The sequence below is a fragment of the Equus caballus genome, chromosome 9 (genome assembly GCF_041296265.1).
Source record: "Equus caballus isolate H_3958 breed thoroughbred chromosome 9, TB-T2T, whole genome shotgun sequence".
Lineage (NCBI taxonomy): Eukaryota > Metazoa > Chordata > Mammalia > Perissodactyla > Equidae > Equus > Equus caballus.
Window position 1 is genome coordinate 61,171,068 of NC_091692.1, and position 144,179 is coordinate 61,315,246.

General features: G+C 37.1%; 3 protein-coding genes across 10 annotated transcripts in view; 2 read left to right on the forward strand and 1 right to left on the reverse strand.

Annotated features, from left to right (window-relative positions):
• Positions 1–4,375: 4,375 nt before the first annotated feature.
• On the forward strand, positions 4,376–7,406 carry POLR2K (RNA polymerase II, I and III subunit K). Of its 2 annotated transcripts, none has more exons than XM_003365645.5 (4): positions 4,376–4,868; positions 5,509–5,578; positions 6,185–6,277; positions 7,197–7,406. In XM_003365645.5, the coding sequence occupies exons 2-4, from the start codon at positions 5,518–5,520 to the stop codon at positions 7,217–7,219; spliced, it is 177 nt and encodes a 58-aa protein (XP_003365693.1). In that variant the 5' UTR covers positions 4,376–4,868; positions 5,509–5,517; the 3' UTR covers positions 7,220–7,406. The 2 variants fall into 2 exon arrangements, with proteins under 2 accessions (XP_003365693.1, XP_005613286.1); XM_005613229.4 differs by having other exon boundaries at positions 4,805–4,928.
• A 1,859-nt stretch (positions 7,407–9,265) lies between these two features.
• SPAG1 (sperm associated antigen 1) lies at positions 9,266–88,842 on the forward strand. Of its 5 annotated transcripts, XM_023648768.2 has the most exons (20): positions 9,266–9,408; positions 12,005–12,318; positions 15,765–15,906; positions 17,779–17,938; positions 23,730–23,855; positions 26,646–26,710; positions 27,229–27,338; positions 27,948–28,053; positions 30,665–30,795; positions 33,950–34,056; positions 44,932–45,091; positions 61,880–62,260; positions 62,624–62,723; positions 67,910–68,062; positions 72,610–72,776; positions 75,502–75,634; positions 77,753–77,879; positions 86,099–86,263; positions 87,310–87,681; positions 87,786–88,842. In XM_023648768.2, exons 3-20 carry the CDS (start codon positions 15,767–15,769, stop codon positions 87,915–87,917), a joined length of 2,835 nt encoding a protein of 944 aa, XP_023504536.2. In that variant the 5' UTR covers positions 9,266–9,408; positions 12,005–12,318; positions 15,765–15,766; the 3' UTR covers positions 87,918–88,842. The 5 variants fall into 5 exon arrangements, with proteins under 5 accessions (XP_023504536.2, XP_023504537.2, XP_070078514.1 ...); XM_023648769.2 differs by lacking the exons at positions 9,266–9,408; positions 15,765–15,906 and having other exon boundaries at positions 12,218–12,318; XM_070222412.1 differs by lacking the exons at positions 9,266–9,408; positions 27,229–27,338 and having other exon boundaries at positions 12,270–12,318.
• A 13,523-nt stretch (positions 88,843–102,365) lies between these two features.
• RNF19A (ring finger protein 19A, RBR E3 ubiquitin protein ligase) overlaps positions 102,366–144,179 on the reverse strand; it is a 45,074-nt gene continuing 3,260 nt past the window's right edge. For all 3 annotated transcript variants that reach the window (XM_001492262.5, XM_023648770.2, XM_005613230.4), the window contains exons 2-10: positions 129,327–130,094; positions 118,716–118,924; positions 113,747–113,891; positions 112,904–113,066; positions 109,765–109,879; positions 109,093–109,254; positions 106,436–106,649; positions 105,215–105,358; positions 102,366–104,562 (exon numbers count right to left, since the gene is read on the reverse strand). In XM_001492262.5, the coding sequence (XP_001492312.3) occupies positions 103,872–104,562; positions 105,215–105,358; positions 106,436–106,649; positions 109,093–109,254; positions 109,765–109,879; positions 112,904–113,066; positions 113,747–113,891; positions 118,716–118,924; positions 129,327–129,922 (2,439 nt within the window). In that variant the 5' untranslated portion in view covers positions 129,923–130,094 and the 3' untranslated portion in view covers positions 102,366–103,871. The remainder of the gene's footprint in view (positions 104,563–105,214; positions 105,359–106,435; positions 106,650–109,092; positions 109,255–109,764; positions 109,880–112,903; positions 113,067–113,746; positions 113,892–118,715; positions 118,925–129,326; positions 130,095–144,179) is intronic.

Consider the following 144,179-nt stretch of genomic DNA (forward strand, 5'->3'; position numbering starts at 1 on the left):
TTGCACTTCTATATACTAACAACGAAGTAGCAGAAAGAGAAATTAAGAATACAATCCCGTTTACAATTGCAACAAAAAGAATAAAATACCTAGGAATAAACTTAACCAAAGAGGTGAAAGATCTGTACACCGATAACTATAAAACATTGTTGAAAGAAATCGAAGAAGACACAAAGAAATGGAAAGATATTCTGTGCTCTTGGGTTGGAAAAACTAACATAGTTAAAATGTCCCTACTTCCTAAAGTAATCTATAGATTCAATGCAATCCCCATCAAAGTTCCAACACATTTTTCACGGAAAAAGAACAAAGAATCCTACAATTTATATGGAATAACAAAAGCTCCTGAATAGCCAAAGGAATCCTCAGGAAAAAGAACAAAGCTGCAGGTATCACACTCCCTGGTTTCAAAATATACTCCAAAACGACAGTAACCAAAACAGCATGGTACTGGCGCAAAAACAGACACACAGATCAACGGAACAGAATCGAGAGCTCAGAAATAAATCCACACATTTATGGACAGCTAATTTTCAACAAGGGAGCCAAGAGCATACAATTGACAAAAGAGAGTCTCTTCAATAAGTGGTTTTGGGAAAACTGGACAGTCACATGCAAAAGAATGAAAGTAGACCATTATCTTACACCATGTAGAAAAATCGACTCAAAATGGATTAAAGACTTGAATGTAATACCTGAAACCATGAAACTTCTCGAAGAAAACATAGGCAGTATGCTCTTTGGCCTTGGTCTTAGCAGCATATTTTCAAGTCCCATGTCTGACCAGGCAAGGGAAACAGAAGAAAAAATGAACAAATGGGATTACATCAAACTAAAAACCTTCTGCACAGCAAAGGAAATCAGCAACAAAACCAAAAGATAACCTAACAACTGGGAGAAGATATTTGTAAACCATATATCAAATAAAGGATTGATATCCAAAATATACAAAGAACTAATACATCTCAACAACAGCAAAAAAACAACAGTCCAATTAAAAAATGGGCAAAAGATCCTAACAGAGATTTCTCCACAGAAGATATACAGAGGGCCAACAGCCACACGAAAAGATGTTCAACATCATTAATTATCAGGGAAATGCAAATCAAAACTACAATGAGATATCACCTCACTCTGGTCAGAATGGCTATAACTAACAAGACAGGAAACAAGTATTGGAGAGGATGTGGAGAGAAGGGAACCCTTGTACACTGCTGGTGGGAGTGCAAACTTGTGCAGCCATTGTGGAAAGCAGAACGGAGTATCCTCAGAAAATTAAGAATAGATCTACCAATAGATCTCCTGCTATTCCACTGCTGGGTATTTATCCAAAGAACTTGAAAAACACAAATGCATAAAGATGCATGCACCCCTATGTTCATCACAGCATTACTCACAATAGCCAAGACTTGAAAGTACCCTAGGTGCCCATCAAGGGATGAATGGATAAAGAAGCTGTGGTATATATATACAATGGAATACTGCTCATCCATAAGAAATGATGAAATCCAGCCATTTGTGACAACAAGGTATTGAGGGTATTATGCTAAGTGAAATAAGTCAGAGGGAGAAAGTCAAATACCATATGATCTCACTCATAAGTAGAAGATAAAAACAACAAACAAACAAACACATAGAAACAGAGGTTGCATTGGTGGTTACCAGAGGGGAACAGGGGAAGGAGGAGAGAGAAAGGGGTCACTAGGCACACATGTGTGGTGATGGATTATAATTAGTCTTTGGGTGGTGAACATGATGTAATCTACATAGAATTCTAAATATATTATGATGTACACCTGAAAGTTACATAATGTTACAATCTAGTGTTACTGCAATAAAAAATCATTTTTAAAAGAAGGGGTCCGAAGTTTATCCTTTAGCCAATGCAGAGCATTTTAGAAAGACCATCCTGGTGGCAGAATGGAGGCCAGAAGGAAGAGAGATGAGGGTGTCTGCAAGGAGACCACTTAGGAAGCTACTGCATTACTCTGGAAAATAGTAGGAGTGGGGAAGAACCTGGACTCAACATATTCAATTGGCAGAATCAACAGCGTGGGGGCAGGAGGTAAGGGAGTGAAGAGTAGAAGTTTGGGAAAAATAAGATGAATTTAGTATGAGGTTGTTAAGTTTGTGTTACCTGTAGGACTTAAGGCGAGGAATTGGTGAATCACATGTTCTCCAAGACTGCTCTTCTCTGATACCTCCTCCACACACTCAGGTAGAGTGAATAGTGCCCTCTCTAGTTCTTCAAACAAATCTCTATTACAGCCATTTTTCCCTTCACTGCCTAGTATTTGCAATCCTCGTCCTCTGCCGAATTTTCTCTGTGTAACTTATCACCTTATAAAATACCATATAATATATTTAGTTATTTTATTTAATGTCCTCTCCCCATTCCACCATAATGTAAACAGGGCAGGAATTTTGCCTGTGGTTAAATAAAATCTACACAACCCCAAACACCATTTAAACATTGTCCTTTTCTTTTCTCCAGCTAATTTATTTTCCTTTAGATATTTTATTATGACTGAAGAGTAAAAGAGCATAACTCCCTTCTATCATTCAAATAAGAATAATTTTTACATTCCCCCCAAAAAGGGCAAAAGAGACACCTAGTTACATGTAGCTTGTCCTAGCTTTACTCCAATTCCCCAAATTCAAACCAGTGAGATATATTTTCCTATTCTTTACCCACCACAGTCTTTGGCCTTTTTGCTTCCCTTCTAAATTGGGTGTCATCCCATTACTGACCTCAGAATTATAAAACCCATCTATTTCCCACAAGATCTAATGCTTCTTTTTGGGAATATCCAGTAAAATATAATGGAATACTTTTCCAACACCGTGACCTTCAAGCTATGCAGATATACTTTAATGAATCTGATCAAGGAAAAAGGAAAACAAAGATAACAGGGGAAAAATAGCAACTTGCATCTCCATAACCATATAATAAGGAGTTAAAAGCACTAGCATCTGAGATGGCAAGACAAAAACTCTCATTAGGAGAGGGCAATGCAATGATATCTGGCATATAGTAAGTGCTCAAGAAAAGTTAGTTGTTACCATTGATAATAGCTTCCGCTGACCATGCTGCATAGTGATACTACAATTACTGGTTCCTGCTGATAGGAAAGAGGGTGTTGGACTGGGAACTAGCATCAACACGAACTCTTGTTGAAATTCTGGATCTCCTTGCTACCAGTTGTCATTACCCTACCCCTCTGTAGGGTCCCAGGACCCATTTGTATTCTACATGTGTCGATCCATTCTGATCTCCATAGACTGTCTTATGCACCAGAATCATCTTGATACCTCAACTGGAAGTCAGAATCCAGGACAGCTTGCAATGATTAAAGTTACACTTTCTGGAGCACTACATCTTATTTCTCTTATGATAACAGTGGTATTATCTAATACTTCTTGTAGGGAAGCTTATTTGGACTGTTTTATTGGATTACCTCTCCTCTTTGGTTGAGAGAAGTACATTGTAAGAGAGCTGATGGTCAAAATATTTATGCTTTATGTTAGCCTGTCTGTGGACTAAGAAGTAGGAAACTCTGCTATGTGTCCCTGGAAATTTAAAAATTGGCAGCTTTGGGGGCTGGCTCGGTGGCCGAGTGGTTAAGTTCGTGCGCTCCGCTGCAGGCGGCCCAGTGTTTCGTTGGTTCGAATCCTGGGCGCGGACATGGCACTGCTCATCAAACCACGCTGAGGCAGCGTCCCACATGCCACAACTAGAAGGACCCACAACAAAGAATATACAACTATGTACTGGGGGGCTTTGGGGAGAAAAAGAAAAAAAAATTTGGCAGCTAGGAAGACTGGGAAGATCAAGTTAAATCTCTCAAGCCGGTCTGTGGAGGTGCAATCAGTTGGAACTCCTTCTGGAAGTGAAAGGTGAAGTTCAAAGTTCTCAGGTTGCTGGATGGAAGAGAGGAAAGCTGTATAGCCTGCTTAATAAGAAACCGAAGATGTAGTGCATGTTGGGAAGAAAGAAGTCGGCTTCTCCGATTAACTATAACAGTTACTAACAAGTGGCTATTTTCTAAATTTTAGTAACTTCATTTTCTTCTCCCTCCTTCTGATGTAAGTAAAATATCTACTGTGAAAGAATAAACGAACGTAAACGTTGTGAAACCAACTGATAGTAATCTCACTGAAATTTTGATCTTAGAAAGAACGCAACCTTACAGGGCAGGTCGCTTTGTTCTTCTAGGGAGGAATACATGTGACGGAAGGAAAGTCAGTGCACAGCTACCGCTACGAAAATCCCTTAGCTGTTGGTGGCAGTACTTGATGCACCTCCCCTCGCGCCCGCCTTTGCTTCAAAATGAGGGAAAGGAGTGGGTGAGAGAGCTGACAGGAGCCTAGGACAGAAAGGGTGAAAAATCAAAACGAAATTATGCAAAGGATAAGGGGCGTCTGCTCCACTGCCCCAGTACAGGTATCGAAAGATTTGAAAAACATAATCTGAGAAGTGTTTTTCTACGTGAAGATCAGCCGTGGAGTTGATTCTTCCACCTTCAGTTAGCCTAGGTGTCCACGGGCACTTATTTCGGTTTCTCTTCTAACCCTCTGCCCTCCTGGAAAAGTGTTACTTACAATCAACTTCCTCAATCAGAACAACAAACTTCCTTTGATTTGAGGAACTGTTAAAATGCTTTGCTTTCCCGAAAACTGAAAACAGCTGAGAGAGAAACAAGCTCTTTGATCCCCTGAGCCTAACACGCAAAGCGCCCGACTTCACCTCCTCTGTTCAATCCGGGTCGTCGGCCACGCCTGGAGCGAAAGGGGCGGAGACTCCAGTCACGTCATATGCTCACGCCGGAAGTTGGCTGCGACGCCCCGACGAGCTGTAATCTGGAAAGGTAGAGCGAGCAGTCTTTCCGTGCTGTGTGGGTAGAGAATTGGCTGGTTGGGATTTGGGGGTAGGTATTTGGGCCAAAAGTGGAACGAGACTCGGGCTTAAAAAGGTCCGGTCTGCCCTTAGAGTTGGGAGAGGGTGAGGGTAGGGTCAGTGCTGTTAGACCTTTGCCTGGTTTCTTTCCGTTTAGCTGTTTCACTGTTGGGGGTTATTTCATTATTCTTCCTTTATCTTTGGTTCGCAGGTTCCCCTGTTGAGGGATATAATTTTTTGGCCATCTCTTGCTAAAATTGATTTGAATCCTTCTGCCTCTAAATAGCTGAATAATCCTGTGCAAATTAACTTCGCTAAGCGTCTGTTTCTTCCTCTGTAAAGGAAGAGTAATACCTCCTAGAATTGTAAAAATTATAATGAAATAACTAATATAAATGAAATAACACGTATGAAGTATTATTGTGTCCATTTGGGGGGATAATTGCGCAAGATATTGGTTTTTTGTTTCGTCCTTTATACCTACTCACAGGGTTTGAAAAAGTACCTATTAGGAATTAGGATCTTTTTAGCTTTCCCTGAGAATGATGAGGCCTGGTTGGATTTGTGAGGAGCCCCTTTGAGATATTCAGTATTTGAATCTGTGATTTCAGGGACTAACAATGGACACCCAGAAGGACGTTCAACCCCCAAAGCAGCAGCCAATGATATACATCTGTGGAGGTAAGAGTAGCACTTACATAAAGTAAGAGTATTTTACTTCAGTTTGTTTGAAATTACTACATTTATCTTTGGCTTAAAGGAGTCACTCATCTTTAAAGTTATAAAGCAGAACACTTTAGCACCCAAAAACGAATCCTCTCATTAAGATGTCTCTCCTGAATAAGAGCATTGCCCACAACTCTTTTTTCTTTCCCCCTTAATATATTGGTAATAGCGACATTCCCTTGAGACTGAGTATATTTTAGTGTTTTGGGTGAAAAATATGGTTAATATAATTTTTTTTACTAAGAGTGGCACCTGTGCTAACATCTCTTGCCAATCTTTTTTTTTTTCTTCTTCTTCTCCCCAAAGGCCCCCAACACATAGCTGTATATTCTAGTTGCAGATCTTTCTGGTTGTGCTATGTGGGTCACTGTCCCAGCATGGCTTGACGAGCAGTGCCATGTCCACGCCCAGGATCTGAACCAGGGAATCCCTGGGCCCTGAAGGGGAGCGTGTGAACCCAACCACTCAGCCAGGGACTGGCCCCAAAAATATGGTTAATAGAATTTGCTTCTCTGTAATATTTACCTTTTAGACATTGAATAAACATGTTTTCTTTTCTAGAATGTCACACAGAAAATGAAATAAAATCCAGAGATCCAATCAGATGCAGAGAATGTGGATACAGAATAATGTATAAGAAAAGGACCAAAAGATGTATCCTTTTAACTATGCTTTCTAAATATAAGGTAGGAGGAAGTGAAGAATAATGCTTGGGCTGAACTCAAAGATTAACTTCTGGTAAAATGGTAATAACTTTTGGATTACTTACCCAAAAAAAGGGCATGATTAGTATTTTCATGGACCAATCTGCCAATGTATAGGCATATACTAAATATTAGTTGATTTTGGTTCTCATAGGTCTGTTTTTCAGGGATTCTGTATTTAATTAAGTATTCATTCTTGAGTTTGAGTTTATGGACAAACTAAATTGCACAAGGAGGAATAAAAAGATTGTGTATGTATGCTACCTAATGGAAAAAGTGAGGCTTACAAATTAGCCAAAAGACAGATAGTAAATTGTTGTGGTAACTAACAATATTTTTTTTTTATTTATTTTTTTATTTTATTTTTTTTATGAACAGTGCTTCCCTTTATTAGTGAGAAAAATGTTCAAGCTCCTGCTAGCTTGCCTGTGGAGATCGGTTTCCATCTCTGGTTTGTTTTTCTCTGCCCATGGGTCCTGAGCAAGGCCTGTCTTTCCAGCCAGGGGGGCACATGCCAGCAAACTTGACATCATGTGTGTGCTTCTGACTGATCACCAGGCCCACAGGTTCTGGTCCTGTTTTGTTTTCTCTTTTACTTAACTAACAATATTTTTTAAATCAGTAAGTTATCACCTTTAACATTGCATCAGTGTTTTTTGGTGCATTGGTCTTTTGTACCATGGAAAGGGGACTAACAAAAATTGAAATAGTTTTTTTTAGTTCATTTCCAATTGTCATAGTAAATAGTGAATTCCATTCTTTTGTGCATTTTAGATTAAATAACAAACTAGCTTATTGCAAAGGGAAAATGACTTGGAAGTATTAAATCTTTTATATAGTTTTTTTGTCCTTAACTCAGTTTGATACAGTGGTGGTTTTTGATGCTCGATGAAACGTGGAATTTAGAAGAATATGTTTGTTTGTATTTGGATTTGTTAATGTTGCTGTATATCTTTTGATTAGTGTACTTATCTTTATGAATACATCTATGTACACATGATTTCATTTTAAAAACCATGTTGTATTTAGTATCTGTTAATAGTTTATATAAATAAATTGCTTTTGTTCAATTACCGTGATTTATAGTTTAATTTTATTGTATATGTAATCTCACACACAATGAAAGTTAAAAGTGCTTCCCGAAACCAAAACCTAGAATTATCTGGGGCCCTTGTTAAAAATGAAGTTTTCTAGGGCCCTCTAGAGGTCTGATTAAGTACGTTCTTTGGAAACCACTGTTTTGCATCATCAACTGTTTGTAAAGTTTTCAGCATCATTTTGTATAGAGTGTAGCAATGCACTTACTGTCAGTGTGCATACATCATTTTGAGTTGTATTTTTCATTTGTTACTTGGTGTAGGCCTTTCTGTATATAATATATATAATGCTTGACTATTTTTTAAATTTTGGGCAAGAGAAAAGGAACTTTAATGGTTGCTTCTGTAAGGCAAAATCAACCCCAAGTAAAGTGGATGAAGCAGACCATTAAGTCAGGTGCAGTTCCTAAATGTAATCATTCATTAAGGTAAAAAATTCTGCTTTCAGGATATAAAAAGAATAGGGATTGGTTTACACTGAATTATTGGATACATGTTTAAAACTTTTGCCTTGATCTTAGGGGTGTAGATACTGAGATACTCCATTTGTTCCAGGATTCTATTGTTACAGAATGTCATGTTGGCCTCCCTAACACTCATTTTGAAGATTAGACATAGTCCAACTTTATTAATAGCTATGTGTCTCTGACATTCCAAAAAATTAACTATTCAGGGTCTGGCCTGGTGGCGTAGGGGTTAAGTTTGCATGCTCAGCTCTGTTGGCCTGAGGTTTGCTGATTTGGATCCCGGGCATGGATCTGTGCACCGCTTATCAAGCCATGCTGTGGCAGGCGTCCTCATATTAAAAAACAGAGGAAGATGGGCACAGATGTTAGCTCAAGGCCAATCTTCCTCAGCAAAAAGAGGAGGATTGGTGGTGGATGTTAGTTCAGGGCTAATCTTCCTCGGAAAAAAAAAATTGCCATTTTAAAAAAAACACCTGTATTTCTAGTACCATCCTCAAATACTAAGTTCTATAGATTTATTATGTGCTATACAGAGTACTACCATGCTCAGATTTTTAAAGAGTGCTTCTTGGTCCAGGCCTTCCTTTAGCTATGGCTTTCATAATTTCATAATTTTGCCACATCCCTTCTTGACCTTGTCCTTTTTGGACAAAAGAGTCTCAGTAAATATGATAGCTCTTTATGACAGCCCCCTAAATAGACCCCAACTCACCGGATAAGGTTGTTGCTCTTAACTGTTCTAATTTCATCCTAGGTCCTTTGCATATCTGTAGTTTAATTGAATATTGTTATTTGGTTAACTAGACAGTGGTTTAATGGAAAAAGCATTACCACTGTTTCAGTTAGTCATTTACCTATTTGTGTGCCCTTCGTCTGTAAAATGGAAGTAATTTTACCTTTTGCCTACCTGGAGAGTTTTAAGAAAAAAAAAGAAAATACATAGAAAATTGCTTTAAAAAGATTCTTTTGGGGGGCCAGCCCTGTAGCCGAGTGGTTGGGTTCATATGCTCTGCTTTGGCAGCCCAGGGTTTCGCTGGTTTGGATCCTGGGGGCGGACATGGCACCGCTCATCAGGCCATGCTGAGGCGGCGTCCCACATGCCACAGCTAGAAGGACCCACAACTAAAAATACACAACTATGTACTGGGGGATTTTGGGGAGAAAAAGGAAAAATCTTTAAAAAGATTCTTTTGAATAGTGCTCTATAAATATAAAAATCAGTAAATCTGAGCTTGAAATTAACATGTAACTTGTCCCCTATTAAACTGCTTACCAATGATTATGTACATGCATGTCCCTGAGAAAAGCACGGCAATTGGTTCAAATCCAGCCCTGCTACTCAATGACTGGCCAGTTCTTTTCTTCTAACTTCAGCTTCATTGTCAAAGTGGAGGAATTAGTGATGGTCAGTACAGTTCGAGACTCTGGAACTATCTTCAGAGACTGAAGTTATGAAAAATCCAAAGATAGATGAAATCAGAAATCACCAGTCCTAAGGAAGAATAAAACATCGTAAGGTGAGAAAGTGTAAACAGAAGATGTAAAAAGTTGCCTCCTCACAAATACAAATTACACGCACATCCACACCCCTCCTAGAATAAGTTCTGTGTAGCAAATTAGTCAAGAGAGAGTAGTTATTTGAATAGAGGGCTGAAGGGTGGGAGGGAACCAGCCATAGGAAAACAAGGGGAAGGAGCATTCCTGAAATAGAGCAAACAGCCATTGTAAAGGCTCAGGGGTGGAAAGTCAGCTTGCCTTGTTCCCACTTCAGAATGAAGCCCATGTGACTCAAACTTCGAAGCAGGCAGAGGCCAGCTCACTTAGAGCCTTGTGATGGGAGTAAGCAGGAGAGTGACATAGGTTAAGACTTAAAAGATTACTCTAGCTGTCCTGTGAGAATGGAGGATGTAGGGACAAGTGACAGTGGAGAGGCCAGTTAGGGGTCACCTGTAATAGTTCAGGCAAGCAATAATGGTATCTGGGCCAGGGTAGTAGCTGTGGAGGGAGTGAGAGGTTGCTGGTTGTCAGATAGGTTTTGAAGTTGAGCTAATAGGACTTATTGATGGATTGGTTAGTACTTAAGAGCTCAGTAAACAGTATGAACTTTGGCAAAAGGCTTTGGGCCCAAATACCCACAGTGTCCCTTGTTGGCTGGCAGTGTGACTTTACCAGGGTTCATTTCCTCACTTGTAAATAGGCATGAAATAAAAGCACCTACTTCAAAGGTTTGTTGTTAAATGAAATAATCCATACAACTCTCCTAGCCTACTGTTAAATATTATTATCACCATTACTTTAAGCATTACCACTTTCTGCACAGATGATTGTGTTGCCTTAGGGTTAGTCTCCCAGCGATCAGCCTTGTTGACCTCCATATTCTTCAGATAGTTCTTTCTAAAATACAGATTTCATGGCACTGTCCTGCTGAACATCCTCAGTGGCTGGCCATTTTGATAAAGTCAAAACTACTGGGAATAGTATGTTTGGTCCTTGATAATCTGACTCCTTTCCTACTGCTGTCACCAGTTCAACCCACCTCACACTTAATCCTTTGATTCTAAGGAGATGTTTGCAGTTCCTGAAGCAGGTAACAGGCCTCATTTCTTGCTTTGCTGTGCCTTTCCCCATGGTTTTATCTGCCTGAAATGTCTGGCGTTCTTCACCAGCATCAGAATTTTGAAGGATTGCTTTGTTGTCTTTTAACTTCTAGTATTATTGTTGAGAAGTCCAAAACCATTCTTATTTCTAATCCTTTGTATGTGACCTATTTCTATCTGGAAACTTAGAATTTTATTTGGCAGTGTACTGAAATTTTTGCAGTGTGCCATGGTGTGGGTCTATTTTCTTCCACTGTTTTGGTCACTTGGTGGGACTTTCAATATAGAAACACAAGTTCTTCAATTCTGGGAAATTTTCTTGAATTACTTAATAACTTCCTATCCTCAATTTTCTCTTTCCTCTAAATCTGTTTTTAAAATCTAATATTACACTTTGTTGACCTAACTTTCTCATCTTTTCTTTTGTTTTCTTTTCTTTCTCTGCTTTGTAAAAGATTACTTTCTAGTCCATCTATTGGGTTTTTCTTTTCTGGTATAATATTTTTAATTTCTAAGAGTTTAGGTTTTCTTTGTATGTGTGTGTATATATATATATATATATATATATACACACACACTCACACACACAGACACAAATATGTATAGAGAGAGAATCTCCTCTTGTTTTTTGGATGCAATGTCTTATCTCTAAGAAGATGATAGTGATAATTTTTGTCTCCATAGTCTATTTCCTTCAAGTTGCATCTTATCCTGCTTATTAAGTGTAAATGTTCATGTACATAATTATAACCAGAAGAAAACAAATGTGAGCGAAAATAAAAAAATACAGGGCATGTGGAATTACAGCCATTTCCCTCAATATTTAAAGGATTTCTTCCTATGCTGGAAGTAAAATGATGTGAAGTTACAGTAAGCTGAGTGTTTTAGACTTAGCACATAATTTTGAACAAAGTTTGCTGGCTGGAATGAGGTGTGAAGTGACTCCATGGCTGAGGGTGATGCCATTCCGCATGACAATACGATAAAGCATAGGATGAGAATTTGAATCTGTGTCTATAAACATGCAAATTTAACAATTTCTAGCACTGGCAATAGAAATAATATAATTAGTCGTATTTTGAGCATTAGAATTTTTATCACTATTAGTACCTGCTAATAGACTGTAGGTCTATAATTTTAAGTGCAAAGGGGGAAGAGAAATACATTTATTGAACTCCTATTATGTGCCAAGCATTTTATTAGGCGCTTTATTTTAACTAGTTTGAAAATTATAAAACTGAAATACGTTTCCTCACAAATGAGCTCTACTGTTTTACTCATCGGAATTGTATTATGTCTTACTCTGTTTTGTATCCCAGCGCCCGGTACAGCGTCTGACTCATAACCGGTACTCAGAAAATGTTGAAAGCGTGAAAAAGAAGAGGGAATCTTGCCCTTCATTTACTCTTTTGTGTAAAAGGAAAGGGTTAAGTAAATCTGCGTTGCAGTGTAGATATCCTGAAGGTTTAATTTGTGTTTATAATTAAGTAGAAGTAGTTATCAATTTACTTTGCAGGTAGTACAACAATCCAGAACAGTAACGGCGTTTTAACTTAACCTAAAACGAACTGAAACGCAAAGCAGAGTTAAGGGGACCACACACTTCAACTCTTATTTCTTGGCGAAGGGTCCTCTGTCCCGGCGTCTGCAAGGCCTGTAAGGCCAATCAGCGGGATGGCAAGTCCAGGACTAGCCAATCAGGTCGCAAAGGCCTAATCCCCGCCCCCGGCGGTCAGTCGCACGCCCTTGGGTGCTCTGGCGGGGCCACGCCCCTCCCTGGTGAAGTGTTTGGCGGCGGGCGTCCTCCTCACAGCGCGGAGCCTGAACCGGGTGAGTACATGCTGGCCAGAAACAAATTACATCTTCCCATCGGAGGCCTTCCCTCGGAGCCTGGGTGAAAGGCAGAGCAAGTGCACCGTCGAACTCGAGTGGCAGGGAGCATCTTGTGGGGTGGACGACCTTCTTGGTCGTGGGAGGCAAACTGGGGCCCTTTTGTTTCTCGCGGCCGATTGTGGCTGATGTTGGGGTGGAGTCGCAACACCAGGGATTCCTGGGGTCCGCTGGCAGCGACTAGTCCTGGTGACCAAAGCCCGGGAGTGGGGAGCAGTTTCGTAGGGTCCTGACGTGCCCCCTGACCGTTGAGGGTTTGCTGTAGAGCTCCTGGATCCCGGCCAGTACCTGACCCCGCCGCCCTCTCGGGCAGCGCTGTACATAGAAACCGTTGCTACGGCTGGAGGATGCCATGTCCTGTCGGTCTCTGGCTGCAGGGGGCGCTTGGCTTGTGGATGCTGGAAAGAAACTTCTTAGGTGGCAACACACAGGTTTTTGTTACTAATCCATCGTACTTTGCCCTGGAGGCATTACTGATAAACTTATTAGGAAATATGGGAAATGGGTGTGGATTAGGATGATAGAGAAGAAATAAAATCCAACTAGGACCAAAGGTTTTCCTAATCAGAGACAAAGAAATTACAAACACATGTGGAAGAGTTCTAAAGAGACCAAATAAAGTATAACTTGTTTTTTTGGAACTTGAGAATGTGTATCCTACCAAAAAAAAAAAAAATGGTGATTTTTCAAAAAGGATTCTCAGAGAAATGTTAAACAGTGTTTAGAATTAAATTCGTTTGATTACCAGGAGATCTACCATTTCAAATCTTTGTCACTATATTTTGTTCAAATCATAAAATCTCAGGGTTTGCAAGATACATTCAATTCGAGGTAGTCTATTTTAATCCCATTAGATGCTTAAATCTCTCCCATCAAAGATCCTCTTGCTCTTCAGAAAAATTCTCCTAAGGCAACCCATTCTATTCTGGGCAGCATCAATAATTTAAAAGATCTTCATCTTGCTTTCCTGTAACTTCCACCCTTAAAGCTATCCTTGTGATGGGAGACATTCATCATACTGGGCCTGCCGGTATAGTGTGAAAGCCACACTTCCATTTCTCATCTGGGTCTCATCACAAAGCTGACAGACTGTCATCCATATCCTATACTCAAGTCAAAGCCTGCAGGAATATGGACGAGAAGCTGTCAGAACGTCCTCTTTTTCTGCAGAGGTCTGGTATAAGACCACACTCCCAGAGGGCAGGCATGCTGAATTAGACCCACTGCTACTTCTTGTTTTAAAATTTATCACCCAATGTATTTTAGGGCAGTGTTTTTTAAAAAAAACTTTGACAATGACTTAAAATAAGAAATATATTTTTCTTTGCAACGTGTGCATTTATGTACACACATATTTATAATTTTTATGTCAACATTTTTTGTAAAAAACAATTTTTACAAAAAATGTTTGCTTTAATTGTATGTGTCAGGTGGTCTGATTTGTTGGTCTATCTCATTATAAAACTGCTGATTGCAACTCACTTAATTGATTTCTTGGGTTGCCACCTGCAGTTTCAAAAACACGGATATGATAGTTAAGTATGTGGGCTCTGTTAGTCACCTACTGAGATTCAAATCCTCAGTTCACTACTTAATAGCTATATGAACTTGAGTGGTTTACATACTTGAAATATCAACTTCCTCATCTGTAAAGTGGGAGTAATTATTAATATCCTTCATGAGAGTGGTTTTGAAGGGTGAGATAATTCATGGCACATAGTAATTTAGCTCTGTAAATGTTAACTGTTTTAACATTTAACATAAGCCGTAAGCTCTCTACTTAAAATAAAACCTACCTGATAGAGTAGTTGAAGGGTTAAATGAGGTAATATATGTAAAGTACTGACAGTGGCGCCCAGCACACATGAAGAATTATGTATTTGTTGCTGTGATTATCATCATCATTATTAGTAGTGTATCAGTATCATTAGAGTAAAACTGTCCAAGGCTGCCTTATTCCCAATTCAGCAGGTGTTTCTTAAGGGGTATAAGGTACTACTTATTGTGTTAGTCCTGAATATATGAAGATGAATAGAGTAAGATCTCTCACAATCCAGAAGAGAAGACAAAGAAACATAATTAGAGTATGTGCTATATGCTATGAGAGAGGTGTGTACAAAATGCCGTTGGAACACAGATCTGGGAGCTGTTCGTTGATGGGAGTAGGAGGCAGGGAATGGGAAGAGGGTGATGCTAAGGAGAGTTGCAGAAAGGTGTGATTTATGTTTGTGCTGAATCACAAAGGATGATTGAGATGTTAACGTAACAACTAAAGTAGATGAAGGTCGTTCAAATCAACATTAAAAGATATCTTAAAAAGCAATTTGAGGGGCTGGCCCCGTGGCCGAGTGGTTAAGTTCGCGCGCTCCGCTACAGGCGGCCCAGTGTTTCGTTGGTTCGAATCCTGGGCGCGGACATGGCACTGCTCATCAGACCACGCTGAGGCAGCGTCCCACATGCCACAACTAGAAGAACCACAACGAAGAATACACAACTATGTACCGGGGGGCTTTGGGGAGAAAAAGGAAAAAATAAAATCTTTAAAAAAAAAAAAAGCAGTTTGAGCACTAAAGGGAATCTGAATATGCCACCTCCAAATAGGCCATTTGGCATAAGGATTATTTTGAGCTGAAGGCAATTAAGAAACAGCAGACACAGGAAGAACTCTCTGCCCTCTCCCTTTCTGCCTAAAAGCAGGGCATGAATTTCCACTTATGAAGGTGTCCCCTCCTCCCCTCTCCCGCAATAGGAGGAGAACCACCCTTATCACAGTAGATGGACAGTCAGCACTGAGCTGAGTCTGCATAAACAAATCTTACACAAATAACCCTTATCTTCCATTAGTTTCTCCCATATATTTACCTTCTTCTAGAAACCAAAACCCATTTTCCTTTGTCTCATCACTTTACAATTTATCACCCTTTGTTAAAATGATATGTAGATTCCCAGCCTAACAGTTTCTTTGGGTTTTCACTTTTCTGTGAAGCTCCCGTGTGCATATAACATAAACCTTTTCTCTTGTTAGGCTGTCTTTTGCCAGTTTAATTCACAGGCCTCAGATACTGAATCTAAATGGGTAGAGGAAAAGTTTTTTTCCTTCCTCTACAGCATCAAAACCTACTTTGTCATTGTATTCCATCCTTGCTTTAGTGAAGATTAAGTAACATAATCCGTGTATGGTACATAGTAATTTAGCTCTATGAATGTTAACTGTTGTTATCAAGGAGAGATAATTTGAAAGTAGCCTTCCTCCTTGGAAGAAACACTCCCTCATATTTTCTATCAAAATGAAAAATAAATATTACAGAAGTGCCTAGACTATCCAAATTGAGTATTACTATATATCTATATTAGATTAATAACTGTTTTCCTGTACTACATTTCAGCCATGACTGCCAAAGATTATCCATCATTGTGGGGCTTTGGAACAACAAAAACATTTAAAATTCCTGTTGAACATTTGGATTTCAAGTATATTGAAAAATGTTCAGATGTTAAACACTTGGAAAAAATTCTTTGTGTGCTTAGGTAAGCATTTAAAAATCATCTCATGTTTCAGTATGCCGGTGTTAATTATGTTGTTGACTTCTAAAAGTCAAAGCTACATTACAAATAGCACATTTGGAGCAAATTTTCAAATATTGAGATTGTTGGTTTTTGTCCATGTTAGGTTCCAAAATAGTGCTTTTGATTCTGTGGTTAGTTGGGAGGGCTCTGGCTAGGTCTACTTCCAGCATGAGACTTAGGCTAATTAGTATCCAAGAGGGCATTTTTCTTGCTTCCTCCACATTTTCTAGGAAAAGAAAGTAGCTTTATTGGGAAAAGGTAAAGCAGCCATTAGGAGGTAAGATTAGCTCAACAGCTTACGCTGATAAAGTTTTTGACACTCTCCCACTTTATACCATCTGGCAGAAAATGTGGGTGACTCACTGGGAGCTGGTCACACGGAGGATGGTGGGAAGGCCAGGAGGTAGGACCAGAAGGCAGGAAATCAGGGCCTTCTCTGGGTGAGAGCCCCGTGACCATGATTGGCAAACTCTAATACACATTAGGGTAAAACATATGCAATTTAAAGAATTTTTTTTATAATCTAATATTCTTATTAATCCCTAAAACTTATGGTTGTTAAAAATACAAATTTGAGGGCCCCATACCCAGAGATTCCAGTTTAGGAAATCTGGAGTGGAGCCAGGAACATGTGTTTTTAACAAGCACACTGCCTGATTGACATGCAAGTGGTCTAGGGAACTCACAACAGGAAACACCGCCCTGTCGCATACCAACCTGTGCCACCCATTTTGGATTTCCTGAGGAGTTTTCATTTGGAGAGTAGCCTAATATTGCAGAAGCACAGACTGCTCCTTTTCAGGACATCAGTAGTATTCCTTCTGCTCAGTGGTAGTTCTTCTTTTCTTCCCTCTGACCCTTGTCCTTGTCACTGTGTCCTTTCCTTTTTCTCTCTCATCACCTTCAACCTCCTGTCCTCCCTACGTATCCCTGCTTGTCCCCAGCCAGAGTTGATGTAATAACTTTATCATTTCTAAAATGGAAAGCTAAGCAGCATATCATATTGTTTTCCCTTTTATTTTTCTCAGCAGTATAAGAACATTTTCGTTTCTATTTGGTCAAGGACTGATAAAGAAAATGAGAAGTGTAAAGGATGGAAAAGTTTGAAAGCCATAGTGATACTGTTGGTTCTAAGAAGTTCTGTCAAAAGCGTAGTTAGATTATATTGCATTGACTTAGAGTTATTTTTTAAAATTTAATTTGAAAATGGTATTTATTTCTATTTTTCTAAAAATTTAAAAGTAAACAGATTTATAAGAGGGGGGAGAAGATTGATTTTTCTCAAAAAAACAAAAAAGAACAAATGTGTCCATTTAAGTCTCTAAGGACGGAATTCTGTTCCTTGAGCAGTTGAATTTAGAGACGTATTGTTCTAAACTGTTCCTCTGCCATTTTCTTCCTATCCCTTTGGGAAAAAAATTGAGCTGTGAATTCCTCCTTAGAAAGGAAGTGCCAAGTCTCACTTTCTGCCTGTCTCTAATATTGAATTTCCAGTTATAAGTTTAAAATTACTGTATGTACAAAATGAACGTGTGTTAAAGAGGAGAGAACATGTTGTTTATTCAACTTTTAAAGTGTGTAATGAAAATTGGTGTCTTCAGAGCTCCTTTTGTTCCTTCATTGCATCACTTCATAGATTAACAGGTAAAAATGGTGGTTGTGCTGGTTGGGGATGGTGAGTGGGAAACCAGCAGCCCAGCCTCCATCCTTGTGCGGGGCAGTCCCTGAAATCTCTGCGAAACCCCTGGGCTCCACGGAACCCAGCTTGCAGAACACTGGTCCAGATGACCTCTAAATAAAGTGGTAACTCTAAAATTCTGAATTTTTTTAAAGGTCTGGTGAGGAAGGATATTATCCTGAACTTACCGAATTTTGTGAAAAGCGCCTTAGAGGCTTGGCTCCTGAAAGTAGAGCTTTGAGGAAAGATAAGCCTGCAGCCACAGCATCCAGTTTTACAGCAGAAGAATGGGAAAAAATTAACGGTGATATAAAGGTATCGAATAACACCAGTTTTTGTGACATTGTCATGTTGTATATACATCTACTTCACTTATCCAAGATCCTAGGCTTCTTTTTTGTCAGTAAAGGAGTTTTAGTGTGATTACTTAGGTAGTACTGCTTGCTTCTTACACCCAGGAGAATATTGTGAATGTGTGTGTTTGTGAGTGCACACACACACACGTGTGTATTTTAAATGACTGAATAATATTCTGTCCTATGAAAGAAACATAATTCAATCAGCTCCTATAAATAGTGCTATAGAAACATGTTTATAATTTTTTTTGTATCACCCTTGTTATTTCCTCAGGATAAATTATTAGAATTCAAATTGCTTGATCAAAGGATGTGAATATTGTTAAGGCTTTTAAAATATTTCCATGTTCTCAGAAAAGTCATATCTTTGTTCTCTTCTACCAGCAGTGTGTAAGAATGCCCATTTCAGGTACTCTTCACTGGATACTGTAGTCATTTTTTTACATTTTTAATCAATTAAATAATTGAGACAATGATAATAGTTTATTGTTTGATTACTAGCAAAGTTAAATTTTTTCATCTATCTGTCACTTGAATTTCTTCTTTTGTTAATGGCCTGTTTACTGATTTCTTTTAATCAGCTTTATTGAATTGGCATTCAATAAAAATTAGCCGTTTTATGGTATACATTTTGCTGAGTTTTGACAAATGTGTATGCTATAGAACATTTCTGTTACCCTTAAAAGTTTCCTTGTGCCCCTTTGCAGTCAATGCTGACCCCACACCCTGGCTCCTGGCAACCACTGAACTGCTTTATATCATTCTAGATTTGCCTTTAGTAGACTTTCATGTAATCATACAATATGTTGCCTTTTGTGTCTGGCTTCTTTCACTTAGCATAATGCTTTTTATATTTATCTATCTTATTGCATGTCCATAGTTCATTTCCTTTCATTGCTGAGTAGTATTAAATCGTATAGATATCTCACAGATTGTACGTCCACTTACTAGTTGATGAACAAATGCCAAAATGTTTTCCACAGTGGCAATCCTGCCAGTAATGGATAAAAGTTCCAGTTGCCCTGCATCCTGGTCAGCACTTAGTATTGTCAGTTTTGTTAATTTTAGTTATTCTATTAGGTTTGTAGTGGCATCTCATTGTGGTTTTAATTTCCATTTCTCTAATGACTAATGATGTCCAGTGTCTTTTCTTGTGCTTATTTGCCATCCATATATCTTCTTTTGTGAAGAATCTCCAAAATCCTTTGCCCATTTAAGAAAATTGGGTTGTTTGTGTTCTTACTGAGTTTTAAAATACATGTCTTTCATTAGATACATCTTTTGCAAATATTTTCTGATATTCTGTGGCTTGCCTTTTCATTTTTTTAACAGTGTCTTTGAAAGAGCAAAAGTTTTTCATTTTGATGAAATCAATTTTTCTTTTATAGTTTATTCTTTTCTGTCCTTTTTAAGGAGTCTTTGTCTAATCCAAGATTCCTAAATTTTATCCTATGATTCTTCCAGAAAGTTTATAGTTTTAATTCTTAAATTTAGTTCTATAATCTGTTTTAATAATACACACAGTATGGATATCCAAGTGTTCAAACACTGTTTAATGAAAGATTATCGTTTCTCCTTTGAACTTCTCAATACCATCATCAAAAATCAATTGACCTGTGTATGTGTGGATCTATTTCTGGACTCTCTCCATTCTGTGTCATTAACCTAAAACGTCTGTCTTTTCTCCAGTACCTCATTGTCTTGATTCCAGTAAGTCTTGAAATCAGAGACTGTGAGTCCTCCAACTTTGTTCTTCTTTTTCGAGGTTGTTTTAGCTATTCTAGGTCCTTTGCTTACCAATTTCTGCAAAATAGCTTGCTTGTATTCGCATTGGGATTGCATTGAATTTGTGGTTCGATTTTGGAAGAACTGACATCTAAACAATATTGGAATTTCTGATCCACGAACATCATATATTTCTCTGTTCATTTAAGTCTTCTTTAATTTTTTGTGGCAGTGTCTTGTAGTTTTCAGTGTATAGTTCTTGCGTATTTTTTGCTAAATTTATTCCTAAGTATTTCGTATATTTCGTGCTGTTGTAAAAGTTAATGTCTTTTAATTTCAGTTTTTTCCTTCATTCTAAGTCATTCTAGTTATATAATTTTGTGGGGTTTTTTTGGTCTGGTAAAATACATATCATGTAAAATTTACCATCTTAACCATTTTTAAGTGTACAGTTCATTAGTGTTAAGTATCTTCACATTGTTGTGCAACCAATCTCTAGAACTTTTTCATCTTGCAGAACCGAAACTCTGTACCCATTAAATAATTCTCCGTTTCCCTCTCCCATCAGCCCTGGCAACCACCATTCTACTTTCTGTTTCTATAAGTTTGACTAATCGAGACACCTCTTAGCAGTGGAATTTTAATAGTAATTTGTACATTGCAAGTTTATAGTTATTTAATCGATTTTTTTATATTGACTTTGTGTCCTGTGATCTTGCTAAAATTACAAATTAGTTCTTGTAGCTTTTTTGTTGATTCTGTGGATTTTCTATATGCAAGATTGTGCCATCTGTGAATAACAAAAGATTAACTTCTTTTCCAGTCTAGCTGCTTTTTATTTCTTTTACTTGCCTTATTGCACGGGCTTGGACCTCTAGTACAATGTTGAACAGAAGTGGTGAGAGTGCATATCCTTATCTTATTCCCAATATTAGGGGGAAATCATTCGGCCTCTCGCCATTAAGTATAATGGTAGCTTTAGATTGTATGTAGATGGCCCTTTATCAGGTTGAGTAAGGTCCCTTCTATTCCTTGTTTGATGAGAATTTTTATCGTGAATGGGTGTCAAATTTTATGAAATGCTTTTCTTGCACTTATTAAGAAAAATATATAGTGGATACCAGGGGAAAGGTGGGGTGGGGGGGTGGACACAAAGGGTGAAATGGTGCACCTACAACATGACTGACAAACATTAATGTACAACTGAAATTTCACAAGATTGTAACCTATCAATAACTCAATAAAAAAAGAAAAAAAGAGAAAAATATAAGATTTTCTGTGTAGTCTGTTAAGTAGGTAAATTATGTATACTGTTTTCGATGTTATACCAACTTTGCATTCCAGGATAAACCCTACTTGGTCATGCTGTATCTTTTTTATATATTGCTGGATTTAATTTGCTAAAATTCTATGAAGGATTTTTGTGTTTATGATCATGAGAGCGATTAGTCTGTAGTTCTCTTGTAATGTCATTGTCTGGTTTTCATAGCAGGGTAATGCTGGCCTGATAGAATGAGTTGGGAAGTGTTCTCTCCTCTTCTGTTTTCTAGAAAATTTGTGTATAATTGGTATTATGTCTTCCTTAAATGTTTTCTAGAATTGACCATTAATGTCATCTGGGCCTCAAGTTTTCTTTATAGGAAAGGTTTTAACTGTGAATTCAATTTCTTTAACAGGTATAGATCTATTCAGGTTATCTTCAGAGCTCTGTCTCTTTCCTCTTGGATGTTTTGCACCCCAAATCTTTGCAGTCTTGGCCTCCCTGAAGCCTGAACTCTGTTCTTCTGAAGTCAGTGGGACCACATGGCTGTTTGGGTTTCCTTTCCCTACACTGTAGCCTGGAAATTCCAGGTAGTAAGTTGGGGCAAATGCAAGACTTACCTCATTTGTTTCTCTTCTTTCAAGGATCATCGTCCTGTGCTACCTATTGCCTAGTGTCTGAAAACCATTGTTGCATATATTTTATCCAGTTTTCTAGAGTTTAGGCAGGAGGGTAAATCCAGTTCCTGTTACTCCATCAGGGCCAAGAGGAGATGTCCCTTTATTAATTTTTCTATTGATATGTCTCTTATTTATTTGTAAGAGTTCTATCCTGTATAGTCTAAATTTTTCTTCAGTTTGTTATTTGCCTTTAAAATTTTGTATATAGTGTTTTTCATGTTTATTCATTTAAAAAAATTTTATGTAATCATGCCTCTTGATTTTATCTTTTAGGATCTTCTCTTGCTTTTATACTTGGGAAAGCTTTCTCTCTACCAGCTATAAATTTACCTGTATTTTCTCAAAGTTCCTTTGTTGTTTCATTTTGCTTAAGAAATAATGTTTTTGGGGCCAGCCTGGTGGCACAGTAGTTTAAGTTTGCACATTCTGCTTCGGTCACCCAGGGTTTGCTGGTTTGGATCCCGGGTGCGGACCTATGCGCCGCTTGTCAAGTCTTTCTGTGGCGGGCATCCCACATAAAATAGAGAAAGATGGGCATGGATATTAGTCAGGGCCAGTCTTCCTCAGCAAAAAGAGGAAGATTAGCGGCAGATGTTAGCCCAGGGCTAATCTTCCTCAAACAAAAAAAAAGAAAGAAAGAATGTTTTTAGGGGCCAATCCCATGGCTGAGTGGTTAAGTTCGTGTGCTCTACTTCGGCAGCCTGGGGTTTCACCGGTTTGGATCCTGGGCGGGGACCTAGCACCGCTCATCAAGCCATGCTGAGGTGACATCCCACATAGCAGAACTAGAAGAACTAGAATATACAACTGTGTACTGGGGGGCTTTGGGGAGAAGAAGAAAAAAAAAAGCAGAGCAACAGATGTTAGCTCACGGCCAATCTTTTTTTTTTTTTTTTTAAAAAAGAAAGTGTTTTTAAACAGACTCTAGAGAAACAGTTCGTTGTATTTTATTTTATTTTATTCAGGATATTTTACTGGGGTGAATAATACACTTGAAAACAACTTTGAGGTATTTGTATTCTCTAACTCAGAATACTGAATTTTTTGAAACTTTGAGCTCTCTCATTTTACCATTTTATTGACTTGCATGTGGAAGTCTGGTAATTAGTCTACAAGTTAAGGTGGCAGTTTATATCCAGAATTCTTCAGCTTTATTTTCAGTTCTAGCTGCAGAGCCTGCTTTTTCCCCCATTGTATCTCCTTTCCCAGTCACTTCTTGAGTTAGTCTCCTTCTCATCTCTCTTTCTTTCATCCTCTCCTTGCCTCTTCTTCCTTGTTACCCTTCTCTCTACTCCCTTTCTTCCTCTATAACTCCTCCTCTTCTCTTTTACCTTTCTTCCCTTATGTTTTTCTTTCTCTCCTCCTGTTTCCCCTGTTTGCCTCCTTTTCATCCTCCCTGCTTCCTATACAGATAGGACAGATAATACAGTTTATTGCTGTATCCCAATGCCTTTTCTAAGAGTGTCTGACAAATATTAGACCCTCACTATAGATTCGCTGAATAATAAATAATGGAATTTCACAGATAGGAAAGAAATCTCTTACTCAGTTTTTTTCCTGGAACCTGTGACAATTCAGTGTAATAAACATTACTGTGAACTCTTATATGCCAGACGCTGTTTTAGGTTCTTGAATCACAAAGGTGAGATTAAGACATAGGCTCGCCCTCAGGGAACTTACAGTATGGTGAGCAACATGAACAGTAAATAGGTGATTTTAAATCTTCATGCTAATACACGGAGGAGGAGCACTTCTAGCCCCACTGAGAAGTTCAGCGAAAGCTTGCTGGAAGGGATGAGGAGTAAGATCTTGCAAGATAAATAAAAGTTGGAAGGACAACAACATATGAATATACATACTGACCTGTACACTTAAAAGTGGTTAAAATGATACACTTTGTTATGTGTATTTTACCACAATTTAAAAAAAAATAGAAGGAAGGGCATTCCAGATAGAATGGCATGACCAAATTGTCACCTAAAAAATTGACCCATAGGGAATTACGATGATGTGTAGTCTTTTCTAATGCCTGGTTAATTATTTCAAACTGTGTGTTTACTTTCTTTTTTCTCCCTTCTTCTCAGAGTTGGGTATTAGAAATTAAAAAAGAAGAAAATCAGATGCATTTTCCTGAAATTGAAACATCTCCAGCAATGGAAGGTAATTTGCCTCCAGTTCGTGGTTCAAACAGCCATCTTCACGTTAGTAAGGTAGGCTGTTGGGTGGGGGTTATGGGTGGCAGGGGAGGAGGTGGTGGCTGTTGTTTATTAGGGAGTTAACGCAGTTTAATCAGAGTAGCCACAGTCTGATGTGCTCTTGGAGAGTTAGAGATTTTTTTCAGCTGACTATGTGCTGTTACCTTCTTGAGTACACTGTATTTCCTCACTTAGAGATGAAAATGAAACAGCATTTTACTGGGAAGATTTGCATCTTGGGTTTACTACCTTTCCTCATTTTTTCTTTTGTTATTTTGTCTCTTCTACTCTGACCAGTGTTGATGAACACTTAAGATCCAAATCAGTGTGTGAGAATTTCAGGGAATAATTTTATGCATCCAGTAGAGGCAAAGAGGAAATAGTTTATTACATAATTAACTATGAATTTAAAGCATTCAACAGATACTTTCAAGCAGTTATAGATGACACACCTCTGTTTAATGCATGTTTTTTTCCCTTTTCCTCAGCCCTTTATGATTGTTTCTCTGTAGTTGATCCCTGTTTTGTCATGTAGGCCTCTCCTTTTTTAACCCATGGGTTCTATAGAGAAGGGGCCTGTTGGAGTTCCAGGGCCATTTTACTTAACTTCAAGTTGAAACGGAGCTTCTAGGCATCCACCTGACCCTGATATTGGGGTCTAGCGCTTGTCTCCTAGGCATTGGGAGTCTCTGGGCTTTCACGTGGATCACACATTCTATTCCCTCTGCCCTACTTTTTATCTTTTATTCCTGTCATTTCAGAAAGGATGGCTACTTGTCTCTTATTCTGGGTTAAATCATTCTTGTTATTCTCATCTCTTCTTTGAATCCTCATTTTTATTTAAAAAACATCCATAGCCCTTCATTACTCTGCTCTCTGATAATTTACCTTCCTGGATCTTTTTACTCCCTGTTAGGAATTACTCAGGTAGCTGAGGTACACAGTAATATGGTAAGGATGCCACTGTCTGTAATCAATGAATTTGTATTTATTGAATACCCATTATGTGCTAAGTCGTGCCCTGAAAATATAACAATCAATAATTGGTTTCTGCCCTCAAAGAGCTTATAGTACATTGGGTAGGCAGACTAGTGATATAGTGGTTCTCAGAGTATGGCCATGGACCCAGGTTGTCCCAGAGATCCTTCTAGGGGGTCCAGAAAGTCAATGCTATTTTAAAAAATAATGATAATGCTTTGTCCTTTTCACTGTGTTGACATTTGCACTGAGGGTAAAACTTCTGGTGCCTTAGCACAAATCAAGGCAGTGGTGCCAAACTGTATTAGTAATCGTTGTTTTCTCCACTACTACACAGAGTAAAAAGTTCCAATTTGACTTAAAAATGTCTGTGATGAAACAGTAAAACTTATTTTGTTAAATCTTGAATCTTGAGGACACATCTTTTTAATATTCTGTTTAACAAAATGAGAAGTATACGGAAAGCACTTTGCTGTGCAGTGAAATATGAAGGTTATCTCAAGAAAAGCACTTGTGCGATTGAGTCGCCAGCTTAAGTAGCTGCTTTTTTCTGGAACAATTTTTAATTGAAAGAGTGACTGACAGACAAACTATGGTTATTCAAACCTGGACTTTTGGCAGACTGTGTTGAAAATGAACAAAGTGGGCTTGTCACTTTAAGGAAAACTACCAACAACGAGTGATAAAATCTGTGCTTTCAAGTGCAATTTAGACTATTTCATATTTTTTTGTGGCTCTTGAATACCTGCTTGTAACAAAATTTCCCCTTAAGGGGGGTAGTTGAAGACTTTTATCATGAGCTCTAAGAAGATATTAACAGATATTATTTTTAATTGTATAATGAAATGTACGAATATTTGGAAGATCCGCATAGCTCCAAATGACCAATGCACTGCTACAAAATTGTGCATGGTTAAACAACCCATTCAAAGTGGTTTCAGGTTATGACTAACTTTTAAGAAACTATTTGAGAAACTGTTTGTGAGCATAATGTCTATTGTTTGCTTTCCTCCCATTCCCTTCTGGTGCTTGCAGTGGGCATGTGACCTAGGTTGGGCCACTTAATAGCACCAAGCTAGTGCTTGATCAGGGACAGGTGCATGACCCAAGCTAGCCAATCAGAGTTCTTCCCTGGGATATCATAACTAAAGATGGAAAGAAGAGTACCTCTTCTTTTCCCTTCTGATTGGGAGGCCTGTGAGGTTATAATCCCAGACTGCTTGTGGCCGTGTTTCCTACCACATGGAAAAAGCAAGTACCCAGCAGGGGAAACAAAGTCAGTGGGCGTTGAGAAGCAGTGACTAGGGACAGTGGGAGAGCCGGAGAGCTGGAGAGAGAGGGCATGTGAATCCTTTGTCTGGCAACACCCTTGCACTTTCATCAGTTTGGTTACATAAGCCAATAATTTATTATTTTTTAGTAGAATTAGTCCAAGTTCGGTGTCTGCCATTGCAAACAAAACAGCGCTAATACAGCAAAGTAGTTATTCTTATTTCTTCAGTGCCTAAGTTTTAAAAGAATGAATGAGTTTAGTACTTTATTTTAAGAAAATCACAAATAATCATATTTCATACATGGGAATTTTTAAGTTTTATGTATGTACTTAAAGACCTGTAAATTGCTCCCAGAATTAACTACAAATTGAAAATCCTTTTTTAACCTGTGTATTATTATGTTAATAATTATAATACTGGAGTTGTCATAACTTCAAGTACCTATGTTTCTTATCCATTCAATTCATATATCTTAATCCAATAGTTTACATTGCATTTATAGTAAAACCTGCTAATCTTATATGTCTCATAAAATATGATTTTATTCTTTCAGGAAATATATTCTAAAAGTAGGCCAGCAAAAAAGAAAATTCCAAGAGATTATGCAGAGTGGGATAAGTATGTTTTATATTTCTTTATATAAAATTTGTCAATGAATAATTCTCTAACATAAAATACTGTAATAACTTCTTAATTATTATAAACCTGAACATATCAAGAGTACCAAGTTACTTCAGTAGAGTACTAGGAGTATCCAGTCTAAGTACTTTCGATCTTGATTTTTCATTAAATAAAAATCAACTGCACCCTTTTGTTTATAAGAGCAACCTAAAATAACTAATGTAATTTTTCTACCCATCCAAAATAAAAAAGAACAAAAATTTTAAATTGAGAGAAATTGGTCATAATTTTAATTACAAAGTTCTAAACGGTTTAGGTCTGATTAATATTTAAGTCTTTGATAAATTGCATGGTTTCTAAGAAAGAATACAGATAACTTGTAATACAAACCTATTATGCGTTTTTGGAATATGTCTCTAAAGGCACAGTGATACAAATACAAGAATGTCAATAATAAATTTTATTTTCTTACTTGTATTGTACTTTTTTCAGTTTTTATTATTCTTTCATTTAAGATTTGACGTGGAAAAGGAGTGTTCAAAAATTGATGAGGATTACAAAGGAAAAACTGTAGTAAACAACAAGTCACATTTGTCTAAAATTGAGACAAGAATAGACACAGCAGGTAATTGGGGAAAAATAAGAATAATTCAGTAGTCTTGAAATTTTTGAATTATAATAGAAGCTTTCAAATGGGAAGACATTCAAAGAAAAGACATTTTCTTTAAGTCTTGCAGATTTCCATTAAAAGTTTATGGATTTTCTCCTAGAGTTGACCACCTCTAACAAATTCAGTTCTGTCCTTTAACTACTTAATTTTATATAAGTAACAGTTATACTGCTTAAATTTAGTAAGACTTAAAAATATAAACCTATTTTTTACTGTAATTCATTTATTTCCTATTCCTTTTCTCGAATCCTCTTTTTCCTCCAAATCCCTCAAATTTTTAAAAATTGTTCCCTCAAAACAAAAAACTGGAACAGTTTGTTTTCTTTTGAAGTCCATAGGCATATAGCACCTTTAAAGTGAAACAAAACCAATCAAAAAACCTAAACCTTCAAAAATTATGAATGATTAAAAAAAAGAAACATTCTTAAACTTGGAAAACCTTTTATTTTCTTTTATTTATTTTACAGTTTTCTGCTTCTGTTAAAATAATCATTCTTGGAATTTAATTTTTAAAAAATTCTTTAAATTATATGTTTACTTACAGCAGGTAACATTTATTTCTAGGTCTAACTGAGAAGGAGAAGGATTTTCTTGCTACCCGTGAAAAGGAAAAAGGAAATGAAGCTTTCAACTCAGGAGATTATGAAGAAGCTGTGATGTATTATACTAGGTGAGCAGATTTTTGCTGTGGTTTAACTTAACATTTAAAAAAATGATAATGTTTAAATTTAATTGTTGAAATGATATAAATAAGCTAAAAAAGTCTGTGTCAGAATCACTCAAGATATTGTACTTGTGGTTTATCATAAATTCACTTGTGTCTGCCTTGTTTTTCCATACTTTTCTGAGACCTCTAAGCTCCCACCAACTCCCACTTTTGACAAAGGTCCCGACTTTCCTATTTTACAGAGAAAATAGGGTAGAACTTGACAGAAAGTCCATATAGCATAGAGGTTAAGAACTCAAGTTCTGCGGTCAGATTGCCTGGATCTAATCTTAGTACATGGTGCTACCTTCCACCCCAGGACCTTTGCATATGCTGGGTCCTCTGTCTAGAATACTCTTTCCTCTTCTCATTATCTAGTTAACTCTAATTTATCCTTCAGATCTCAGCCCTTGCCTCACTTCTTTGGACAAGTCTTCCTTTACTTCCCAGACCAGGTTAAATCTCCACCCATTCCATACCCCCCACCTCCAATTTATAGGCTCTTCTAGCAATCTTATTTCTTCTTTATAGTATTTGTTGGAGTTACAGTTTAAGTTTGTGTGATCTGATGCTAACTAGACTGTAAGCTCTGTAAGAGCAGAGCCCACCTGTTAGGTTTTTTATACCATTGTATCTCCAAGGCCCAGCAAAGTACCTGGTTCATGGTAGATGTTCAATAAGTACTTGTATGAACTTTTGAAGCTCTTACAGTATATGAAAAGTAGACTAATTTCCTAAAATATTATTATAGACAAACTGTGCTTATAGAACCACTAATTTTAGAACTAAACTCTGTACAATCTTCCTTCCACCAATTTTTTTCAATGTTGTTTGCATCTCTAAAGAAGTTTACCTCAACTATTTAAGTGAACATACAAGGTAAAGAGGATATCAATGTATCATTCATGCGGTACAGATTCCCCTGTTCAGGCAGGTGGATGTCAGCTCTGATATCCTTCTCTCCCTTCTTGTAGATTTCTACCAGTAAAGAATCTCTTGTCTATCACAGGGAACAAAATTTTTCTTGTCTTCTTTCAAGAAATGATAGAGGTGAAGAATTAAAGCAGCATAGCATAATGGTTAAGGGAACTCAGACTTTCTGACCTGGAACAGATTCGTCATCTCTCTCAACTCAGCTTTCTTAATGTGATGAGGCTATTACAGTGCCTACCTCAGAGCAGCTGTGAGGATTAAAGCATGCTGAAAGGCAGCCTGTTTGAATCCTGACTCAACCATTTACTAGCTTGTGGCCTTGGGCATGTTACTTAACCTTTCTGTTGCATCCATTTTCTCCTCTGTAGAATGGGAAGAGCAGTAATACCTCCTCCAAATTGTAATGAGGATTAAATGAGTTTAGCGCTGAGTGCCTGGCATGTGGGAAGTATTGTCAGGACTTGTGTTATTTCTTCTTACATGCATTTTCCACGTTTAGTCTCTACCCAACCATGTAATTTCTTTATATTCATCTTTAATGATCTTAGTAAATTGACACTTTTTGTGACTTTTCCATTTCATCTTCTTCTGGATTTACAAAATTCAATGCACCGATACCATTATTTTTCCTATCTCTAGGAATGCATTATTTCACTGCATTCCAAATCAACTTTTTAAGAAACAGCAAGGTAGAACTGAAAGAACTTAGTTAAGTTCTTCTTTTCCTTAATTATTTTGCATCCATACACTAAATGTAGTGAAATTTGCTCTCTTAAAATCTGTATTCCTCAATTACTACTATTCTCTGTTTCCTTCAATTAAATTCCTTGATTAAATTATGATCACTTCCTTAGAGTTAAATCTACTTTTAGATTACAATTTATTTGTGTCTGTTAACACAATAACAACTTAATAAAGGATATTAGTTGTGGTCAGTTGCTCCAATTTTTTGTACTAGGAAATCGTCCCCAAGGAGTCAAAAAAATGTATTTGATATTTGACGTTAACTAAACTGATTTTTAAGAAGATCTATGGATGTTTAAATACCATGGCTCCTCTAAAGGCAGAGTCAACTGTAAACCACTTCACTGGATGTTTAAGCATCTGTCTAAATATTAATTTATTACGTTTATGGAATTGTATTTTAATACTTTTGATGGTGCAGGCAGTTTTAGTTTTCCTGGGCGTCCGTAACAACGTGCTACAGACTGAGTGGTTTAAACAACAGAAGTTTGTTTTCTCACGGTTCTGGAGGCTAGAAGTCTGAGATCAAGGTGTTGGCAGGGTTGGTTTCTTCTCAGGCCCCTCTCCTGGCTTGTGTGGCTATCTTTCTGTATTTTCAAGTGGTCTTTCCTCTGTGCTTGCCTGTGTTCCAATCTCCTGTTCTTATAAGGACACCAGTCATATTGGATTAGGGCCCACCCTCACGACCTGATTTAACTTAAACATCTCTTTAAAGACTATCTTCAAATACAGTCACATTCTGAGGTACTAGGGGTTAGGACTTCAACATATGAATTTTGAGGGACACAATTCCACCCGTAACACAGGCTATAATTGTTTTATTTACAACTTTAATTGAGTTTCTCTATCTTATGTTTGCCTCTGGTCTGCTTGTTGCCAATAAATGTCTCTTTTATAGGAGCATATCAGTGCTTCCCACCATAGTGGCCTATAATAACCGCGCTCAAGCAGAAATCAAACTACAGAACTGGAACAGCGCTTTTCAGGATTGTGAAAAGGTCTTGGAGTTAGAACCTGGAAATTTAAAGGGTAAAACATGTCATAGAATGCTTTTAAATTTACGGCAGGATCTGTTAAAGACCATTTGTGAAGACACTCATTACATTTACATTTCAAATAACGTCGAATTTCTCTATGTGAATCATTACCTTCATAAAGTTACTTTTAATTTCCAGTTTAACTTGGAATTTAAGTTCCTGATTATTTGCACTCAAGTAGCTAATAATCCAAGAAGATTGAATAAAAGGTATATGTGTTTTTAGAGAAATATCTCAAACTTGCATTTGAATGTGCTTTGTTTTTCCTTTAAATTTTTTTATTGTGGTAAAATACATATAACATGAAATTTTCCATCTTAAATCATTTTTAAATGTACAGTTCAGTGGTATTAAATATATTCATATTGTTGTGCAGTCATCACTACCGTCCATCTCCAGAACTTTTTTTATCTTGCAAAACTGAAACTCTGTACCCATTAAATAACAACTCTCTATTCTCCCCTTTGCCCAGTCTCTAGCAACCACCATTCTACTTTCTGTCTCTATGATTTTACTGTTCTAAATACCTCATATAAGTGGAATCAGACAGTATTTATCTTTTTGTTACTGGCTTATTGAACTGTGTCTTTTTATCCAAAAAATATTTAAGTATAATTTAATGTAGATTTTCTGATAGTTATTAATATAATATAATGAGCCCACACCCAGGCTCTAGAATCTTCTACCAGCTGCTTTGTGGGCATTGTCACCTGGATGTCCATAGACATTTTAGATTAAACATGTCCAAACTGACTGCATCTTTCCACCAAAACCTGTACTGTGTCCTGATTCCCTGTCTCTGTGACTGTGCCACCTTGCCATGGTCCAAGCCTGAAGTGTGCAAGTCAGACTCTACTTTTCTGTTATCAAGAAAGAATCTTTCCAAGAGGGAGCAGCATAAATTATAATAGACTCATTCAATTTCTTTAAACATTTATGGATTCAAATAAATATAAACTCTTAATTTTTTTTTCACATGGGTTGTACCCTTTTGTGCCTACAAACATGGATAAGCAGAAACCATAGGTGTGCTGAGGGGGTATCTTGGTGCATCAGCCCCGACTGTCATTGCCATGGATTGCCCTCCTTTCACCAGTAAAGTCCTCTTGTGCCTGTATTTTGTCTCTATTGTAGAGTATGAGTGTGCTCCCCGCTTTAGGCAGGTGCCTGGTAAAATTTTATGATTTCCTGATGGGCCCACACCACCACTGTGCGAGGCTCTATGCCAAGCGCTTTACATGTATTAACTCTGTTAATTTTCACAACAGCTCAGTAGAGGTGCAGATACTGTTATTAGTACACTCATTTTACAAAAGAGGGAACTGAGGCATAAAAAGATTAAACAACTCACCCAAGGTCACATAACTAGGAAATGGCAGAGCCAGAACTCAACCCTGGACAACAGACTCCAGAGCCCACATTCAACCACTGTGCTACTCTTCTGCCACTAGAATGGCCTTATATTTTCATTCTTTCCCTGTTTGAGTAATTTCTTAAGTGCTAGAATCTTTCCTATTTAAAAAACAAACTTGAGAGAGCCAAATCTAGTAATGAGTATGGCCATAAAACATTAGTATGTTTGCTTAAGTGAATAAATAACTTCCTCTTCAAAATTTTATTTTTTACTCAAAAGATAATTGGTTGTTTTCCTAAAGTAGAAAGAGCTCTTTATTCAATTTTTTTTTTTTAGATTGGCCCCTGAGCTCACATCTGTTGCAATCTTTTCTTTCCTTCTTCTTCTCCTGAAGACCCCCCAGTACATAGTTGTATATTATAATTGTAGGGCCTTCTGGTTGAGCTATGTGGGATGCTGCCTTAGCATGGCCTGGTGAGCAGTATCATTTCCGCCCAGGATCTGAACCCCCGAAACCCTGGGCTGCCGAAGCAGAGGTTGCGAATTTAACCACTTGGCCAAGGGGCCGGCCCCACATAATTGTTCTAAATGCATTGTGGTATTTGGATTACGTCCTGGAACAGACAAAGGACATTAGTGGAAAAATTGGTGAAATCCAAAGAAAGCCTGTAGCTTAGTTAATAGTAAATGTACCAATGTTAATTTCTTAGTTTTGACAAAATACCATAGTTATGAAGGATGTTAGCATTAGGGAACTCTGAGTGAAGGTATATGAGACTCTCTGTATTATTTTTGCAACTCTTCTATAAATCTAAAATTATTTCCAAAATAAAAAGTTTAAAAAAATGATAATTGTTATATCATGAATATTTCTTTGTGGACATTCCCTTCTGAAATCTGAGTAGTAGTAGTAAGAGCTAAACTTGTACTTATAGTGTTACAGTTTTGATTAAATTTATGACAAAATGATTTATCCTTTGGATTTTCATGGCTCATTCTAAGACTAAAATCAAATTGGTTAAATTTATGTTTTAAATAGCATATTAAAACATAGTAGATATAAATTTCTCACTTTTCAGATTTCCAAGTATAATTATTTTCGAAATAATGACTTATTACACCAAGTTCTCTCATTATATAATGGATAATGATGAGACTAGAAAGGCATTCATTTTCAGTACAAAATAATTATCAAATTATACATTGAAACCTAAGAAAAAATCTGATGCAAATTGCCAAAGTGCTCAATTTGTAAACCTAGCTGACTTAACAGTCAGGATTCTCTCAGTTCCCTATGTGAAATACCTCCTTCTAATCATTTTGGAGATTGCTATAGATTTCAGTAATGACCCATGTTCTGAGCCAGATGCCGTAATATGCTAACTTTGAATAAAGGGTTTTCTAAGTTTTCATAAAGTGATAAAATAAAACTAGTGATGATTATAAGGAGAAAAATGTTATTGTTTAGTGAAAATCTTCCCAGTATTGTAGCACAGCCTGGTGGCTCTGAAGGGTTGAGGTATGGAGTCTCTAAGCCCTTGGAGGAGCTGTCAGGGCCTGGGGCTGCCAAGGGGCCAGGTTGTTGGAGGGGACAGTTGCCTGACGCAGCCTCTTCTGTTTGCCTCAGTGTCATTTTCTCTACGTGCAACAATATGAAAACAGGTGTAGTTAAACTTGGCACAGTCGCATCCTAACCTGTTCTGTGCTACGTATATTCTTCCTCTTGAAAAATATGCTCTAACTATGATGCCATTTGTTAAAAACTGTAACTTTTATTTTGGTAACTTTTCAGCTCTTCTGCGGCGTGCCACTACATATAAACATCAAAACAAGCTGCAGGAGGCTGGAGAAGATTTGAGGAAAGTACTAGCTGTTGAACCTGATAATGAGTTGGCCAAAGTAAGAACATAAAGTGACTCTTAAACTAATTCTATAGTTTGTTATTTCTGTATTTATGTTAAAATATTAGTCTTGCTGGATAAATGATCTTGCGGATTAGGTCCCAGCTTTAAAAAGTAGGTTTATCTCAGATGTCCTGAAATGTTAACATCTATTTGAAGTGGAAGAAGGCAGACTCTTAAATTGCCCAAAACTATAAACCTACTTCTGAAGGACAAATATTTATTTATTTATAATTGGCATAAAACATTGTGTAAGTTTAAGGTGTACAACATGTTGATTTGATCCATTTATATATTGCAGTATAATTACCACCATGGCATTAGCTAACATCTCTGCCACATCACATAATTATCATTTCTTTTTTTATGGTAAGAACAATTAAGATCAAGTCTCTTAGAAACTTTGAAGCTTATAATACAATATTGTTGACTATAATCACTATATGCTGATTAGTTGACTATAATCACTATGCATTAGATCTCCAGGACTTATTTACCTGCTAGTTGCAAGTTTGTACCCTTAAGCAACATCTCCTCAGTGACCCTAACCCCTAGCCCCTGGTAACCACCATTCTACTTTGTTTTTATGAGTTTAGCTTTTTTAGATTCCACATATAAGTGACATTATACAAGAGGGACTAATACTAATTTTCTCTTTCTTGCAGTGTTGTAGGCAATCCTCTTCTCTGAGCTAATATCACTTTATTATGCAGAGTGGTATACAAGTTTCCTAGGTAGGGTTAGGCACGAGCTCCATGGCCATAGAAGAGTGCATGGCAAGTGTAGCATCACTGACAGCATGTGCTGCCTAACTAAGTAGACTGACTCAGTTATGCACTTAGGGGGGTCTGTATTAAGGCCTAAAGAGTAGAGGTAAGTGTCAAGAACTGTGAAGGGTCTGAGATTTTACCCTACTTACAGATTAACAAAGTGACCTAGCAGAAGAAGAAAATATAGAATAAAAGACTCCTGGGATAGACACAAAGGACTTTGTTACTCACAGCATGGCAAGCCAATAAACTTCAAGTTCATGTCAGTTCCCCTGGCCCCCGAATCCCATGGTAGTGGTGCAGAGTGGCCCAGATAGATGCTGCACACTCAGTGGGTTTGTGTCACAGTTGAAGAATCCCAAATTTAGAAAACCTCCATCTTTTATAATAGGATACAAGCAAATCTGCCCAAAATTCTGTTCTGGAGGGAAACATTATCTTTGTTTTACTGGAAAGCAAACAAACCTGCTTTCTTCTCTGTAGGGTACTATCTCTGTTTTCCAAGGCTGTTCTCAGTGCAAACATCCTTAAAAAGACAGTCCACAACAAAGCTTGTTTACTGCCTCTGCTCACAGTATATTCAGAAATGTGAGAAACCCACGGAGAACTACTTCCGACAATAAGTTTTCACCGTTTCCACATATACCCTTGGGTTATCTGTCTCACTCCCTCTGAGTGGCAGCTAATGTTGCTAGTGTCTCAGCTGCATTAGTCAAGTCAGCATTTCAGGGGATTAGGTTTAGGGCTCGGCTTAGGAACACATCTTTTCCTCATAGTATTTCCTTTTTACAATGGTCTATTTATTGAAAAGTTAATGTAACAATATTCTAAAAGAAAAAATTTGAAACAAGGAAAACTATCTTTAATTTCATTACCCAACACATTTCATGATTACGTATTAACTTTGGGCCTTAACCAAATGCATTTTGGTCTTAACCATATGCAAAGATTAACTCAAAATGGATCATATACCTTAATGTAAACCTGAAATACAAAAGTTCTAGAAGAAAATATAGAATAAAATCTTTATGAACTTGGATTAGACAAATATTCCTTAGATAAGGACATGTGGCACAATCCATAAAAGACAAAGTTGTTAAATTAAACTTCTTCAAAATTGAAAACTTTTGCTCTTTGAAAGATACTATCCGAAGAATAAAATGAAAAAACCACAGACTAGGAGATAATATTTGCAAATCGTGTATCCAATAAAGGACTTGTATCAAGAATATATAAAGAATTTTTAAAACTCAATAATAAGGAAACAGGCAAATAAAAAATAAGCAAAATATTTGATCAGATACTTCACCAAAAGAATGGGAAATAAGTGCATGAAAAGATGCTCAATATCATTAGTTTCTAGAGAAATATAAATTAAGGCCACAAGAGATACCACCACAAACCTGTTAGAATAGCTAAAATTTAAAAGATTGACCATATGAAGTGTTGACAGGGATGTGGAGGAACTGTAACTCCTGGGAATATAAAATTATACCACCATTTTGGAAAATAGGTTGACGGTTTCTTAAAAAGTTAAACGTAAGATCTTGTCAAGATGGCAGTGTGAGCAGATGTTGAACTCGTCTCCTCCCACGAACACAACCAGGTTACAATAATTTTTGGAACAATTATCCTGGATTGAAAACTAGATAAAAAGAACCCCCACTACAAGGGACAGTCCTGATGAAGGCAGAAGAGGCAGAAATTCCTTCTGGAGAGGAAAAAAGTCACCTTTCGGAGCAGCGGAGCTTCTCAGCTGGCCAGGTGGGAGCCCCCTAAGGTACGCAGCCCTCCCTGGAGGAGTGAGGTCCGGAGTGGGGCCGATATGGCTATAAGCATCCTTCAGACTCAGCCCCACTGAGACGGGGGTTCTTACTGTCTGGCTTTGCTGGCTATTAACTGCAGGGAGGATACCCCCAGAAAAGCTATCAGCCTAAAGCCGAAAAGACCCAGGTCTTAAAGGGCCCACACACAAACTCACTCATTGCAACAACCTAAAATCACCAGAGAGAAGGCTGACAGTCCTTTCATAAAACGAGACTCACCTGGTGGGATCTGGGGGCATCTTGGTGAGAGGAGGGACCTCTCCAGAGATTGAGACATTTGTGGGGGCCATTGTTCTGAGCTGGCCCAGGCATGCTGACAGGACCCCGGTGGGGGCCATTGAGGTTCATCCCTTGGCCTGTTAGCCCAGGGGTCTGCCACACCCACTAGAGAACAGATTTAATCCAGTTCAGCCAGGGAAGGCAACCTGCCCTAAGGACTGGCCCCAGTAAGCCCCCAGGCTACTTTTCAGCCTGCATTGACTGGGTACCTTGATCCTCTACAGGCAGGCAAGGGTGTCTGCCTCTGTGGGGCAGGGCCTGTGAGAGGACCAGGTGAACTGTTGGGGGGGGGGGGCATTGGTGGAGAGGTGGGGGCCTCTGCAGTGTGGCATCAGGGTACGCTCCAGGGGGTTGAGAAGTGTGCACAGACCAGGATTGTGTTGATGGTGTTTATGGTCCTGTGGGGGGGGGGGGGGGGTGAGGCTTATCAGCACAGAAGACCTGTGCTTCACAAATAGCCATAAAAAGGATCAGCCCCACCTTCCAAAAGCCTGAAACAATTGAGTGCCCCATGCCAAGGGCCAGCCCCACTCAGCTGCACTCCTAAGAGAACTGGCAACAGCCTTGTAGGCCTTAGGCCTATCACAACTGTACCCCCTGAGCCTAGCAACCAGCTACACTGGGTACCAAGCCAATTAAGAGGGCAACTGCAATAGGAGTGTGCTGATAGACTTGGTAGCCAACAGTGCTGAGACTCCCCAAACCGGATTTACAAACAGCTGGCCAGGGAAGGGAAGATTAGACTCCCTGGGTACCCGCAGTGGGAACAACCCTGCCACAGCAGAAGGACACAAGTAGCCCACAAAGAGGTCACTCCTGGTTCTTATAGACTGGTGATGAGAGGGAAGCACACTGCTGGGCCTCATAAAGCATCTCATACATAAGGCCACTTCTCCAAGATCAGGAGACATAGCCGACTCACCTAATACATAGAAATAAGCACAAAGAAAGAGGCATAAGGAGGAGGCAAAGGAATACTTTCCAAGCAAGGGAACAGTACAAAACCCCAGAAAAAGGACTAAATGAAACAGAAGCTAGCGACCTACTCAACAAAGAGTTCAAACAAAATATCATGAGGATGCTCACAGATATGCGGAGAAGAATGGATGAACACAGTGAGCACATCAGCAAAAAGCTGGAAGATATTAAAAAAAAACCAATCAGAAATGAAGAATACAATACTTGAAATGAGAAATTCACTAGAGGGACTCAATAGCAGAGTAGAGGAAGCAGAAGAATGGATCAGTGAGCTAGACAAAAGACTAAAGGAAATCATGCAAGCAGAACAGAAAAGAGAAAAAAGTATTAGACAGAATAAGAACAGTCTAAGGGAACTCTGGGACAATATCAAGCATGCTAACATTTGGATTAGAGGTGTCCCAGAAGGAGAAGAGAGTGACAAAGGGGCAGAAAATTTATCTGTAGAAATAATAGAGGAAAGTTTTCCTAACTTGAGGAAGGAAACAGACATCCAAGTTCAGGAAGCACAGAGAGCTCCAAAGAAGATAAGCCCAAATAGGCCCACACCAAGACATATTATAATCAAAATGCCCAAAATTAAAGACAGAGAGAAAATCCTAAAAGCAGCAAGAGAAAGGCCACAAGTGACGTATAAAGGGAAGCCCATCAGGCTATCAGCAGACTTCTCAGCTGAGACCCTACATGCGAGAAGAGAATGGCATGACATATTTAAAGTGCTAAAAGGAAAAAACCTACAGCCAAGAATACTCTATCCATTAAAGTTGTCATTCAGAATGGAAGGAGAGATAAAGAGCTTCCCAGACAAGCAAAAATTATAGGAGTTTATCACAAAGAAACCAGTTCTGCAAGAAATGCTGCAGGGACTTATTTAAGTGGGAAAGCAATGACCACAAATAGAGATAAAAAAAAATTATCAACAAAACAAAACAAAACAACAACAACAAAAAACCAGGCAATAAAATCACTTGTAAGGTAAAAATATAGTAAAGGCAGCAGATCAGCTACCTGTGAAGATAATATGAAGGTTGAAAGACAAGTGTACTAAAATCACCTATTTCAAAGATAAAAGGGTAATGGATAGACACACACTAAACAAGAGACTATATATGATTTGAAAAATATATAATGTGGGAGGAGGAGAGTGAAAAAGTAGAGCTTTTAGAAAGAGCTCACGCTAAACAGTCTATCAACTCAATATAGACTGTTATATGCCTGGTATATTAAATAGGAGCCTCATGGTAATCACAAATCAGAAACCTATAACAAGCAAGAAAAAAAGTAAGAGAAAAGAAATCAAACATTTTACTAAAGATAGTCATCAAACTACAAGGGAAGACAGCAAGAGAAAAAGAAAGGAACAGAGAAGAACTACTAAAACACCCAGGGAAAAAAAAGTGACAAAATGGCCATAAATACATACTTATCAATAGCTACTTTAAATGTCAATGGACTAAATGCTCCAATCAAATGCCATAGGGTGGCCAATTGGATTAAAAAAACGAGACCCATGTATATGCTGCATACAAGAGACACACTTCGGACCTACAGACACTCACAAACTGAAAGTGAAAGGATGGAAAAAGATATTCCATGCAAATGGCAAAGAAAAGAAAGCGGGAGTGGCAATACTTATATCAGACAAAATAGACTTTAAAACCAAAACTGTAACAAGAGACAAAGACGGGCATTACATAATGATAAAGGGAACAATCCAACAAGAAAATATAACACTTGTAAATATCTATACACCCCAAATAGGAGCGCCTAATTATATAAAGCAATTATTAACAGACATAAAAGGAGAAATAGACAGTAACACAATCATAGTAGGGGACTTTAACACTCCACTTACACCAATGGATAGATCACCCAAACAGAAGATCAGTAAGGAAACACTGGCCTTAAAGGACACATTAGACCAGATGGACTTAGTAGATATATACAGAACATTCCATCCAAAAACCACAGAATACACATTCTTTTCAAATGCCCATGAAACATTCTCCAGGATTGATCACATATTAGGCCACAAACAAGTCTCAATAAATTTAAGAAGGTTGGAAGAAAACCAGAAAAGCCACAAAAATGTGGAGATTAAACAAATGCTACTGAACAACGATTGGGTCAATGAAGAAATCAAAAAATTCCTGGAGACAAATGAAAATGAAAACATGACATGCCAAAATCTATGGGATACAGCAAAAGTGGTTCTAAGAGGGAAGTTTATAGCAATTCAGGCCTACCTCAACAAAGAAGAATAATTCCAAATAGACAATCTAAAAGTGCATCTAAAGGTACTGGAAAAACAACAACAAACAAAGCCCAAAATCAGCAGAAGGAAGGAAATAATAAAAATCAGAGCAGAAATAAAGACTAAAAAAATAGAAAAAAATTAATGAAACCAAGAGCTGGTTCTTTGAAAAGATAAACAAAATTGACAAACCCTTAGCTAGACTCACCAAGAAAAAAAGAGAGAAGTCTCAAATAAATAAAATCAGAAATGAAAGAGGAGAGATTACAACGGACACCTCAGAAATACAAAAGATAATAAGAGAATACTATGAAAAGCTATATGCCAACAAATTGGATAATCTAGCAGAAATGGATAAATTCTTAGAAACATAGAACCTTCCAAAACTGGACCAAGAAGAAGTAGAAAATTTGAATAGACCAATCACCAGTAAGGAGATCGAAACAGCAATCAAAACCTCCCAAAAAATAAAAGTCCAGGACCAGATGGCTTCCCTGGTGAAGTCTACCAAACATTCAGAGAAGACTTAATACCTATCCTTCTCAAACTCTTCCAAAAAGTTGAAGAGGAGGGGGAGGCTTCCTAACTCATTCTACGAAGCCAACATTATCTTGATACCAAAACCAGACAAGGACAACACAAAAAAAGAAAATTACAGGCCAATATCACTGGTGAACATCAATGCAAAAATCTTCAACAAAATACTAGCAAATCAAATACAACAATACATTAAAAATGTCATACATCATGATCAAGTGGGTTTCATTCCAGGGATGCAGGGATAGTTCAGCATCTGCAAATCTATCAACTTGATACACCACGTTAACAAAATGAAGAATAAAAATCACATGATCATCTCAATAGATGCAGAGAAAGCATTTGACGAGATACAGCATCCATTTATGATAAAAACTCTAAATAAAATGGGTATAGAAGGAAAATACCTCAACATAATAAAGGCCATATCTGACAAACCCACAGCAAATATCATCCTCAATGGAGAAAAACTGAAAGCTATCCCGCTAAGAACAGGAACCAGACAAGGATGCCCACTGTCACCACTCTTATTTAACGTAGTATTGGAAGTCCTAGCCAGAGCAATCCGGCAAGAAAAAGAAATGAAAGGGATCCACATTGGAAAAGAAGAAGTGAAACTGTCACAATTGGCAGATGACATGATTTTATATCTAGAAAACCCTAAAGAATCCACTAAAAAACTTTTAGCAACAATAAAGAAATACAGTCAAGTCACTGGATACAAAATCAACATACAAAAATCGGTTGTGTTTCTATACACTAACAACAAAGTAGCAGAAAGAGAAATTAAGAATACAATCCCGTTTACAATTGCAACAAAAAGAATAAAATACCTAGGAATAAACTTAACCAAAGAGGTGAAAGATCTATACACCAAAAACTATAAAACATTGTTGAAAGAAATTGAAGAAGACACAAAGAAATGGAAAGATATTCTGTGCTCTTGGATTGGAAGAATTAGCATCGTTAAAATTTCTATACTTACTAAAGCAATCTATAGATTCAATGCCATCCCTATCAAAGTTCCAAGAACATTTTTCGCAGAAATAGAACAAAGAATCCTAAAATTTATATGGAATAACAAAAGACTCCGAGTAGCCAAAGGATTCCTGAGAAAAAAGAACAAAGCTGGAGGTATCACACTCCCTGATTTCAAAATATACTACAAAACCATAGTAAGCAAAACAGAATGGTACTGGCACAAAAACATACACACAGATCAATCGAACAGAATTGAGAGCCCAGAAGTAAACCCACACGTATTATGGACAGCTAATATTTGACAAGGGAGCCAAGAGCATACGATGGAGAAAAGAGAGTCTCTTCAATCAATGGTGTTGGGAAAACTGGAAAGCCACATGCAAAAGAATGAAAGTAGACCATTCCCTTACACCATGCACAAAAATCAACTCAAAATGGATTAAAGACTTGAATGTAATACCTGAAACCATGAAACTTCTCGAAGAAAACATAGGCAGTACGCTCTTTGACATGTCTTAGCAGCATATTTTCAAGTCCCATGTCTGACCGGGCAAGGGAAACAAAAGAAAAAATGAACAAATGAGACTACATCAAACTAAAAAGCTTCTGCACAGCAAAGGAAACCATCAACAAAACAAAAAGACAACCTAACAATTGGGAGAAGATATTTGCAAACCATATATCAGATAAGGGGTTAATATCAAAAATATACAAAGAACTCGTATAGCTCAACAACAAAAGAACCAACAATCCAATTAAAAAATGGGCAAAAAATCTGAACAGAGATTTCTCCAAAGAAGATATACAGATGGCCAACAGGCGTATGAAAAGATGTTCAACATCATTAGCTATCAGGGAAATGCAAATCAAAACTACAATCAGGTATATGGCTATAATTAACAAAACAGGAAACAACAAATGTTGGAGAGGATGTGGAGAGAAGGGAACACTTGTTCACTGCTGGTGGGAGTGCAAACTGGTGCAACCACTATGGAAAGCAGTATGGAGTATCCTTAGAAAATTAAGAATAGATCTACCAATAGATCTCCTGTTATTCCACTGCTGGGTATTTATCCAAAGAACTTGAAAACACAAAGGCATAAAGATCCTTGCACCCCTATGTTCATTGCAGCATTATATACAATAGCCAAGACATGGAAGCAACCTAGGTGCCCATCAAGGGACAAATGGATAAAGAAGATGTGGTATTGATACACGATGAACTACTACTCAGCCATAAGAAATGATGAAATCCGGCCATTTGTGACAACATGGATGGACCTTGAGGATATTATGCTGAGTGAAGTAAGTCAGAGGGAGAAAGTCAAATTCCATATGATCTCACTCAGAAGTAGAAGATAAAAACAAACCCATAGCATTGGAGATTGGATTGGTGGTTACCAGAGGGGGAGGGGTGACGGGAGAGGGCATAAGGGGTGATGAGGCTCACATGTGAGGTGATGGACTATGATTAGTTTTCGGGTGGTGAACATGATGTAATCCACACAGAATTCAAAATATATTATGATGTACATCCGAAAATTGAAAAAAAAAAAAGTTAAACATAAAATCACATACCTACCTTATGATCCAACCATCTGATTCCTAGGTATTACCCTAGAAAAATGCAAGTGTATGTCCACACAAAGATTATGCATAAATGTTCATAATGGTTTTATTTGTAATCATGAAAAATTTAAAACACCTTAAAATGTCCTTCAGCAGGTAAATGGATAAACAAATTATGTTATATTCGTACAGTAGAATGCGACTTAGCAATCAAAAGGAATGAACTATAATAGATAAACACAACAACATGCGTGAATTTCAAAATAATTATGATGAGAGAAAGAAGCCAGAACAAAAAAAGAGTACATACAGTATGATTCTATTTATGTAGAATCCTAGAAAATGCAAACTAACCTATTATGACAGAAAGGACAGTGGTTGCAGGGAGGAGCGAATGGAAGTTATTACAAAAAGACAGGAAAAAACTTTTGGGAATGATGGATATGTTTATTATTATGTCAAAATCTATCAACTTGTGCATTTTAAGTACATGCAGTTTGTCAATTATGCATACCTCAGTAAGCTGTTAAGAATGGGGCGGGGAGGGGCTGGCCCCGTGGCCGAGTGGTTAAGTTCGCGCGCTCCGCTGCAGGCGGCCCAGTGTTTCGTTGGTTGGAATCCTGGGCGCGGACATGACACTGCTCATCAGACCACGCTGAGGCAGCGTCCCACATGCCACAACTAGAAGGACCCACAATAAAGAATATACAACTATGTACCGGGGGGCTTTGGGGAGAAAAAGGAAAGTAAAATAAAATCTTAAAAAAAAAAAAAAGAATGGGGCGGGGAATGTTCTGATATACATATTTTTCATTCCAGTTGGCATGAAATATTAAAGAACTTTCAACATTACTCTAAAAAAGTCATGTGTAGTATGATTTAATTTGTATAAAATTATACATCTATGAGGGTGTACATGCATATGTCCAGGAATAAGAGGCATAAACTACAAGAGAAGCAAAAAGTTTATTTAGAGGCTCAAGAACTGCAATTTGGGTAGCACAGATTCAAGTAGAAACCCAAATAGTGTCCTGCTAGGGAGGAAAAGTCAGGGGCTTTTAAAGGCAAAGAAAGGAGATTATGTTATAAAGCATTTTAATTGGAGTTGAAGGCAGAGAGGTAGTCTTGGCTAAATATTGATTGACTATCCATTCTATCTTCAGAAAGTCCATAATCCTCAGTCTTTGTGATCAAGATGTCCTTTCTCCTGCTTTCTCCCAAACAACTGCTTGTAAAACAATTGCCATTTTGGCCCAGTGCAAAGGTTTGTCCCAGTCCAAGGTTCAAGACAGCAGGCAGTTTCTCTGGAAAGGCAGCTCTGACTCCACTAAAGGCAATTTTGACACATAAGACACAGAGACAATTTGACATATAAGAACAGAGGAAAATGATCCTCAGAATTTCAATAGTGTTATCTGAGCAGCAGGAATTCAGATGAGTTTTTTCTTTCCTGTTTGTACTTGTTATGTTTTAAGTTTTTTACAGTAGACATATATGATTATAATCAGACAAAGCAATGAACTTGTTTGAAAAAGAAAAAGATCACCATAAAAACCTTATCTAAGTTATCTTTATTCGCTTTTTAATACTATCTTCATATTCTCACCTGAATGAATGGTTTTTTTTTTTATTAAAGAAGAACATTTTCTTTAATGATGTTTATGGCGTTTATGTTGCAGAAAACCTTGTCAGAGGTTGAACGAGATCTGAAAGATTCTGAACCTGCATCTAAGAGTCAAGCAAAGGGGAAAAGGATGTTTATTCAGGAGGTGGAAAACTCGGAAGATGAAGATGGAAAGGACAGTGGGAAAAAACCTGAAGATGGCAGTGGAGATAAAAGTAAAATATCTTTTCTCTTTTGGTTATGCAGAAAGCTACCTTTTTATATGATGAGCTGGCTCAAATTTTCTGTTTGTCTAGAAATTCTGTCTCTCAAACTGTTTCTAGCTATGCCTTGTAAATTGACAAGCAAGCTTTTCCTTAATCTTTTTCTTAATACAGCTCATCTTTTTCTTTTCTTTTCTTTTTTATTGAGGTATTATGGACATACACATTATATTATTTTCAGTTGTACACCGTAATGATTCAATATTTGTATATATTGTGAAATGATCACCACAATAAGTCTAGTTAACATAGTTCATCTTCTTAATCTCCCAAACCCAATTTTTCTTCTTAACCTGACACCTTTTTCTAGTGCTCAATTTAATTCCTGATTATCACCTTTAAATGCAAATAGCTGTGTCTACGTGACATCAACGGTTTAAGTTAGCCTTAAATCTTTCTCTTAGATGAGTATTTTGTATATAGCTCCTTGGTTACAAATATATTGGCTTCAAAGAAGATATATGCCTAAAATGAAAGCAATGTTGGAAAATTGCTATGTGTGTCTTTCAAAAAAGTTGTTTTAAATATGCAATTTCACTTTTGATATATTTTTTAAAAAGCATCTGGATAAAGCTTAATCTTCATAATATGAAAGAATGAAAGTTACATCAGCTTTAAGAGGAAAGATCTGCCTACTCTCTCGATCACGGGGGGAAATCTTTTCCCCCTTCTTGAGAGCTCCTGAGTGACCAAGGGGAAAATACCAGTTTTGAAAATTATTCACAGGTAAAAGTCAACTTTAAGTAATTTGACAGAATATTTAATTTTGAGAGAGAAATGTAAAATGTTCTGTTCATTCAACTTAAAAAAATAAAGAAAAAGAAGTATAAGTTTTCATTTTTTAATGACAAAAAATATAATGTAAAATATATACCTCAGGTTAAAATATGATCAGTTAAGCTAGGATAAAGACAAAGGGGTAGAAAAGAAGTGGGGGCGAGAGAAGAGGAGACAGAGGGCAAGAGCACCAGAGAGATGGGAAAGGAAGAAAGCATCAGAAGGATAAAAAAGGGAGAAATTAAGGTAAACACTTTTCCAAGGATTGAGGTTCACCAGCAAATTTTCAACCAGTAAGTTCTGGCAACAAATATTCTTCTTAGGGTTTATATTTAGCTTAAGATAATTAGCCAAGTGGCTTACAATTAATGGAAATCATTTAAAATCTTGAACAAGGTATAGTACAAACTATATCAATTGCTACTATTTTTAAATTATTATTTAAAAAATTTACACATAGCAAAAATGGACTTATTTGCTATACAGTTCAAACATTTGTATAATTTCATGTACTCACCACCACAATCAGGATACATAACTATTCCATCACACCAAAAAACTCCTTTTTGTTCTCCTTTGAGCCACACCCTTCCCTCATCCCAACCCTTGGCAACCACTGATGTGTTCTCTGTTCCTACAGTTTTGCCTTTTCCAGAATGCTGTATAAACGGAATCAGAGAGTATGTAACCTTTTGAGACTAGCTTCCTTCACTTAGCGTAATGTCACTGAGATTCATTCACGTGGTTGCATGTATCTTTGGTTCATTCCTTTTTATTGACTAGTAGTGTTCCATTCTAGGGATATACTGCCGTTTGTTTTTCATTTCACTTTTTAAAGGACATTTGGGTTTCCAGTGTTTGGTATTTACAAATAGAGCTACTGTTAGCATTCATGCTCAGGTTTTTGGGTGAGCATATGTTTTCATTTCCCTAGGGTAAATACATAAGAGTGGGATTGCTGGGTCATATGGGAAGTGTGTGTTCAACTGTATAAAAAATTTCCAAACTCTTTTTCCACTATGGCATTCCATTTTGCATTCCCATTAGCAACATATTAGAGTTCCAGTTGCTTTGTGTTCTTGTCAGCATTTGGTATTATCAGGTTTATTTTAAAAAATTTTTTAGCCATTTTGTTAGGTGTATAGTGGTTTCTCATTATGGTTTTAATTTGCATTTTACTAATGGCTATGATGTTGAACATCTTTTCATGTGCTAATTTGCCATGCCCATATCATTTTTGGCAAAGTACCTGTTCAAATTATTCCACCAGTTTTTTTTAAATTGGGTAATTGTTTTCTTCTTGTTGAATTTTGAGAGTTCTTTTTATATTCTTGATACAAGTCTTTCGGTAGACATGAGGTCTGCAAATATTTCTTCCCCTGTTTGTAGCTTGTTTTTTCAGTCTTTAAACAGTAGCTTTCACAGAAAAAAAGGGTTTTAATTTAGTTAGAGTCCGATTTATCAAAAGGTTGTAATGGACTGTGCTTTGGGTGTTATATCTAAGAACACTTTGCTTAATCCAAAATCATGAAGATTTTCTCTTGTATTTTCTTTTAAAAGTTTCATAGTTTTATGTTTTACACTTACATATCCATTCTGAGTTAATGTTTTTATTGAGATATAGTTGACATATAACATTGTGTTAGTTTCAGGTGTACAACATGATGATTTGATATTTGTATATATTGCAAAATGATCACCATAATATGTTTAGTTAACATCTATCGCTGTACAGAGTTTAAAAATTTTGTTTTCTTGTGATAAAAACTTTTAATATTTACTCTCTTAGCACCTTTGAAATATACAGTACAGTATTATTAACTACAGTCACCTTGCTGTACATTATGTCCTCATGACTTATTTATTTTATAACTGGAATTTTGTAGCTTTTGACCCTCTTCACCCATCGCCCCCCCACCCCACTCACCACCCCTGGCAACCACCAATCTTTTTTCTGTATCTATGATCTCAGTTTATTACTTGTTAGATTCCACATATAAATGAGATCATACAATGTTTGTCTTTCTCTGTCTGACTTATTTCTCTGGCATGCTGAGTTAATATTTGTATGAAGTTTGAGGATTAGATGGAGTTTCATTTATTTGCATATGGATATCCGACTGTTCCAAAACCATTTATTGAAAACTATCCTCACTCTTTTGAACTGCCTTTGCACCTTTGTGAAAAATCAATTGGCCATATTTGTGAGGCCAGTAGAATCTAATTCTGGACCCAGTTCTTTTCTGGTGACCTATGTGTCTATCCATTTGTCAACACCACACTGTCTTGAGTAATATAGTTTTATAGTAGTCTTAAAATCAGGTAGTGTGATTCCTTCAGCTTTATTTTTCTTTTTCAAAATTGTTTGGCTGTTCTATTTCCTTTGCCTTTCCACATAGTTTTAAAATCAGGTTTTTTTCAATTATATTTTATTTTTCGTGGTCTGCATTCCTCCCATTTCTCTTAACATTCAGGTATATTTCTTTATTACATAAAAAAATCACATATATTTGATGAATATTTTACCACAAGTCTCTTTGTTATGTTACTAAAATTTACATTTCCACTCACTGCAAAATACAAGGAATTTTCCTCTATCACTATAATATGTACAAGAGTACAATAAGATAGCAAATATGAAGTAGGTCAGTCAGTTTTTCTATATCTAGAAAAAGTCATGCTGGGAATTTGATTGGAATTGTATTGAATATATAGATCAGTTTAGGGGAGATATGACGTTGTAATTATATTGAGTTTTCCAATCCGTGAACATGGTATGTCTCTCCATTTATTTAGGTCTTTTTTTTTTTTTTTTCTGCTTTATCTCCCCAACCCCGCCCCTATACACAGTTGTATGTCTTAGTTGCATGTCCTTCTAGTTGTGGGATGTGGGACACCATCTCAACGTGGCCTGACGAGCGGTGCCATGTCAGCGCCCAGGATCCGAACCCTGGGCCGCCGCAGCAGAGTGCAAGAACTTAACCACTCGGCCATGGAGCCGGCCCCTATTTAGGTCTTTTTAATTTTATTTTATTAGTGTTTTGAAGTTTATGGCATACAGATACTGCACATACTTTGACAGATTTATACTTAAGTATTTCAGTTTGGGGGGAGCTATTGTAAATAATACTTTTTTTAATTTCAGAAGATTTAAAATTCATTTGTACATTGCTAGAATATAGAAATATGATTGGTTTTTAAAAATATGTTGACTTGGATCTTGCAATTATGCTAACTCACTGATTAGTTCCAGGATTCTTTTCAAAGATTCTTTGGAATTTTTTTCATAGACAATTATGTTGTCTGCAAATAAGGACAGTTTTATTTTTTCATTTCCAATCTGTACATCTTTTCTTTCTTTTTCATGCTTTATTGCTCTGGCTAAGGATTATGGTGTTGAACAAGAGTGGTGAGAGTAGACATGCATGCCTTGTTCTCAATCTTAGAGGACAAGCATTCAGTCTTCCACCATCAAGTTTGATATTAACTGTGAGTTTATGATAGATGGCCTTTATCCAATTAATGAGGTAATCTTCTATTTCTAGATGATTGAGACTTTTTGTCTTGAATTGGTGTTGAATTTTTTCGACTACTTTTTCTGTCAATTGATTTGATCATGTGGTTTTTCTTCTTTAGTCTGTTGATATATTAGATTATGTTTATAGATTTTCAGATGTTGAGCCAGCCTTGAATTCTTGGGATAAACCCATCAATCATCATTGTATTAACCTTTTCATATATTGCTGGATTTTTTTTTTTTTTTTTTGAGGAAGATTAGCCCTGAGCTAACATCTGCTGCCAATCCTCCTCTTTTTGCTGCAGAAGACTGGGCCTGTGCCCATCTTCCTCTACTTTATATGTGGGACGCCTGCCACAGCATGGCTTGACAAGCGGTGCCAAGTCCGCACCCGGGATCCAAACCGGCGAACCCCGGGCCACCGGAGTGGAATGTGCGCACTTAACCGCTGTGCCACTGGGCAAGCCCCTATTGCTGGATTTTATTTGCTAATATCTTCTTGAGGATTTTTGCATCTACATTCACGAGAGATATTGGACTATAGTTATTCTTTTTTTGTACCGTGCTTGTCTGGTTAAAAGCCAGGCTTTTAATTTCTCTTTTAATTTTGTTGTATCAGAGCAATTATGGCCTCATAAAAGTTGGGAGTTGGGATATGTTTCCATCACTTCTATTTTCTAAAAGAGATTGTGTAGAATTGATGGTAGAATTTTTAAATATTTGGTAGAATTTGCCAGTGAAACCATCTAGGCCTGGAGTTTCTTTTGTGAAAAGTTTTAAATTGCAAATTCAATTTCTTTAATAGATATACAACTATTTAGGCTATCTGTTTTTTTCTTGGGTGAATCCTGATAGATTTGTAGTTTCAAGAAATTGGTCCATTTCATCCAAGTTGTTGAATTTATGGGCATAGAGTTGTTCATAGGAATCCCTTATTACAGTTTTAATGTCTGGTTGATCTGTAGTGATATCCCCTCTTCTTGATATTGGTAATTTGTGTTTTCTCTCTTTTTCGGTTTGCCAGTGTGGCTAAATGTTTTCAATGTTATTGATCTTTTCAAAACACCACCTTTTGTCTCATTGATTTTTCTCTCCTTTTTTTTCTTTGCCAGTTTCCTTGATTTCTCCTTTCTATCATTTCCTTCCTTCTGCTTGTATTGGGCTTATTTTACTCCTCTTTTTCTAAGATAGTTTCTCAAGATAGAGACTTAGGGCCGGCCTGGTGGTGTAGCAGTTAAGTTTGCGCACTCTGCTTTGGCAGCCTGAGGTTCTCTGGTTTGGATCCCAGGTGTGGACCTATGCCCTGCTTGTCAAGCCATGCTGTCACAGGCATCCCACATATAAAGTAGAGGAAGATGGGCACAGGTGTTAGCTCAGGGCTAATCTTCATCAGCAAAAAACGAAGAGGATTCATGGTGGATGTTAGCTCAGGACTAATCTTCCTCAAAAAAAAAAAAGAAAAAAAAAGATAGAGGCTTAGAATGTTGATTTGAAACTTCTTTCCCCTAACATAAGCATTTGATGCTGTGTTTTCTTCTAAGCATGGCTTTATCTACATTCCACACATTTTATGTTTTATTTTCATTGAGATTCAGTTAAAAATATTTTCTAATTTCCCTCAAGATCTCTCTTTGATCCCTAAGGCATATTTAATTTCCAAATTTTTGAGATTTACCGGTAATCTTTTTATTCTTGATTTTACGTTTACTTCCAGTAAGATCAGAGAATGTACTTTGTGTTATGTCATTGCTTTTAAATTTGTTAAGGCTTGTCTTATGTCACAGGCTATGTTCTTTCTTGATGAATATTACATGTGCACTTGAAAAGAATATGTATTTTGCTGTTTTTTTGTTGGAGTGTTCTATAAATAGCAATTAAATCCAGTTGTTTCATGGTGCTACTGAGTTCTTCTTAATCCCTGCTGATTTTACTTGTTATATTCCTCATTAAGGAGGAGTATTGTAGATTTGTGGATTTGTCCATTTCTCCTTTTAGTTCTGTCAGTTTTTGTGTCATGTGTCTTGAAGCTCTGTTGTTAGGAACATACACATTTACGATTGCTCTGATTTATTGGTCAGTTGATCCTTTTATCATTATATAAGGTCCATCTATCTTTGGTAATTTTACTTGTTTTTAAGTCTACTTTGTCTGACATTACTGTAGCCATTTCAGCTCTCTTTGGATTCATATTTGCATTATATATATTTTCCCATCCTTTCACTTTTAACCTACCTGAATCCTTAAAATGGGTTTCTTTTAGACAGCATATAGTTGGGTTTTATTTTTAGTCCATTCTTATACTACTCTGTCTTATATTTGGTATGTGTACACCATATACACTTAATTAAATATTGATACGTTTGTATTAGGTCTAACATTGTATTTCTTATTTTTCTGATTCTTCCCTCTGTTTTTTGTTCCACTGTTTCTTCTTTCATATTTTCTTTTAGATTATTTGAATAATGTTTAGTTTTTTTATTTTAATTTATTTATTATTTTGTTGTATTTCTTTGCACATTCTTTTAGTGGTCCCAATAATGATTTATAGATACATACTTACTTTTCCATATTCTACTTAGAATTAATATTTTACCACTTCAAGTGAAATGTAAAACCCTTACCACCAAATCAGTCCTTTTACCCTCCACCTTTATGTTGTAGTTATCATATGTGTTATATTTACATTCATTGAAAACCTCATCAGACAATGTTATGATTTTTGCCTTCAATCTTTCTACATATTTTGAAGAATTTATGAAGAGAAAAACAGTCTATTTTGTTTACTCAGATATTTGTCATTTCTGTTTTTCCTTCATTCCTGATGTCCCAAGTTTCTTTCTGGTATCATTTCCTTTACATCCAAAGTACATCCTTTAGCATTTCTTTTAAAGAAGTTCTGCTAGAGATGAATTCTCTTAGTTTTCCTTCATTGAGGATGCCTTTATTTTACCTAAATTTCTTAAGGATATTTTTGCTGGATATAGAATTCTGGATTGACAGTTCTTTCTTTCAGCATTTTAAACATTTTCTTCTGCTGCCTTCTATCCTCCATGGTTCTGATGAGAAATTCATTGCCATTCAAATTGTTGTTCCCCTATATATGATGCATTGTTTTTCTCTGGCTGCTTTCAAGACTTTTTCTATGTTTTTATTTTTTAGCAGTTTGATTATGGTGTGTCTTGATGTAGGTTTCTTTGAATTCATCCTTTTGGGGTATGCTGAGCTTCTTGAATCTATAAGTTAATGTCACTGCCACATTTGGGAAGTTGTCAGCCATAATTTCTTCAAATTTTTTTCTGAGAAACATTATTTCTCCTCTCCTATTGGGACTGTTATGACACAATTGTTAGACTATTTAGTATTGTCCCACAAGTCCTTGAGGTTTTGTTCATTTTTTTGTCAGTTTTTTCTTCTTTTTGTTGTTAAGATTGAAAAATTTCTATTGATCTATATTCAGGTTCACTGACTTTTTCCTCTGTCATCTCAATTCAACTATTTTACCCATTCAGTGAATTTTTTATTTTGGTTATTGTAGTTTTTTCATTATAAAATTTCCATTTGGTTCTTTTTTTTTTAATCTTCTATTTCTCTGCAAAGCTGTTTAATCTTTCTTTTCATTTCAAGAGTGTTTGCCTTTATTTCTTGGAGCATGGTTATTATAGCCACTGTAAAGTCTTTGAGAATTCACAATATCCTTGTTACCTAGGGTTTGGAGTTACTTGTCTTTTCCCTTGCCAAATGCTAAGATTTTCTTTCTTCCTCATTTGTTAAATAGTTTTGTACTTTATACAAAATCAGTTAATCAATCTGTTTATGTTTGGGTAAAAGTTTTCCTACCTGACTTCTGTGGACTATGGTACTAATGTCAGTTTAGTTTCAAAACCTCTACAGTGCTATTTGTACCTGTCCCACATGTGCACCACCCCATGACCAGCTAGGGTCTGGGCAATGGTCTTCCCCTGTAATTCACTTCTCAAAATTTTTAATATGATGTTTAGGATCAGATTTATGATATGGATCACCTAGAGGGTAAGCCCAGTTTGTACACAATTTTATGCGTTTGTTTTCTTGAGTTCCCTTGTGTCTGTGATTCTTCTGTACTCTTTCTGGCTCCCACCATTTTCCTTCCTCTTCCTCTGGCTAGAAAGCCAGGCTTTTAATTTCTCCATTCTACTGCACACTTCTCAGGACTGTGTGTCTCTGGGACTGGGCAACAAGAGGACAGAGAGAGAAAAAAGCAATGGGGACATTTTTGGGACCACAGTTTCTCTGGCCAGAGATAAGAGTCCCTCTCCCTCAAAATTTTAGTTATCTACTCGGCTGCTACTGCCATGGCAACTGCTGCAGGATTGCCAGGAAGCTGGGATTGGAGAGAATGAAAAAACAAAACAAACAAACAAGAAACAGGGGATTTCCCCAACTCTCTCTTCCATAGAGGTCAACTGTCTTTTTGCTTTAGATAAGTAATAGAGGATTTCTTCTGCAGCTTTTTCTGTGCACACTCAGTGCACAGTTCTGGGTTTTGGACTGCCTTTGATCTAGGCTAGGAGATATCAGAGGAAAGAAAAATGAGAAGCTCACTGCTAGTTTAGTGATCTTTCAAGTTCTAGTTCCCTTCCCCAGTCAGCCTGCTACCATTTACTTTTCAGTCTCCTCATATAGCTGCTTTGTGAATTCCGTCCCAGGTTTTTAGTCTATTCAGTGGGAGACACGGTGGAGTGAGTTTATCTTGACAGGAACTGCTTTTCTCATTATTATGTTTTTGAAAGATTAGCACATTTGAAGAACTATGAAAGTGCTTTACAGGGGCCGGCCTGGTGGCAAGTGGTTAACTGCTCACGTTCCACTTTGGCGGCATGGGGTTCGCTGGTTCGGATCCTGGGTGCAGACATGGCACTGCTTGTCAAGCCATGCTGTGGTAGGCATCCCACATACAAAGTAGAGGAAGATGGACACGGATGTTAGCTCAGGGCCAGTCTTCCTCAGCAAAAAGAGGAGGATTGGCAGCAGTTAGCTCAGGGCTAATCTTCCTCAAAAAAAAAAAAAAAGAAAGAAAGAAAGTGCTTTACATAGATTATTTTATTTAATCCTCAAGGAAGCTATAACTATTCATACTTTTATAGATTAGGGATTGGAAACTTAGAAAGGTTAAATTATTTGCCAGATTTGCCAGGTTGTAAGTCATATGGTTAGGATATGGCCCCAAATTGGTGTGATTCCAAAGTCTATCTCTTAAAAGCGGTTACTGGATGCCAACTAAGAAAGTATAGGTTCTGTAAAACCCAGGCTGAACATCGCCAGGCTACACTGTCAAAGAAACAGATATAATCTGGTGTTTGTCCATTCTTGTGCTCCCTGACGTTGTACCAAGAACTCTTATCAGAAGCTGAAACTATGGTGAGGAACAAGTGAGTTAAAGACTAATGCAAGCCTTTTTTATTAAAAAATGGGAAGAGGAACCGAATAGACACTTCCAAAGAAGACATTCAAATGACCAACAGATACATGAAAATGTGCTCAACATCACTAATCATCAGGGAAATGAAAATCAAGACCACAATGAGATACCATCTCATGCCTGTTAGAATGGCTCTTATCAAACAGACAAGAGATAACAAATATTGGTGAAGATGTGGAGAAAAGGGAAGCCTTGTGCGCTGTTGGTGGAAATGTAAATTGTAAATATAAATGTAAAATGTACATTTCAAAAATGTAAAATGTAAATTGTACAGCCGCTATGAAAACAGTATGGAGGTTCCGCAAAAATTAAAAATAGAACTAACACAGTCCAGCCATCCCACTTTTGAGTATATATCCAAAAGAAATGAAATCAGTATCTCAAGGAGATATCTGCACTCCTATGTTCATTGCAGCATTATTCCCAATAGCCAAGACATGGAAAGAACCTAAGTGTTCAACAGCAGATGAATGGATAAAGAAAATGTGATAACACACATGCTTATACATAGACACACACAATGGAATGTTATTCATCCATAAAAAAAGGAAATCCTGCCATTTGTGACAGCATGGATGGATCTTGAGGGTATTATGCTAAGTGAAATAAGTCAGAGAAAGACAAATACTATATGATCTCACTTATGTGTGGAATCTAAAAAAAGACAAACTCATAGAGAGTTGAATGGTGGTTGCCAGGGACTAGGGGAGGAGGGTATTGGGGGGAAGTTGATTGAATAAAGGGTACAAACTTCGAGTTGTAAGATGAGTAAGTTCTGGGGATCTAATATACAGCATTGTGACTACAGTTAACAATATTGCAATATATACTTGAAAGTTGCTAAGAGAGTAGATCTTTAATGTTCTCACTACAAAAAAAAAAGTAGTTATATGAGGTGATGGATGCATTAAGTAACCTTATTGTGGTAATAATTTTGCAATATATATATATGTATCAAATCATCACATCGTATACCTTAAACTTACACAATGTTGTTTATCAATTATATCTCCATAAAGCTGGGTGGGGGGAAGATACTAAAAGGCCCTCCTTACAAATAGAGATAAACCTTCAGGAAAGGGTTAATCATTAAAAAATCAGTAATACTACTTCTGTGATTAGAAATCTGAGTCAGGATTGTGATAGTGTAATATCATTTAACAGGTTGATAAGATGTTTCTCTCTGAATTAGGTGGTTATCCCTTAGGTGAGTCCCATAGAGAAGCAATATTCCTTTTCTGCTCTGCAGGCAGCCAGAGCTTTAGGAGAACCATTTCTGATCCTGTCATTCCTGCCCCCCAATAATTTTGTAGATTAGGGAATATATAAAAATACTTAAGATTCAGAAAACAAAAATATCTTGATAGGAAGAATGTACATTTTAAGACACTAGTTCCTTTTTATCAGGAAAGCCAATCAAGATTAGGTAGAATAAATGGCTGGAAGCTCAGAAGTAGTCCTTTTAAAATGAAGTAAAAACAACAGAACTATCTTATGTTCACCTTTGCCCAGTTCTATTGTGAGATAACTTGTAAAAAGAGCTTTCTCATCTGTCCTTCTCAGGACTAGTATGAAGAAATACCTGCCTATTTGCCAGGCTGATTAGATCTGGGGATTTGAGTCCATGGCTTTCTCAGAAACTCCCCATTTAGAAGTAGCTGTCCTCACACAGCTGTAGCTGTCAGACTTTGGTATTTATTGTCTCCCTGCAGAGTCTGTAAGCAGTAATCAGAGGGAAAGAACTGTCTAGCTCCCTTGTAGTACTGTTGCTTATTCCCCACCTGAAAATGAAATATAAGGAAAGAAACAGTCACTCACAAAAAGAAGAATAAAATATAGAAAAATATTTCTCTTTTCCTAGAATTGGCAGGATCAGGAGGGTGGAAGGGTGGGGATTTCAAAGAGTTAAAACAACAGACAAAATCATAAACAGAAAGGTGAATATTTTGATTATGTAAAAATGAAAAACCTGTATAAGTCAGATGCCATAAAAAAATAAAAAGGCAAATGACAAACTAGGAAAAATGTCAAGTCGATAACCTTATAATATGAAGAGCTTTTATGAAACAATAAGAAGACGTTAAAGAGCCCAGTACCAACATGAACAAAGCATATGAACGGATAAATCACTCATGAAGAAACTAAATAATCAATAAATTTTGTATTGCTAATGAAAAAATGAAAATTAAATATAGATTATTATTTTCTCCCATCAAATTGGCCAAGGTAGAAAAAAAAGAAAGTATGATTTGTTGTCAAGGGTAAGATGAAATAAGCACTCTTTTTTTAAAAATTTAGATATAATTCATATATCATAAAATTCATCCTTTTCAGATTCAGTGGATTTTAGTATATTCACAAGATTGTGCAACCATCATCCCTGTCTAATTCCAGAACATTTTTATCATCACAAAAGAAATTCCATACCCATTAGCAGTCACTCCCATCTCCCCTTCCCCTGGCAACCACTAATCTACTTTCTGTCTCTATAGATTTGCCTGTTCTGAATATCTCATATAAATGGAATCATACAATATGTGGCCCTTTGTGTCTGGCTTCTTTCACTTAGCATAGTGTTTCAAGTTTATCCATGTTGCATCATGTATTAGTACTTCATTCCTTTTTACGGACAAATAATATTCCATTGCATGGGTAATACCACATTTTCTTTATCCATTCATCAGTTGGTAAATGTTTGGCTTGTTTCCACTTTTTGGCTATTATGAATAATGCTGCTATGAATATTCACATGCAAGTTTTGTGTGTGTGCATGTGTGTGTGTGAACATGTTTTTTATTTTCTTGGGTATTTACCTAGGAGTGGAATGCTGGGTTATATGGTAACTACATTTAACTTCTTGAGAAAATGCCAGACTGTTTTCCAAAGTGGATACACCTTTTTGTAGTTCCACCAGCGATATATGAGGATTCCAATTTCTCCACATTCTTGCAAACACTTGCTATGGTTTGTCTTTTTGATTATAGCCATCCTAGTGGGTGTCAAGTGGTAATTCCTTAGGGTTTTGATTTGCATTTCCCTAATAACTTATGTTGACCATCTTTTCATGTGTGTATTAGTCATTTGTATATCTTCTTTGGAGAAATGTTTATTCAAGTTCTTTGCCCATTTTAAAATTAGGTTATTTATCTTTTTATTGTTGCATTGTAAATGTTCTTTATATATTCTGGATACTAGACCCTTATCAGATATACAATTTGCACATAATTTCTCCCATTTTGTGGGTTGTCTTTTTACTTTCTTGATAATGTCCTTTGATGCACAAAATTTTTTAATTTTGACAAAGTCCAATTTATCTATTTTTTCTTTTGTTGCTTATGCCTTTGGTGTCATATGGAAAAATTGATTGTCAAATCCAAGATCATGTAGATTTACCCCTATGTTTTTTTCTAAGAGTTTTATGGTTTTAGCTTTTACATCCAGGTCATTGATTTATTTTGATTGAAGGAGGAAGGAGTCTGACTTAGCTTTTTTTTTTAATGAGCATGTGGAAATCCAGTTGTCCCAACACCATTCCTTAAAGAGACTATTCTTTCCCCATTGAATGGACTTGGCACCCTTGTCAAAAAACAACTGGCAATAAACCCAATGTAAGGGTTTATTTCTGGACTCTCAATTCTATTCCATTGGTCTATAGTCTGTCCTTATGTCAGGACAACAGTGTTAGATTACTGTAGCTTTTAGTATGTTTGGCAATCAGAAGTGTGAGTCCTTTGGATTTTGTTCTTCTTTTTCAAGATTGTTTTGGCTATACTGGGCCTCTTGCTATTCCATATGAATTTGAGGATCAGCTTTTCCATTTCTGCAAACAAGGCTGTGGAATTTTCACAGGGATTATGTTGAATCTGTAGATTGTTTTGGGTAGTATTGATATCTTAACATTGTCTTCCTATCCATGATCAAGAGATATCTTTCCATTTATTTAATTTCTTTCAGCAATCTTTTGTAGTTTTCAGTATACAAGTCTTTCACTTCCTTGGTTAAATTTATTCCTAAATATTTTATTCCTTTGGATGCTATTGTAAATGTAATTGTTTTGTAATTTCCTCTTGGATTGTTTGTTGCTCGTGTATAAAAACAACTGATTTTGTGTGTTCATCTTGTACCCTGAAACTTTGCTGAATTTGCTTATTAACTCTAGTAGAGGTTTGTGTGTGTTTGTGTATATTCTTTGGGAACATATATACACACACATATATATACAATTCTTTGGGATTATATATATTATGTTATATATTATAATATTTTATATATTATATTTATAATCCCAAAGAATGTATCTCTTTCTATATAATCATTTCATCTACCAAGAGAGATAGTTTTACTTCTTCCTTTCCAGTATGGATGCCTTTTATTTCGTTTTCTTGTCTAACTGATCAGGCTACAACTTCCAGTACAATACTGAGTAGCTGTGGTGAAAACGGCATACTTGTCTTGTTCCTGATTTTTATGATGTTCGCTGTGAGTTTTTTGTAAATCTACTTTATCAGGTTGAGAAATTTCACTTCTGTTCCTGGGGTTTTTAAAAAACATTTATTTTTTATTTTATTTTATTTTTCCTTCTTCTCCCCAAAGCTCCCCAGTACATAGTTGTATATTTTAGCTGTGGGTCCTTCTAGTTCTGCTGTGTGGGACGCCACCTCAGCATGGCTTGATGAGCAGTGCTAGGTCTGTGCCCAAGATCCAAACTGGCAAAACCATGGGCCACCAAAGTGGAGTGCATGAACTTAATCACTCAGCCATGGAGCTGGCCCCTGTTCCTAATTCTTATCCCAGTGTTTTTATCATGAAAGGGTGTTGGATTTTGTCAAATGCCTTTTCAGTGTCAGATTTGATCATGTGGTTTTCCCCCTTGTTCTATTAATGTGGTGTGTTGTATAGATAGATTTTCTGCTGTTGAACTACGCTTCCATTCTTGAGATAAATCCCACTTAGTCGTGATGTATAATCCTTTTAATATGCTGTTGGATTCAGTTTGCTAGTATTTTGTTGAGGATTTTTGTATCCACCAACTACCCAAACTACCCCACCCAAGGCTACTGAAGTCCTTGTGGTCTTTAGATCTAATGGTTCCCTTTAGTCCTTAGGCAGTTGACACTGTTGACCATTCCCTCCTTTGATATTTGTTAATGTTGACTCCTTTCTCCCTGAAATACTCTTTCTTTTTGGTTTCTGAGGCAGAATCTATTTCTACATACTCCTCCATCTCCACAGCAGATTCTTCCTATGATCATTATTTAAGTGTTAGTATTTCTCAGGGATCCTTTGGAAGATGTGAGTGACCCCATCCACATCCAAACCTTGATGATCCTTTATATGCCAGCAACTCCCAAGTCAGTGTCTCTAGATAATGCCACTCTTCTGATCTACATTTGGAGCCACCTCCTGAACAACTCCTCTGGAATGTCCCACAGGTAGTGCAGTACCCAACAGGACTCACAGGTCTTTCATGTTCTGGCCTCTGCTTACCTTTCTTTGCAGAGATTGGCAGAGTTGTCCAGAGACATTTCAATCTTAAGGAAAGAGGTGCAGCTTTGCATTCAGTTCATTTCACTGGAATCCCAGTTATGCTGGTTTCTAGCTCTCTGCTTGAGCAAATTTCTTAGCTTCTTCCTTGTGTCTCTGTTGCCTCATTTGTAAATTGGATATGATAATACTTGGTATAAAGATTAATGATAATAGAAAATGATAATATATGTAAATGTCTTGACCCATATTAAGTTCTAAAAAAACAATACTATTTAGTAATAGTATTGGTCAGACATGGAGGGATGACGCACAAGGGAATGGACAATAATAATAAGTTGCCCATTGTTTCTGCTGACGCTGACTTATGCTCCATGCATTTTTCTACTGGGTGAGGACTTGAGTAGCAGATACCAGATGAGGAGGACTGCCACCTTGCTGCAGGAATCCTACTGGTCCAATCTGGGAACTTACCGCTATAACAAGATCTTTTAATTGCTTTAATAATTAAGCCCCTTTTGGTTAGTGATAGAAAATTGGATGTTATTCCACTGTATAGGAAACTGTATTTACTAAATAGTGTTTTTATACTTAGGGCTTGCCTTATGGTGACTATCCACTGATTTTCATTTAAGTATTTGAGGTTTTCTGTTCCCTCCCTCTCTGTGCTTCACATCCTGGCTTTACCATTCATGAAACAGAATGGAAAATATACCCATTAAGAATCAGATTAGATTGCTAAAAAAAGCTTAGAAGTCTCTGTAGTATTTAAGTACTTTGTAACAGTGTTTTGAAATGATGAATTGCTTTGTTTTAAATATTGATAAGACACCCATCAATGAAATATTTATACATCATTTTTATGTTTTAAAATAGATTCGATAATCAATTATTAAAGGTTTAATACATGAAATCTTTGAATCAAGATCAAAGGAATAGTCTTTTTAAGGCTCACTTTAAGCTCAAAAATTAGGTGCTTGTTTTATGTGACTTTTTTGCTAAATTCACTTTAAAATGACTTAAAAATCACTTGGACTTTATTTTTCTTTCAAATGATCTTTTTCTCCCAATCCTTTAAAATAAGGAAACGGTACCCTAACCTTGGGTGCAATTATTGTATTCAAGTTTTAGTAACTCCATTCATTCAATCATGAATAGTAAATAGAGGAAAAGTACCTATTTTGTAAGATCTGCCTCGGCACATAATGCTTTGATGAAGGGAATGATTTTGAAATGCCAGTGTTCACGTCACAAGTTCTTCAGCGTTTAAAGAGTTAGGTTCGAGGTCGGCTTCTGTCCGGAGCTGAGGTAGCCGCGGGCTCGGGAGCGCGCTGCCGCCGCGGTACACCCTCTGGGCGCACGCGCGCCTGGAGGGGCGGCCCCGAGGGGCGGTGCCAGCCCGGCCTCCCCGGCGAGCGCGCCTCCGCGCAGGGCACCCCCGCGGTATCCGCGGTAGTTTCTCCTGATGATGCAAACCCTCACTTCCCGCATCCACTTCCCACAGAGGCCGCCGAGCCGGCGGGAGCCATGGGCAACATCCAGAAGAAGCTGACCGGCAAAAGCGAGGGCAGCAAGCGGCCGGAGAGGGGCGCGCCGCGGCGGGGCCGGGCGCCAGGGGCCGGCGCGGACAAGCGGGGCCGACGGGGGCGGGTGCCGGCGGGTGGCGCCAACGGGCCCCCGGGCGGCGGGCGGGACGCCGGGGACCCCGCCGCGGCCGACGCGCCCTCCGCCTCCGGCCCCGGCACCGGAGTGCCGCCACCCGCTCCCGCCGCCTCGGTCGGCCCTGCCGGCCTGAAGAGCCAGGGCAACGAGCTGTTCCAGAGCGGGCAGTTCGCCGAGGCGGCCCTCCGGTACTCGGCGGCGATCGCGCAGCTGGAGCCTGCAGGTGGGTGAGCTGCGCCTCGGGGGCCCCGGGCTCAAAAGGGCCTCCGCTGGGGAGCGCAGGCACCTCCTGAATGACAGCCATTTGCGTCTGTACATTCCTTCCTGGTGAGCGAGGGCGATGTGTGACCTGACCTCCGTGAGCAGTCCCTTGGAATGTGTAGCATGTGCCCGGGCGGGGCAGGTTTGCCTCTGTCCCATATGGGCTTTCCCTCCGGGCAGTGCGGCCACAGTCAGCTCCTCGGAGCTCTGTTATCAGCAGTCTGTAGGACTGCACTGCCCCTGGAGACCTCATTTGTCTTCTAATTCTGATGCACTGTGATTTTGCTAATGGATTTTAACTGTATTTAATTCAATGTGATTTTAGGAAGTGGAAGTGCAGATGATCTAAGTGTCTTATATTCAAATAGAGCAGCGTGTTACCTAAAAGAAGGAAACTGCAGTGGCTGCATTCAAGATTGTGACAGGTAAACTGCCTGTGTTCAGGTTTGAGAAGGGACTGTTAGCATTTCATTGTGATGAGTGCAGTATTTGATATCCTGAATTTTCTGCCTAAAAGTCTCATTTCTTAAGGCAGTTCTAAGGTATGTGAATTGATTAATACATAAAAATCGTAAATTCTTCTCCACATATGAAGACAGGTACAGAAGATTGTGCAAACATTTTTCATTTCTGCGGCTACCACCTTAATGCATGCTCTTCGCATCAATCCTTGACTCTGGAGAAGCCTTCTGCCTAGTCTCTCTGCCTCCTCCCATCCACAGCGGCATCAGAACAACTTTTCCTGAAGCATTATTTTGTTCAGACTGTTTCAAACTGCAGTTCAGCGGCTCGATAATTATAAACTCCTCTGTCACCACATTGCCCCCAAAAGCTTTCTGCTCCCATTTGGTCCGCTGTCTGTAATGCCCTCTGCAGAACTTTGCTTCTGAAATCCCTGCTCAGCTGCCCTCTCCTCTGTCTTCCTGGTCACCTCAGGCCCCCTGGTCATTAGCAGGTCTGTAACACTTGCACTGTCACAGTCACACCTGTAGGTACTTGTGTCATTCACTACATTGGATTTTAAGCTCTGCGAGGTCAGGAACCATGTTTTACCCAGCTTTGCATCCCTCAAGCACGACAGTCAGCCATGGTACTCAACAAGTTACATGCTGAGATGGAGGAATATATTTACATGAATAAAAAGTATTGTGTTCTTTAACCATTAAGTAATAAGCCTGCTTCAGGAGCTGTTTAGAAAGAAGCTTCTATTAGTGCATCTAAAAAGATAAGTTGTATGTCCTAGTTTGATGTTCACAGTCTTGGTTTACTCCGGTTGTGTGGTATAATTATTAAAATCACCCTCTTTCACACTCAGAAGCCCTGGTTTGGACAGTAACTTATGTGAAACCCTTGATTATAAGGTGAACAATTTATTTTTTTTTTCCATTGGTGGTGTCAGTATATTGATATGGGTAAACACTTCCTACTATCTGTGTGTACACTTTAAAAAGAAGGCCCTGAGGTGCTTGGATTTTTTGCGAATTTTTCATATTCAAATTTAAAATGAATAATACTTATATTCCCTTTGGTCCATCTTTAGATCCTATCCACTGTTGTACTAGCTCACACTAGCTACTTGTTACATTTTCAGGATTTTCGTGAGCCAGTTGAAGTCAAGTTGGTAGCTTGAGATCTGCAGTGGTTCGAGTTCATCATGAAAATTGGCAAATGCCACAAATCTGGGCTTTTTTCCCAGGAGAGCTGGTTGTTAAACATTTTCCACCGCCCATAGCTAACAAATAAGACCATGTGAATTTGCAGAATATCAGTCATGTTGTCATTTGCAGCCAAGAACCTTTCAGCTCAAGTGTCTGTTGCTAATACATTACCCTTCAGACTTGTCTTAGGTCTTCCTACAGTGAGCAAGTTCAGAACTCCTTGGTTAAAACTTGGGACCCCTACGGTTAGGGCTACTCAAAACAGTGGACTCAATTTGTCCTTAAGTGAGATTGTTTAGGGTGGCAGGCATTTTCTTGCTAAAGTGTGTTGTGCAGTCAAAGATGGGACTCTAGCTTGGTGTCCAGGGAAGCTAGAATGGAGGTTTATCCTGGGGAGAGCAGGGGATGGTCTGCGGGGGAGGAGTGGGCAGTGGTTTCGGAAAGGTGTGCTTAGATGACAGCTGTGTTCTAGGCCGAGCAATCTGGCTCTGCTGGTCCCTGCTGACCTCCCTCGAGACCGGCCTACTCAGATGTCTTATTTGGTCCCTGGCATATGAGTCCTAGCATAAGGGGCATGGGGTGATTTTACTCCGAAGCAGTGATTCTCAGTCTCATTTTATTGCCGGAGAAACCGTGATTTGCTTTTGTGAACATGTTGAAATATGCATGTGTTTAAATCTCTGTGAACTAGGCATCATTTATTAGCAGAAATATGACTGTATTTTCTCTTCACCTCAAAAAGATTGCATACATTTTAAAGGAAGCCTGTTTTTTAGTTTTTCAGTTCATCATCTTTGTTCCTTGGAGAGTTGTTTTGTGTTCCATGAGCCTTTATTCATGTGTTCTGAATGTTAACAAGAGTCAAACATTGAAAAAGGAAAACTCATGGGGGCAAAATTTTAAATAAGGGGGAGATGGGAACCTGTGAAATAACCTTCATGGATTTACTTATGAAAATAACTTTTTATGCGTTTTTGGGAAAAAGTATTTGATTTTTAGTGTCTAAACTCCTAGGGCCTACGGTGGGGCACTCCTCTGAGGTGTTTTCCTGGGATGCGTCAGGAGATCGCTGCTGGGAGTGTAAAGAGTGTCTGAGGGGCTCGGGGTCTCCCAGCCCTGCCCCTGTCCTCACCACAGTGTCTCCATGTTTCTAGGCTTCTGGGTGAAACATGAAACAGCGTTATGATGCCCAAGCAAAAGTTTAAAACCGTTATTCTAGAAATTGCTTCTTATTCTGGTAATTGTTTCTCAGCTCAAAGAATCTTCAGTTTTCCCATCTGTCAGAGTACCTTTTTGGGTTAAGTATACCACAGCAAAAACCTTTCGGTGACTTTCTATTGAGGATCTTTTGACAGACTTGATACTAATGAACGTTGCCTAGTAATTCTCTGCTTTTGCTCATCTTTGCTGCTCTCTCACATTGTGGAATTAGAAGACTCTCTCGGGTCTTAACTGTGTTAACTTGAATAGTCAAACTTTTGTAAGTTCTGGTTTAAAAGTTCTGTGTGTTTGCTTGTTTTTATGAATGAATGCTTTTTTTTTTCTCCTTAGTGGAATTTCCATTTATAAGCTCATATTCATTTTCAGGATTGTGGTTAAAGAGAAAAAGCCTTGCATATACTAGGCTGGGGAATGCGAAAAATTAAACACACCGTCTCACTCAGTTTTAGATTCCACGCCTACCTCAGGTCTATCTTAAGTGGATAAATAGTGCCTTAGGCATTGGATGTCTGGTGAAATGGGGATAGTCATGTGGCTGTGACTTATTTGTGTATTTCTAATATCTAATTTCTATTCACGTCGTTAATATCCCCTAAGCATTAAACTAAGCTAGATTGAAGGCAGTGGTACAAGTGATAGATCCTCTTGCCTAGAGATCTGTTTTCTAGAGTTTGTTTTTACTTGATTTTAATTTTATTTTTTAAATAACCTTTACTGGTACAAAAGTAACACATAGCTATTATAGAAAAAATTTTAAACCCACTACAGCAAAAAGGAGGCCATTAAAATTACCCGTAATCCTATCACCTAGCCAGAGCAAAATTGGTTATTTTTATTTTACTTATTTTATTATTAGAAAGGCAAAGCTTACTAGGTTTAATAACGTTTCTAGAACAACTTCAGATTTCAGGAGCACACCCACGTGTGCAGTTGAGTATCTGTAAAACGTGGGGGATTGTGAAGGAGTCCGAGGTCCCTAATTTGGAGTGTCTTGTGTGTGTTTGTGGTAGAAAGCGTGCCTGAACCTCTGCATGTTCCTTTGGGAGGTGCTAGCTGAGGGCCTCTCAAGGCCCCAGTGTTGATCTAGGCACTGGGAATGTAGTGGTGCTCAGGGTAGGCAAGGTCCTTGCCGTCCTGAAGCTTAAATTAGAAAGAACTGACGTGGGCAGATTGCTCCATGCATCTCTCCATTTCTTCACCTGCAAAATGAACAAATTAATATTTACCTTGCAGGCTCATTGTGAGATTAGATGAGAAAGTCTGCAGTGACTAGCACATAGCAAATGTTCTGTCAGAGCTTCCTCCTTGCCAGATCACACTGTAGACACGAATAGATAGCAGATCTCTAAGACTATTGGAAAAAAAGTAAAGCAGCCCTCCCTCTTGCTTTCCATGAAGCAAGTTAAATATCTGATATGTAAACTGCTTGCAGCTGAGTTAACCAGTTGAGCAAACCTGTGATCCCCAAGGTGGAGAGTCTGGTGCAGATCCATTAGTGGCTTACAGAGAGGTAGGCTCTTCATAGCATCTCTGCACAGAGTCCTTCTTTACAGTTTCAGTTAATTTTGTTAAAACTAAACACAGTAGTTGTCATTCATAAATATGATCTTCCAATTGTGTGCTTTATTTCAGAATACAGTGAAGAACATTAAGTAGTGAAGTAGCTTTAAACAGTTACTTCAGACAAAACCAAGATAACCTTGAAATACCTCTAGTGGTGCTGGAAATACTTCATAAACTAAACAGTGCAAGATGAAAATTCATGACTTCCAAGAAATCATTGTGTGCTTTCTTGATTCCCTGTGGTCTGTTTTTGAAGACCTTTGGCAGCAAGTAAACCATGATAAACTGTATTAAGTTTTAGAGAGCTGATTTTCAAAATGTGCCATAAGTTTGTATGGTTCTGTGCTAAAGTGCTCTATTATATACATTGTTGCTAGTGCCATTGGGTCAATTCCAACTCCTAGCGACCCTGTGTACAGCAGAGCGGAACCCTGCTGGGTCTTCTTGCACCATCCTCTCACCTTCCGGTGCTGTATCAGGCAGATGTCTGCTGCTAGTCATAGAGTTTTCCTCGCCAATTTTTTCAGAAATGGGTGGCCAGGTCCTTCCTCCTAGTCTGTCTTAGTCTGGAAGCTCCACTGAAACCTGTCCACTCTGGGTGACCCTGCTGGTATTTGCAATACTGGTGGCATAGCTTTCAGCATCACAGCAACATGCAGCCACCAGAGCATGACAACCAACAGACTGGTGGTGTAGTTCCCTGACTGGCAAACGAACCCAGGCCACTGAGGTGAGAGTACCGAATCTTAACCACTAGGCCACCCGGGCTGGCTGTTAAATATAAATATATAGGTGCAAATAAAAATTTTCCTTTTAATCTGTCAATAACAGGAATCTCTTGAAAGCCTGCTCTGCGCCTGGCGCCATGGTGGGCTCCGTTAGGGCATTGGGGAGGGTGAGGCACCCTGCCTGCTGCCAGGGGCTCTGGCTCAGTGAGGGAATAGTAAATGCCAGAGGGCTTTGGTACCAGTTTAAAAGAAAGGAAGGAGCTGCAGATTTGATTGCTCTGCTACTCTGGGTTTGCCTTTCTGGTGTGTTGCCAGGTCCCCAAGATGAAATATCAGATATGTGTGCGTTTGAGAGTCCAGTGCTATAGTATAAATTCAGTTGGTATAAGTTAAAGACTAATTTTCAAAACAAATGACATGTAATGTTTTCGTCTTCTTTAGGGCTCTGGAACTTCATCCATTCTCTATCAAGCCTCTTCTTCGACGAGCAATGGCCTTTGAAACTTTAGAGCAGTATCGGAAAGCTTATGTGGATTATAAAACAGTGTTGCAAATAGACTGCGGAATCCAGCTAGCAAATGACAGTATTAACAGGTAAGCTAATCTGAGGCAGTTACCTGAGGTCTGGTTGTTTTATAATCGAATTAGATGTTTTTTCTTCCCCTCCTTCAGGAAGGATGTCAAAGTGTAGACGTGTTCTCAGTTATTAACTTTAAATGAATGATTGCCTTCTTTCACTCCATCAAAACCAAATGGTTCTCTCTCTCTAACTTAATTTCTAACTATCCCGTAATACATTTTGAGTTGTCCTCTAGCACTTTTATATTTGTTTCCTGGTCCATTTATTACTGTTTAGTGAATGTTCTTCTTCTTTTTTTTTTTTTATAGCACAGGGTATAGCTCTTTTGTGCTGCTCAAAATGCACAGAATTTAACTTTACTATTTGTAAATATCTGTGGAGTTAGGAAGGTGTTTTCAGAGATGTCATAAATCAATAGTAATTCTAGGACAAGATCCAAAAATGTAGTGAAAACTGCCTGTTGAATCTTCTTCTCCTACAGGATTTACACATGTTCATTGGCTCCACATCTGTCTTTGGAAACATATCTGTTGTTTCTCCTCAGGAGAATGGATGTCTTCATGAGCCTGCTAGATATTTGTGTCATATGCCCCTTAAATAGATACTCATCTAGGATGAGTATTAATTTATAATGGTGAAATAGCAAAGAATTTGGATCTAATTTATATTATGACCTATTTACCCCCTGAGTGAGAGTGGGAAGGTAAGAGTTTCCAGACTTCATAAATTACTTTCAGGTGAAATTTGAGAATTACTAGTTGGATAACATTTCTAGTTATGTATAATATTTTCTGATCCCATTTGTCCAAAGTGTAACTTTTTCAGTATTTGTGTGTGACACGGCACCCTGTGTTGGTCTAGTGTACCATGCCCCACTCCCCCAAAAAGACAACAAGGGAAAAAATGGCGTAGTCTCTGTCTTTAAGCAAACTAGAATATAGCTAGGAAAAAAACTTAACATGAGACAGATTATCCCCAAGCGTAAGAGTTTGTTAGTAAGGTAGGGGAGCACAGAGAGAGTAGGCCACCTTTGTCTCGTGGGCTGCAGTTGTTGGAGAGAGAGCACTTGAGGTGGTCTTTGAAAGGCAGTGATAGAACATGAGGAGACCTTGAGCAAAAAATCATGCCTTACCTCCCCATGTGGTCCCACTGTGCTTGGGAGAAAACTGTTGGAAAGATCTGTACGTGGAGCTGACAGCCATTCCCTGGAGCTTCCACTCTGGTCACACAGAACCTGTCTGACCCCAGCCTGACTGGAAGAAAGGGATATATATTGGTTATTAGATCTAGAGTGGGACTAGATTGAACCTTGGACGTTTGCAGGCTCCTTTGTCTTGAGCTTGTAAGGTCAGGCAGTGTCACCTGAGAGCTGTCGTGCTGCATAGCCGCCTCGCTGCTTGTCATCTGCTGCCTCATATGTGCCTGAAGGCCCTTTCCCCCTTTTTGTCTGGTTAATTCCTTCTCCTCCTCTAGGAGAGGACTTGCTTCCTCTAGGAAACGACTTTCCCTAATCCACCATCTCCCCCGACCATACGTGCCCCCAGAACACTGTGCCTTCCTTTATTACCCAGCCGCCATATTGTTTGTAAATTCTCCTTCCCTCTCTTTTTGTAAAATCCCTTTTCTCTCATTCTACTAGGAGTTCCTTGAGGTCAGGAATTGTGTTTTATCCATTTTTGTGGTCGTGGTACCTTGTACAATAGATAATCTTAGTAAGAATGTGTTAGATGAATGCATTCTCCAGCAGAGAGAGCAAAGTTCACTCCTGGGCTTTGGGGCTCTGCTTTTAATTTGCCCCTCTGTCTGGTAGTCTCTGAGATAGCTGGGGAAAGTAGGATCTTCTCACAGAGTTAGGGGTTCTCGTGAAAACCCCTGAACTGTCTGACAGAGAAGGGGGCCTGTTGTAAAAATATTTTAGGACATCTAGTTCATAGTGATAAACTTGAGTGGTCTGAAGGGAGAAATATTACTAACATTTCTGAACCCTCTGCAATTATACTTTTAAAAAATTGAAGTAAAATTCACAAAACATAAAAGTAACTATTTTAAGAGTGTACAATTTAATGGCCTTAGTACAGTCACAATATTGTGCAACCACCACCTCTAGCTAGTTCCAAAACATTTCATCACTTCCGAAGGAAATTCTGTGCCCATTAAGCAGTCACTGCTCATTCTCCCTTCTTCCAGCTCCTGGCAACTGCTGATCTGCTTTCTGTCTGTGATTTACCTGTTCTGGGTCGTTTAGATAAATGGATCATAGAGTATGGACAGTTTGTGTTTGGCTTCTTTGACTTAGCCTAATGTGTTCAAGGTTCGCCCATGGTGTAGCGTGTGAGTGCTTCATTTCTCTTTGTGGCTGAATAATATTCCTCTGTCTGGATGCACCACATTTTGTTTATCCATTCATCTATTGATAGACATTTGGGTCATTTCCTCCTTTGGCTATTGTGAATAGTCCTGCTGTGAACATTCCTGTACAGGTTTTTGTTTGCACGCCTGTTTTCACTTCCTTTTGGTGTATACCTAGGGGTGGAATTGCTGGGTCATATGGTAATTCTATGTTTAGCTTTTTGAAGATTGTATTCTACTTTTTATAGTGTACCCAAGAAGCTTCTTTTATGCAAATTGACTTTTAAGACTCATTCTTTTTTTAATTGAATGGTTCTTGCTGATGCATCGTTTTATAAGAAGATGAGGAGGTTTTGTCTGGTTTTGCCATACATATTTTTACATAAAATATCCATTTTTGAAATTTCACTATTCTTTTTCATGAATCCCATATTTATTCTTGCTTTTCTATCTAAGAAACAGCAGCTTTTTTTTCTTTAACGTAAACCTCTGTGCTTATTTTGTTTCTGTCTTCCATTAACCATATTCCTCTCTTCCTCTCCAGGAATCTTATATGTTAAGTTTCCCTGCATATACTTATTTACTCCCTGGCAACACATCATCTCTTTTCAGCTGCTTCTTCCTTCCTCTCTGCTGGTAATACAAGTTTTGCTTGAAAATTCTTTTTTCTAAAGCTTCTTTTTCTTCTACAGTTGTGGGTGGTCATACATTATTTTTCAAATTTATTTTTTATACTAAAATATGTGAGATTTGGTTATCATAACTAAAGATCACTATTGAAATTTCAGTTTAAGAAACTGTAGGGAAAGTATGTGTATTATATTTGACTCTATATGAATATAAAAATTTTCACACAAAAAGTACTACTGAGTTAACTAACTCGAATGAATTCTACTAATTACAGTAAACCTTCTCGTCTTGGGGATCATCCTTTTTAAACTGGATTCATCCCAAAGACGTAATTCAATTTTGGTTTTAAATCTAAGTATGATATTTTTGTATGTTTAAAATGGTGAGAAAGTCATAATCGGGGGCATTAATGTGAATGTTATGACGGCCGTTAGTAAATATCATAGATGCAGGAGCCCTCGTAGTAGACACAGTATCCTGTTCCTTCATCTGTATGCATATGAAAACAAACAAGTGGAATTTTAGAGATGAAAAAACACACAAGGTAGCAGTATCTTAACTACATGTAAGTGTTTGAAGAAAACGCAGTATTCCATGTGAAAGCTAGGCCCTCATCAGTTAGCAGCTAGTCATGTACACCTGTCTTTAGTGTACGGTTTGGACATAGAAATTCTAAAGTACTTCTGATGATTCTCAAGAGTAGTACATTATCACTTTAGTAACTGTATGAAATGTGTGGGACATTTCCTCTAGGCCTCCTAAATTTTAGTTTTATATTTCTCTTTTTCAAAAATTAAAATTTTATTGCAGGGCCAGTGCTGTGGTGGTGAAGTTTGAATGTTCCTCTTCAGCAGCCTAGGGTTCATGATTGCGGATCTGGGATGCGGACCTACACACCAGTCCTGATGCCGTGCTGTGGCAACATCCTACAACAAAATAGAAGAAGATTAGCACAGATGTTAGCTAAGCAATAGCCTTCCTCAAGCGCAAAGAGGGAGATTGGCAACAGATGTTAGCTCAGGGTCAATCTTCCTCACACACCCACAAAAATTTATTGCATATACATTAAAAATTTTTTTAAAACCAATTAGAAATGTCCTAATTTTTTGCTTTGATACAAAAAGGATCTAAAGTTACATAGTTTTTGCTAACTTTTAAAAGTTTGTTTGAAGACAGTTTATGTGGACAGCAAATAGCCCAAGATTGTGTATTCTTCAGGGAAATACACAAAGGCTGAGCATTTTTAAGTCTTACTCTTTTTTTTTTTGTGAGGAAGATTGGTCCTGAGCTAACATGTGTTGTCAATCTTCCTCTTTTTGCTTGAGGAGGATTGTCCCTGAGCTAAAATCTGTGCCAGTCTTCCTCTACTTTGTATGTGGGTCACGCCACAGCATGCCTGATGAGTGGTGTGTAGGTCCACACCCAGCATCCAAAGCCACGAACCTCAGGCCACCAAAGCGTAGCGCATGAACTTAACCACTACACCACTGAGCCAGCCCCCTAAGTCTTACTCTTGATGTGACCTTCATATTATAAAAGGTAAACTGCATGATCAATAAGTGAAAACTCATTTTCTTTTTAGAATAACAAGAATTTTAATAGATCTGGACGGACCAAGCTGGCGGGAGAAGCTGTCACCCATTCCTGCTGTGCCCGCTTCTGCGCAATTGCGAGCTTGGCGGCCTGCAGCAGAGACACCCCCAGACCAAGAGGGAGACTCCAGCAACCATCACCAACCATGTGTCACAGGTAGAGGAAGCCTACACTCATTTCTTCTGAGGGTTATCTTGAGCCGTGTGGATATTTTCACAGTAAAGCAGAAGGATAAGAGCATAAACTCAAGCATCAGACCTGGGTTTAAGTTAAGACCTTGTTCTTCCTCTTTCTAACTACAGAGTCTTAAAAGTTGCCTCACACCTCCAGTGTCCTAGTGTATGTGAAAGGGGGAAATATGAACAACTATCTCATGGAGTTGTTCTGAGGAACAGATAGAGATATACACATAAAATATTAGCACATGTGCTGACTGTGTAAGCTTATAGTAGCCCCTTAATAAAGGTTAAATTAGCATTACTATTAAGAAGAAAAAGAATTAAGTAGCATATAGTTCTCTACTACACCATGTCTGCGGCAAGGCTAGTGAAGTAATATTGATGTGTTTGAAATAATAAAACAAAATAAAACTCTACAACATAAATATCTAGCAGGTACTTCCTTCCATCTTATGTCATGGTTGTTAACAGATCTGCGTTCCCACAGTGCCTCCCTCCTTACTTCATGCAGAGTATTTAGTAAATGTGACTTCACTCTTGCTTTCTGCTTTAAAGGCAGCTGAGGCCCCATTTCTCCTGCCTGTTTGAGAACTCCATGTGTGTCCCTAGATTGAGCTTCATCTTGCTGCACCCTGAGGTTCCTGAGCCGTGATATGCCAGTGGCTAGTGTTGCACCCTCATCCTCTGCATTGCCTAGAAAAATGCGGGGAACATCTGCCAACACTTTTAGATGATTTAGCAGTCCTAGGCAAATCATGGAGATCTCTAGTTTTCTCGGGTCTGTTATTAATAGGGCCTGGCACAAAGCATTTGCTCAATAAAGGGTAGTTATTTATTATTAACAGAGTGTATCTACTAACCATACTATAGATATATGATAGCAAATCCTAAGCACAAGTATAATCAGCTCTTTCTGTTCATATTTGTATACTAGTTATTAGTAAGAATGGAAAGCAAAGGTTTAAAAACATTGGGAGAAGAAAAGCTTGAGGAAAGTTTTTCAGCAAATTGAGGGAAAAAAATCCTATGTAATATTCTAGTTTAGGGCTTCTATATAACAGGATGTATAGGGAGAGTCATTTGGCCCTATTGGTGTGAGATCTTTTGAAACATGAAACATTAGGCAAAAATATTCTGTGATTTGAAATAAAAGATTAGAAATTACTGTTTCATGCCATTTGTGCAGAGGGACAAATAAGATTATTGTTTACCTTTCAAGTTTATACTATAAATTCAGTACATCTATCAAGGTTTTTAAATCGCAGAATTTAAAGGTATATTTTAAATTTTAAGTTATGGATTTTTATTTTATATCAAGTTACTCTATAGGGTAAAGTTATTGCATAGATTCAGAACTTTAAATTTTAACACTTTGTATGTGTTAGGACACTTTGATTACAGGTCACAGAAATTCTGTTGACTTCAACTGTGAGGAATGGTTTTGGCTCATGTGACTGCAAGGCCCCAGGCAGGCTCTGAAATCACGGCTCATCAGCTCAAGCTCTGGCCAGAAAGAGTAGAAGCACAGCAGTGTCAAGTTGCATATCTGCACCTATCAATGTCCACAGGGAGACACCACAGCTTTTGGTGGCGTTAAGAATGAGGAAATATGTTGCCCTGAAGCCCTAGCTTTGTTCTCCTGTTATTCTGTTGCCTTGAATTCTGTTGATGCTTATTCTCATTATTCTAATGGGTCATGTGCCCATTCCTGAGCCAATCTCCATGATGAAGAAGTGCCATGCCCTGATCAGTGGGGTCACCTTCGCCTGAACACATGGGCTGAATGAATATCGAGGTACCCTTAAGAAGGGGGAAATGGATCCCGAGCTGGGACTCAGCCATGATAACTGCAAGATGATAGGTAATGGTAATAGAATGGCAACAGAAAACCCAGCCCTTAGTGGCTTAAACAATGAAAAGGTTATTTAATGGTTTCTATTGTGGAAAAGTCCACGGGTGGAGTAGCTGCAGGGATGGCTGGATTCAGGATCAGAGATTCTTCCTTAACTCTCCATCTTGGCTTCTCTCCTGCTCTGTTGGCCCCATTCTTAGAACTCTTCCCTTGTACCACAGGGTGATGCAGTAGCTCCTTTTGTCACCCTCATATTCCATGGGAAAGAGCAAGACTTATCTTACCAGAAGCTGCCACAAAATCTTATTGTAGCACATTGGCTCTTGTAGGCCCGTTCAGGAACAATTAGATTATTGTGGCCAAGGGAATATAATGTGCTGATTAATAACAAAGATACCCCAAATGGCAGGGCTAGAGTGGGGTTCGCTTAACCTACACCACAAGAACTGAGAGTGGAGGAGGTGTGATTCTCCAAGGAAATTTGGGGTGCTGTACAGATGTCTACTTCAGGCTTTAACAGGTGTGTTTGTTCTTCTTTCATGGAATAGTTATTAACCCAAACCACTGTAGATATTTGTATCTCCAGCAGAGAAAAGAAGGCATGCCAGAATGATAGCATGACTTGTATTTTATCTTCTAGTTTGAAAAAACGTTGTCATAATTATATAATCATTTTTTACTTATAGCCAATTTATCTTTTTAATTTGTGTACTAAGGTTTGTTCCATTTAGACTTTGGCTCTGCATGGTCAAATTAATTTGCAATAGTAGGTTTATTTGCAGATGTACTTAAGGTTTTGTAGAGTTACTTATATGAATACTTCCTCTTTTTTCTTTTTTGGGTCCCATAGATGAAAAAATGTTTAAAACTCTTAAAGAAGAAGGAAATCAATATGTAAAGGACAAAAACTATGAAGATGCCCTTAGCAAATACAGTGAATGTTTAAAGATTAACAACAAGGAATGTGCCATTTATACAAACAGGCAAGTTCTTTGTAACTATGTATTTCTTATGTTAATATTTTTGATTAAAAAATATAGATGAATTAATTGCCAAAGTTCTTTTCTAGGGTTCTGAGAATTTATATAGCAAATTGTCCTAGGTGAGTGTTTTTCAAAGAGCGGCCATAGGAGTTCCGAAGAGGTTGAAAACCTGAGTGTGGTGGGCCGGGGTCTGATGTGCCCAGTGCCGGGCGTGCCTTGGCTGGTGCTGCTCTCACACTTCCCGGCCGGCCGTCTGGCCCCACTGCAGCCAGCCACGCGTGAGCAGTGTCCTCCGTGGTTGGAGCGGGAATCAGTTGCCTTTCAAACAAGAGTTTTCAGTGCTTTTTTTCTCTTGAAGTGTTGAGGGACGGGACCAGCATCTTTTAGTGTGCAGTAGGGGAGGGCAGATTGTTCTAGAGTGCCGCTCACATTACCACATTTACCACATTATGGTAAAAGACGGTTATCTGGAAGGTGGTGATTTGGGGATTTTTAGGGAGTGGGTAGAGTCTGGGGTGGCAAGGAAGAGTAAGGTACAGTTCCTAAAGAGCACGGACTCACAGCGCAAGTTTTCCCAGCTGTTTCAGATGAAGTCTTTTTAACTTAACCTCTCACCACTTTGTTTTTGTACATGTTTTCTTCTTTGGGCAACCTTTTTGCCAAAAATTTTGTCACTAAATCCAGCAGGTGTTTTTCCACCCTTCTCTGGTTCAGCCTCCGTGGCATTGGGCATTAATGTCCGCTCGGATCTCCCTGGAGCCCTCCCCCGACCTTGGCTGCAGTGCCAACAGCTCACTGGCCTGGCTTTCCTCTTCTCCCTCTGCAGGCTTTTCTTTTCCTGGTATTCGCCAGATGCTAAAGGTGTAGATCCCTTTTCTGCTCTGTATGCTCTCTGGGCCATTTCATCCTCTCTCCGGCTCCATTTACCACCTTTCACTTGTATGCCTTAAACTTCTGTCTCTGAACTCCACACCTGAGCATGGCCCTCCCTTCTGCACTCACGATGGGTTATCATCCCTGACTGCTGCCTCCCTCCCTTGTCCGTCAGCAGGCTCTGAGGTCCTACCTTCTGAGTTCTTCTTCAGCGTGAGCCTTTCTCTCCACCTTCACTGTCAGCCCCTGCTCTGGGCCACCACCGATTTTTCCTGGATATCTGCAGCACCCTTCACGGTGTCCCTGCACAGTCTGTTCCCTCCTGTCTCATCTCCAAGTTGTAGCTAGAGTGATCGTTCTTACACGTGAACATGTCAGGCCCTGTTCAAAGACCCAGCAGAGGACTTCCTTTATGCTCAGGATAAAGCTCGGCCTCCTTGCCATGATTTACAAGGCCCTTCACAATCTGACCTGCCCACTCTTCCAGTCTCATCCCTGTGCTCCAGCACTTTTCTTAGTCCATCAAGAGTACCATGTTCTCTCTCACTGTAGGACTTTGTACATGCTGTTCCCTTGGCCTCCACTCTCCCATCCCGTCTACATCTTAACTCTCAGCTTAATGCCTTCCCATTGGATAATTCTCATTTCGTACTCTGAGCTTCAACTTAAATGTCACTTCTTCCAAGAAGTCTCCTCCTCCGACCTCTGCCCCACCAGATCTGATGAGATTCTCAGCTGTGTGCTCCTAGAGCATCCTGGACAGATTTTATTGTGTTGCTTTTTTGTGTGTTTGAGGAAGATTGTCGCTGAGCTAACGTCTGTGCCAATCTTCCTCTGTTTTATGTGGGACGCTGCCAAAGTGTGGCCTGACGAGCAGTGCTAGGTCTGCACCTGGGATCCGAACCTGGGAACCCCAGCCCACCGAAGTGGAGTGCGTGAACTTAACCACTTTGCCACTGGGCTGGCCCCTTGTGTTGCTTGTTTTGTCTGTCTCTTCTACTAGACTGCAGCCTCCTTGAGGGCTGGGACTGTATTTTGTTTGTGGTTGTATCCCCAGTGCCATAACTACATGTATTACAAGAAAATGCCATAATCCCATAATCGTTGTAAAATGTTAGGTTTCAACTGAACAAGTGTGGTATAAAAACACATGTTGAGCTATATTCTGATTTTTATTAGCTGTCTAGATTTTCAGATGTGTTGTCCTTACCTTTTGTAATACTGAGTTCCATTACATTACACCAGAGCTCTCTGTTACTTGAAGCTGGGCCAGTTTGAAGAGGCAAAGCAGGACTGTGATCAGGCGCTCCAAATAGACAACAGGAATGTGAAAGCGTGCTATAGACGAGCCCTTGCTCATAAAGGACTCAAGGTGAGGAAATGGTCATTTTAATATGTAAGTTTCAGCTCTGAACAAATCATGTGGTTTTCATGAACATAAATCTTGGGATCATAGGGGGCCCAGCCCAGTGGCACAGCAGTTAAGTTTGCACATTCTGCTTCAGCAGCCCATGGTTCGCTGGTTTGGATCCCAGGTGTGGACCTATGCTCCACTTGTCAAGCCATGCTGTGGCAGGCATCCCACATATAAAGTAGAGGAAGACGGGCACAGATGTTAGCTCAGGGCCAGTCTTCCTCAGCAAAAAGAGGAGGATTGGCAGCAGATGCCAGCTTAGGGCTAATCTTCCTCAAAAAAAAAAAAAAAAAAAATCTGAGGATCATGGAATGGGAATGAGATTATCCTGGAATTTAATCCTAGTTCCATACTAATCAGTCCTAAACTTTGGAATAGGCCTTATGTTTCCCCTAACTATAATGTGGAGCTAGATAATTTCTAAGATTCCTTTCAGCTCAAAAATGATGATTGCCTGATTTTCTCAGGAGTGTTGTTATTTAAAATAGGCCCACTTTAAGGGACAGGAAGGTGTGTTGCTTAGTTATTGAAGGCCACCAGCAGTGTCACTGGATTCCTCCAGCAAAGGACTGGGGTTGTGGATGGGGTGGGGGGAAGCATCAGAATGGAAAACAGGGTTACCCAATGAAAGTTGGTAGAGACATATCAGAGATTGGGAAGCTCATGGTGATTTGGTCCTTAAACTGGCTGGTGGTCAGTGTGAGACTATAGAATGACATTCTTCTCTAAGAAAATTACGCTATTATTTTCAAAGAAAGTATCATATAAGTGCACTTTTCTTTATGCTAATTCTTCTGCGTGGAAAACTTGAGTTTCTACTTTTGTAGAAAATAACATCACAAGGAAAAATCAGAACATACTGGGAAATGGCATTTCCTGAAACGATATTTTTTAAAAATCAATTTGAGGGCCAGCGTGGTAGTGTAGTGTTTAAGTTCGCGCCGCTCAACTTCAGCGGGCCAGGGTTTGTGGATTCAGATCCAAGGCGTGGAGCTATGCACTGCTCATCAAGCCATGCTGGGGCAGCATCCCATATACGAAATAGAGGAAGATTGGCACAGATGTTAGCTCAGCGACAAACTTCCTCAAGCAAAAAAAGAGGAAGATTGGCAACAGATGTTAGCTCAGGACTAGTCTTCCTTATGCACACATAAAAAATCAATTTGATTAAGTTCTAATACAGTGAAACTCACACATTGTAAGTGTGCAGGTCATTGACTGTTTTTTCTCTTCAAAGATTTTTTTTATTGAGATATAATTGACATATAACATTGTATTAGTTTCATGTGTACAACATAATGATTTGATATGTGTATATTGCAAAATGGTCACCACAGTATATCTAGTTAACATCTATCACCACACATAGTTAACAAATTTTTTTCTTGTGATGAGAACTTTTAAGATCTACTCTTAGCAACTTTCAAGTAATACAGTACAGTATTGTTAACTATAATCACCATGCTGTACATTACATCATCATGACTTATTTATTTTATAACTGGAAGTTTGTACCTTTTAATCCCCTTGACCCATTTCCCCGTCTCGCACCCCCCACCTCACCTCTGGCAACCACTCGTCTGTTCTCTGTATCTGAGTTTAGTTTTTTATTTTTTAGATTCCACATATAAGTGAGATCATATGGTAGTTGTCTTTCTCTGTCTGACTTATTTCACTTAGCATAATACCCTCAAGGTCTATCCATGTTGTCACAAATGGCAGGATTTCCTTCTTTGTTTATGACTGAATAACATTCCATTGTGTATATGTAGACCACATTTTCTTTGTCCATTCATTCATCAGTGGACAACACTTAGGTTGTTTCCATGTCTTGACTATTGTAAATAATGCTTCAATAAACATGAGGGTGCATATACCTTTTTGAGTTAGTGGTTTTGTTTCCTTCAGATAAATACCCAGAAGTGAAATTGCTGGATTATATGGTAGTTCTAGTTTTAATTTTTTGAGGAATCTCCATATTGCTTTCCATACTGGCTGCACCAATTTACATTCCCACCAACAGTGCACAACAGTTCCCTTTTCTCCACATTCTCACCAACACTTATCTTTTGTCTTTTTGATGATAGCCGTTCTAACAGGTGTGGTGGTATCTCATTGTGGTTTTGATTTCCATTTCCCTGATGATTAGTGATGTTGAGCATCTTTTCATGTATCTGTTGGCCATCCGTCTGTCTTCTTTGGAAAAATGTCTGTTCAGTTCCTCTGCCCATTTTTTAATTGGGTTGTTTGTGTTTTTTGCTATTGAGTTGTATGACTTCTTTACATATTTTGGATAGTAACCCCTTATCAGATACATGAGTTGAAAATATTTTCTCCCATTCAGCAGGTTGCCTTTTCATTTTTTTGATGATTGCCTTTGCTGTGCAGAAAATTTTTAGTTTGATGTACACTTGTTTATTTTTGGTTTTGTTGCCTTTGCTTTTGGTGTCAAATGCAAAAATTCATCACTAAGACCAAGGTCAAGGAGCTTACTGCCTATGTTTTCATCTAGAAGTTATATGGTTTCAAGTCTTTTGTTCAAGTCTTTAATTGATTTTGAGTTGATTTTTGTATATGGTGTTAGATAGTGGTCCAGTTTCATTCTTTTGCATTTGGCTGTTCAGTTTTTGCAACACCATTTATTGAAGAGACTATCTTTCCCTCATTGAGAATTTTTGGCTTCTTTGTCATAAAATAGATGACCATAAATGTGTTGGTTTATTTCTTGGCTCTGTTCTGTTTCATTGATCTGTGTGTCTGTTTTATAACAGTATTGTACTATTTTGATTACTGTAGCTTTGTAATGTAGTTTGAAATCATGAAGTGTGATGCCTCCAGCTTTGTTCTTCTTTTTCAAGATTGCTTTGGCTATTCAGGGTGTTTTGTGGTTCCATACCAATTTTAGGATTGTTTGTTCTATTTCTGTGAAAAATACCATTGAAATTTTGATAGGGATTGCATTGAATCTGTAGATTGCTTTGGGTAGTATGGATGTTTTAATGGTGTTAATTCTTCCCATCCGTGAATATGGAACATCTTTCCATTCATTTATGTCTTCTTCAGTTTCTTTCTTCAGTGTCTTGTAACTTTCAGTGTACAGATCTTTCACCTCCTTGGTTAAATTAATCCAAGGTATTTTATTCTTTGTGTGTGTGTGTGTGTGTGTGTGAGGAAGATTTGGCCTGAGCTAACATCCATTGCCAATCCTCCTTTTTTTTTGCTTGAGAAAGACTAGCCCTGAGCTAACATCTGTGCCAGTCTTCCTCTACTTTGTATGTGGGTTGCTGCCACAGCATGGCTGATGAGTGGAGTAGGTCTGCACCCCGGATCCAAACCTGCAAACTGTGAGCCACCAAAGTGAAGTGCATGGAACTTTAACCACTTGGCCATGGGGCCGGCCTGGTGTTTTATTCTTTTTGATGCAATTGTGAATGGGATTGTTTTCTTAATTTGGTCATTAACTATTGAATAATGTATATCCCCATGTAGTCACCACCCCAATCAAGATAAAGAACATTTTCATCTCTCCAGAAAGTTCCCCATGTCTGTTGCCCTTAATCTCCCTCTTTCTACCCCAGCCCCAGGCAATCAGTCATCTAATTTCTGTCACTATAGATTAATTTTGCTTCTTTTTGACATCAACGTAAATATCATCATATAGAATGTACTCTACTCTTTGGCTTCTTTTGCTCAGTATAGCATCTGATTCATCCATATTGTGTGAATATCAGGAATTATTCCTTCTTATTGCTGAGTTGTATGAATATACCACAATTTGTTTTACATATTCACCAATTAATGACATTTAGGTGTTTCCAGTTTGGGGTTGTTATGAATAAAGCTGCTATGACATTCTTGTGCACATTTTTTATGGACTTGTTCATGAACTGGTACAGCTGGAGGCCAGGTGTGGATGGCAATGGGGATAGAGAGAGATGGCCTGGGAGGCCATGCTGTGGAGGCTAGGCTTGATCCTGAAGGTGATGGGAGCCCACAAAGGGTGGTAAAGGGTGGCATGATGGATCAGATTTGGGAACAATGTAGAAGGTGGATCAGAGAGGAAGGTCCAGCGTGGAGTAGGGAGATTGGTGAGAGGCCACTAAGGTGAGAAGCAGATGCCTGAAAGAAGGTAGTGACAGAGGGAAGAGGGAAGGTGTATTAGTTTGCTGGGACTGCTGCAGCAGTAGCACACATGGGGGCTTAAACAGCAGAAATTTATTTTCTCATGGTTCTGAAGGCTAGACGTCTGAGATTAAGGTGTTGGCAGCTTCCTTCTGAGGCCTGTGAGGAAATGTGTTCTGGGCCCGTCTCCTTGGCTTGAGGATGACTGTCTTCTCCCTGTGTCTTCACTTCATCTTCCCTCTGTACTTGTGTGTCCAAATATCCTCTTTTTATGAGGACACTAGTCATATTGGATTAGGGCCCACCCACATTTTGACTTGATTACCCCTTTAAAGACTAGCTCCAAACATGGTTACTTCTGAAATACTATGTGTTAGGAGTGCATCATACGCATTTTCAGGGGGACACAATTCAGCCCATAACAGAAGGTGAGGGATTAATTGAAGGTTGTTTGAGGGTAAAGTTGACAGGACATACTGAGCAGTAAAATATGTGGGGGAAGAAACAAAGGGGCTACCTCCCAGGTTTCTGGTTTGGGTAACTGAGTGGTGAAGTGTGATAATGGAGGGTGAACAGGAGGAGGGAGAGGTTTGAGTGGGGAGAGGGATAGTTTGCTTTTGACCTTACCGAGTTTGAGATAGTTCTTTTAATGATGCCCATCACTGGCAGGGAAATATCTAAAAATATATTTTGTAAAACCTAGGTTTTGTTGGGAGAGGGCAGTGATGTTTTTGCGTAGTATCTAAATGAGTATGATCTGTGTGCATTGAGTGATCAGGCTTTTCTAGATCCTAGATCTCCTGAGGTTGCAGTAGAGCCACACCTGTACAGATGCTGAGACATGATCCCCAGGTCCGTGGAGCCATGCTGCTGCCCACCCTCCCTCTCTCCTGTCCCAGTTTGTTGAATTGTCAGATGAAGAGGGTCATAGGTCAAGGTGCAGAAGGGGCTCGAGTGCAGGAGTTGTGTCTGCATAGAACTAGAGTGCACCACCCTCCTGGTGTGTGAATGCGTTCATCCACTCGGGAGCTCCCCAGCTGCACTGTTTTCACAGTGCTGGTGCAGCCTGCCCCTGCCCCTTTTTGTTGGTTAGCAACACACTCATTTGTAAACCTCACGTAAAGATTTCCTAGATGGTGTGTGGCACCGTGAATTAAAACAGGTTTCTTCAAACTTTACTTACACTTTTTGAGCTTAATGGTTTTGGATACAGAAGGGTAGACGTGCATGACTCGAGTTTATGTATGGCCAGACTCTTAGAGCCAGTTGACCTTATACTGGCTGCCTGACTGTTTGAACTTGTTTACCTGACTGAAAGTCAGAAGGTGTACATAATGAAAGACCAGAATTTTATACTTCCTTGGAATGAATTCTAGACATTGTATTATGATGCAGAAAAATCACCCCAAATTTGAGTAATCCTATCCCACTAGATTATGAGGCTGGCAGCTTGTCTTTCTGGTTTGGCTTCTTACAGCTTGATTTATGTATCCTGTGGTTTGAATTGTGTGCCAAGTGAATTTAATTTCAGAATCTTCAAAGGCTACAGCTGCTCATGCAGTGTGTCAGAACTCACGCCCGGATCTGCTCCCTCTGTCAGGAGGAAGTGCACAGGGGCTCGCGGTGAGCAGGGACCCGCCTGGAACTCTCAGCTGAACAGTCTGCTTTCCTAGATCTTTTGTTTGTTTTCTAACTGGTTTTAATCTTGTTTTTCTGTGTGCCAGTTTTGAAAAATAACAGGACTTTCCTTAATGTGCAGCTGTTCTTTACAAGGAAAGATAACTGAACATTTTGCTTTTACTTACAATTTGTTCCTTTTATTGAGTCCAACTTAGGTGCTAGGCTTTTGGAGCAAAGAGGTGAATAAGACATGTGCCTGCCGTAAGGAATTTACAGCCACCCAGGGATGCCACAAGGCCAAAAATATCAAAGAATACTATCTTATAAAATAATTGTTATTATAGTTTAAGCACATCTGTTAATAGTAAACATTATCACACACACATGTAATTATATTTGTCTTTTTTTTTTGAGGCCTGATAAGGTCATCAGCAACTTTTAATGTCTTCCTTTTTTCCAAAGCCCCCTTTTCTCTTTGTATAAGCTCTGCTCTTCCCTCCACACTGCATGGCTGGTTTCTCTTCATCTTGTGTTGTTTGACATCTGTATCAAAAGGAGACTCCTTTCCCCTCCTTAGTATCCATCTCAACCCTTGGTCTTCTTAATTGCATTAATGACAGTCCACACTCTCTCATTCATTTGTTTACTTGTTTTCTTACAGTTTCCCTTCACAAAGGTGGGGGCCATCGCTGTCCTTCTCGCACGGTGTGTTCAGGTCTCAGTACAGCGATGTGTCCAGTGGCATCAGTCAAGTGAGTGGACCTTGCCTGACCACTCTCTGATCCAGCAGGCTGGCCCCTCCTCTTGCACTGCCTTCCTGTTTGATGCTGTCCCCACCCTTCCTGCTGTCCCGCCTTCTCTTCCCACTTACCTGCCTCTGTTTTAACACTCATTGAAGTGTATTTCCTGTTTTCTTAGGTCTCCTCCAACCACACAGATTGCTCTTTAGGCACAGACTTTTCTTGAATGGATGAAAAAATCATACCAACTCCTGTGTTGAACTTCCATTTCCAAGGCTGTAGCTCACAAATTCCTATTTTCAGGCCTCTTACTTGAGCTCCACGACTCTTATCACCATTCGCCTTCTGGTCATTGCTGCCTTGATCATCCCAAAGATTCTCTCTCTATGCCTCAGTTTCCTTATCTTTAATGGGACAATAAAAGGTAGTATTTAGTGTGCTATTTGAGAGTAAAGTAATAATACTTGCAAAATACTGAGAAGGGTAAGAGTTAGCTGTTCCTACTACCCCACCTTGCCCTGCTGCCTCACTTCCTTTCAGTGTGGTTCCCTGCCTGGGACACTTGGAATAGGAGACACTGTCATTTGTTTTTCTGTAGCAGGTTCCAGCTGTGCTGTTGTGACACAGTGGTATGTGGAGATTTGTTACTAATAGTACATAATGTTCTATAGTTTGTAAATAATTTACCTTTTTTTATAAATTAGAGCAGATTTAAGGTTTAAACACATCATTCTTACTCTTGTGTGTTGCTGGGTGGAGAGGGAAGGGATGTGGCATTATAGCTAGTCCCCCAGGAATGTCACATAACCACTAGCTTAGCTTACCTGTGCCTCAGCCTCCAGTGCATGCTGTCATTGAATGTCACGAATACCTAGAGAGGTTACACATCTTGGGAATTTTTCGCCTCCTCACAGAATTAATTTTGGTTTAATCAAAACCTGGATCTAGTCTTTAGTTCTAGAATATGGCCCGTCACAACAGACTGTGATTTTGTGGCATCTGTTTCTGCTACCAGTTCTGTGCTGTGTTTTGTTAAGCTTAGATTCCTTTTCTTCCCCCTCAACCTCCCCGGTGTACTGACTGACTCTATGGAAGAATGAACGTTGACTCTAGGGTATTACAGTATACAACTTTGAAGGGTTTTATGGAACAAGATATTATGGTAACAACTAACATTTGTATACCCTTTTATAGGTTTAAACCACTCATATATGATTTTATTAATTCATTTATTACTTGGTACAGCCTTGTAAAAACTAGAGTAGAGAAGCTCTTATCATTTTTTTAAAGATGAGAAAACTGACGCTCAGGTTAAATGGGATCTTGTTCAAGTTTCACTGCTAGTAGGTGCAAATATGAGAATGTTCGTTCTTTCTTTCATTCATTTAGCAGACAACAGATGCCTACCATGTGTTAGGGACTGTGAAGATTGTGGTGAAACAGAATTGAACTTGAGTCTTCTAACTCCAGATTCTGTCCCCTTTCTTCTATAGGGGATGTTCGCTGTGTTATGAGTTCTAATATTTTAGCCTAAGAGTTACCGCAGGGGCCTCACTCGATCATCGTGGTGCTAATGGGAACCCACCGTACACACACTGCACCACTCAGCTGAGCGTTCGCACTCCCACTTGGGCTGATCTGCGCCCCTTCTCCTTTTATTTATGGAAATTACTTTCTCTGCCTTTCTACTTTCAGAATTATCAGAAGAGTTTAAACGATCTCAATAAAGTTATCCTGTTAGACTCAAGTATTGTTGAGGCAAAGGCAGAGCTGGAAGAGGTGACCAGATTCCTGACTATTAAGGATAATACAGTGTCATTCAGCAAAGAAAAGGAGAGAAGGAAAATTGAGATTCAAGAGGTATTTGTAATTGATTATCTTTGAAAATACTCTTGAGGATCTTATATTGGATTCTAAGGTCATATTCCTCTGAGTTCTGTAAACATTTTTTCATTTTGTGTTATTTTTCTGATAATCAATGAAAAATTTTAACCAATTTTAAAGACGAAAGTTTTCCTTTGCTGTGGTAATCAGCCATTCTATTTCCCAACTTGGGTCCGTGGGCAATATTGGGAGTCTGCATTACTGAGGTTCTTTTTTTCTTTGCCCCCCACCTCCCCTTCTGGCCTGTGGATTCCAGATTGCTCTGGGAGCCTGTGGCCATTGAGCTTTTCTTCAGGGTAGGCCTGGAGAATCCTGACAGGACTGACCCAGTTTCAGTGGCCTTGCAAACCAGAACCCATAGAGATTTTCCAGATTGGTTCAGACCTTTTTAGCACTCTGAAATGAGACTGGCCTCATCAGAGATCTTGGAATCCAAGAATCAAACCTTCCTTTGTGATTTCAGATAACTCAGTGTCTTGTGCTGGCTTTTTGCTTTGCCTTTGGTAAAGAATGTCAGCTCGTGAACTCCTGTGAATGCTTATATCATCCCATTTATCGTCTTACATTTCCACTAAAAGTAAGAGGCTAATATGTGAGTGAAGCTAGGAAGTTTTTTCCCCCTAACAAGGGAAGAAAAAACTATTTTTAGGGAACTGAAAAATGGAAGTTCACTTCTCTGTTAAATGTAAAGAAATAAGTAAATGTAAAATTTATCATGAAAAAGAAATAAAGTTGTTCTAGGTCGTCTTTTATACAGCAGCTTTATTCATGCAAAATTATTTAAAAATTTTGTCACATTTTCAATGTCAAAACATTTTTTAAAACTATGGATACTTATCTTAAAACTTCTCTTCCTGAAAAAAGTAGATTTTATGACTTATTACAAATTACACATTTTTCACTTAGAACTTGACTAAAATACAACCTACTTGTGTTTTTCAGTTGGTTCCCATTTTAATAAATGTAACTTGGGATGTGTGTGGTGGCTGTTGTGTCACAGTATAATTTTTTTCCTCATGAAGGTGAATGAAGGCCATGAAGAAGAGCCTGAGAGGACCTCCGAGGAGGTCTCCACTGACTGCCTTGCTTCTGAGAAGGGGGACACAAGCAATGGGCCACCAGAATACTATGAAAAACTGTCAATCATCAAGCCTAACAATGCCTATGAATTTGGTCAGGTTATAAACGCCATCAGTAGTAGGAAAGATAAAGAAGCTTGTGCACACCTTTTAGCCATCACTGAACCAAAAGATTTGCCAGTGTTGTTGAGTAACAAACTTGAAGGGGATACATTCCTCCTCCTCATTCAGGCTCTGAAAAATAATCTTATTGATAAAAATCCCTCACTGGTGTATCAGCATCTTTTATATCTGAGTAAAGCAGAAAGGTTTAAGGTAAGTGGCAAAATATCGTATTAACATTGATATTTTTTTTTAGGGTTTCTATAACTTTAAAATGAAAATTTTTTATGCTAATATAGTTTTTCTCTTTCTTTCAGATGATGTTGACACTAATTAGCAAAGGCCAAAAGGAGCAAATTGAACAGCTCTTTGATAACCTCTCAGACAGGCCAAATAAACATTTTACTTTAGAAGACGTACAAGCCCTAAAAAGGCAGTATGAGCTTTAAATCACGATTATTGTTAGATTTCTTCCATGCATGTATCTGTTCCAGTAATGTTAATGAAATGGTATTGTAATAGAGTAGCATGGATAAAACCTGGCTTAGAAAAGATCCCTTGGTCTGGACTATAAAATATTTTACTTATTTTTATACATAGAACATGTATATTCTACAATCTCCTTTTTATTAGTTGTAAATATTTTCTTATGTACCAGCACTAACATCTTTATATTTAATAATAAGTATATTTGGAACTTGTTAAAATGCATTTTAATTTATATTATACATTTTCTTTTAATAACTCGTTAAAAACTTGAGTTAAATTACATTTTTTTGGATTATGGAGTCCTCTTAAGTTTGATAGAAATGTGTTTCTTTAAAATTCATTTTTAAAAGTGGAGATCAGTAAGAGTGATTATTATATCACCTTTATTTCCTGCCAAGATATATATAAATCCCATTTTATACTACTTGCGGATTATATTCCACTAAGATGAAATGCAATATAAGTCTGTCATATGAAATGATTATTAAATTGTGATTATTACTTTAGAACTATAAGAGGAACGTATTTTTTCTAATATGGAAGCATTGCCTAATAATTAACAAAAATTGCCAAAAACTTCTACCAGTTTTTACTAGATTTTAAAAAACTACTTTCTCTTATATATTGCTTATATAAGCAATAACAAAACAACCATTATATAATAGCAAACCAAGCCTGCGTTTCTACTTGAATTGTCACCTCCACATTTTTCTCAAACATTTAAATGTCTTCTTCCCCTGCCCCAATCTTTTTTTCCCTTTAAGCATGACCATATTTATTCCCTTAATGTAAAAGGGAAAGTGAAGACCTCTTATCACATTGAGCGCTCCTTTGTTAACTGGGTCAAAGTAAAGGTATTTCTTAACAATACAACATTCAGGTCTCTATTGGTGTACTGTCATTTATTTCTGTAGTCTTTAGTCAGTTCTTTTTCTGGAACATTTTCTTGTTCTTTAGAAGTGAGGATGAAAGATGAATATTATGTAATCTTTTTGAATTATAAACTATTCTAAAAATCATTGTGGGTAAATGGTACCTTTCAAACTGTGCCATTTTTCTTTTAAACTGTAATGGGTATTTAGTCTTCAAGCAAAGTTTTCTTCTTTTTAATGTTATTAAATTTTTGTAAAGGTAAATGATAGAGTGTTAGTAACTTCACAGTAGAGACAAAAAAAGGAAACGTTCTCTTTTGTTAACGGTTACATACCCAGCACCTAGCTGGATGGCGCTGAGCTGTCCGGCATCAGCAACCTCTCCCTCAGAGGAGGTGGAAAGCGGTGAGTGAGTGCCAGGCCATCTCAGTCCTCTGGGCTGTGGCTGAAGAAACCCATTTCTCCAGCAGCACCCAGAGTGCTGAAGTGGGACCTCCATGACTGAGGGGAGGGCAGAGAAAGTGAAGGAAGCAGATGAGAATATCAAAGGGCATTAAAGGAAAGTGGTTCCTGCTGACAGCTTCAGGACTTCCACAGGAAGTCCTGGGAGTATCCCACTCAAGGATCTCCCCACCGGGTCCAAGGGCACCCCTAACGCCCCCAGTGCTACACGCACACCTCCTCCCATTCTTGTGTCCGGATCCTTGTGCGTGACCCTGAGTGCGGTGGCAGCGAGAAAACGTCCGAGTGTTCTGAGAAAAACAGACTCCTGTCTGTGGGCAAAGGAGAAACCGTGAACTGGAGCTTTAGCACCACCTTCTGGAAAACAAAAGAAGTGTTTCCAGCAGCGAGCCTGGTGAGTTTTAAGAAGAAAGGATGTAAGAGGTTAAGAATTCTGCTACAAGATTTTTAGTGATTACACAGAGCAAGAGGAATGCCCAGTCCTGCCCTTGAGAGCATTAGGGAAGGTTTCAAGGAAGTAATTTTGTAGCTTGAGAGAAAAGGACATAGCAGACAGAGGAAACAGGAGATGCAAAGGCATGAAGATGCATGTTGAAGCTGCATGTTGAATCCAAGTGTGAAATAACTGGGCATGTTCAGGGAACTGCATGTAATCTTAACATGAGTGGAGTACAAAGTTTGTGTGATAAACCTGAAGAAATGATAGTTGGATAGAATAGAAAGCTGTATGCTGCATATAAAATGGTAGAAATATCAGAGTTTTAATTATACAGTTTCCTTTGTGAGTCAGGCATTACTAGTCTTAACCAATACATGGTTTTCTTGCCCTTCTGGGCACACATAAGGCTGTATTTTCAGCCTCTTTGTGATTGGTTAGGGCCACATGACCAGTTCCACCAACAGGGTAGAGGTAGAAGTGATGTGTTACTTTTGGGCCAAAGTATTCAAGAGCTGGCGCAGAGGCCTCCACGGTCTTTCCCTTGCTAGAGTGACTGAGAAGGTCTCAGGTTCCAGTTCGCGGGTTACAGGATGATGACACCTCCATCAGCCTGGTTCTGTGAGTGTCGGTCTGAAGCACAGTCCTGCCGATCTTCATTGGACGAATAGCGTGAACAAGAGACACTTTTTTCTGTAAAGTCACTGAGATTTTGGATTGTTTGTAATTATATCCAGACTTAACCTCTCACAATCTGTCTCTGTATCTCTTCTGCCTTAAGCCCTTAAATCTTTCTTGAGCTCCCGACCTGTAAAAACAACTTCAAACCGTTCATCTCCACATGGATGTCTCACAGACACTTCAAATGTAATACGCCCCAAACTGAACTCAGTTCCCTCAAACTCAGACTTCACTTACTTCGTATCTTGTGGGAAGTTAGCAGCATTCATACACTGGCCTAAGACAGAAACTTCAGATTCATCCTAGACTTTTCTTGGTCTCTCAAACTCCACATCCATTATTTCATCCAGGCACACTGTTTCATTAACCAAATACAGCACACCCAACATTGACTGGTTTTGCACAGGACGTTTCCCGTTCCAAATGCTCTCCCCTCTTCCCTCCAAAAAACAACAAGGCTAATTCTGAGTCATCCTTTAAGTCCAGTTCAAATGTCACCTCCCAGAGGATTTTCCTTACCTGCCTTGGCTGAGTTAATGATCTTTCTTTTCTCATATTGCCATGTGCGTAGCTCTACCATAGCTCTAAGCATCGTTTTGGTGTTTTGAGTTGACTTGTCTAAGACAGAAAACGTCTAGTTCTGTTCCCCATATTGCTCAGCAAAATGCCTGGCACAAAAGAGATTCAATAAATCTTCATTTGATGAATGAGAAGCATCACTAACTTTATATTTTGCGGTACATATATTACTTAAAGTATTTCAGTAGAATGTTAGCATTTGTTTTCTCTAATGGGTTGCTGTAAATCATGCATCTGGAAGTAGAAAAATCTCAGAGTAATTTTATATAGAGTGAGGGTGATTTATCATGAAAGCTTAAACTCATGCCTTAGGGACCTTATAAGCATATTTCTAGACATAAGAGTGAAAGACAAAATATTAAAACAGAAAAGAAGGGAAAAAACCCAAAGGCTCTAAATTAAAACCATATGTGACAATACTTACTAGGTGTATAACACTCAAGCAAATCACAATCACTGGGCTTAAGTTTACATATTTTTAAATGATTAGTAAATATCATTGAGGCTGACATTATGTTTGTTGTGAAATAATATGAAAATACCTTTTAAGCTATATACTGGTTCATGGACAATATGAAAGCTCCCTGTGTGTAGAACCTGAATCTAGGGTTCTACATCTCCTAACTATGGACCATCGATTAATGTCCAGTCTCTGCAGTTGTTACCACATGATCCTATGTCCACTACCCCTGGTTACCTTCAGCCTCTTAAACTTAACTGAAATAACTGAGGCCATCCCATATGCCTGCTCCAATCAGCTTCCCTTCCGTTTGACTTAGCACCAAATTTTCCCCACTCTTTTCTCAGAAAGTAGTCTTCCCTCTCCTTTCTAATGCCGATACATGATCCAATCCCCTTTTCAAGGACCTTAGATTAACACTTTTTTTGCATCTGTAATATGTCCTTTTCTGTTGCTGCCTTCCTCTCAGCCTTCAAACCAACTCAACTCTTCCCCACCTAAAGAAAAGTCCCTCTAAGCTTCCATCCTTTCCTACACCATCACACAGTTGTGTGCTGCGTAATAATGTTTCAGTTAACGACAGACGGTATATACAATGGTGGTCCCATAAGATCAGAACCATATAGCCTAGGTGTGTAGCAGGCTATACCATCTAGGTTTGTGTAAGTGCACTCTATGACATTTACACAATGACAAAATTGCCTAACAACGCATTTCTCAGAACACAGCCCTGTCAAGTAACATATAACTGTATTTTTAAAAATAGATAACTTCCTCCGTCTTTCTGACCTCCCAAATTTCCTTTCTTAAAAGAAATTTGGAGGCTGGCCCTGTGGCCGAGTGGTTAAGTTCGCACGCTCCACTTCAGCGGCCCAGGGTTTTTGCCTATTCGGATCTTGGGTGCGGACATGGCACCGCTCGTCAGGCACCGCTGAGGAGGCATCTCACATGCCACAACTAGAAGACCCACAACTAAAATATGCAACTATGTACTGGGGGGATGAAAAGCAGGAAAAAAAAAAAGATTGGCAACAGTTGTTAGCTCAGGTGCCAATCTTTAAAAAAAAAAAATTTGACTTCTACCTCCCATCACTATTGAAACTGCTCTTAACAACCTTGATCAAACACAGAAGCCTTTTCTTAGTCATAGAATTGAGTTACATTGTAGTCTGGAGGTTTTTTAGAGATCGTTTCATCTAAATCTAATCCCTTTATTTATATCAAAACCCAAATAACACAAGAGAATATTGTGTAATGTGAAATGCTGAGAAACTGTGACTGTCTTGGTTTTGCCCTTTTGCTGACATTTGTGGGCAAAGGAGGTGAAATTGGAAGGTGAAGAAGCAAAGCCTTAGGGCAGCTACAGCACTGAATCTAAACTGGCTATTCTATTTGTGAATTGCTCAGAATGAGCAATAATTTATCTAGGCAAATTCAGAGTACCTCCGTCATCAACGAGGTCTCAAAATGCAAAGGCTCTACAAGCTGACGCCAGAAAGTGGTGTCAAATATTGAGAATTTGATGTTTGTCAGGAAAGCTTCAAAGACATGCAACTGTAAGTTTAACCTTTTCATTTCCACTTCTTATGCATCTTGGTGAAAACTCACTTCATGTGATCAACTTGTGGTGCCTCACTGTTAGAAACGGTGTACTCTTCACTAGAGGCCTTCGCAGGGGGAAGGCCAAAAGGGTTGATGCTATGTTGTGTGCAAAGAGATTAATTGTGAGATGTAGCAGAACATTATGTTAAAGTGATTTCAAAGATATTTTCTCGGGGCCAGCCCGGTGGCGCAGCAGTTAAGTTCACATGTTCTGCTTCAGTGGCCCAGGGTTCGCCAGTTCAGACCCCAGGTGCGGATCTACACACTGCTTGTCAAGCCATGCTGTGGCAGGTGTCCCACATATAAAGTAGAGGAAGACGGGCACAGATGTTAGCTCAGGGCCAGCCTTCCTCAGCAAAAAGAGGAGGATTGGCAGCAGGTGTTAGCTCAGGGTTAATCTTCCTCAAAAAACAAAACAAAATGAAGATATTTTCTTACACTTGTTTTTCTAATATATTATGGGTTTTACTATCCAGGAACAGGATGGAGCAAAGTCTGTCCATTTGGAATTTGTTTTACTCCCCTACTAGCCAGTTGGCACCACTCAGACCAAAAAGACCCCTAAAGACTGATGTAGAAGTCATAGAATCCTGCATCTCTCAATTCTCTACTCAAGGGATGTCTGTTAGCAGAAATCTCTGTCTCCAGAATATAATGAATTTTGTCAAGGTTACAGGTTTTGATGCCTTTTGCCAAAAATCAAATAAAAGAGATGGTTGAAGGCTGATGGTAGAAAGGTAAATGAAAAACAAGCAGGAGACAGAGTATAAGAGACTCTTACAACTGCCTCCTCTCTTTTTATCAGGAAACTGCTTTAGAGCATAGATTTTGGCATCAGATAAACCTGGAATTAAATCCCAACTCTGATACTCAGGGGCTGTATAACCTTGAAGACTTTAGGTTCCTCATCTGCAAAATGAGGAGAGATCTTCTTACCATTCAGGATTGTAGCATTACGTAGTTCATGTAAAATGTCCGATGGTAGTTAATAAGTACCTTATCTTTCCTTCTATGTGTAAATTGCTTTCTTCCCATAAGTATACTAATCTCATTTATGTTGTTAGGATAAGAAAGCTCTTTTCAAATACTATGGACACCTTCACAGATAAGAGATACCCATTTAAGACCCCTCCAATAGAAATAGTATAGCCAGAGACATGGCTGGCCTTGGACATCTGGTGCCATCTCCTAGAAATTAGTCATGTTACAACAGCCAAGAGATTACGCCACAGGTTGAGCTGTACAGAGAATCTATTTGTAATAGCACGTATCCTTCTTTTCCAACCTGTCACTGTTCTGAGGGTGAGCCAGCACAAACAGTCGTACATTCAGAGTCTGGCATAGGCTGGTGGGTGCTTAGTAAATGTTGCATAAAAAATCTAGAGGACATTTCCCAAAAAGGTGCTCTGGTTTTGAACATTCAGATTAGAGAAGTTCCTACTGTTGAGAAGTTTATAATGACACTCTATTTCTTAAACAGTAGTTCTTGGAATATTTGCATCAGAATCACTTGAGAATCTTAGAGTCCAAGGGGTTGGGAATCTGACTTTGAAAATATCTCTGTGATTCTTAGGCAAGTTGGAACATACCACCCACTGTCCTGGAAGCCGAGTGTACAATAACTAATATCTGAGTTTCATAAACATTGTAAACTTAACTAAGTATTTATGATCCTCTGAATAAAGTATTGTAGGGGACAAATAAAAAAGATAGCTCCTGCTTTTAATGAGCTTATGACTAATTTGGAAGAAACAGAAAATAAAACTAAGTCCAAGAGACTCTAATGGGGAAAAAAAAGCATCAATGAAATGTTCAAGTGTCAAAGTAATTAAAAGGGCCAAGCTCAGTTAATCAAGAACGTTTTCAGGAAGAGGTAAAATCTAAGGTTTTCAAATAGAGTTGAGTAGATGAGAAGGAAGAGCTCAGTATGATTGAACTACTTTACTGTAGAATGTCCAGTATCTCAATGCATTACAAATTTAGCTTAAAACTCTGCCACTGCAGCATGCTTCACTGTGTAGCAAGCAGAAACCAGACAGGATACTTACAAACCAAACTGACTTGGTTTTCTATTTCTCCTTAGCATTATCATAGTGACCTAAGTCAAATCCAAAAATAGCTGAAAATTTAATCTTACGAGCTGCCATTTGACCTTTTTTATGTCAGTTTTCCACTCAAATAGGACCAAGTATTTGCTATAATTAAGCAGTGGGTTGGGAGGACTAGTTCAACAAACAAAATTTCAATCTTAATTCATATTTGTGCTAAAACAAGGGCAAAGATTTCACTAGGATCGTTTTAATAAAAAAGACAGACAATGGGGCTGGCCCAGTGGCATAGTGGTTAAGTTCGCATGCTCTGCTTGGGTGGCCCAGGTTTTGTGGGTTTGGATCCCAGGCTCAGACCTACATACCACTCATCAAGCCATGCTGTAGCGGTGACCCACATACAAAATAGAGGAAGACTGGCACAAATGTTAGCTCAGGGACAATCTTCCTCATCAAAACAAAAAACCCAGACAATAACAAATGTTGGCAAGGATGTGGAGAAATTAGAAACCACATATATTGTTGGTGGAGTAAACGGTACAGCTGCTGCTTTAGAAAACAGTTTGGCAGTTCTTCAAAAAAGTTAAACAGTGTTACCATATGACCCAACAATTCTATTCCTAGTATCACACCCAAGAAAACTGAAAACACATGTTCACATAAACACTTAAACACAAATGTTCATAGCAGCATCATTTATAAGAGCCAGAAAGGTGGAAACAACCGAAATGTCCATCAACTAACTGATGAATGAATAAACAAAAATGTGGTATATCCATATATAATAGAATATTACTCAGCCGTAAAACGGAATGAAGTACTGATATATGCTACTCCATAGAGGAACCTAGGAAATGATGTAAAGTGAAAGAAGCCAGACACAAAAGGCCATTCATATAAAATGTCTCGAATGGACAAATCTATGCAGATAGAAAATAGATTAGTGACTTCCAGGGGCTGATAGGAGGGGGGGATGGGAACTGCTAATGGGTACAAGGTTTCTTTTTGGAGTGATAACAATGTTCTGGAATTAGAATGTGATGATGGTTGCAAAACCTTGTGAATATATTAAAAACTACTGAATTACACACTTTAAAAAGGGTGAATTTTGTGATATGTGAACCATATCTCAATTTTAAAAATTGAGGAAAAATAAAGCAACTCACCAATGCAGACAATAACTTACTTAGAGGCAGAGTCCTCCAATCAGTCCAAAAAGGCTACCCCTCTAAGCTTGTCAAGAATTTACCAGAAGGAATAAAGCTGAGGATGAGTGAAAGATTCAATACTTCCAATCTATGACTGGAAACAAGGTAAAGTTGTCTACTTTTACCATTCCTATTCAACACTGTAGTTATTGAAGGTTGAAGCCAGTACAATAAGGCACCCCCCCCCCCCCCACACACACAAAAGTTACTAAAGGCATCGAGATTGCAAAGGGAGAAGTAAAACTGACTTTATTTGCAGATATGATTGTCTATGTAGAAAAATCCTATAGAATCTACTAAAAAGCTATTCGAATTAATAAAAGTGACATAAGTTTCTAGGATTCAAGATCAATCTACAAAAATTAATTGTATTTCTATATACTGGAAATGAATCCGAAATTGAGATTTTAAAAAAGATCTGTACACCGAAAACTACAAAGCACTGTTGAGAGAAGTTAAACCCAATAAATGGGTAGATACACCATATTCATGGATCAGAAGACTCAATATTGTTAAGATTTCAATTTTCCCCAAATTGACGAAAGCAATCACCATCAAAATCCCAGCAGGCTTTTTGGTAGCAATCTAGAAATTCCAGTATAAAGGTAGTATTCGGAGCTGTGGGAAAAGAACAGATTATTTAACAAACAGTGTCATCACAAATAGCTTTCCATCTGGAAGAAAATAAGATTGGACCTCTATATTATACTAAACAAATTCAAGACAGATTAAAGCAAATGTAAAAAATTAAATAAAAATATCACAAGAAATCTAGGAGCAAGGGAGACCTTAACCATGACTAGAAGATCTGAAATGCAGAATTAGACATATTTGACAATAGAGCTTTCATATGGCAAAAACAATAATACATGGGTAAAGAGTGTATGGGAAACCTCTGCACTATCTTTGCAACTTTTCTGTAAATCTAAAGATATTCCAAATAAAATTTAAGAATAAAATAAAATGCACAGCAATAAAGTCAACTTTATATATTATGATATAGCTATTATAATAGCTCTAATATATAATAGCTCTAATATATAATAGCTATAATAAAGATCTCTTTTAAATTGCCAAGGAGAAAACCACCCAAAAGAAAATAGGCAAAGGATATAATAGTCAATTTACAGAACAGCAAATCAAATACCACCATTCCCCTCCTCCCATCAAAAAGAAAACACACAAAAAGATGTACAAATTAACTAGTGGTAGGCACATGTAAAATCAGGTAATAGATATTACTTTATCCCAAACAGTCTTGCAAAAACTATAAAACTCTAGTATCTATTGTTGGTGGAACGCAGGGGAAAGTAGACTCATGTATTGTTAGTGAAATTGTAAATCATGACAGCCTTTTTGGGAAGGCAATCTCATAACCTTGTTAAAATTAAAATACATATACTTTTCAACCTAGCCATTTGATTTCCATGAATCTATCTCCCATAATTAAAACTAGCAGAAAATAAGGACTTATATATGAGGATGTTTCTTGCAGTGTTTTGTAGTGAGAAAAAAAAAAAAAGACACAAAGTGAACGCCCATCAATATGCAGCCATTAAAAAGAATGAATTGGAGCTATACCAGTTGACTTGGGCTGATTTCTATAAGATACTGAGAAAATCAAGAAAATAATCAATGCTGGGCTGGCCTCGTGGCTCAGCAGTTAAGTTCACATGTTCCGCTTCAGCGGCGGCCTGGGGTTTGCTGTTTTGGATCCTGGGTGCAGACCTACACACTGCTTGTAAGCCATGCTGTGGCAGGCGCCTACGTATAAAGTAGAGGAAGATGGGCACAGATGGTAGCTCAGGGCCAGTATCCCTCAGCAAAAAGAGGAGGATTGGCGGCAGATGTTAGCTCAGGGCTAATCTTCCTCAAAAAAAAAAAAAAGAAAAGAAAATTAATGCATATATGCATTGCGTATGATGATATGAACATGAAGAAAACTATAGTATCATACATACTTGGTCATTTGTATTAGTGATGGGGAAAGGTAATGTGAAAAGAAAGGCAGAGAAAAGAAAGAAGGGAGCAAAGAAAAAAAGGGAAAGGAAAAAGGAGGGGAAAGGGAAATGAATTCTTTTGTGCATGTTTAAACTCTCAATAGCAACTGTCTCTAAAACATCAGTTTGCACGTTACCTCTAAAGCAAAAATGATTTATCTAGCTGAAAGTATTACATTTTCCTTAAACAAACAAAAGGCCCCCCCCAAAAGCAAAATTAAAATGTCTTGGTTACACCCACCCTGAAAAATTATGTTCCAGTAGCCGTCATACATCCCAGAATATTTATAAACTAACATATTTAGTGTAAAACCTTGTTAAAAGTGCCTTTCCTGCCACTGTCTTGTTTCAAACAACTTACTCTAGTGTAGAATGGAATAAACTGACTGGTCACCAACTCTGAGGCCTAAGTCCACAAACATTCTCATTCTCTTTGCTCAGGTATTCTGTCTCATCAAAGCAAGTTTATCCTCAATTCCCTCTTCATATATAAAGTACTTATTAAGTAGATACTTATAGGAAAAAGAAAAGGAAAGACAAAGTCTTTGCCCTCAAAAGCCTACAGTTTTTTCTTTTCAAGATTTCTGTTTTCTCTGTATCCTGAATTTAGAATTTGGAGGCACCTGGTATACATGGTATTATGAAATATCTAAGTTTTACCTCCTTAATGCAGGACAAAAAGATCAGAAATAGGTGCTCCAATGCTATTAGGCAAAAGGCTGGGAAAAAAAATAATAATAAAAGCAGGACTATGTTGTCACCAGAGAGGCAGCAAAATCTACACATTCTAGGTTTAGTAAACTCTTAGAGAGGAAAGAACTTGCCATTCCTTACTGCTCATATTATATGGATGAAAATGAATTGCTTACTAACCAAGAAAACCTGGCGCTCTCAGCCTTGACGACAATTTCTACCAAACATTGAAGGAAGACATAATTCCGATCTTACTCTGATACTGAAGTTTATCGCAAGAGGTTAGTTTAACATTTGAAAAATCAAATTTGCCATATTAAAGGAATAAATCACAATTATATGATAGATGCCCCCCCCACCCCTTGCCAAATAGCAGCCAATAAAATTCAACAGATCGCCCAAGGTAAAAACTCTTGGCAAACTTAGAGTTAGAAGAGAATTTAATAAATTTGATAAAGGGTATCTACAAATACACCTGTAGCAAATATCATAATTAATGGTTGAAATGTTGAAAGGTTTCCCTTTGAGATTATCAACAAGTTAACAATGTGCCCATAACCACTGCTATTCAGCAGTAAACACTTGTAGTCCTAACCAGTGCCAATGGGCTAGAAAAAAAATATCTGATATAAAGATTGAAGAGGAAGAAACAAAACAGTTTGCCACTTATCGGCTATGCAACTCTGGGCAAAGTACTTAACTGCGTACTTCAGTTTCCTCATCTGTAAAAAGGGGATAATGAATACCCCTTCACAGAGTTGTTCTGAGGAGTAAATAAGTTAATATTTTAAAAGTATGTAGAAAGTGTCTGACACTTCAAAAAATCATTACACAAAACCAGCTGTATTCCTATGTACTATTAGTAACAAACAGAAAACGACATCTAAAAAATATCAAGTACCTGGGAATAAAATTTAACAAAAGACAAGCCAGCCCTGATGGCCTAGTGGTTAAAGTTCAGCATGCTCCACTTTAGTAGGCCAGGTTCAGTTCCCAGGCACAGAACCACATCACTCAGCTGTCAGTGGCCATGCTGTGGCGGAGGCTCACATAGAAGAACCAGAAGGACCTACAACTAGAATATACAACTATGTACTGGGGCTTTGAGGAGAGGGGGGAAAAAAAGAAGATTGGCAATAGATGTTAGCTCAGGGCAAATCTTTCCCATAAAAAAAAAATTAATGAAAGATGTGAAAGACCTCTGATAATTATAGATTCAATGAAATACCAATCAAAATTGGTGGAACTCAACAAGGTTATTTTTAAATGTTTATGGAAATGTAAAGTGCGAAGAACAGTCAAGATACTCTCTAAAAAAAAAAAAAATGGTGGCAGACTTGCCTTACTAGATATCAGACAAATCTCCAAGTTTGATATCTAAATTGTCCATTAATCCACCTGGGAGATCTCTTTCTGGAATGCTCATCCATTAAGTATGTCTACATAGTTCCTCCATCACTTCCTTTAGATCTTTGCACAAATATCATCTAAAAAGAGATCTCTCTGGTTTGCCCTGTTTAAAAAGCTCTATCCAATACCTCTAGTTTATTTCCCATCCTGTATTTTTCATAGCACCCATCATGACATTATTCTAAGCTCTGTGTATATGTTTATTATTTATGTCTCTCTCCCAACTATAATATGAGCTCGCTGCAGCCAGTGTGTCTGTTTATTTGGTACAACGCTGTATCTCCAGATCTACCTTGTTACTGTGTTAAACAAAAAAATAAGCTGGCAGAAATCACAAAAATTCTGACTGGCATGTGAAGTGTAATGAACACTATTTTGGGCATTCAAAACCAACCAGTATATAAATACTAGCTTTCAGCAGTGATATCCCAAACTTTAATAAGGGAAATAAATGAAACAACAAACTCATTAAAAGTAGCCATACAAAATGTAGCTGAGGGCCAACCTCACTGGCCTAGTGGTTAAGTTCAGCACCCTCCACTTTGGCGGCCCAGGTTTGGTCCTGGGTGCAGACCTATACCTGTTAGTGGCCATGCTGTGGGGCAGCCCACATACTAAAAAATAGAAGAAGACTGTCACGGATGTTAGCTCAGGGGGAATCTTCCTCAGCAAAAAACCCCACCAAAACGTAGCCCCGAGAATCTTGATGGCTCTGGATAGAAAGGCAAAATCATCTAAGGAGTGGTTTAGGTATTTTGTTCACATCACATAGGAATTAATAGCTCTGATGGTTTTCATCATATAGTTTATCCTGTGGTGATCAAAGTTTATATTTAGATGATATGCTATGGAAAGTCTTACATATTTACAAATTAACTCGGTTCCCAGTGAAAATAGGTTAAGAGTAATGGATTGTGTGAATTTAATATAAAAAGCTAACTAATTCAGTACTCTGAAGTTGGGAATTTGTACATTTAAGAGAACCCAGTTAAAGTGGTGGTCTACATAGTAAACAGTAGGGTATACTACTATAAACTTTGTGTTCTTCTCTCTCATTACCATGTAATTTTTCCCATAGGCCTTTAAAGAAAGCAAAGTGCAAAGGGTTTTAAAAGGATTTTGGTGAGTTAAGGCCTGTCTTGAACCCTGGAGTATTCTCTTATTCTAGGGTATCCCAAAGTTGAGTTCCAGGGGAATCTGGCTTGGTTCCAAATTAATTCAAGTTTGAAAGAACCCTGGGAAATGAAGGACCTTCTGAAGCCAGCTGAAAGGTTTAGACCATTTTAAAATGAGACTGAGGCAGTTCTGGTTGGGGGTACAACCAGAAAAGGGATGGGGTTAACTGAATACACTGGCTTCCTCATGGCATCAGTATTGCTGTACTCCTCCTAAAATCATTCACCTTTCCACTAATCTTCAGTCTTCTAAAAAATGTCAAGAAGGCAGTCAACATAGTCATACAGATTTTCATGAAGTATTAACTATGTAACAAGAAAACAGAAAAACCATCTATGCTTTTATAGAGGCTAAGAGAACAGAAAGCTTTTAATTACAATTATTAGCTTGAATTTAATGGCTCTATTTCCATAAGCTAATGTTGCCAGAGTAGAATCCCATAAAATAGTCTTTTAAGATCTTTTTACTTTTCTGTTAAGATAACAATTTATAATACTTATTTCTTCACAATTATAAATATGTTTACTTTCCAACCAATTTACTTTAAAAAATAATGTTGATGAATAAAGCAGCTTCTTTCTGGAGGACAGGCAGGTATTAGACATGAAGAAAGGACAGTTTCTAACATTCTTTGTTGAGAAGTTCAGCAAATGCTTCCCTGCTGGCTGAGACCAGAATGCAGAATTATCTTAATGGCTTGCAATATTTATGAAAAACTACCCCATGACAAATGAATATTCCTGTTCATATAAAAATCTGTGCACAAACCATAAGGCAGTGATACATTAGTATTTACATTTATTTCATGTATGCAGTTTACACACTCATTCTTGAACAAAACTGGAATGCAAACAAATATACAAATATCATAATAGGCATTATCAAATAAAATAACTGGCACTAGTGTTATAAGCATATTAATGGAGCTGGTGAGAAAAAGTGATGGAAAAAGACTGCAGCCCATGGCATTTTTCTTTTTATCAAAAGAAAACGCTCAGTAGCACCATACTGGTAATACTTAAAAGAAACACATGAGATGGAACATTTTAACTGCTATCACTGAGGTTAACCTGTTTTATTTAAGTGAATTATACAGGAAGTTAACAGTACAGGCAGTATTTTGGCCAACTTCTGTTTATGTCAGCTGAACATCTTCCATAAACAAAAGCAAAAGAAAATAAAGCCAGCCACACGTGGACTCCTCCTTCAGTACTTGGTACAAACTCTGTGCCATGATTTGATTTCATGATTGGAGAAGATATGCATGTGTTTATAAAGTGAGGTTATGTAAAGTTATTCACTAAAGCCTGAGTGTGTCTTTGGTAGGCTAATACTTTTTCAGCATTGTCATTATTAATCATATTTATGTTTATCTATCCTGTATTTTTCTACATAAACCAAGGTGGCTAGAGAGGACATCATGGAAAACAATACAGCAAAATTCTCAAACAACTAGGCCCTTAAAATCCAGTCTATTCTAAAGGCACCAAGAATCAATGGGTGGAAACTTCCCCTTAGTGAAAGCTGAATTTTTTATAATACTTATAAACTAATAGAATTTTATTTTGCAGTTTTATGTATCTTATTTGGTGCTGTCAGTATACTTAATTACCTACCTTTACTTTTCTTCTAAGTTGGCATCAACAATATATAAGATTTATAGAGTACCAGATATTTCTATTTCAAAGTTGTGCAAAAACTGCCACAATCTTGCTCAAAGTCTCTAAGTATCCAAATGGTAGCAAATGGGCTGCATTAAGCTTTATGTATCCACATTGCATATGAAGAAAAAAATGAATATGCCCACTTATGAATAGAAATGTTACAAAGAGTATCATATACTGAGAGTAACCTGCAAGGTTCTTTAAACAGTATCCCTTAGTGGTTTCAATAAAATGTCACTAACCACTTATCCCTAAGCATCAAGTTTTCTTTATAAGAATGCTGTAGAACTGCATTAGTATTTTATATTGATTATAAATTAAGCCAAATTTCTATCTAAATACACAAGTGTGTGCTTCAAGCAATGTTTTGTGGCAAACATACAAAACATACTTCTCTTAAGAATTATTGTCCTTATAATAATGCACTTTTAAAGCCTTCATTTCATAGTTTGGTAATTAAGATCCACATGAAACACAATGCTTTGCTGAACATAGAAAATGTATCTGCATTATGATTACATAACCTGGCATTTGCTGGTAACTTGAAACAAAGGAGTCACATGTAGTTCCACCAGCTCCAAACAAGGCTGTTGAGTGGTAATTATTTTGCAGCATTTATAGGTCTAAATTTCAGTCTGAATTGCAACTTTTAATTCCGTTGTCTGATGTGAGTGGTTGTTATTTGTTTCTTTTAGTGCTTCACCAAAATATAAATCAACATTGGGTTTTATTCCATTGTTACCACGTTCTTCAGCAATATGATTCAGCTGTGGAACTTCTGAACATGAAGCAGTTTTGGTAAGCACAGAAATGCTACACTGATGTGGGGAATTTTCCAGACGGTCGTTTTCTACCTCAGGAAGAATGTTTACAGTAGCAAAGCGGGCATGATAATCATTGGAACCATGACTACAAGAAGTTTTCATGCTTTCTAGGTCAGAACAACTAAATTCAGAAAAATGGCTAGAGTGGGAATCTGCTACAGATGGCATACTGTCACTGAGGGATGGAGCCTCAAATTCACTTGAGTTCGTGCTTTGTTGTTCTAACAACTGTGCATCCATGTCCTCTCTGGTCTCATTTATCTTCATGTTACTCTTTTTTCTCAATTTACCACTTTTTGATTTTTTTCCTGCGGTTGCTTCTTTGGACCACTTGGTGGCACTGGATTTACCTTCAGGCAAACCAGTGGATGCACCACCAGTATGACTTCGCGTGGCACTGCCATCGTCCACACTACTGCTTCCACTGTTGTGTCTGAATTTGGATGGTTTCGATTCAATATCTACTTGTACCTCCATACTGTTACCTTCTCTGGAACATAAAAGTAACAAATATAAATACATTTCTGACGTCCTTTTTACTTTTATTCACATGACAGCAAAGGAGGAGGGGTTTCTGTGTGAAAAATTCAAAGACTATATAAAAGCTATCCAAACAAATTAACCAGGATACATTTTACTAAAAAAAACTGCTGGGAATAAGAGGATTGTCTTTATAATAATCAAACAAATTTTAAAAATGTTTTTAAAAAGCAGCTACATTTGTTGCTTATGTTATTTTAGGTACCAACCTTCTCCATTTTTTAGAACAGCTTTATTGAGATATAAGTTACATATCATAAAATTCATGCATTTAAAAGTGCACAATTCAGTAGTTTTTAGTACATTCCCAGAGTTGTGCAACCATCATCACTACCTAACTCCAGAACATTTCATCATCCCCAAAAGAAACTCATACCCCTTAGCAGTCAGTTCCCATTCTTCCTTCTCCCCAGTCCCTGGCAACTACTAATCTACTTTCTGTCTCCATGGATTTTCCTATTCTGGACAACTCACCATTTTCTCTTCCAGAGAACTTAGTAATTGGTGACCATTATTCACGATAATTTTGCCTAATAATAGGGATAATTCTTCTAAAATTAATTTTAAAAATACTTCTGACTTTATAACAATTTTTTCCTTACTTGTCCAACGGGATGTAGGAATTCAGAATGGATCCTGCCATTGCTTTGGTGCTGGCATTATCACTAACTGTTCCCAGGCTGACGGTGCCAGATTCTCCACTTAGACTGTACCGTTCTTTCTGTACATCTGCTTGGACTTCCAACCTTAAAGAGGGGGTATCAAAAAAAAGCTGTTATTATACATATCAGCACTACCACAGTATGTATCTTTAATAATTCAATTAAGAACCCTAGTAACAAGAAGCTATTTTACAAACAACTACAAACATTATTGTTTTCAGTTTCCTTTTATCGGATTATTCAAATTCTGCTGCAGCACTGAACACTATCAGCCATCCAAATAAAATGGGAAAAATTAGCTGTCTGCCAGGTAAAGTAGTAACAGAATAACACAGAAAGGACATAAATGATTTTAACTTAAATATGCTCCACTATTCTCACTCAGGATGTAGCACTTTGCATGCCTTGTTTCAGTGCAAAACACAAAATCCAAATACATTAAAAAATTATTCTACATGAAAGATCAGTGAATCAAAAAATCCTGGGCGTCTATATGGTAAAAATGGTTCTATAAATTTAACATCTGACTCTTTAAAAGACATAATAATATATACACTACTATAACTTAAGAGTTTGTGTTTAAAAGTAAACTACCTAAAAATAAATATGACCGATTTTATCTTTTAATTCATTTACTCTCCCCTACTTTGAAGAAAAAAGAACAACAGCAACAAAGCTAAGAGAAGCAAAGAAGAGCGAATTAAAGAGGAAACAAGGGAAGATAAAAATGCTTTAATTCCTATTTATCTATACGGTTGTTGGTAAGACTTGGTGAGAATGAAATAACTATTAATACATAAAAGAACGCAGGCAGACTCTCCTGACCTCAGTTCATGCATTCCCGGATATCGTGACTCCAGTTGCTCTCCCAGAACTCAGCCAATGTCTCATTTCCTAACATCTAGCTGTTGCCGCCTCCAGAGATACGGTTCAGGCTTAAGTCCTGCCTTTACTGTGTCCACCGAAGCAGCTCCAGCATTGACTCAGAATGTAAAATCTGACAAGTGCAGTGGAAAAGCTGGCAGAACATCATGCCTTAGACTTAGTGTCTACTGCATGATGGGTATATTGTGATGCTTTGTGTTCAAAATTCTCATCTAATTAATAATTTGTAGTTAATGGAAGGCAAAAACAAAACAAAACAAATCACATTTTCCTTACCTGTTAAAACAGTTTACCATGGCACTTCCTGACAAACTCCCCGTTATACTGGCTCCAGCCAGTGCCATGGTGCTGGCTGTTTCACTCAGGTTGTCTCGAATGGCTCCTATTCGATCCATGTGGCTTCCACTTGCACTCAAACTGCCAGTCAGACCACCAACACTTCCCTCCCCTATGCTAGGGTTGTGTCTTGCTTCTGCTACTGAAGTTGTATCTAAATGCAAAGATTTCAAAGAAATTAAATAAGTATGATTATTAACTTCCCTCTTCTTAAATTTCAGATAGGACATTTTATCACATAAAGTATAAAAAATACACAGAATAAAAAAGATGCCTGGAGCCAGGGACCCATAACTATCAGATAAGAGTAAAGAGAAATATCTTAGAGAGTAAAGTTGGATTAAGAACCAACCCTCAGTTTTAAATGGTCACTACAATTAAAAAAAAAGAATCTAGAAGATTTAGAAATTCTATAAAGAACTTGATGGTTGAAAAATTTAACTGACCTTGGAGGAAAATTGTGTGACAGTTTTCAATAAGGCTGTCATTTAAAGAATGAATTATTCTCTAGGTCAATAAGAACGGGCCAAAAGTTGATTTCTAGATATATTCCACAGTTCCAATTGTCTACAAGCTATAACAAAATCTAATACCACTATATTCAAATTTTACAGTACTTTTCACAAGCTTTACATTGATGGATTCATTTATTTGCTCCAATATTTGAGTTCCTATTATATACCAAACAGTGTTCTAAGCAGTGGGGACATAGTGAATCAAAGAGACCAACATCTTGCCCTCAAGAAGCTTACATTCTAGTTGTGGAGAGCAACAGATAAAATTATATGGTGATAAATGCTATGAGAAAAAATAAAGTAGCCTAAAGGGGAGTGAATAAAAGGCAGTGAGAGTGATGAGGAGTACATGTGTGCATACCTGTGCATTTTATATAGTGTGATCAGAGAAGAAGCTCTTTGATAAGGTAATACTTGTAGAGACTCAAAGGAAGTGAAAGAGTGAACCATGAAATCATCTGGGGGAAGAGTATTTCAGGCAGAGGGAATTGCAAGTTTAAAAGCCTAGAAGTTGAAGTGTGCTTGGCATCCTTGAAAACATCAAGGAGGAGTGGTATAAAATAGGAGAGTCACAAGAGATGAGTTTAGAGATGTAGTCCGGGACAGATCAAGTGGGCCTTAGGGATCATGATAAAGACTTTGGATTTTTTCCCCCTCAATACAGTTAGAAGCACTGGCAGAGTTTTGAGCATAAGAGAGACATGATCTGAGTTACGTTTTACAAGTATCACTATGGAATAGTGAGTGGCAGCTGAAAAGCTGATAGATCAGTTAAGAGGCTATTACAATTGTCCAAGAAAGGACAGTAGTTTGGACTAATGGAATAGCAGTGGAGAGGGTGAGAAATGGTTGGATTATGGCTACATATAGAAGGAAGCAGTAGAATCTGCTGATGGATCAGATGTAGGGTAAGCAGGGAAAGGGGGAGCATCCTAAGTGAGGGTTTTTGGCCCAAGCAACAGCAAGAATGGAGAGACTACTTAAAGAAGTGAGGATGACTGAGAGAACAACAGGTTTTACAGTCAAGAGTTTGGTTATAGACAAGTTAAGCTTGAAATTTTTGTTAGACATTCAAGAGCTATTTAAAAAGAAGGGTTAGATGTACAAATGTGAAGTTCAAAGGAGAGTTCTAGCCTAGATATAAACTTAAGAGCAGTCAGTCTATATATTATTTAATAGATGAGATTACCTAGGGAGTGAGTGTAGATAAAGAAGTCTGAGAACTGAGCCCTGGGAAACTCCAAAATTTAGAGGTTAGAAGAGGAAAATGAACCAGCAAAGAAGACTGAGAAGGAGTGGCCAGGAGATATGATGAGATGAGAAGTGGTTTTCCAGAAGACAACTAAAGAAAATGTTTCAAGAAGGAAGGCATGGTCTACCACGTCAGGGGTACTGTTATATTAAGATGAAAACCAAGAACAGACCACTCTATTTGGTAACACGGAGCTCACTGGTGACTCAACTTTGGTGGGGTGGTAAAGATAAAATTCTGGAGAGGTAGGGACCAAAATCTGACTGCAGTGAGTTCAAGAGAGAAAGGGAGGTAAGAAGTGAACATCATCTTTGCACATCTGCCTGATTATTTCCCTAAGACAAATTTCTAAAACAAGAATTGCCAGAAAATAGAACATGCAGATTTTTAAAGGTTTATTAACTTATGCTCCTACTGGGAGTCTATGAGGGCCTTTTCATCTCCAGTTATTTTTCTAATCCATATTTCTTTGAATAATATTTGCTTGAAGACATTTTCTACTCATTTGCCATCTCTATTCTTTTATGAACTGTATTTTTCTTCATTTCCTTTTCTTACTGATTTGTGGTGTTTTAGGCAAAATTTAAGATTAAAAGTCTAGAATTTCTGAGGCATTATATTTCCATTGGAGGTCAGGTACCTAGAGCTATTCCACCCTCTTTCATCCAGTCGCCTTTCCTCAGCAGTTCATTTCGCTGATGTGCTTCTGGATGAACACTATAGGCCTAGTAAAAGGTGGGCAATGGAAATTCTGATGGGTATGTCTTCTGCAGCCTCCCCCTACTTAAACTATCAGTAAGCACATTCTTTTCCTTTGCTTAAAGACTTACCCACAGCTGTGTTAGTTCCACCAACATTTATATCATTTTCATCATCAAATTCAATCCTGACTCCTTTACCATTGCCTGCTGAGACTCCACAACCTCCACTTCGACAGAGAGAAATTGGAACAACGCCATAGACATAAGCTAACATAATAGGAACACCAATACCTAAAGAGGAATTAAATTAGTCATTACAAACAAAAAATAAATCACAGAAAGATGAGTTTTGCAAAATCTTTCTGAGAGAAGGTGTACAGGAGAAAAGTGCTAGGGTTCTTACAACCCTTGCCAAAAGTGGATTTATCCAGCTGTCAATAGACACAAGCAAATTCAAAGGTTCTAGCCTTCCGGGTGATACACATGAGGGGAAAAAACCAGATGTAAACCCTTTTCTTTTTAAGTAGCAGGGCTAAAACTGTATTTGGGGGGGAAAGGGTTATCAACCAATAATAATTTACCAAGTATCCTAAGGCTAGGCTCTTGAGTCTATACTATTTTTAACCAATTACAGTTACTGAATGAGAGGCTTTCTGCAGGCTCAGCTTAAGTTGTTCTTAAATAAATAAAAAAGTAACTCTCTTATCTTCAACAATATAATGCTTTGTTTTCTAAAATTCTTCCACAAAACTTTAATTCTATAAAATTTGAGGTAATTAGTATTTTTAAGCATTTTCTTACCTACAGTTACTGCAGCTACAACTGGAGATACAATTACAGACAATGTTACACCACCTGCTATGGCCAAATTCCGTTTGTGCTTTGAAACGTCCTTGCCTTCGTATCGATTGTGAATCTTGAATTAAAAGTAAAAATGGGGGTGGGGAATTAAAAAGAAAATACATTACATATTTAATTCAAATGAAATAGACCTATATTTGCTAGAAATATAAAGAGATTTCTCTTACAAATTCGTAGTTAAGTGCTCTAATTCAAGGCAAATGTATTATTGTTCTTAAACCATATTCTTACACATAATTTGCTTATTAATAATTTGCTTACATAAGACAGCGATTTAATAGATTCTACTTTGTGTTTACTTTTAAACAGTCTTAAGTAAAAGTAGTGTTTATAATCTTATTCAAGAATAGTATAATCATGTTTCGAGCAAAGAAGAAGGAATTAAGAATATTATTTTCAACATAGTTATGAGGTGGATGCTTGACTAACAGGATTACTTCTAAGAAATTTAGCATTCCCCAGGTTTCATTCTAAATAAAAATTTGCTCCCACAATCTTTTTTTAAAATTGACCTTAAAAAGCAGTACTAATAATAGCAAACATCATTAAAGAGAATCAATTTTTTCCTCAGATTCTTTTTTATGAAGAAAAATATTATCAAATGACTCAGAATGCTAGGCTCTCATTTATAGCTCGAAGCAAGGGATAGAGAGAGAAAAAAAGAAAGTAAATTATGCTGCCAGAGGACAGGAGTTAGATCTACTTAGCATCTTTGTACAGTACAGGTGTTAATAAACAGACTTTAGTATCACCATGGAAGTGGTTTGGGAGATACTATATGAACTTTGGGAAATAGCTCAGTATCTTTGTTCTCATGGTTTGCAAGGGCTAAAGCTTACAAAGTACATTTTCTCCTCTGTTTCAAGAGAGATTCAAAACAGCCTCAAAAGTGTACAGGTCATCTAAAATAAAACACTTGTACAACATTACAGATGAGGCTTAATAAAATAACCCGTTATTATTATGTGGTTATTTTACAGGCTGTAAAATACAATGAGTCTTGAGTGATATATTAAACAGTGCAAAGGCTGGGGTGGGGAGGTGGGTGAACATTCCTGGGGCAAGAACATTTATATTTCCTAGTCAAACTCCTGTTTCCCAGCATTGACTACATGTTCCCAGGGAATGGGCCTCTGTACTTCCTTAAATAGTACGCAGAGAGGCAGGCAGAGATGGCAGACCTTCCCAAGGTACCTTTCATTATTCTTCAGTGTTGTCGCTAATTCCTGCTCCTCCCCACTCCCATGCCTGGAAAACTTCGCAATGGAGTACAGAAAAGCCAAACCTAAAAGCTGGTAAATTAGACTGGCAAAGGCAGGCCAGAAGAAAGGAATCTTCTAGAAAATTTTGCATCCTCAAGCACCAACGTTTAATTACAGTGATGGTATCATTCCACTATTTCTAGTCCAACTTAATTTTTTCTGTTTTACTGCTTTGTGCCACCTTTTCTATTTGTTACTGTAAATAAAGGCTCAGCTTTTAGGTATTTTATCATCTTAGCAGGTTTTCCTGGGCTAATGTATGTGCCTAAACACCACAGAGAACACTGTTTCAATGGAAAAATAACTCATCAACTTGCAATTACAACCCTTTGGGTATATGTTTGAAAAAAGGAAACTTGTAACTACACCTAAGACTTGAACAATGAGGTAAATAATCTCTCTATAAATTATTTGTAGGTGTGTGCAGTACAACAGTCTCTCCTTCCCTTCTCCTTCTAAGTATCTGACTAAACAGTTTTGTTTTGAGCAAAACCTTGCTTTGGATAACTACATGAAAAATTATTATAATCACGTATTACATTTGGGACTTTAAGTTTAGTTACTTAAAACCTTCCAAAATGAACATTTGGCTCATAAATATCTATGTTTGTCCTTGGTTCAAATGTCAATTTTTAAAAAACAGGATGTATTGTTATTTTTCTGATTATAAAAGTAATATGTGTTGAATATAAAAAAATTTTGGCTGTTATTAGGATGAGGATCAGCCTTGTTTTGAGTTTGGTTCCAAAAGTCAGAACTAGAACTAAATAAAACAATTTAAAGGGAAACACATTCTGATTCAACATAAGAATTTTCTAGCAATTACAGCTACCTGGCAACAGAATGGGCTGCCTCATGAGTTGGTGGTTTCCTCATCAATGAAGTGCCCAAATGGCTAGACTGAAATTTATCAGGGATCTTATACAAAGAATTTGTACATCTAGGTCTAAATCCCAGTTCTGCTTCTGTGTAACTGAAAATAAATTACACAAACTTTCCTAAACCTCAATATTCCAACACATAAGTTGCTATGAGGTTAAGATGAGTCAAAGTACATAAAACACCTACCACACAGTCAGGGCTCAACAAACATTAGAGCTCCCTTTTTAAAGAATCCCTACACTTTTTCCTGCTTGGGTACAAGATTAGGATTAGATAATTTCTAAAGTTACTTCTCAATTCTGACATTCTATTAATTTAGATAGCAGCCGACTTCCTAGCCACTTTATAAATTATCCCTTTAATCTTTCAAAAAAGAATTATTTGCTTAGCTAATGAAGTATAATTCATCACTCATTGGCCAGTGGTAAGTATTGGTATTTGGACTTTCACAAGATTGTTATAATCTACAAAATAGTGTATTTACTAAGAGCAATAATCTGAGGGAAAAAAAGTGCTTTGAACTAAAGTTGGAAATAATTCAGGAACTGGCTAATTATTCTTTGCCTGAAGGCATGTGTTATTTAGCTGTTAACTTTTTGTAGATCTGACTTTACAAGGATATACCCATGAGAAAAATGTCAGATGCGTATCCTTCAATACTTTATACTTAAAGTTGGTTTATAAGGCAAATGTCCTAAAGTTCTCAGTCAGATAATTTTAAAGCAAGTCTACTTTTTATACTTTTTGGTAAGTTCAGCTTACCAAACACTGAAAATTTCTTATGAAAAAAATAGTAATTGTTTTATACTGAAGATACTAAAAATGACATTTGTCTTTCAAAACAAATAAATTAAAAAAAGACAAAAACAAAGCAAGAATCATCAATCTGAAACCTAAAGATAAGATATGAACTAACAAGGAACTATGCATTTTACCTTACGGCCCACATAGACAGGAATGCCAATAATCATTGCAGGGATAGCGATCCCAGCTATTAAAGCAATTCCTACAGGAGCACCAACAAGTGTTCCCAGCTGCCACAATATTTTCTTCTTTCGGCTCCAGGGTTTCTTCCCCCAAAAAGTACATCCTGATGGACTAATGGAAAAAATTATAATGTAAAGTAACTGCTGCAAAACATCATAACAAATTACATCACATTAAAGCAATGACTATAAAAGAAGACTTCTCATACTTAGGAATGAGTTATTTTTTTACTTTCTTTGAATTCTGAGTTCATTAAAAGCCAAAAATCAAGGTAGGAACCACCATAAATTATATTAAAAGGATACTGATAACTGGGATTCGGGTTAAATATTTATCTCTAGTCCTCCATTAGCCTCAAAACCTTAGGTTAGTTTTTGAAGAGTGAATTAATGCAAAAAGTGCTTATTTTATCCCTGCTTTAGGCATACAATTATCTGATTAAATCATGAGTTCACTTTGTGGCCTAAATGAGGAAATTTATATATGAGAAAATTAATGTAAATATTTATGACCTAGCATAATTACATGGGTCTTAAATACTAGCTTTCTAGTTTAACAAAAAAAGAAATCTCCATTTCCAAATTTTGACTAGTTATTAATCCCAAATGACTAGCACAATAATTTGGTTCCTTTTAAATTTATGTTACTAGAATAAAACAGATCCCTTTAAGTATCTTATAAACCCCAAGTTTAAAAATGCTTAGGATAATACTTTTTCCCAAAAAAAGTCCGTTGTGGTCTTACGATATAAAATTACATTTAGATATAAATAGGTGCTTCTATAAGCTTACCTTAGATAATGTAAATCTGAGATTTCTTTCATACACAACCAGCAAAACTCACAACCACAGACAGCACATGTCATGTGATTACAGCTCCCATCATTCATCTTTATTATATAAGCAGCACAACGTGGACATGGCTTTATATCATCAGCTATTAGGAAAACAGAGAGACCTGTTCAGTATATAAAACTGGTCTAAAAATTACAATTTCTAGTAGATAATCAATTGTAGCACTGCCAAAAAATCTTAACATGTATATTTGTTAACTGATAGCTTTAGCCTGCTATTTTTACCATATAAAGCATTTTTTCTTCTCTTCTGAGAAAAGAAACATTTTACATTAAATTTTCAAATTGTAAACATTTTTCAAACACAGAAGCAGAACAATGAGAACAAAGAATAACAAAATAATAAAAAGAGAAAGGAGAACCAAGGACAGTCATAGATAAATTGTGAACTACGTAAGGTTTGTTTTTGTCCCTACCCCATAGCTGCCTTCTCTGAGTGCCACTTCATGTTCTAGAACTTTCCTAACCATCTCCACTTAATTAAAACGTAGATATTCTATATACTATTCCTTTAGTGAATGAACACTAATAGGAAGTGACAATTTGATATTAATCTGAAGCACTATATACAAAGGACTATCAGTTTACTTTCTCTTCAAAGTAACATCAACTATAATCATATAAAAATAACAATACAAGGCCAGCTCTGGTGGCCTAATGGTTCAGTTTGGCATGCTCCTCTTCAGCAGCCTGGGTTTGGTTCCCAGGCGTGGACCTACACCACTTGTCTGTCAGTGGCCATGCTGTGGTGGCAGCTCACATACAAAAAAAAAAGAGGAAGACTGGCAACAGATGTTAGCTCAGGGCTAATCTTCCTCAACAAAACAAAACAAAACAAATTAAAAAAACCAATACAGACATCTTTAGAAAAGTAGCCTTTTCCTTGCATTTTAGTTCATAGAAAATAGGCCTTGCAAAGAATCAGTACCCAGAACAAAAAGGAGGAGGTAAGAGGTTAAGGTAGGGTTATATGGTTATAAACACTCAAATAACAAAAAATAGTTTCAGAACTAAAGCAACCATTTATTGATTATGCTCATAACTGTTTTTAATTTATCTTTGTCCTTTTTATTCATTTATTCAGATGCTATTGTTGAATGCTTCTTGAATAGTAATGGTTACAATGCACAAAGGTGCCAAGTTAAAATCAAGTGGTACATAACTTTAGGAATCACTGACACAGAATAAGAGTTATCTCAAATTATACAACTATTGTTGACTTGGACGTCTATTTAAACAGAAATCAGTAACAATTTTACTATTACTAATAGCCAGCAATATTTTCTAAATACACACAGACACAAAAAATGATATGTAGTGTTAGCCACTGAATTCAAGTATTTGTTCCAATTTCTTAGATGATAAGCACTAAGCTATATTCTGTCTTCCTTTCTACAAACTTTGAGGTCAAATGTTACATGGCTTTATCAGTGAATTCAGGTTTCCTTAGTGCTTCTTTTAGGGACAAAGCTGTTTTTTAACTTAAGAATTGGTCAATGCTCACAATTAGTGTTTTAATGATTCAAGCAATTTTGAGCAAACTGATAACTCTAATGCAGCCAAACCAAGACAAATGGCAATTACTAGAATATAAAAATTAAAAATACCCATAAGTCATGATTTAAAAATGATCCAAAGAACATAAAGTCTGCATTAAAAATTTTTTAACATTAGGGCATAAATGAAAAAAGCTGGCTTTTATAGCTGATATAACTTCTAGTACATCAAATTAAAGAAATGCTAATAGTATCTGTTTAAGTGACATATTAATTGATAAACTTCCTCATTCCAGAGTATACTGAAGTAGTAAGTATCTCAATTAGAGACAGGAGTAAAGAGAATCAGGCTTTTGCTCTGATACATGCAATCTTCAGAACAAACTGAAAAGATGACATCCCCATTTATTCTTATGGTTCTAAAAACACAAACTAGGCTTTTAATATGCCAACAGTACATGTTAGAGAATTAACACTATTAGCGATGTATTTTTGATATGTCTCTTTTTTATATCTGTCCCCACGTTTTCAGTCTCTGTATACTTATTTATCTACAAAAGACTGTTTTGTCTGCTTTGTCTCTTAAAACAACAAATTAGAAAAAAAATTTACTATGCACATTATATATTTCTCTCAAAATATTCTCAAAATGCAAAAATCCTACATAAAATTGTTTTACTGATTAGACAGTCAATTGATGCCCCATTCCCAAGCATCTATTAATCTACAGCTCCTTTATATTAAAGAAAAGGTTTCCCATTTCTATTTAAAGTGTTTGGCAAAAGTTTGTCTTTTTTGACTACTGCATCTCTATTTACTGTTAAAATACGGGCCATTGTTACATTAAGAAAAAACAATAGGTTACAAAATACTATGTTCTCAAAATTTGTTTTAAAACTCCCCTACCTCTACCATATTACCTGTAAGGACTTACAATAAAATGTTAACAGTGGTTATCTCTTGGGCTGGTATTATTAGCAGTTAGGGGTAGGAGTTGGGAGCCAATTAAGCATATTTTTATAAAGGGGGAAAATATGATAAAAATTAAAAATATGCGGTTGATTTAAAATGTAACTCCAAGTACATAAATTCCCTAGTAGTTATAAGAAATAGCCAACTAATTATTATTACACCAAGCTATTATTATTAAAAGCACAGCCAATTTTTCAATGTATTATGATAATGGGAGACAAAAAATACCGAGATATCTGGAATAGGAATTAATAAAAACATTTTAGATGGTAGTTTCCTTTCCTCTTTTTTCCCCACAAGTCAGTGAGAACCCAAGTTGAAGTTTTAATTTTTTATAGATTACATCAAAAGAAACTATCACATAAACATTTGTTCTGAGAGCTTTGATTTTTGGAGCACTGTAGGTAAAAATGCATGTAAAATTTTTGAACTATAAGATTTTTAAACAAACATGGAAAAATTCCAAATAAAGTTACTTTTTAAAAATCACCTTGGGAGGCTATATTTATTCCAACAATGCTACTATTTGGCTCAAATCATCTGGGAAGTTTTTCTTTCATAATTACTTTCAAAGTGCTTTATATAATATAAAAACAAATCACTCTCATGATCATATAGTCACCTCCTACTTTGGATCCACTCCATACCAGTGATTGGTATGATACTCTAGTTGTTAGACTTAACTCCAAAGGAGTTTTTGGTCATCCCAGAAATCAAATTAACATTAAGGGAATGTATCAGGATCTAAAGGTTATGACCAATAAGGCATTCCAGGGGAGCACTGCTGAAATAAACATACAATCTCTCACAGTGACTCCTGTGAGGAAGACCAACATTTATTTGGATAACTAAATCATAATTTTAAAATTAGTAACAAAAGTCATCTCTTAATCATTTTTTTTAATGATGGTCCAGACATATGTAAATCTCTAGCAGGTGACTGATTTCTCTAAGTTTCACTACCTCATATGGCCAGAGCACTTACTCTGAGCCAGAAATGTTTCAACTTTATGGACATAAGTATTCTAAGTATCTTCATTTTACAGATGAGGCAAGTAACTTGCTCATGGTCACACAGAGAATAAGTGGAGAAGCCGAGATTCGAATCCAGAGAGTCTGACTGCAGAGTCCATTCTCTTACTCTACATGTCTATGTCCTGTGTGCCCATCCCCTACTTAGAGAAGAGGGATATCATTTCCAACTGGGCCACTCAACAACTACAGCTGACTCCACAGGGGACAGTTTAGGTATATTCAAGTCCTCTCTGAACTGCTTCTGGACTCATACCTAAAAATTATTATTAATATATTTGAGTTTCACCCCAAATTTTCAGGAAACAGAAGTCAATCAGCAAACAAGCATGAAAATCCATGCACATTATATAAAGCATTAAAAGTTGAATTTAAAGTTTATTTAATTTTAAGTGTTTAATTTTAAATTCAACTTTAAATGCTGAATAAGATTTTTTTTCTAGTAGCATAAAGTACATGACTATCTCAATACGCTGCTGGTAGGAATGTGAATTATTTTCTTGATAAGTTTCTGTATTTTCTGAGTTTTTCCCTTTTACAATCAATGAGAAAGTGAATGAATATTTTTCCAAAATTCATTGCAATCCCAATAAATAATGAAAATTCTATGAATGTGAAATATTAACTTTTGGAACTTTTATTCAAAGAACATTAAGATGTTCAGAAATTTTTTTTTTTTAATTTTGACATTTATGAGATACATTCATTGCTCATGTATAGATCCTCAGGTTAATTTTTAAATTTCTAGCCAAAGTTCTTAGTTTGTGTCAAAGGACACAAAGTTGTTAGTGTCCCTACTAAGATATGATTTTGAACCCTTGATCCTGGAATTGGATGAGACATCTGTAAATAAAAAATATGTTTCACAAAACATGTAAATGAAAAGGATTCCAAAAATAAATACAGTCTTCCTGAGGTATGCTTGGATACCAAAATCTATGATGCTCAAGTCCCTTAGTTGGCCCTCGGTATCTGCAGATATGGAATCTACTAGGATATGGAAGGCTGACTGTACTGTTTTAAATCTGTAACCTTGTGATATTTACACAATTAGAAACAACCTAAAGGTAATATATTCAAAATTAATACTTTACTAAAATATTTGCTAAGTTGTACATAAAACATCTTTATAGACAACAGTTTTGGACCATCTTCAGTAGTCAGTTATATAAATCATCATGACACTTCCTTTTTCCTTTTTTTTTTTAAAGAAAATCTTTCCAATCTCAATACCACTTTCTTCCACAGGAAAGAATGAGTGCTTCTGGGACAGAAATACTAACATGTAAAACACTTTTGAAAACTGAAGGGTGAACAAGTGATAACAGGAACTAAATACTGTATTTTTATTAAAATAACTAGTGTTCTTTGTCAAATATTTTATTAGAAAAAGTTCGACATAAATACCTGCTGCTCCAGACTCTTGACTATAACTAATGGATGAAGAACGTATAGTCCTCAGACGTAAACTCTGGGCTCTCTCTTGTCGAGCAGCATCACAGGTCTGATTAGGGTGCCAAATCTGTTTACAGTGGTAGCAAAACTCTGTTCCACAGCCTTCTCGCCCACAAGTTAATTTTGGACAGCTAGCACATCCAAATGCTATCACAGCATATCTTGAAAGAACAAGAAAAACGACTTAAAATGTGATGTAAAACAAGAGATAATCACTAAGTAAAAAAATTATCCATCTTAAATGCTATTCCTGAAAGTTCTCTATTTATGCATGAGCAAAGAGCCATAAACTCTAACACTATCTTACCAATATAAAAATGGGGAAAAAATGAACGGTTCACAAATGAAGACATATAAATGGTTTAAAAATCTTTTAAGTTCAATTTTTAACTTTTAACTTTCAACTTTTAACTAGGATACCAAACTATATATATAGCTTAATCCCAATTTTATAAAAATGCTATTAAATCAGTATTGTATGCACATAGAAAAGACTAGAAAGAAACACACCAAAAGTCTTAACAGTAGTTTTTCTGGTATTAGAGTTTTAATTTTCTTCTTTATATATTCATACACTTCTGATTTTTATAATTACTTGTTACTTTCAAAATCAGAAAGATTTAAAAAATTATCCATCTAAAAATATAATGACTATATGGATCAATTATACCTGTCAGTTAATGGCAAACTCTGCCATTATAAACTGTGATTATCTTCTATTTATACATAAATTCTCATATTTTTGTTTCTAAGACGCATGGTAAAAGTAGTCTTTGGGGCCAATCTCCTACCACAAAGTACACAAACTTGAATTTTTCAATTAGGAAGTTTGTTTCTTTACTTCAGATAAAAGATTGAGAACAGCAGATTTGTGACTAGCCCTAATAACTTACTCTCTGAGTTAATATTTTTGGCACTTTAAAAATTTCCCCGTGAAAATAAATTCTGTGCACTCTTGGGCATTTATCCCAGAGAAAAGAAAACTTCTGTTCACACAAAAACCTGTACACAAATGTTTACAGCAGCTTATTTGCAATAGCCAAAAACTGGAAACAGTCCAGATGTCCTTCGACAAGTGAATGGTTAGACGAACTATGGTGGCATTATATACCACAGAATACTACTCAACAACAAAAAGGAACTATTGATACACTTAACAACTTGGATGACTCTCCGGGGAATTATGCTGAGTGAAAAAAGTCAATCTTGAAAAGTTACATGGTGTATGATTCCATTTAGATAACATTTTTGAAATAGAATTTTAGAAATGGAAAACAGATTAGTGGTTGCCAGGGGTTAGGGATGGGGTGGGGAGGGGACAGGGCAGGAGAGAGGTGGCTGTATTTATAAAAGAGGAACATAAGAGATCTTTGTTGTACAGTACCTTGACTGTGGTGGTGGATACATGAACCTACAAGTATAAAATAGTATATAACTAAAGACACACACACACACACACAAATAAGTGTAAGTAAAACTGGGGAAATTTGAATAAGATCAGTAGATTGTATTAACGCCAATATCCTGGTTGTGATATTGTTTTATAGCTTTGCAGAATGGTACCACTGGGGCAAAGTGTTTGAAGGACACACAGGATTTCTCTGAATTATTTCTTACAGCTACACACAAATCTACAATTATCTCAATAAAACTTTCAAACACAAAATGTCTAGAGCTTTTTGGTTCTCTTTGAAAGAGAAACAAACAAGTCTTACCTATGTATAGGAAATATCAAACATTTCCTTTTGCTTAGAAATTTAGGGGAGTTTTCAGGGCTCCTCTTGTTACTGGCTATTATTAAAATAAAATTTTAAATAATAATCATAACTGAGATTTTTATTAAACTTCAAGATAATCTATTAAATTATGCAAAATTTTAAGAGTCAGGAAGTTCCTCCATTTTTTGGCCCTGTTGCTCCCTTAGTATCTCACCCTTAAAACTTAAATTTCACATCTTAAATTCCCTTTTATTTCTGATAGACCAATTCTCCAATTATCATTGTCTATCATAAATATGTTCAAACATGATTGAATTAAAGGTAATTTAAATCAACACAGGGTAATTTAGCAAGGTTTCATTTCCCTGAGAGTTTATTCATTGCAGTCTCAATAAAAAGAAAAAAACTTTCAAAGATTCTACACTATATTTTCTATCAAGTTATAATCTAAAGCAGTCTTTAAAATAGTCAATGAAAAGGAAATTGCATTCTCTTCTAAACCTCTTCTCTATCCTACCTTTTCTTGAAAGAAGGAGGGAAAAGGAGGGACACAATGGGGAAACCTGTGTGCATGCAGGGGACAACACTAAAACCAACTATTTTTCAAATCAGTCACAATTTATAAAGGAAGAAGAAAAGTTTAGGCTACCTGGGCCAAATTCCACTTCCACCACTTATTAGCTGTATAGTTTTATGTAAGTTACATAATCTCCCTACAACTAAGTTTTCCCAAACATAAAATAGGGATCCTCTGAAGTTTGGTTTGGCCTCAGTTATTTAGCCACAATCAGCTTCAGCTTTGGCCTCCTTGATCTTTAGAAAGCCAAATAAGCATATGACAGCTTTAATGACATTGTGAGTACTCTGCACTTGTGCTTGATATGAACATGTGATCATACAAGTTACCATCATTTCTACATTAACATAACGTATGTCATATTAATATCTGAACATCCATTTTAAAATAAACATAGGTAGGCATTCCAGGCATAACTTAGAGTAAAAATCTTATTGCTTTATATGGTGAAATTTTACTGGACAACTAAACTATAAACATACACATTGTGTTGCAAGAATAAAATGCAATAATTATTAGTGTTGACTGTAAAAGTCAAATTTAGATACAAACTTAAGAACTTGCAAATAATTACATAGGGAAACAGATTTACTGATAATACGAACATTGAGAGTGTTTTAACTAGATAAATTTAGGAGGAATATATCCTTTATGAGCAAATAAATATTTATAAAAATATTAGGTAGATTAATAGAAATTAGGTTATATCATAATTCTAACCTTTGCAGAAGGTTGTTCAATACACTAGTATATCACTAAACAAAACTTTTAAGAACTGACAATTTTTAATTAACGATTTAGGCTATGAGTCTTTTAAGAGACAGTTCTAGTAGGGAATGCATAATATCTTGACAAGAAAAATTAAAAGCAGAATGTTAACTTTGCCATTTCAAAATTTCATGGCAGCGAAGTTCCAAAATCTGGCACAAAAGCCATAAAAATATGAAGGGGTATGGCAAGAAAACTGAGGATGCAAAAAACAGTTTCTTCTCAATAATCAAACTTCAAAACAGCTTCATAAACTGCTTTAAGATGAAAATTCTTTATAGTTTTAAGTCTAAAGACTTAAGCTTGTTGGAAATGATCCTTATAGACAGTGAATATCTATTATCTATTTAGAATTTTTAAAATACGCAGAATAATTATCAGGAGCAAATTAACAGCTGACATGTATAGTAATTATCATTCCTGCATTATGATGTCAAACATTTAATATGTGACTGTTAATTAAAACAATAATGTTTTAAAATGAAATTTACATTTATTTTTCTAACCCAGAAGTTCATCACACCATGATTGGTAATATTTGACTTTGGCCTTGGAGGAATATTGATTCAACATCTGGCCACTTGGCATTTGGTGAAAATGTAGGTTTTGATGCATCTCAAAAATTAGGATATAATAAAAAGAGTTGTGACATTTAAATAAGACAATGTGTGTGTGTGTGTGGAGAGAGAAAGAGGTGAGGGAAAGCAGGGAGAAAGGGAAAGAGAATTAGTTCATGGCACATCACATGTACTCAAATGTTAGAGATAAAGTACATGAAACTTGTTTTATGCTACTTCTCTGCGTTTTCTTAATGGAAAAGCTAAGATGTCCTATCCCAGAACTAAACGTTCAAGTCTATTCAATCTGTGCAAATTCCAAAGAAAAACAAGATTATCTTTAATAATACTAACCAAATATTTTCATGAATACATATTTTGATGACTGTAAAAGTTAGTTTGTCTAGTAGTTTTTTCTTATGCTAACAATGATTAAGTGTTTACTATGTAAGTGTTCTGTGTTCATACACATTCAGCCCTAATAATAACTGTTAAGCACATTCTATAACATATCAAGGAATTAAATGTACCTAGCATTCACATATTTTGAAAACGGAATGTTAGGCCTCTTGAAGGTGATTTTCATTGGGTGGGAGCCAAACTTATTTTCCATTGGAAAACAGTTCTCAAATTATAATGGAAGCAAATGGTAAACCTAAATACAAAATACTTGCTTGAAAGAAAAATTTCAGGAGTCTCTGGTGCATTAAGTGTTATTTGGAATAAAACCAGGCTTAGCAGAATGTCAGAGAGAGAACAATAATACTGGTTAACTAAACATCTCTGGCATATTCAGACCCAAACTTGGTTTGGAAGAACTCCATTTCCTTCTATGATCCATCATTTAACTTAAGTCCTACTTTCCATCTCTGTTCTTCAGCTGAAAGTCTCTAGCTACTTGAAATGCTTAAACATTCCTACTTAGCAGGAGTGGAAGAATAGGAAGAAAGTGAAGAAGATATAAAGGGACTGAAATAGGGCAGTCTTTCCAGGAATGTTTTCTGTTCACTGGGTTATTAACAGGTGATCCACACTAAGAAAGTATTCAATGCTCAAGTTAGAAAAATGCTAAGCAAAATTAGACTGCTTTTTTGTTTGTTTTTTTACTATAGGATTTGCTAAAAGAATTTTTAACATACCAACATTCAGTAGATAGCAAACACTACTTCTTGAATGATTTGACCACGACATCTATTTCCTGGAGATTTTCAGAGTACCAGAGTTCCACAAATTACCCTATCGGTAACACTGAGGAAACAGGGATAGTACATTCTGCCTTGAGCAAATTCCTTATGAAGAACAGTAAGAAGAGCAAACTATAGTTAACATGAAATGTAATCCTAAGAAAGACATAAAAATAAGAATTTTAATTAAAAGATGAGAAAAAAGAATGAAGAAAGATTATCCAGGAGTCCAAGAAAACTTTTTTCAAAAGCACAAAGTTTTAACACAACCTTTAAAGAACAAAGGAAATATAATCAGAAATATCAAAATTATTTGACTCAGTTAAGGGGAAAAGTCAAGTTCTATATCAAAACCAACAGGCTCATATTTCCACTTGCAAGAAGTAACTACCAGTTCAGTGGAAAAGGAGAGACTTACTTGATTAATATAATTGGGAGAAGATCTAGCAAAGTGAGGGTCATTTCCTGGTTCCCTCTTTCAGGATCTGTTTTCCTACAGAGGAAGCATTCTGATCTGCTTTCCACTACATGTTGCAGGAGAGGCCTACAGTTGTAGAGAACTGCCCAGACTATTTGGAGATGTCCGTCTAATTTAGGGGTGGAGTGTTAGCAAGCCCTTTTGGCTGCAATTTCTAAAGCTACATTCTTTAGTCGACTAATTAGTAAGAGAAAGCTGAAATATCTCCTGTGTCTTATATATCAACCTGGTTCTTAATGAGGGTGTGAGGGGAAGAACGTTATTTTTATTGATTCCCTAAAACTCTACTAAAAGTCTTAGTATCAATTAACAATGTTTGGTGTAGCAGTAGTATATACTGAATTATTTGGTGTTAAAATACACCTAAATTAATTTTATGGTTAGGAAGAATAAATTAAAAAGAGCAAATTCTTAACTAAAGGTATTCTTAGAATACTTTCAGGAATGTCTATTCTAACACATAGTAATATTTATCACTAGTTATAAATTACAACTTCCCCTGAAACATAGTTTATTCATTATGGCTCCTCATACACAAAACCTGCTGTTTTCGAAGTCACATGTACTGTTTCCTCCAGAGAAAATCAAAGTTGGATCTCTCCTTTATATAAAATTTCTAAAACATCAGCCTAAAAAGCATTTCCAGCATGTGAAAAGATGGCCAAGTTATGGCTAAAACTCTTCTTCGTAGGAGGGGAATGAGAGTCATATGGATATTAACTGGAATTCAAAAAATACATATTCTTTAGCCCCTAAGTCTACGGCCAGCCCCATTTTTTTAATCCATTATGAATAGTATCCTCCACCAGAATAAGTTATTATTTGGAGCCATTTAAATGTCAGCATATCAGCTTGAAGCTACACAAACCTGATTACAGTTGATCACATTACTTTAAAATGGTTTATTAACTGTTCCTAAGTTATATGAGTTATGTTAGCAGCACACAGTCAGATCAGTTCATTCAACAATACTTATTGAGCATGTGGTTGACCTACAGTTACAAAGAAAAAAAAATACTTTTTTTTGCCCTTGAGGGGCTCACAGACATTAAATCATCAATTATATTCTAATATAATAAATGTTCCTGTATATTCAAAGATTCCCAGCAAAGTCAGAAGTACTCACATGAGATGGCAGGGATAATGGGTACTTGTAAAAGGATGGTCTTAGCTAACTGAAACAAGTAATGACAGAACTAAAATGCCAACTTTTTGCTATCTGCCTAGACAATGTACAAACTAGGCCTCCGAGGCAGAAGGCAATCAGATATTTTTATCCAAGACACATTCTATGCTTCCCCTCCTACACATCCTTCACCTCAATTCTTCTCCCCAGCCAAGGCCAGATTCTTCTCTGAATCCGTGTAGACTGCCATATTCTAGAAGAGATCTGGCTAACTTTACCCTGGTTAAATCACAGCAAACAGGTTTGGCCTCCTAGGCCCCTTCTCAAGAAGAGTTTTTAGAAACGCTGTCCTTTAAACAAGTTTAATCTGCCCTGGCTCTCAGAAGAGTGGAAAGAATATTAGGTCAGAAATCCTAAGAGATCTCAAATAGAAACCAGGTCAGGTTTTCTTTCTACTCTAAGCTAAGGCAGTATTTCTCAAACTGTGTTAAATTACATGTTTAAGTAAAACTGATGTCAGACGCAAAGAACAGCCATATTGATAAATACCAAGTGCAAAAGTAAAAATTCATAATTTCACATCTAGCATTTCTGGAAAAAAGCCTTTCAAGTGTGTTGTACAATGAAAGGGGTTAAATACTATATACATGCCTAAGGTACCATACTGTTGGCTAAGCATTTCTATGAATAACTGCCAAGCAGATGTTTACCACATTCCTTATGCCAGATTTAAAAAATAAAGGGAGTTTAAATAAAACATGTCCCTCTATGGAGCCAAAGATTTTAATAAGTTCCAGAGGGCAGGGATTTTCATCTTTTGCTCATTATTAAATCTTCAGTACCTGGCACATAGGTGCATTAAATATTTGAATGACTGTTCTAAAAAAATAAAAACAAAACCAGAAATGGAGATGAGGAATGATAAGTAAGAGCTACTAAAAGCTTCCTGTGTGCTAGGAATTATGCAAGTAGCAACATCAAAGATCTATCTTAATCCTTATAACAATATGATAGGATAGAGATTAAAAATCAGGTCTGTACATGCTCATAGTAAGTAAAACTGTAACTTTTAATGAGGGCTTATGTAGTATTCTGTTTTCAAAGTATACACATAAGTTTTATGTTACTTGGTGATGTTTTCTACATAACACAACCATAAAACCTATAACATAATCAAGTATATAAAATATGCTCTTAACAATCTAGAGAGCCAGCATAAATCAAATATAAACGAGAATACATAAATAAGAGTAATCTCCATGACGTGTTTTCTTTGTCCTTTGTAGTAAGACTACTGACAACCACCAAAACCAAAAATTAATTTATAGCCAAATTAATCAAGACCAATTCTTTGTTAAACTTATAACAGTTGAGTGGTTGTTTTCAAAATAACAGAATCTATTAAAGTAGCTGTTTCTATTATTGTGTATTTTATACTTGAGTTAACATTTATCCTCCCCAAAATATTCAGAATACTAAGCCATTTTACTTTCTAACAATGAAGTTTCAATGAGAAGAAACTGTGCAGAAATATCCCAAAGTCTGAGTTTATGAAAAACCTTAAAATTTTACTGAGAAATTCCATATATATGAAAGGATTTATAAAGAACAATAAAACGAATACCCCTGTATCTACCATAAAATAAGAACAGGATCAGTAGGGTGACCATATAATTCACAACCTAAACTGGAACACTTGAGGAAAAAAAGGCGATGCTATTAAAAATTACACCAGTACAATAAGCATCAACTGGGACTATCCTGGGTGAGTCAGAATCTAAGGTTACCTTTTTTATCAGTGGCTTTAGAAGTTCCTTGATTGCTCCTCAAAATTCACATCCCTTCATCTTCCTCTCAAGAGGTAACCATGAAACTAAATGTTTATTCATTTTACTGTTAATGAACATTTGTTTTTTTCTTGTTTGTTTGCTGCTGTGAACAATCTTAAACATGTGTCCTAACTAGATGTCTCCTGGCACATAAGAGTTTCTCTAAGGTATTCAATCAGGAGTGGTTCTTCTAAGTTATAGGGTGATTGTGCATTAAATTTTAATAAATAATATGGCAGTAGGTAAGCTAATCATTCACCTGTATTTTCTTTTAGTTTAATTGTTTCCTTTTATTTATATAACTTACCTCTGTAACCTGCTTTGATTTTGTTTTGATGTGTTATGTGTGGTGACAATCTAATTTTTCCCCCCTCAAATATCTAATTTTCGCAATTCTATATGTTGAATAAGCTATATTTTCCCAGTTGGTTTGGCATGCTTCACCCCAAATCAAGTTCTTATATAAACTAGAATCTATGTCAGCCCCAAATATAGTGTTCCATTAGGTTGATAGTGTTGATATTGTCTACTATGATGACATGATCAATCCACTCAGCACAAGAGAATACTCCTATTTAGTGACTAGAAAGCTTGTGCCCCTGGATTTATTGCCTCAACCTCTCCTGGCCAGAAGTCCTGCCACTTAAACCTCTCTTTAATTTGTTCCATTATTTTCAGATTTTTTTCTTTTAAAACTATTAAACACTTAAAAGGAACTCGTGAAATATCTCTTACCCTAGGGTTCTGTGAAAGACAGTTAGAAAATCACACTCTTTCTCCAGATAAGAAGCAATACAGAGGCATATTCCTCACTAGATGAACTCTCTCTACAGGAGAATTTGCTATAATGACTTGCAAAAAGTTTTTTTTAACCTAAAAATTGCTATCCAACTTGAAATCTACTCTAATGAATGTGCACACCTGCAACAGTGAACATGTTGTACAGAGGTCCATGGGATCAAGAGTGCTACAATCAGATCCAAGCTGTTCTTCTGACAGGATACTGTCTCCTGCTCAAGTTATTTAAAGGCATTGTTCACTATCCCTATTTTCTTCCTATCTTTTTCTTAAGAATTTAGCCCTTCATGGGTACCAGTGTTTGCTTCTGCCATACACCTGCAAGCACAGCCAACCTTGGCCCAGTTTAGACAGTTATCTTTAACCTATTATTTTCTTATGTTATAGTTCAAGCTCCATGTAGTATAGGAGAGCATAGTTCAAATTTGATACTGAATAGTATCTCTGAGTCCTTCAAACAACTAAGGAATTCATAAAATGTTTAAAAATTAGGTAATATTTTTAATGCTTTATATTACACAGAAATCCTTGGTGGATAGTTAAGTGCCAGTGACACCTCGGAAAACTGGTTGAGATTTGCACAGGCTGGAAACATATTACTAACTTTTCTCATTTAAAATTATAGAATATAGGCTAGATGCAATCTAAAAATTTGCTACTAGACAGGCTGTTAAAAACAGATTTGATTTGGATGATGAGTCCTGAAATTGTCATGTGACAGACTCACATTCAAACCTTGTCTCTGATTGTATCCACATAAACTTGGACATTCTGGGTTTCCCAAACTCTTACTTATAGATAATTTCTGGTTTACTAATGGTATGCTAAATCACATCCAGTATTTATGGCTTTCGTTATTCTTGAAGAGCATATTGACTGTTTATTCCTGGTTGTGACAACCGTACATAGTAATTCTTTTTAAACAGGGGTTGCTGTTAACATGATAATCAAATATATATGCAAAATTATTTTAAGTGTTGGGAAAATGGTATTCGTAATTCAAAAAGTTGAGGCATGTGAAGTACTACGTAACCTCTAGATCTTGAGACTAGTAAATACTTGTTATCTATACCAGCATGACTACATCATACTGTGGCACAGATTAAGATACCCTTCAAAAAGAGTCATTTAAGTTTATACAAATGACCTCCGCACCAAAAACAAACAAGCAAAACCCCTGATCATTTCATCTGTTATACCAAAATAAAAATTCCCCAAATGTATGGGGAAAATCAATTTTGCCCACAACTAGATCCTGTACTCTACTATCTTATCCCTTTCTTCTGAAAATGCTCTTAAGTGAATATGTGATGCAGAGATAATATAAAAATGAGTAAAGTAAGATTCCTGCCTTTAACATCCACTATTGCACCTGACATGTGTTATGCACTCAATATATGTTTATCTATTGAATGAATCAATTAACTGGCATGTCAAGATTTTTCTTTTGAGTAATGGTCAGCAAACTATTATTTTATCCACAGAGAAAAAAAATTAACTCAAGAAAAATTAGACAAAATCTTCTTACCCACAGTCCGGAGCTGGACACCACCTACAATCAGGATCTGCAACGAGCCACCGTCTAAGCATAAATTCTTCATATTTTTCCATCAAAACATCATCACTTAATATCAAGCGAATATCATGGGGATTAAACCGTTCAGTACATTCTGGGCAACTGATATTAACTCTACTTTCAGAAATTTCTATCCTTAGATATTGTCGTAAGCAATCCACGCAAGATCTATGATGACAAGTCATTATCTCAGGAAATCTGTCTTTAGAATGCCGCAAAAGGCACAAAGGGCACTCTATAAAGTCTCCAATTTGTTTGCTGATGGAAGTTAATCCATTGTCAGAGGAGGTATTTGTGGAGAAAATGGAGTTCTTATCAGTACACATTTCAGAATGTATACTTTCAATACTCGCAATTCCATCCACCCCGCCATTTAGCTCCCTTGATTTACGTTTGTTATCCTTTTTCCTCCGAAACAGAGAGCCTATTGAAATTCTTCTTTTTTTCGGTGCCTTTTTGACTGAAGGCAAGCTCACAGATGAAGCAGAAGACTGAAGATCTCGATCTGAACCCATTTGCCGATGCAAACTCATGTCTAAAATGTTCATCAGAATTGAGTCAGGGTCTGTGTTTACACACAACCCTTCATTATATTTAGAGAGAAAACTTATTTCTTGTTGTTGCGTTCAGATTAAGTCATGATGTAAGAAAATCCTACTTGGTTCCTTCAGAGAATTCTTGAAAAAGTTCAGTTTACAGAAGACTGTTATCATAGATGTTCTGAAACAAAACAAAACACCAAGATCATTTAATTGTATTCTTAGTCTGCTTGTTTTTTCATAAATTTACAAACTCACTATGAAACATCAAACAAGTATGTTCTTTAATCATCAGGTTTTAATTTTTTTAAATAAGGCCAATTTATTGAGTAGACTACAAGAGAATATAAAATCAACACTGAAATAACAACAAGGACATTCTTTAATTCAACAAAAGATTCTAGATTTGAGCTGACTTTATCATTGTTAAAATATCATACAAAACTTTTGATCATTATCACTCAGACTTCAATGATTCCCCACTGCTTTTAGGAGTTTTTTTTAAAATTGACAATAAAAAGTACACGCATATACAAAGGGCTAAGTATAGCTTACACAATGTTGAAGAACAAAGTGTGTGTGGGGGAGGTTCTCTTACACTGCCAGATATAATGACTTATTGTAAAGTTACAGTAATTAAGAAGACAATGTGGTACATCACAAGGATGGATACAAAGACTAATCGAACCAAAAACAGTCCAGAAAAAAAGTCCCACATATATACGGATACTTGATTTATGTCAAAGGTGACACTGCTGAGCACTAAGAACAGCCTTTTCAAAACCAAAACAACATAGTACTGTTTTACTGGTTACCATCTGAGAAGAGAAAAGGTGCATACCCCAAGCAGATGGTTCATGGACCTAAATACAAAAAGTAAAATCATAAAGCTTCTAGGAGTCAATAGAAGAGAGTATTTCAATGAAAAGAACTCTTAAACAGAATATACAAAAGTACTTATCATAAAAGACTGATAAACTGGATTACAATAACATCAACAGATAGTATCAAGGGAGTGGAAGACATTTGCCACATATAACTAATAAAGGACCAGTATCCGGAGTATGGAAAGAACACTTACAAATCAATATGACACAGCAGACAATCCAATAGGAAAACGGGCAAAGGACTTAGGCATGTCAAAAAAGGATATGAAAAAGTGCTCAACATCATTTGTCATCAGGGAAATACACATTAAAGCCACACTGGGAGACCACTACACACCCAACAGAATGGTTAAAATTCAGACTGACATTTCCAACTGTCAGCAAAGATGTGGACTGCTGGTGGAAGTGTACAATGGCACAACTTCTTTGGAAAACTGTTTAAGAGTATCAAATTTGAACAGAGATATTCCATTACCCAATTATACTCCTAGAAATGAGTGTGAAAAAGAAAGGAATGCACACACACATCAAAAGATATACATAACAACATTCATAGCAGCATTAATTAGAATAAGCTAAAAAACTGGGCACAACCCACATTTCTATCAATAGTAGAATGGATAAATAAATTGTGGTATATTCACCCTCTAGGATACTGGAAAGCAATGAAAATGAGCACAATACTGCTATACACACAACAAGAAGGAATCTCACACAAAAGAATGTGTACCGTATAATTCCATTTAAATAAAGGTCAAAAACAAGCAGAACTAATCTATGATGTTAGAAGTCACGATTGTAGCTACCTTTCAGAGAGAGGCACAAAGGGAACTTTGATCGGCATAGTGGTTACAAAGGTATGTTCACTTTGTGATAAATCATTGACCTCCGAATTCACAATTAATGCATTTTTCTGATGACTGTTATACCACAATTAAAAGTCAAAAAAAAAAAAAAAAAGGCTTCCTGAGTTGATATCAACACATATCCCAGAGAAAGCCATATTGATTTCCCAACACAAAATCTAGAAAAACATTTCACTTAGGCAAACTTTATTCATGTCCATCAGTTTATACTTTCCCATTATTTGCAGCATTCTCCCTTCTGAAGAAAATATAGAGCATAATAGTAGGTTTTACCAAAATTTTCTGCAGATTTTCTTCTTCATGTTTTTATTTTCTCTTGTATCTCAAAATGCTTTCTGCACTCCAGTGTTCAATATATGTATCACAGAACAGAACTGTAAAGGGAATGTATCTTGAGGATCTTGTCCTAAGAATTTATCACTTAAAATATTAAACTAGTGGTACTTAATCAGTATCACCTGGGAATTTTTTTTCAAAAATGCACACTTTTTAGAAATTTGAGAGCCATATAGTTTATTATCCAAATGAGAACCTATAAGAGTGAGTGGAGGTGCTATTAATATTTGAACTAAGATAACAGGCACATACTGGAACATACGGTCATCCTACTTAGGAAGCCTTTCTAAAATATTGTGAAAATACACAAATATGCCTCAAAGGAAAATACACAAATTTGAATACTAAAAATTTAATATTTCTTTATGGTAAAAAATACTATAAACTAGAAACACATGTATAACAATGAAAAAATTTCCTGACCATACAAACAGCTTTTACACATTGATAAGAAAAAGATGTACAACCTAATGGCAAAATGAGCAAATATACAAGCAGTACGTTGGGAAAAAAAGAATTACAAAAATTAGGAAGACAGGAAACAGTGTTTGACAACACTCACAACTAAAGAAATGAAAATTCATACATTAGATAACATCTTTGTGCACGTTAAATTGAGTAAGATTGAACAGGGTTAGTGAGTGTGTACTGAAAGAAGCTTCTCACCTACTGTTCAGAGGAGTGCAAATCAGCACAATTTTTACTAACTAATTTAGCATTATCTATTAAACTTCAAGATGGAAATATTCTTTGATCAGCAATCCTACATGTAAAACTTATCCTTCAGATAATGTAAGGACACAAGTGTGCAAAGACATATTGTGCAAGGAAATTCACTGCAGCCTAGTTGATAGAAGCAAACAAAACAAAACAAGACCAAAAAAACCCCATACAAAATCTGGAAATAACTTAAGTGTCCAATAGGGGACTGGCAAAAATAAACGAACCAACCACAATTTATGTGTAATGAACTGGAAAGATCTCTCTATACAACGCCGAGTGAACAATAATAATTGCAAAATAGTACATACAGTACGAGCATATTTATGGAAAAAACATACCCACACAGGCTTACATAAACATACACAATTTCCGGGAAAATGTTAAAAAACCATTAACAATGGTTACTACCTTGGAGAGTACAATCTTTAGTATTCACTTTCTACCTTCTGCATAGTATTGTATCACAAACATCTATTACTTAGAGTTAAAAAAATAAACACCTAATTGAACCCCACAAACAACAACAAAAGACATATTCTGCCCCAGAGCTACCCAATCAAAATGAGGATGGGGTCCTGAGCTCATATATTTTGAAAATGTTTCTCAATAATTTAGTTGCACACTCTGGTTAAGAACCACCAACACTAGACACTTTGCTAAACATCCTCACTTAAAAACTAAAGTCTATAGGCTTGGCCTCCAAAACATGGCTCCTTGTTTTCCATAACTTCAGGTACTAAAAATAAAAGTTCCATTAAAAAAAACCCTCAGTTAATAGCCATTTTCAGCCTATAGGATTATAGTAAGGTACCCATTAACAATCTATGGTATAGAGATGATAAGAGAGACTTATAAAAAAATCCACATAAGTTAATGACTATCTTTCTTCAGAAATAACCTATGAATGCCAAGATGTGGAAGCAACCTAAGTGCCCATCGACAGATGATTGGATAAAGAAGATGTGGTGTATATATACAATGGGATACTACTCAGCTACAAAAAAAGATGAAATCATCCCATTTGCAACCACATGGATGAACCTTGAGGGCATAATGTTAAGCTAAATAAGCCAGACAGAGAAAGACAAACACCATATGATTTCACGTATATGTGGAATATAAACAAACTTAAGGACAAAGAGAATAAATTACTGGTTACCGGGGAAGGGACGTTGGAGGGTGGGCACAAGGGGTGAAGGGGCATACTGATATGGTGTATGACAAACCATAATGTATAACTGAAATCTCACTGTGTTATAAGCTATTATGACCACAATAAAAAAAAAAATCCATGAAAGTGGAAACATGCGACTGAAGAGTATTAGGAATGCCTCAATCAAGGGGATTTTGGCCTAATTTCAGAGTGGAAATCTAGCCCAGTATGTGCTAAACCCTGAGGTTATCACCATGAACAAGATAGACATGGCCTCTATCCGCAATGTCATATGTCTGAGGAAGAAACATATATCACAAAACTAATAATTATAAATCTATATACATTAAATTTCTGTTTGTTACTACATTGTTTGAACACAGCTGAGTCAATTTTCACCAAATTTAGAGGGAGTCTTTGAGCACATGAGGCCCAACAGCAGATTCAGAAGATGGAGTCATGATTTCATCCTACCATCCCAGAAGTATAGGCATATCCATCCCCTTTCTTCTCTTCTCAGTGATTTACAATTTACAAGTTTTAGCCATTTTTTCACTATTCTACCTTTGCAGATGGGAAACCAGACTCAGAATATTAAGTAAAGAACTAAACCTAATTATTTTACTGATATATGAAATCAAGATTATATGGGTTACCCATCACAAAGAGTTTTTAATCAAACTGTTTATTTGCATAAACATTTAGAAATTAGTAAACTAACCTGGATTTCTAAGACTACCCCAAACCACTAAAAAGAAGTATTACACAAATTCTGCCAATTTGAACAGATAACAAAATGTGTGAAATTAAAAAAAAATTCAGTGATACAGGAACTTCACTTATTTTTGGAAAAAGTTGATTCCATTCTCCAGTGAAAAATAAAAATCTAATATTTGCATCATTTAATATAGTACTCTTCTTTTTGAACTCAACTTTTTAAAGTACACTATCAACTGCATGAATCTCTAAGTATTATTATGCCATGTTCTGCCTCAGAAATGAACACAACATTAAGACAAAAATATTATTTGAGTTTTAAAACTAACAGTGGGGTTACTGCTTGGAAAAAGAAGGGAAAAATATGTTGTATATAATAATAACACTACACATTAGAATTGTAAAAGCGCTTTTTATCTGTGTCTTGATTTAAACCTCACTGCCCTAGGAAATGGATATTATCCTTATTGGATAGATGAGAAAACTGAAGTTCAGAGAGGGTAAATACTGCACGATTAGTAAATGATAGGGCTACGGGTCAAATTTAGGTCTTCTGGTATCTCAGCCTCAGTACCATCATCTGTCTGCAGTTGCTTTCATGAAATAACTTCTCTAGTCACTATCAGGATATCAAAAATTATTTCAGAAAATAAAACACAATTATATCTTGCACATCACCTAGGGCTGGTCTTAACTATCTCTCTACTCCATGCTTCACTGAAGCCATTCCCTCTGTCTGAAATGCCACTCCCTTTTCTCTCCTCCTAAGCAAATGGTACTCAACTTTTAAAATTCAGATAAAATTTCACTTTGTTCTTCTTTCCTGATTACCTTCAACTTTTTAATAAGGTTTTAAAGGTAGAACTTGAATATTTGTGATTTGTTTAATACAACCCAGAGCCAAGATGGTGTTATGAAGACAAACATCATCAACAAATACAAATGAATATTTCTTAAAATGACACAAAGTGATGATACCATTCCATAACCACAAGAAAATATCAGTCTTCTTATTTCATTGTCATACCTCCTAGGCATATACATGCTCTGTTTTTTAAAAAATCCAATTAGTTTATACTAGGTCTACAAAGACAAATATGAGGTCTACTGGATTAAATTCAGGATATATTATATATAAAAACCTAGATGTTTACATGGTATAATTATATATATAATTATATAATTCATACCATTTCAGAGCAAGAACAGATGATGAGAGGCAGTAAATGTACTTAATGACATAATTTGAAATATCCCCAACTCCCAATAATCCCCAATCTTGGAAGCCCTTTAAATTGATTTACTATCACAAGGATTTGTCAAACTATAATGCATTGATAACATGAAGAAAAGCAGTGAACGGAAAAAGACAACTGAGATTGGCCTCCATCATGTTATGGCTATTGGCTTAGTGGGAATACCTCCCCCTCTCCAAATAAAAGTATGGATCTGTAATTAAAGTTGCTAGAATAGTTTAGTTACTGAAACAGAGAAAAAGAAGAGAATACAAGTAGACCCCAAATTATGTATTTTCAACCAAGTATCTAAAATCATAAAAGACACACTTCTCTAACACCAACTTCACAAGGAATTCCAGTCATCTGCTAATTAAGCTATGAGAAATGTCTCTCCCTTTTCCCTCTTTCCCAGTCTAGCACAACTCCAACAAGCAAGCAAGACTCTGTCAACTGCTGCTACAAATTTTCACACCCTGAAGAAACTGGTTGGAGAATTAGTATTATTGCTGGCAAAGGAGACTCAATCCTGACCTTTTTATGTACTTCAACTGAAGAGTAGCACCTAAGATTAGTACAGAGAAGGACGAAGACGTGACCCTGCTTCCTAACCTTCTCTAGATCACAGTGTTTATATCCTTTTAAAGTCAAGATCACGTGATTGTTCCTTTTTTTTTTTATGTCTTGAGGAATATGTTAAGAACTAAGAAATAGGAATGGCCCAGAATAAATGTCACATGTGTCAAAGCTTTGAAGACCAAAGATTTAGTAAAAGAGCTGATAACTTCATGTTGACTCATCATAAAATACGTTAATTTGGCACCATGCTATTTTTTATACTTGTAAAAATTATAGAAGTTGAGCATTCCAGTTGAAGCATCTAACCAACAATTACCATATCATTTTAAATGAAAATGTGTTCCAGATTCTAAACACTCATAAACACAGGTTAGATAACAGTCAGAAAGCTCAAATCCATACAAGTAATAGCCCATATTTTAAGAAAAGCTGTATGTATCAGTCAGGGTCCTGGCAAAAAACCAAAGCATTCTGGAAAAGATAACTGAAGGGCAAATTTACAAAGGTGTGGGCAGGGTTAAATGAAACAACAGAGACAGCAAAATACTCAGGAAGCCACTGGCACCCACTGGAATGAAGGGGCAGGGTGGAAGCAGTTACTGGAGGGGAGCTGCCCAATAGCAGCTGGAAGAATAAATATCCAGCTTCTCTTTCCTCTGGCTCTCCAACGGACTGCCAGTGCCCCACGCTGGCTAAATCCAACAAGAAATGAACAAGGGAGCCCAAGTCAGGCAGTCTTTAGAGGTCAACCTCCTCTGGGGCAGAAAACAAGGCAAATAACACCTAGTACTGAATGTATAAAAAAGAGAATTTGGGAGTCAAGACCTGGTCAGCCACTTTTAGTTATAAAATCTCCTAGATAAGGTACCTCCTTGAGTCTGTGATCCCCACTATAAAATACGGATTATACCACTCACTTCAAATAGATGTTATGAGAATAAAGTGAAATTGACATGTGCTAACGGTACCTAACAAAACCTGGCTCTATACTAGAACTAAATGTTAGGTGAAATGAAATCTAAGACAAGCTTTGTATCCCCAGTACCTAACACAATATGTAACTTATAGCAAGTGCCTAATAAACACTGGCTCAATAAATTATGACACAGAACACACATTAAGTGGCAATGAGGAACTGAAGATTCACATCTTTGCTTTGGGCTTGCTATTGCTGTGTGACCTTTATTAAGTAATACAACCTTACTACATCTAGCTTTTTAAACTGAAAAGGCAAGAACCTTTATCCTACAAGTGCTACAGGATAAATAAAAGACATTAAGTATCTTGACACTATACAGTCAAGAATTACAGATTTAAAATATTCTACCAATAAACACCTCCTAACCATAAACACTTTAGTAGCATCTAATAGCCACCCACGTGCCTAAATGATTTAAGACTCATGAGAGGGTGTTTTAGAAATACAGAAGGCTGGGCAAAAAAGTTTATAGACAATAAAGAAATTACTTCCCACAAGAAAATCCCATTATACTCTGGAATATCTGTTTTTGCTTCTGTTATTCAGCTAAAAGTAGGCTTCTTCTGCTACTTCTCAAAAAGGTTAAAATATGGAGAAAATCCAATAATTTTGTGTTGATGGTTTAAATACTAAGTATAAGAGCAAAGAGTACCTACAGCTTCTAATTTTCTTTTTTTGATGTCTGACACACAGAAGTTCAGCACCTCTAAAACATGAATGTAATACAATTAGTATACAACAGTATTTACTAGCACTGTCGAAGAGAATAGAAAGGGGACTAAGTAAAAAGTCATTTTTTTTTGCTTTTGTTTTTTAAGTGAGGAGGGAATAGGTACAGAGATTCCCAGCAGAGTTTCTATTGATCACTAATTTTGGTCACTAGTGAAGCCTGTGCTATCTTATATTCAAGTAAAAGAATCAAGAAAGAAGATAAAGAAACAAGACTTTCTATTTTAGATGATGTATTCTATATTACAAAAGCCTAACAGGCTATTAAACTTCTTCAGCAACATATGCTTATGTTGAGAGTTTGGGAGAAGGTGAGGAATAAAGAAAAAATATAAATCTTAATGGCTATCTCTATCTTTGATGTTCAGCAGTTTGATTAAGATGTGCCTAGATGTGATTTTCCTTGTATTTATTCTGGTTGGGGTTCACTAAACTTCTTGGATTTGATTTAAATTGAGTAACTGAATTTTTTGGCAATTACTGCCTTAAATATTTTTTACCCATCTGTCTGTTGGTCTGTCATGGAGATACAAAAACTGAAAAGGCTACAAACGTGGAACTATTTCACAAATGCTGGTCATGCACAGGTGCATCTGCTCAAACAAATACCCATTTGCTCTTCTCAAAATATAGCACCAACTTTATTTGGCTGTGGAACCTTTCTTTCTTTTTTTTTTTTTTTAAGATTTTTATTTATTTCCTTTTTCTCCCCAAAGCCCCCGGGTACACAGTTGTATATTCTCAGTTATGGGTCCTTCTAGTTGTGGCATGTGGGATGCCGCCTCAGCATAGCTTGATGAGTGGTGCCATGTCTGCGCTCAGGACCCGAACCAGGGAAACCCTGGGCCGCCACAGCACAGCACGCGAACTTAACCACGCAGCCACAGGGCTGGCCCCAAAGAACCTAACCTTCTAATGACACTAGTATTCTAATCTAACCTCTACATTTTATAAGTGAGAAAATTGTAGTCTAAAGTTACTCAGTCCAATAGATCATGACTAGCCACATAAGGCTTTTTAAGTTTAAATTAATTAAAAATTAAAAAATTTAAATTTCATTTCCTCAGTTGCACTAGTCACATTTCAAATGCTCTATAGCCTTAAGTGGCTACCATACTGGGCCGTACAGGTCTAGAACAGTCCCATCACTGCAGAAAATTCTACTGAACAGCACTGGTCTATATATTATTTGATTTATCCACACAGCTAATGTGGCACAGCCAAAGTCTCAGTCCTTTTTTTTTTTTTATTTTTACTTTTTTTAAAGATTTTATTTTTTTCCTTTTTCTCCCCAAAGCCCCCTGGTACATAGTTGTATATTCTTCGTTGTGGGTCCTTCTAGTTGTGGCATGTGGGACGCTGCCTCAGCGTGGTTTGATGAGCAGTGCCATGTCCGCGCCCAACGAAACACTGGGCCGCCTGCAGCGGAGCGCGCGAACTTAACCACTCGGCCACGGGGCCAGCCCCAGTCTCAGTCCTTTTTTACTGCCTTACTTCCCAGTCTAAGCCTTCATTAATTACTGGTTTCTGAATGATCACATTAGCCTTTTTGCTAAAGTCTGCTTACAAATCTCCACTCAATTCCCACAGATAAATAAATCTCAAACTTTCCATGACATTCAAAGCCTTCCACAATCTAAACTTAGTCTCTTACCTTTCTCCTACATAAATATCACACTCTGGCCAACTGATCTATTTGTTAAATACAAGAAAAAACATAGATGGTTTCACCTCCATGACTTTTCCTATGCCTTTGTCTCTGTGTGGAATACTCTTTTCCATCCTTTCTGCTTATCTAAAGTCTCACTCTTCTTTCAAGGCCCAAATCCTATCTTATCTCCACAAATCATTCTAGGTCAGTAATTACAAACAAACTACTAAAAATTGTTTCATATTTTTACATAGAAGCTTACAATATTCTAAATACTTCATCTAAGCACTTTACTGTGATTCTTTGATAGAGAGTGGAAAAAAAGTTAAGCAGGGTAAAGGAAATCAGGAGTGTGTATCCATGTGGTGCTGATTACAATTTTTAAAAGGGTGATCAGAGCTTACCGAAAAGATGACATTTAAACAAACCTGAAGGAGGTAAAGGAGTTAGCCATGTGGAAATCTGGGGAAAAGATAACCATGGCAGGGTGAACAGCCACTGCAAAGGCCCTAAAGCAGGAATGTGCCTGGTATGTTTAAGGAATAGCCCAAAGGCCAGAATGTGGCCAAAGGAAAATGAGCAAGGCAAAGAATATATGAGACAGGTCAGAATGGATGACCAGGTTGTGTGGGGTTTTATAGACCACTGTAAGGACTTTGGCTTTTATTCTAAGTGAGTTGTGGAAACTCTGGGGCTTCTAAACAGACAGAGATAGTTTAGAATCTGAATAATTTAAAAGGATAATTCAGGCGCTAAGAATAGAATGGGAAGAAGCGGGTAAGTGTAGTAGCATGGAGAAAGTTAAAGGATATTGCAATAATCTAGGACAGAGATGATGACAGGCTTTTCAGTGGAGGTGATAAAGATATGTTTTGATGCATGTTTTGAAGGTAGAACTGATAGGATTTCCTGATGGATTCCAAGAGGATCTGAGACTGATTATCTGGAAGACTGAAACTGCTATCCACTGAAATGGAGAAGGCTGTGAAGAGAGTAAGTTTTAGAGAGGAGCTAAGAGCAGGAGTTCATTTTCAGACATTTAAGTTTGAGAAGCCTTTTATATCTTAGTTGGGAAAGTATATCCAAATACCCATTTAACAAGCCTGGAGTTCAGGAAAACCGTCTGACCTAGAGATATAAATTTGGGAGGAGTTGTTATATGGATGGTGTGTAAAATCATGAGCACAGATGAAATCACCAAAGGAGTAAATAGAAGGGTAAGGACTGAGGCCTGTGTCGTTCCACCATTAAGACACAGGGGAGAAGAGGAGGATCAGTAAAGTAGATAGAAAAGGTGGAAGGCGGACCTTTTAGGAATTATACCTTCAGAAGACAAAACCTATTGGTCTAGCCCCATCAATATTTTATTTGCCCCCCATCCTAATGTGAACTATATCTTAAGAGCAAAAAAGGGGCAAATTGGGAGCAGGAGTGAAGGAATGACAGAAGAGAAAAATAACAATATATCTTACAGGATATAATCTATTTCTTAGGCCTGTTGAGACTTGAGGGTATTAAGAAACTTTCTCTGATATTTCTAAGAAAGGATTAGAATAGTAAAGGAAGGACTGTCAAGTCTCTGATATTTACAATGCATGATATAAAACAAAGATAAGCACAGATCTTTGGCTTCTGAAGACTTTTGATTGTGTATAAGTTTTCTGTGGCTGCTACAAATTACTACAAAGTGGGCGGCTTAAGACAACAGAAATTTATTTTCTCACAGTTCTGGAGGCTAAAAGTCCAAAATCCAGCAGGGCCACACTCCCTTTTGGGGCTACAAGAGAGAATCTGTTCTTTGCGTCTTCCAGCTTCTGGTGACTACAAGCTTGTGGACACATCACTCCAATCTCTGCCTCTATGGTCACATTACCTCCTCCTCTTGTGTGTTTATTCTCTTCTGTCTGCCTGTAATTTCCCTCTTCTTTTCCCTTCTAAGGACAACTTGCAATTGGATTCTGGACTCACTCAAATAATGCAAGATGATCCCCTCATCTCAAAATCCTTACTTTAATTACATCTGCAGAGACTCTTTTTTCCAAATACGGTATCATGCACAGGTTCCAGAGATTAGGATGTGAACTTTTTTGAGGGCCACCATTCAACCTACTACATGATTCCAGAAATTTTTGCCAAAGATATCAGCAAAGTGTTCTGTTTATGCAAAAGGCCAAAGGATGTTCATCCATAAGGAAAGTTTTTTTCTTTTAAAGGGTTATGCCTATAAGGAGACATCTATTTGATTTGGCTATATTTGGCTATGTACAACTGCTTCCCAGGTAACCATCGCCCCCCTTGGTCTGGATAAAAGAACTAGTCATTGGGCTATACATTACAAATCCTGTGATGAAAGCCTTTTCTAAATGATTGTTTTACTTTCCCCACTCACACTCACTTATCAGTCCCCATCTCCTCTTCCCAAAGAACTTTATTTCATGATTTTGATTTAAAGATACCTATATAAGAAGTGTGGGTTATTCATACAAACAAAAACTGAAGAATAGATTAGTTCAGGCAATATTTAAATGGATCAGAGGTTTAAAATCTGGTGTTCTAATAGACCTAAACACCTCTCCTGATTCTCTATGTTACAAGAGCATTTTGTATTGATTTATTCATTGTAAGTGATTCTAATATAGGAGGTAACAGGACCTCCACATGGAGTAGTCTCATGCGTACTTCTTCCTTTTGTTTTTATAGTGAGACTTCCTATGACAAGTTACTAATAATGAAAAAAATCTCTTTTGTGATATCTTGTCTGAGTAGTTCAGAGTGTTTCAAAGATGTAATTTATACGAACCCAATGAAATAGATGGTAGCATATTCTCCCTCACTTTATAGACAGGGAAAGAGAGAGGCACAGTCATTTTGGGGGAGTTGTAAAACCAAGAGGAGTCAGGTGTCCTGACTTTCAATTCAACTCAGTAATTCCAGTTCAATGGCATATGCGCTTCTGTATTTGGTCTCAAAAGACACACCAACAAGTTAGAAAAAGACTATCAAAAGACAAAGAAAAGAATTTCTGTGGAAAGGGACAAATATTTCATAGGAAATGCCCCTAGAGCTATGCTGTCCAGTGTAAACACATACTGAATTATAGACTTAGTATGAATAAAAAATGTAAAGTCACTTATTAATACACATTGAAATGTAATATTTTGGATATGCTGGGTTAAATAAAATACATTACGAAAACTAATTTCACCTGTTTCTTTTTACTTTTTTAATGTGGCTAATAGAAAATATTAAATTATATTTATGACATTATATTTCTATTAGATGGCCCTGCTGTAGAGAAAGTTATGAAATAGATACTTACATTATACATAATTTATTCAGTTAGCAAATACTTATTCAACACCTATTATTGTCAGGCTTTATGCTAAATGCTGAGACTTTGAGTGAACAAAGAGAATGATCCCTGCCATCATAAAGTTTACATTATCTCCTCCATTTCTACTGCACATTTCACATACTATTTTCTCATTTGTGATAATGCATAATAATTTAATTTAGAATACCAATTTTGGGGAGGAAATGTCAATACCTGACTTAGAAATCACAAAACATAAATCATCAATAGATCCTACTACTAATGGCAGACTATTTTTGCGATACAATACTTAAATTATTATGCTACATAATATTTATCTGAAGCCTAATACTATAACATTCCAGTAGCTTCTCCTGGTTTCTTGCTCCCTCCTTATGACTCACCTCTACCAGTGTCTCTTTAACTGGCAACCTGCCTGCTATTCACATTACAGCAGGACTATTTATACTTTCAAGGGTCTCCAGAGAAGGACAGAGGTCGAAATTGTTAAGTGTACATAATTTTAAGAAGCCAACTCTAGTTTTTCGGACCCAAGAAGTTTTGAAGTTTCTTTTGGGCTTAAATAAATTAAGGTGATTTCCGAGCAGGATTTTGCACAAACTTAACTGAGGGTTAAAATAACTTCTTATTAGCTTTGTTCTTCTGAGGCTTTCACATAAGAAAACTCTCCTAAATAGGACTTCTAAAACATATTAACAAGTATTATGTCTGTAGTAAATGATTTTTTAAACTAAAATACTAAGTAACATCAATAAGACAAGAATACATAACACTTTTAAGGCTAATGGAATAGCTTTCAAGAAAATGTTACAATAAACAAAATAATTGTTCAGGTTTTATTGACAGCTACGAAGAGAGCAATACAAGCAAAAACTACTTTATCAAAAGGTGCTAATTTTTCCCACTTTAATACAGAAAGTATTACTGGTATACGATACCTATTGAGAAATAAATGAAGCACCCAAGTTTTGAATACTCAAAATGATTTCACCGCCTTTCTTGGTTGAATTTTACCACCATCTGAAACACAGATGTGTTTAGAAAGGAATACTATCCTCAATCTTTAGCTGTGCAGGT

Coding starts and splice junctions, on each gene's coding strand:
- POLR2K (XM_003365645.5), top strand. CDS start 5,518: ATGGACACCCAGAAGGACGTTCAACCCCCAAAGCAGCAGCCAATGATA. Junction 5,579..6,184: donor AATGATATACATCTGTGGAG/GTAAGAGTAGCA, acceptor TTTCTTTTCTAG/AATGTCACACAGAAAATGAA. Junction 6,278..7,196: donor TAAGAAAAGGACCAAAAGAT/GTATCCTTTTAA, acceptor AGTTTGATACAG/TGGTGGTTTTTGATGCTCGA.
- SPAG1 (XM_023648768.2), top strand. CDS start 15,767: ATGACTGCCAAAGATTATCCATCATTGTGGGGCTTTGGAACAACAAAA. Junction 23,856..26,645: donor GCCATCTTCACGTTAGTAAG/GTAGGCTGTTGG, acceptor TTATTCTTTCAG/GAAATATATTCTAAAAGTAG. Junction 45,092..61,879: donor AGATGGCAGTGGAGATAAAA/GTAAAATATCTT, acceptor CACTTCCCACAG/AGGCCGCCGAGCCGGCGGGA.